At 42.4% G+C, this 134,181-nt stretch overlaps 4 protein-coding genes and 1 long non-coding RNA gene across 7 annotated transcripts; 2 read left to right on the top strand and 3 right to left on the bottom strand.

Moving 5' to 3' along the window:
- Positions 1-13,058: 13,058 nt before the first annotated feature.
- GTF2E1 (general transcription factor IIE subunit 1) lies at positions 13,059-60,044 on the bottom strand. The gene is made up of 5 exons (XM_056494500.1): positions 59,671-60,044; positions 51,448-51,925; positions 22,678-22,879; positions 17,763-18,010; positions 13,059-14,807 (listed from the first exon to the last, which is right to left on the bottom strand). Exons 2-5 carry the CDS (start codon positions 51,893-51,895, stop codon positions 14,377-14,379), a joined length of 1,329 nt encoding a protein of 442 aa, XP_056350475.1. The 5' UTR covers positions 51,896-51,925; positions 59,671-60,044; the 3' UTR covers positions 13,059-14,376.
- On the top strand, positions 59,911-74,482 carry RABL3 (RAB, member of RAS oncogene family like 3). Its single transcript, XM_056494528.1, has 8 exons — positions 59,911-60,088; positions 60,264-60,355; positions 61,862-61,991; positions 64,822-64,936; positions 66,085-66,235; positions 66,872-66,943; positions 67,747-67,785; positions 70,367-74,482. The coding sequence occupies exons 1-8, from the start codon at positions 60,043-60,045 to the stop codon at positions 70,430-70,432; spliced, it is 711 nt and encodes a 236-aa protein (XP_056350503.1). The 5' UTR covers positions 59,911-60,042; the 3' UTR covers positions 70,433-74,482.
- A 281-nt stretch (positions 74,483-74,763) lies between these two features.
- LOC130254700 (uncharacterized) lies at positions 74,764-86,713 on the bottom strand. Of its 3 annotated transcripts, none has more exons than XR_008840802.1 (4): positions 85,355-86,713; positions 84,542-84,671; positions 80,786-80,918; positions 74,764-76,630 (listed from the first exon to the last, which is right to left on the bottom strand). It is a non-coding gene; the product is annotated as an uncharacterized LOC130254700 (long non-coding RNA). The 3 variants fall into 3 exon arrangements; XR_008840797.1 differs by having other exon boundaries at positions 80,786-80,915; XR_008840801.1 differs by lacking the exon at positions 74,764-76,630 and adding an exon at positions 76,825-77,441 and having other exon boundaries at positions 80,786-80,915.
- Positions 78,439-102,266, top strand: HGD (homogentisate 1,2-dioxygenase). The gene is made up of 14 exons (XM_056494514.1): positions 78,439-78,709; positions 83,804-83,875; positions 86,723-86,811; positions 88,471-88,576; positions 90,856-90,915; positions 91,390-91,481; positions 92,076-92,110; positions 93,248-93,327; positions 93,457-93,556; positions 95,823-95,947; positions 96,507-96,611; positions 97,745-97,871; positions 101,167-101,348; positions 101,924-102,266. Exons 1-14 carry the CDS (start codon positions 78,695-78,697, stop codon positions 102,053-102,055), a joined length of 1,320 nt encoding a protein of 439 aa, XP_056350489.1. The 5' UTR covers positions 78,439-78,694; the 3' UTR covers positions 102,056-102,266.
- Positions 102,267-105,622: 3,356 nt separating this feature from the next.
- NDUFB4 (NADH:ubiquinone oxidoreductase subunit B4) lies at positions 105,623-108,108 on the bottom strand. The gene is made up of 3 exons (XM_056494543.1): positions 107,743-108,108; positions 107,360-107,506; positions 105,623-105,787 (listed from the first exon to the last, which is right to left on the bottom strand). Exons 1-3 carry the CDS (start codon positions 108,091-108,093, stop codon positions 105,725-105,727), a joined length of 561 nt encoding a protein of 186 aa, XP_056350518.1. The 5' UTR covers positions 108,094-108,108; the 3' UTR covers positions 105,623-105,724.
- Between the last annotated feature and the right edge of the window lie 26,073 nt (positions 108,109-134,181).

Raw genomic sequence — 134,181 nt, 5'->3', positions numbered from 1 at the left:
GGAGGTGATGGAGCAAAAGAAATGGATCAAAAACACTTCTGGAGTTTGGAGATTCCTCAGCAGGAAGAAAGTGGTTCCAGAAGTCATAGCAGGTAGATCATAGCTGTACAAAGGTGTACTGCCTCTCAGGAGCACAAATAGAGGAAATGTCAATTCTTAATTTCAGAAATAAAATGATGAAAGGAGGGAAATAAGTAGAGAGCTAAAAGTTACTTGCATTCAAAAGAAGCCAAGGATCTAAAATTGCACAGTAGTTCAGTGGTGGGACTGTGACTTTGTTACATGCTGGTGAGGACATGGCAAAGCCTGTGTGTACCTGATGAATGAACTGGCTGTTAATTCTTAATTTCCATGCCCATCTCCTCCCATCCTATTTTCACCTGGGACTGCCTCTCAGGGAGGCACGGTTCTGATACACCTTTGCCAGTGGGACCAGTGGGCTGAGTTAGCTCAGGGGTCTGAGGACAGATGCTCATTTAAAAGGGGGGGCTTATTATGCATATAATACCCTGCTGCTTTGTTTTAATTACTGTTTCTTGAATAATGACATTAATTCTGAGCGGCAGGGCCACTGCTGTATTGTCACTGTCATCCATGGTCCCACAACAGCCACCCAGTACAACTCCTTGCAGATCGGGCCTTGACCCTGATCTTGGCAGGCTCATCCACCTGTCCTTTTCCCACTGCCAATACAATGACAGCGTCGAGTTTTGTCTAAAATGTAAAGGGGAATTTCTACCATCAGTAATGCTCAAGCAACCACTGATGACAATTTGGCACCTGAATGGTGTGTGTTGGTGAAGCATCACTTCTGCTGAGGTTTCACTCAGGTAGTGGTGGCATGAGGACTGTGGGAGACAGATGTCCCAGCCTGTGACCCTCTGAAAGCAAGGGGAAGTGTGTTAGGAAAGGGAGGAGGAGCTAGAGATACCAATGTTACTGACTTCAAAGATGAAGGCTTCTCTTTATACTCTGAAAGTGACTGAATGAAATGACTGGCATCATCACTGAGCTCAACAGGAATTTCTACTTGTGCTGGATTATTTTAGATGACAGTTTGATTAGCCTGATTGGTGTTGATTTGTCCCTAAGAAGTATATTACTTTAATTTAGCCTTATATTCAAAAAAATAATTTGAATTATGATACCATTTATTAAAGTTGCTTTGCTTTCTTCCCAGATGTGTTAGTATTGCCCAGCACTAGAAGCTTAATTTTTGGAGTGGAGTTCACAGTGCTAGTGCTAGCTGTGGGCAGAGATGCCCTCTCGATGAGCACTTGCTCACAAACCACCTGGTCATGCAAGGACTCCAATCTGTTGTATTGCACTGTTCTGATTCTATATAGTATTGTTATGGTTTCATATTGCACTGAGAAAATGGTCTGCACTGTATTCCCCCTGGGTTTTTCAGAAGCTGGTTCAGCCCTCCTTTAGCCTCTCCCCACTGGTGCAACCCCATTAGCTGTGATCCGGTCTTCCCCCTCCCCTCATCCTGGGTTTAAAATTAGGTAGAGGAACTGGCCGCAGTAGTGAGAGCCTTTGAGAAGTTCTCAGAGCCAATCAGTTTGGTAACCAACTCAGTCTACATGGCGGGGGTAGTGTCCAGGACAGAGCAGGCAGTTCTCAAAGACATTGAGAACTAGCAGCTCTTCAGGTTGCTCTCAAAACTAATTTATTTAGTTTCACATCAAGAGCATCCATTCTATGTGATGCATGTAAGGACTCATACCGATTTGCCAGGCAAAATCGCAGAAGGGAATTGTAAAGCAGACTCCCTTGCTGCCCCAGCCTCCCAGACATCTTCCAACAAGCGAAGCTGAGCCACCAGCAATACCATCAGAATGTGCCGGGTCTGATCCGTCAGTTCCAACTAACATGGAGCCAGGCTTGAACCTGTGTGGCTACCTGTCCCAGCTGCCAGCTCCAGGCCACACCATCGCTGGGTATGGGGGTTAACCCCCAGGGCCTTGGTAGCTGTGAAGTGTGGCAGACAGATGTAACACACATTCCCAGTTTTGGTCACCTCAAATATGTACATGCAAGCATTGACACATATTCAGGTGCGGTCTATGCCTCTGCCCACGCAGGAGAAAAGGCTGTGCATGTCAAACACCCTAGTGCGAGATTTTCAGTGCTGAGGATTCCTAGGGAAATCAAGACTGATAATGGCCCAGCGTATACATCCAAGGAATTCCTAGAATTTGTCCAGCAGTGGGGAATGGAACATAAAACCAGCATCCTCCACTCCCCCACAGGCCAAGGTGTGATTGAGCGTGCCCATCATATGCTCAAGCAGGTCCTGGCTAGACAGAGTAGTTCAACAGTGTGGATGTTGTCACAAAAAAAGCTCTGCAAAGCCATGTTTACGATTAATTTTCTAAACTGTTCATTTGAGAATAAAAGTCCTCCAGTGGTAGGTCACTTTAACAGCAATCAGTTTAAGTTGTCCCAGCATCCATCAGTCTTGATTAAGGACCCAGAAACTTAGGAAACCAAAGGCCCTTATGGAGTGTGGCTGGGAGTGTGGCTATGCATGCATATCCACCCCCTCAAGCTCTTGATAGATACCCCAAAAGTGGGTAGAACCTTTTGTCCCCAAAAATCCAGCTCCAGCAGAAGGGGATGAGAAGTAAATAGCCTTTGCTCCGAAAAGAAGATGCAGCCAGAAAGAGGAGAGGAAACCTTCCTAAGATCTGGTTTCCTTCTGGCAAACTCACTAACTTTTGATATGGTTTTAAAATGTTTGTTTTTCTTTTTGGAGAAAAATCCTACCTCCCACTGTGTTGGTTTCACGTGCTTGGGGGGAGGGGGTGTATTCACCTCAGAGCAAGCTCCCTGAAGCTGGGAAGTGGGAGGGGCTCTCCCGTCTCTGGGAGCTTCCCCTGTGAGCTGCTGCCACCAATCAGAGAGCTGATTTGATGATGGACAGCTCGGGAAACCAACGAAAAGTTATTTCGCTTTCACAAATCACAGCAGATCAGGTTTGTTGGTTCTCTTTCGGCTTCCGGTCTCCGGGGGTGGTGGTCCCCGGCCGGGGGGCTCCAGCCCGGCTCTGGGCTCGGCCTGGAGTCCAGCCTGGTGCCCCGGCTCTGCGGGGGGCCCGGCTTGGGACCCCGGCCCCGGCTTGGTGGTCCGGCCCCCCCTCCCTGACCGCATGGCCCCGCGGGGCCCGGAGCTCCCCTCTCCACGTGGCATGGCCGAGCAGGGGGAATCGGGGAGCCAGCAAAGGCTCTCCCTTCCCCCTTCCCTCCGCGTTCTGAGAGAAGAGGCCTCCAGCTGCCCATGCTGTTTCTTCACGATCTGGATACAATTTATGCCTTCTTTATGCCTGGATAAGATCCTCGATTTTTCTAAGCTCTCCTGAATGGGAAGGAATAAAGCCTGGAGACTTCAGAAGTCAGTGCAATGAAGATAAAGTTCCTGGTGGGAAGAGATTGAAAACTGGTAAGTAGCTGAAAACCTTTTTGTGGGCTAAGGGGATTGTGACTTCACTAAAATTCCTTTAAACTGTGAAATATACTTGGGGAGGTTTTGGGTACTTGAGAAGAAGAACCTTATTTTTGCCTTGGAGAAATATAGCTCTCTGTTCTGGGACTGAAATGTGGGCAGAGACATTTAATAGAGAAAGAGATGACTTTTTGCCTCGGGGAATGAAGCTCTCTCTGTCCTGGGACTGGAATAAAGACAGAGACGTTTGATAGTGAAGGAGATGAAGAGACTCTTGTTTTTTCAGCAGCCTGCCTTTAAAAGTACTACCCCATGTGTGTAACATAACCCATTGCACAGCTCTGAAAGGACTGTGACAGAATGGGAGGAAAATCATAATCTGATATATTTATCCCAGGCGGATGTGGATTGTGAAGGTGAAGATGCCCCCTAAGCCATAACCAAAAAGGGACTTTTCTCTCTTAAGTAAACTGAACTGATTATTTGAACATATCACTGACTGAAGTGCTCTCTGTATGTTTGTTGGTAAGAAATGTTGAATGAAGGAGAGGAGGAAACAATCTAGGGATCTTATTCTGAATATTTTTTGTGTTATTAATAAATTTCTTCTTGTACCTTTCTAAGTTTTAAGCCTGCCTTGTCTCTACTCCTGGGTCCCGTCTCTAAAAGAAATTAAATATATTAAGGTTAGCAAACCCAAGTCACACCGTGACACCCACTCAACCTCACAATAAGCCCCTTCCAAGATGTTATCCTGTTCATGCTGAGCAGTCTGACAGCTGCTTGGATCGTCCCTCAGCCATGCCAAAACATCTGTGTGAGCCTGGCACAGATGCTTCAACAAGAAAACATATACCTGTCCACTGCAGCAGGAAGAGACCCTATGTCCACCTGCCTGGTAGAGATCCCATTGCAGACTGGAGAATATCCAGCCAGCTTTGACACACCTATGCCTAACCCAGGTTCCGAGTCACACAGCATCCAACCACACCAAAATTGCTGTTGGCAAGCTGTAATGATTAAAAACCCCATAGAGGGGTGGCTGCCAAATTTGCCCAAAGCAGCTCAGGAACCCAAAGAACTAGAGATATTGGGTTCCTCCCTGGCACCATACTGCATTCACTTTACCTTCAGCCCATTATCTAGCACCAAAGCCTTTCACAACATACTGCAATATCGGGAGGAGTTCACCACCAAAAGATGGTGTAATATTCTGAGCCATGTTGCAGCAGACAATCCCTACCATTCTAGCCCCAAAAGCCTCCCTAGGGGTCTGTTCTTAATTTATGGAGATCAGGCAAGGGCAGGGATCCCTTCTCAGCTATTAGGAGGGCCATGTACCTTTGGGTGGTTGTCTCTGTTAGCACCCAACCAAACCTTAATTGGCAAATGGACTCATAAAAACAATTCAGCCAACAAAATTCAAAAGAGAAGTGCTGACAATTTGGACACAAACTGTAATTCCGAATTTTTTCATTAGGCCAAGTCAAAAAGAATTGCTGTGTCCCTGTTCCTTCCATGGGTTGTAGCAGCCAAAGCTCTAGGTGAATTGGCCCACCTAGAGTGCTAGCCAGCATTAAACCCCACTGCACTAAGGTATATAATTAACAATACATTGTTCCACTTCCCAATTGTATTGTATTTACAGTGCTTGTATTTACTGAAACCTTCCTGGTGAGCTCCCATGTGCACTCAGATTTCCATCATGAAGAAATCACTCCTCATCTTCAGCCATACATCCTGGAGCCTTCCTACTGACAGAAGGGCACCTGAAGACCCAAACAAGCATTTTGAGGACACCCATGCAAGGTTTTTTGCAGGCGTCTTGGTTTGATTTAGGTTTGTCAATTTTAATATACTCAATTTCTCTTTAAGATAGGATTTAGGAGGAAAAAAAAGGCAGGCCTAGAACTTAAAAGGGTATAAAGAAGGAATTTATTAATAACACAGAGAAAATAAGAATTTCGGAATAAGATTTCCAGATCACTCCCTCCTCCCCCACTACCTTCCATATTTCTTAACAATTTAAAAGAATTTAAGTATAGTCTACTCCACCCTACAGCTTACAAAAAAAGTTTTTCAGCAAACCTATTCATAGTGTCTCTTCAATCTCTTCCCATCTGAAAACTTGGCTCTTACTTTACTGACTTTAGTATACTTTCTGCTCTATTCCTCTCATTCAAAAGAAATCAATAAATCTGCAGTCTTATCCAAGTATTAGAAAAGTTAAAATTGCACACAAAAGGTGAAGGGAGCTGGGCAAGGACTTGTTGAAGACATGCCAAGAATTTTCAGGCTGTGCCAAACAGCTTCGCCTCCCACAGCTGCTTCCAGCCTGTGGCAACAGCTTCTCTTTCTCTCTCTCCCCCCACGTCCCCACCAGACCATCAGAGCCCTTAAATGAAAACTTGTTGGGGGGGGCAGGGCCAGTAGCTCCTAAGCCCCCCTGCCTGGCCAGGCCACATGAAAAGGGGCCTGGCCAGGCCTGGCCGGGCCAGTTGTTACCTACTCCACAGACAAAAGTAAAAAGAAAAATATTTCAGTTTACCAATGTGATTTATGGAGGAGAAATAACTTAATTAGTTCCCCAGGCTGTCAATTATTAAATCAGCTTTCCGATTAGTCCCAGAAATTCACAGAAAAAGTTCTCATAAAAGAAAGAAAAAAATAAACCCTGTGTCTGAGTATCTGTGCCCTCCTCTTAAGTAACTTCCATGCAAAACCAGCACAGCAGGTCATATCAATAAGAGATCAAGGCATCCCTTGTAATGCTGCTATAGTCTTTGGCTGCAGAAGAGGTGCGGCTCTTTGCTCACATGCCCCATAATCTGGAGATGGTCAAGCACTGCAGCAAGTGAAATAAAACACAGACTGACCTCATCCTCAGGCAGAAAGCAATTTGAGAAGAAGCATCTCATTTAGTCCACCTGGGAATTGCTGAAGGATATATTCAGGAAATTTCAAGATTGTCCCTGGCACCAGCAAAAGCCCAGGTTATTCAATCCCATGGTTGTAGAGGGTCAACCATAACCTCAGCTCCTCTGGTTGTCTCTCATAGCTCAAATGCACTGAGAGCACTCCCTTATAACCATCAGCTTCTCAGTCCTGCCAGGTGAGGGAAATGTTTCCAAGATTTCATTTAATACCTGTATTTAATCCATTAGTTCTCCCTGCAGACCTCCTGAATACTGGGCTGTGATTAGGAGGAGATAAGTGCCCTGTTTATTGCTCTCCTGGTACTTCTTCACTTTCCTCTACACTTTCACAGTTTTCATCCTACAGTCATGCAGTGCCTTGGAAATGGGCATGGGAGCCCCTGCTCTGTCCCCTTGGGATGGGTTGGAGAGTCAACCCACCTTCCAGCAATAGAGCTCCTGCTCTCCTGTGAGTACTTCTGAGATTCTGTGATTTTATGGAGTTATAGCCCTTGGTGTGAGAAAAAGTTTTCAGCAAAATGGACTGAGAGTCATCTGCAACCACTTTTTCTCCTTGATTCCTTGTCTTTAAGCTGCAGGGTTGAGTATAATTTGGGTTTTTTATCTCAATTTAAAGGGAAAATTCATTATTTTTCAAGTTTTTCCTTTTCAAAATACAAGAGGAGGGCAGCAGGAAGTGGCCAGGCCAGGAAGGAAGGAAAGTAACTATCTCCAGTAGACCACATTCTAAGTAGAGTTCTTTCTGGTAATATGCTCCATGAATCCTGCAGCATGGCCATGACTCCTATAAAAACCAGAGAGAACAAGCATGAGTATTGAAACAACAACTCTCTCTGTGCTTCTGCAGCTGTCCCTGTACAGCACAAGCTGCATTGGTCTCACTGAACACTTGGCTTCTTCTAAAAAGTGCTGGATTTCCTGTGAAGATCAATCCATCAGCAGCTGTGAGGTCAGAATGGTTCCCATTTCCACTTCACAGTTACATCCCCAGGTGCCAAAGGGTCTTGCATATGGGATAGAGAAAGGTTCTGGTTCACTGCCTCTTCCTACTCAAGAAACATACATAATCCCTCAGTAATGCAGAGTTTATTTCCCTCCCAACATGGACTTCCAGTCTTGTTGCTCTTTTTATTACCGATTTAGGCATAAAACAGATTTTATGTTCACTGCATATTTGGTGTGCCCTACACTGCAAACAGGGAGCTGTTCATCTCCTGTTCACTGTCTTTGACCAACTGAACAAATGCACTGCTGCCCACAATATTCATCTGGCTTGTCTTCCATGTTTTTAATGGCTTGACTCACATCTTTCCTGGGACAGATACCATTAGCATGTGAATTAACAATAACTCAAGGAGGTCTTTAGTTTGTGGTAGCACCTGCGTGCACCAAAAAAGATGCTCAAGCCTGCTGCATGAGAAGCAAAAATTGCAATGAATTAAGGAAAAACAAACCCAATACTGGAAGAGCTGAAAATGTGGTATTTTGACATATGTTCAGCTGTAAGAACCCATGTCTGCTGTCTGTGGACATCAACACTTTTATTCCACACTTCAGACAGCTGCAATGACGTGACTGAACAGTTAATAAAAAATCCAGTTATCATTTGCTGCTCTTGGCAGCAGCTTCTACCTAAACCATACAGAAGTCCTTATCTGTTAACATTCCCAAAGGGGGACATGTCTGAGGAGGGCTGGGCAGCCCCCTACAGGCTTTTATGTTTGTTTCTCATACATAGACATAAGAGCATAAATTCTGGTGAAATATTTAAGGAAAAAGATACTTTGAAATGTCATGCTTAAGCTCAGTTTCAACTGATTGCTGTGAGGTATTTTTGCACCAAACCTTTCAGCATGGGGGAAGCAGGAGTCAGATCATTCAAACAGACCTGCAGACTCCAAGCTCCTGCTGAAGTTGGTTGCTAACTTGGGATCTTCCTGATGCCTTTGTATAACTTACAAGAGGTTGGCACACTTGGAGAATATTACCCTACCTTGCTCAGAGGCAAGGGAATACACCAGGGTAAACGCACCATAAGCAAAGACCTTCTTCATCACATAGTATTTTTCTTTGCTTGGATACAGCACCCATGTGGCTGGGAGAGTATGCAAGAGTGAAATTTCTCTCATGATGCACCATTTTCCTAAGGCCAAATTTCCCTCTAACTCCACTTCCCTCTACTCTTCTGTGTTGTACTGGGAATAGTTTTCATCTCCTGACAACACCAGAAGGGCTGAGAGATGTTGAAAGCATATATCCTCTTGGAAGAAAGCACTGTGTGGCAATGGAAGAATAATTGTGGTGGGCAGGGAGAGCAGACATGTCTCTCTACCAAAAATTTACAGCCTCATTTACATTAAAAAAGTTTTTTTTCTTGTTAGAAGCAGCAGGGAACATGAGAAATTCAGAAACTCAAAATATTCCCATGGAACAAAAAGGGTTAAAAAAAATAAAAATCAAACTCACTCCTACCAAATCATATCTAGTTCAAGCAGAAAAGAATGCATGACCAGCCTGGGGCTGATGTCTGTTTCCTACCCATTGCAGGAATTTCAGGGGCCTGAGCCAAGCCAGAGCTCACTTTTGGAGAAAACACAAACCTACCATTCATTAAACCTCTCTGCTGGGATGTGGCATAGGCTGAGGCAGTCACAGCTGAGACCTGCATGGTGCACCTGGCATGAGAGTGCCACATGTCCCAGGAGTGGACATGGCACAAGCTGGAGCTGCTTGGTGGTGGTAGTTGTAAAGGGCTTGAAGCTTAATTTTAAATTGACACCTGTGTGTGATTGCAGATGGATTGAATTTATGACAGCCCATCAGAACTGACTGGAAGAACAACAACCAGCACCTTTGCAAAGAGCAGGCATTGATAATCCAACAAAAATGACCTAAGCAATCATTGCCTCGCATGGGCCAGGTTCAGACACTGCAACCTAAAGCACAACCAGGTCACCAGTCACAAATATTAGTGGTGTCTGACATACTTGTCCCCCCACAACACATGTAATGAAAAAATAGCAAAAGCATGGACTGTGCAACCAGAGCCTGGCAAATTTGGCATTGGCTCAGGCAGATTTCCATTGTCAGAAGCGCAGAAAATAACTGCTTAAGACTAGGAGGATCTCTTTACCAGGAGGAATTGAGCCAGGCTTCTCAGCTCTATGCACAATTTTTAGCTCACTGCAAAATTACTACTGCTTACCCTCCTTCTTCCAGCAAGTAAGGGGATGGCAGAGGCTGGCAATACAGCTTCCAGGTGAAAAATAAGCACAAGCAGTATGTCAGGGCTTTAATCACATCTATATGTGAGATGTGATTTTTCCTCCTTGCCAGATGCATTTTTTTTGTACACAGACATTAATGCTTGTGGAAAAGCACTTGATCAGCCTTCATTTTCCAGCTGGATCCCTGCCCGGTCCTCTGGCTGAGCAGCCCAAGGTTTCCTCCTGCTGCCTAGCCAGCCCTGAGCAGGGCTCGTGCATTGGTGGCTGTGACAGTCGGGGCGAAGCGCACACAGGGGCTCCAATGCACTGCAGTGGAGCCGCTTCCGATGTGGCTGCCTCAGCCTCCTCTCTGCTATCCCGGCCTGCTTCATTAGCATCACACTGTTCAAAGGCATGGAAATTCAATTATATTTAGGTCACAAACATATTTTAAGCAAAAATACCTATTATATTTAAAGCATCTTGTTCAGAGACTGTCTGCTGCTTCAGGATGGTTGCAATAATGCTCACTGTCCTTAACGTTTTTTAATGGAAAACCAGGTGCTTCCAAAGTCTGATTTTTTGTTTGAATATAAATTAGGTTAATTCTCCCGATCTAAATGCTGGTAAATAAGAAACCGCTGTCAGCTTATTTAGGTATCCCAAACAGGCAAAAGCCCAGATTTCCCTGGATAACTTTAAAAGAGAAAGAAAATAGCTGTGCCACAGGGACAGGACTGTAGTACCTAACAGTCCGGTGCTGCCAGTGCTCTGCTCTCTGATTTCTAGCAGGGAGCAGGCAGGCAGGCAGTTTTCCAAGAGCACCACCATTCAGTCATTGCCCCTCACGCCTTGGGCTGCCATTCCTTTTTGCAGTGGCCTCTCCATGACTCTCTGTGGATTCACATCTTAAACAGATTCAAGCATCTGGCTACGCCCCCTATATAGGTTGTACGAGTGATGATTTCTTCAGACTTTGTAAATATTGATCATTATTCTGGAAGCAGCTCAGCAGAGAGAAGCTACTCTTCAGCCCCAGCTCCACTGCTGCTGGAGGAGACTTGTCTAACAGTCAATACACTTTAAACTGGAATGTATTGTGATGCTTAGGGATCATTGGCTGTCCATTCTTAGATCAATATTCCCAAGCCTTCTGTGGACAAACCTGGGGCATGGTTTACCTAGTCCAGGGCTTCCAATGGGATAAAACAGTACCAGTCCTGGAGAGCCCAGAGCAATTACCTGGAGCACTGTGTGACGCATCTCTGCTCCAAAAGACAGGGGCCAAAGCCTCCCTCTTTAATGCTGACACACACCAGAGGAATGACGCTGGTGCTGCTTTGCCCCCACAGCCTGCCGCTGGACAGCCTGCTAGCTCGCCCTTGCTGCTGACATGTCCTTCTACCTGCTCATAACCTTTCCGTTTCCATGAGGGCTTTGTCTTGCATTTGATTCCTGAGACAATTTTCTCTCTTCTCCTAGGGAGGCACAGTGGGAGACAGAGACCCAAGAACAGCAGGCTGCTTTCCCTACCTGACCCTCTTAAACTTCACAGCATATCCTGGAACTGCAGGCATCACTGAGGCACAACTCATCAGATGTCTCAGGAAGGAGGTGATGCTATTTTTCTAGGATTTCTCCAGGGGACCTTTAAATCCCTTGACTCTCACAGAGTAAGTCTGTTTAATCCAATTCTGAAGGAGGCAGCAGAACAAGGAAGAGTTGGCTGGAGGAAGCCAATTTTTGGAAGCTTAGTAGAAAATATTGTAATGTTTCTGTTCTTTAGGGTTGACAGTGTACATTCCCTCCATGATCAGCTTAGCTAATCTGCTCTGGCCTGCTCTGTACTGGGCCAGGGAGCGCATAATTCCACTGCAGTTTTCTTGACCTGCAATGGGAGCAGGAACAGAGGCAGTTACCATCCAGCTGGGAGAGGCACTTCAGACCATTGGGAAGAGGAGCACGAGCAGCCTGAGAAACACAGTTCTCTTTCCAGAGTGATCTCCAGTGTCCTGCCCTCATGTACCTCCATAGAATCAAAGAATACTTTGAGTTGGAAGGGACCCACAAGCATCATCAAAGTTCAGCTCCTGGCCCTGCACAGGACACCCCCAAAAATCACACCATATGCCTGAGAATGTTGTCCCAATGCTTCTTGAACTCTCAGATATTGGATAAAATGCTCTTTAGGCCAGAAGCAGATGCAGAAGCTGGTTTCAATGGGATTAGACAGAACATCCACCCAGGAAGGCTTGACAGCATTATTGGGTTAGTGTTAATGCAGCACATGTGGTCCAGCAAGCAGGGGAAATGGCTGGGCCTTCGTCAGAATTGATAGCTTTATCCCTTGCATTAGCACAAACCGGCTGGCAGAGGCTGGCTTTGCTTGCAGAGGCTGTTTTTCCCTCCTGGCATGTCTGCAGAGCTCTGTTCAGCTGCAGGAAGAGAAAGAGGGCACTATCAACTGTGTGTTCTGTTCATTCAAGCCATGCTTGTCATGACAGGGAAGCAGCAGTGTATGGTTGTCCTTCAGCAGCCTGAACTGGAGCAGAGCAGAGCAGCCATCGTTTCTAATGCCAGGAACTGTTGGAGAGGGCAGGAAACAATGGCATCTGCCCCTCCACCTTTGACCTTTCCAGTCCTCCAGAGGGCTGCATGTGGTGGATGAGAGATGGAAGACACAACCCACAACCACCGCTCTAATTTCCCCATGTGCAGGATCTGCCTTACTGAATGACAAAAACTACAACTGTTGCACAAACCATAATTAAATATGTTTATTAAGAAAACCACTACTTTATAGATTTTTATACTGGGTATTTCTTCACTTCATCTTCACTAAACCTACAGCTTGATTTTGCACACTGAAAACTCAGCATACAGTCATACTCAGAATACATTTCAGAGCATGAGCAGCTTTCTGCAGTCAGGATTAGTTCTCAGTTTCTGCTTTTGGCTCCTTGTAAATCTACCTGCTTTTCTCCAGTGTTAATATTGAATTCAGCCAGATTAAATCTAGACAGAATGAGTACAGCACATTTTTTTCTGCTAGCTGATCACTGAATCTGACTTATCAGCTCTGTGACTTGATATCTGGAAGATACAAGATATTTTAAGTCTGTCTACACAAGAACACAATTTTAACCAGCAGTACGATGCCTGCGAGTCCTCTACCATTAGCCTACCTCAGCTTTCCTTGAGGAGAGAGGAAAGAAATGGAAGTCCTAATCAAAACCAGCCTCTGTTTTTTTACATCGCACTGATGTAATGAAACATCCATCCTGGAAGTGCAGGAGATTCCAGGAGGCATTCAAGGAAGCTCTGCTAAGGAGAAACAATGTGCAGTGGGATTTCAAATGGCCCTCTCAAAGAAGAGTTCAAATTGGAGGTTTTTTCTTGAATCCAACAGATAAAAATTTTAAGCAAACAGCATTCCCAACTAGGCATAAGATAAAGATAACAAAGGGGAGAAGTTTCTGTTTATTTATTCTTCTTTAAAATGACTTTAAAGAAAATTTAAAACACCATTTAAAAAAGGGGATTCAGGGTATTGAGGAGCTGAAAACCAAACCACAAAGGAGGCATTACAACGTTAGCAGAACATAGAAAGCATAGTTAGTATAAAACAGATTTACAGTCTCAGTTAACAGCAAATTTATACCGCCCACAGAAGTGGAACAGCACATAATGCTGCCCCTACTCTCTGGAACACAGAACTCTTTTATAATTTTGTTTTATTGCAGTACTGTGTAGGAAAACACAAGAATTTTTTAAAAGCAACATTTTCAATTGAAAGAGAAAAACATTGAAATATTATATTGTTCTATAGGCACTGATAAATGTCTTTCTGTGGTAAAAGAATGTGCCAAGCAGAACTCAAAATTGTGTAATTCCTCTTAAAATCATATAGCTCTGGTGAGATTGCAAATAAAACTTAGTTATGCTACTTCCCTGGCACTGCCTGACAGCAGTAAACTGTGAACTTTCTACATATCTTCATGGACAGGGCTAGGCAGAAGCAACAGACAGCAATATTGGAAAATGAAGGTATCTCCCGGCAAGTCAGAGCACTGGCAGCTCAGATCCATGGAGGGCATCTGTTACACTAACAAAAAATGACTGACTGCATGTGCTTGCCAAGGCTTTTTCTCTGCCTGTTTCAAGTTACACCTGACCTTGAGGTGCTGAGTCCCATTAGGGAGCAAATGGGAGCAAGAAAACATTGCTGCCTACAGGCCTGCTTAGAAAGAACCACTCTGGTGGCCAGTGGCTGCTGGCAGAGGGTCAGCTACAAGTCCTGTCTGTCTGAGCTTGCCATCAGCAGACAAGTGCTTCCCTCTCCTCTCCCCTCACTGAGCTGTATGTTACATACGCCCTTCTCAGCAGAGCGCTGTGCTCAGACTATGGAACCCTTATGTCCCCTAGGAGCAGGGATGAAGACTTCACTAGGATCTGCAACAAAAATCAATTTAAAGCTATCAGGAGAAAGAGCTGCTAGGGCCTTGGAGGAGGTTAAAGCAGTGCCTACAGCAAGGTGTAGCAAGGCACCCTGAAGCAGAATTTTACCTTGCAAGCATCCTCACTTCTGAGACTTGTCCTCCCCTATGTGTTTTGGCACATGCAGCTCTGCTGCTCCCCCGCTCTGGCAAGTAGGATGCCTGAAATTAGCAGTGCTGTGCCACAGTGACCCTGCCTGCACACAGGGGAGAGAAGATGCGCTCCAGTCTTCTGTTAAGAATCTCTGCCTTAAAAAGTCACCTTTTAAAAACTGCCATGGCAGAGACCAGTTAATCAAACATGTCCTCAAACATGCGTTGCCCCATAGCTATGTAAACCTCTTTTTCCTCCGGCGTCATCTGGGCCACCAGCTCGGGGCGCTGGCTCACTTGGCTGTAAGAATGTGGACGCCCAGCCACTGTGACAGTGGGGTCTTCTGCCACCACCTCGAACTCTTCATCCTCCTCCTCCTCCTCCAGCCCATATGTTGTAGTAGCCATGGCAGCAGGGCGGGGAGGGGACTCCTCCTCTGACTCGCTTGTCTCGCTCTCGGAGTCACTCGCGTTGCCACCGGAGAGAGGAGCGGTGCCGCTGACAGTGACGGTGGAAGCGGAAGGTGTCTTCTTCTCATGGATAAGCAGGGCACGCATCACCTCCTCATTGTCATCCAGGGCTGTCCGGCTCTCCTCACGCTCCTGGAACACATCCAGATCCCGGCCCCCTGCAAAGGGACACAAGGGAATGAGCATTTTCTCAAAGAGATCTGTGTGATGGCTTTGAAAGTTTTCTTAGCCTTTATTAATTAATGCCACTGAGGTCAGTTGGCCAAGTCACACCCTTTCTCTATGCCAACTCCTTCTTTCCCTTGAAAGACAAAGACAGCTATGTCTCATAATGGTAGAGCAAGTACTGACATTTCCTTGGAGCTGGGAGGCCTAGAGTCACTGTGGCTCCCAGCTAGAAGCCTTGACCAGGAGCACACTGCAAGTGAAGACAACAAATGCATGATGGGCAGGCACCTGGAAAAGACTTCTCCAGGGAAGTGTCCAACTCGGGCATTAGAGTGGAGCAGAAAGCAAAGCAGTCCTTAAAATACAGACCCCAAGGCCAGAGCCCATCCTGCTGAGCTTCCTGCCTGCAAGGATTAACACAGAGAAGAAATAGATCCAAGTAGACAAAGAATATGTGGAAACCATGTGTTATAAACCAACATATAGAACAGCCGTGAGCTCAGAGATGTACCTATACCAGGCAGGAAGGGGAAAAGCTCCTTACAGGAAGATGGTGGTGGCATAGAGCAGCTGCAGCTGACAGCCTGTAGCCCAGCTGTACAGCACAGCACTAACCAGCTCTCCAAGCTGAAACACTGCCTAGACAGTCCCTGTGGATCCCTACCCACACCTCTTATTTCAAGGGGACTGCAGTCAGTCCCAGCTGACAGACCTGGCCTGTGCTCCTCTTTCAGTAAACTTGGCTGTACAACAGCTGGTAGGGTTCAACATGGTTCTGGTCAGCAGGATGTCTGCAGTTCATGGACTCAAAAGGTAAAATTCTGCTCAAAAAGTAGCATCCCACATAAACCTCTCCTAATCCTACATTTGGTGAGAGGGCTGTGAGTCTACCTAGAACCAAAAGAACTACAGGCAGTATGAAAAAAAATAAATAATTTTTTAAAAAGCAGAACAGAAAATTAAATATGGAGAAAAAAATTAAGGCCTAAAAAATAAAACTTTCTGTCTTACTCCAAAAGATGCTGCCTATGAACAATTGCTGGAACTGAGGTGTTGGCATTCTGTCTTTATACAGGCAGCCACTTGCCTACTCCTCCAAGACACAGACACACAGACTGTCATGGTTTCAGCACCACATCTAGGCAGGTGGCTCCCAAGTCTTTCCCCACCCCAGTCAGAAATGTGCTGGTTACATTTTTCCACTTGAGATGCAAAAAAATAATGTGAAGGAAATTTGTTCTGCATCTAGCACTAAAAACCAGAGCAGTCTGTGGCCACTCCTTTTCTGTGGTAAAATGAAGGCTGAAAAAACCATACCTAATTTCACCAGAATTCTGTTTCATTGTAAATAAAGTTGTAGTAAGGGGTGATGCCTAAAACTAGTATTATTAGTAGTAGTATTAGACCACTTCCAAATTCCTGAAATAAAGGAAGAACAAAGGCATTGTGTTGGCAGTCGTGTGCTCAGCTCACTGCTTGTGACTGTGGAGCGTAAGAGGCTGTAGGAGAGCATCTCTGTGAAATAATATAGCTCATCACACTAAGAGCTGTGAAACAACAATAGCCAGAGATAGCTCCACAAAGGGTGACTTTGTGGCTCTGAGGGTCAGTCTCTTGCTTGCAAGAACTGTTTCCGCCAGATCCAAGCAGTAAATCTTTTCTGTTAATGGTCCCAAGTTTCTGTCCTTCCTGTTTATGTGTTGCAGCAGCAATTTCAGGCTATTTCCACAAACTGCCTCTCTTTGATCTCCAGTAGCTGAGGAGGTTAAGCAGTGCTGCCACCATCCCATAAGGAGATACTCCACCTCCATGTCCCTCAGTGACTTCTTGAGAAACATTTATGCTGTGGACATCAGAAGTTGTCTCAACGAGCTGATTTAAAACTACAGGTGAATTGAATGTCTAGCAGAAAAATGGGGTGACAACTCACCATGGCTGGTGAGTAACAACATCTGCTACAGACTGCAGGAGCGACTTCTTCAATCATCTCACTTTGCTTAATCTATTTGAAAAATGTTTTGGGATCCATAGTACACTTGAAAGACGTTATATGTGAACAAGTTCTTTAGGAATCTTCTGGCCATTATATCACATCTATTTTCTTCACTTTTGCTACATCTAAATACTCCACTCCCCGCCTGAACATGGCACAAGTTCCAGGGTCACATACACACATGGCTCCCTTTTGCCATCTTTTCTTCCTAGGGCATCAGTTTCAGTCCATAATCTTAAAATTACTCTAAAGATTGTATCTATTGACTCACTCTTGTAAAAATCATAATAGGTCTCCATTTCCAATTTTGGCATGAAAACTTAAATAGCACACATACCAAAGCAGAATGCTCCTACTAATGGTTATAAGATCTTGACCAAGGTCTGTGGGCAACCTGACCCCAAGATGAATGAAAATAAAAGCAGAAATAATGAGAAACAAACAGAAGGGAATTAAGACTCGCCCATCATGGTGACAGACCTTCCTACTGTACTTCCAGAAGCTCTGAGTATCCTTCATATATAACAAGTTTTGATAAACAATTAGCAGGAAGGCTGGGAGCATATAAACACCGCTGGTAGATTTAGTAGACTTCAGAGTCACGGAACATTTTTCAGCAGCAAGCTATTAGGGAAACAGCTTTCTAGATGAAAATGAAAGACCTTCATCTAGAAGCAATAAGCTCTCAAGATGGAAGACATAACAGTTAATTAACATTTTAAAAGCCCCCACAAAATTTCATGGACAGCTCAGCTTTACTGACCTAGATTTCAATCCTGGATCTAAGGAATTTTACATCTGCCTACACACAGGTGCTTTGCATAGCAGAAGGGAGCAGACACTCCAGTGTTGGGAGCAGCAGCTGTACACACATACAGCAGAACACATTTTTGACAGCACTGTAAAGGCCTTGTATAAGCAGAGCAGTACTTCAGCTCTGTGAATTTCTTACCATCTTTGATTTCATCTGGATCATAAGCCCCCTGCACCGTGCTCTCACGCAGCCAAATGGGTCTCTCTCTAGCTGGCTTTCCTTCATTTGCACACCGGTTCAGATCCTCCTGGTCCTCCATGCTGATGACAACATTCTGGGTATACAAGTCCTCATATGATGGTCCTTTTGTAGTCCATGCTTCCCGATGGTGTCCACCTGCAAGGCCAGCTGCTGTCCCTGAACCAGCACCAGCTGCACGCTCCTTGCTACATACAAGTCAAAGAGAGAAAAACAGAGCCCTCAGAACAAGCCCCTCCTTAGACAAAAACACTTAAATTATGATTTGTTATCTCCCATGATCTTCACTGAGAACTTTCATTCTCAGTTCTAACATGCTGCCAGGAATTGCTGTGCCAGCTTGCTGGTTTGGGGAACTTATGGATCTCTAGTGGGAAGCCCTACATAGGGCCATAGCAACATCCACCACAGTCACTGAAAAGAGGTAACACTAGAGATGCAAATGCACTTATGTTAAAAAAAGCCTAAAATCCCAGAATTCCCTGAAACAAAAGCCACAGCAGCAAAACACAGTTAAACAGTAGTCTGGTATTTGGAAAAGGCTCTTTTTGGCCTTCACACAGCAACCAAATACTGCATTAAAAAAGCACTGAAGTTTAACCAAGGTAGATAGCAGGCCCAGGGACTCAGCATGCTCAGAGCTGTATGCTGTTATTAATCACAGAACTCCTGAAGGAGTTAACTCACCATGAAAAAAACAATTCAAACCTTAGCTTGAATTGTGAGTGACAACATACAGGAAAATTCACCTCTCCTGTGTCTGTAATATGCAGAGACACAGCCTTGGGAGGACTGGGGAGTCCAGGAAGAGAAGAAAGAAAAGAAAGCACATTCAAACTAGAGGACTAGGGCTGGGCAAAAGGCTTTGTGTGCTGATGGAGTGCAGGAGGAGACAGAAAAATTGTCCTCACTGTGGAAAAGCTGGAGAAATAAAGGTGCTGACCCAGAAGGAAGGGTATGGCTTTGACTGCTGAGAGCCCTCCTTTGCTTTCAGCATATGTCCCTGCAGGGTCCCTTCTAGCTCAGGATACTGATGGAGAGAAACATTCCTGCCTAGATCTGATTGAAAGAGGGTATCAGGTGAAATATTTTCTGCACACTGATCATGGCAGTGAGCCTAAAATACACCCCAGCCTGTGCTGCTAAATATGCATACAGTAGGGAGAGCCAAACATGACTGTTCCTCTACTTCAGAATGAGATTTCATCTTTTCAGAGAAACAAATCTGATGCAGACCACACCCACCCTCAGCTTTATCATTTCAGTCATCTGATTGCCAGGGGTAACTGTAGCATTTCATGAGGAACAGCCCTGCCTTAACTCCTCCTCCTCTTGTCCAAAGTAAATCCATCAGGGTTACTCCACGATGCCAGCTGAGCTGACAGTTGTCATCAGTGAGCATGGTTCAGTTGCTGCTCTCTACCCAATGACCTTTTCACCAATCAAGAAGCTTAAAATAAAGTTGCACTTGGATAAGACCTGACTAATATGTGTCTTTTTTAGCAAGGACATTACCACTGTTTGATGAGCTAATTCTGCTGGATTTTTAGGGGTAAACAGTGAGGGGAAATCACACAGGCAGGTGAACATTGCTCTTCCTCAGATAAAAAATATTGGTGTGTTCAGCCACAGCGTTGATCGAGAGCTACTCACAGCCTCTCAGTAGTGGAATGGCTGGGATCTGCTAAAAAAGTACTTCACAGCATCTATGTTAGCATGTCTTGTGTCCTTAGCAATCCTGCAGCCTGCTCTGCTAGGAGAGCTTCACAGCAGCCTTGAATTTTGCGGCAGAAGGCTCATGCACATGCATTGCTTATGTAACCTAAGGAACCACACAAAGACCTTCTTCCCAGTATGTTATTTTGAGTGTTGGTACCTTTCAGCTCTCCAAGACAGGAGTGTGTTCTGTGAAAAGCATCACTCTGCTTCCCACACAATAAAAATCTCTAACTAGCATTTCCCTGACAATTTAATGTAATCCACTTTCCTCACAGGATGCACAATGCAGCTCTCGCCCAAGCTCTCCCTTCCCATGACTACAGTGTGGCACTAAACCCTCAGTAGTGCCAGGAACTACCTAATAATACTTTTGTACAGAAGCCCCTGTAAGTGTGCCTGAAATTGACTTTTTTCCAATACAGAACCATTTAGCAGCAAAACACTTATTCCATGACGTCAGGAACGTGTCAAAAATGAAACATTTCTAAGAGACACCTACAGTACTAATTGCTTTACGTGATCTACTTCAATATCCCACACTGAGCTGGAGCCATCTAGGCACTTTCTGTCTAATTTTGGATGCCAGTAAGCTTTGCAAATGTGCCTTAATTTATGTATTTTTATCTTCAGTGACACTGTTGGTAGGTGTGAGTACCACCCCAAGACTACCTGAGCAGGGGAACACTTCTTTCTGCGAGAGGAGAACTTACAGTTCAGCCACCTGTTCCAAAGTACTGGATTAGACACCATGGACCAGGCATGAACAAAAGACCAGGTATGGGAGTTGCCTTATACCAGCAGCACAGAGCAGGATGAAGGGATCTCTTAAAGTTCTCGTTCTCTCTTAGATCCACGAACTACTTTTTCCCCACCTTGCTCTAGACTTCACATACCCACCCTGCAGGTAGGAATTGTGGCAGCTCAGTGGCCCAGATGTGGCTACATTTACAGTCTGTTTTATTCACACTGATGGAAATCCCTTAATGAGTGGTTTAGCTGCCTTTCAAGGCAACATAAATAGCCCTTGACACAGCTGAGGTATGGCCCACAGAAACCACACTGTGCAGTGGGCAAACAACTTGAAATTTTCATCTCAATCCTGCCCAGACTATTAAGAAAGGCCTTGGATAATGGGATAACTCTTTTTTTTTTACCACATTGGAGATAAAACACATTTTCATTGTGTCGCTCTTAAGAGCTTCAACTTCACAACAGACAACCCATGGTTCTTGACAACATGACCACAGAAAATTCATTCTGTGAAGATTTTTCCTTAATTGAAATCATGCTATTTTTACACAAGGAAATAGAAGGATTATTAAAATCCATAATTTTTAAAAAATCACAGAGAAAGGCTTAAGTAAAGCAAGTTTATTTTGAAACCTGGAGGGCTAATTCATATTCTCCTGTGATTAAGAAAATTAACAGCCTCTTAGGAAAACATGAATGAAGATCCACTCAGTTTCCCAGGGCAGGTGAATGGAAGTTATGCTTTGCCAGTGGGGCCACTTAGAGCTGTAACTCTCCTGAAAATATGTGAAGTTGCCCAAGTTACTGCAAAGAGAAGATGCGGGCATTTTGTAACCTCTTTGGTTTGTTTCAGAATCACCAAATGTCAGTTTTGTCAATAATTTCAGACACTCAAAACTCCATAAAAACAGAGAGGGATAAATAACCCAGGGTTTGGCACTTTAAAAAAATCTCACAGCAGTGCTTTCATGGAATTAACTGCTTTGAATTAATAAGAGTTAATAAATAATTAAATCACTGTATGTGCTGAAGCAAGTTGTGTTCAAGTAAGCATTTAAAAAGCTCCCTATTTATTTTGTCATCCCTTGCACAGAGTAATTAATAATTTACAATGTTTTTTAAGTATTTAAGAGTCAAGTAAGTGGGTACTACTATTTAATCATGGGACTGCACCAGGCCTCTGCTGTGATAATTTCCTGTATACAAAAAGGGAAGACTGAAAAATTACTCTATTTTTGGTAGGGTTATTCCAGTTCTACTACTTAAACTACTGAAAAGGGATTTTAAAGCAAAGTCTAGTGATTCAGCTTGGGTATAAATGCTTCAAAGAACTCCCCATATCACCAAAGATGCATTGAGTGACCTTCGAAAAATCTGTTCTTCTCTTTATATTGCTTCTGTTTTTCCATCAGAATTGATGAGGAAATATTACTACCTTCTTGGCTAGAAAAAGACTATGAATAGACAAAGAATTTTTATTATATTAATTGGAAGCTGTCTAGCACAAATATATGAGGAACAATCTTTCTCAAGGTTAGCCTGAAAGAAAAAAAAAGAATATTCTGCTTGCTCTCCCTATTAACTAAAGCCAAGCACTCCAAGGCACTGTGGGAATGCTTCTCCTCATGGTACAGTTCTTTTCCGCCATGTGTATAATTAATTTTTTTTTAAATACACAGAAGTGCATCACATTTGACCATAGCTGACAAAAGTGACAGCTCCCCACATCTTTTTGCATTATTTAAACATCATCTGTTTTTGTAAAGCTAGGAATGTTCTAAAAGAACATGTCATTTCCCATGGGTAAGAACATTTTAAGGAGTTTTTGATTCCAACACGGTCTTTTCCTGAAAAGGTGTGTAACAAGTTGGACAAAAACAGAAGAAATTTGCTTACTACAAGTAATGTCTTCAAACTAGAATGTCGTAATATGAGGATTTGAAATACAAGGTGTGGATTGCAGATAGCTTCATTTCAAAAGCTAGGTAGAAGCAAAAGGAAGAGATGAAAGATACGTATTTGAGAGATAGAAGAGGGTATAGGTGGCACTTTCAGAGCTTTGTCAAGCAGCCACAGTTTGCATTTTTTAAATATTAGGGCAAGGGCTCGGTGTGCAGCATGATAAGCAGTAGGTAATTCAATCATCCCACCTCATAGAAAAATACATGCAGAGGGCTGACCAGAAAAACAGTAATTTGCCTTGTTTAGCAAAAAATGGTTACAGCCCTCCATCTCCTTGTAAACCAAACATCCCTGGGGCAATTTGTCAGTTGTTTTCATAGCTGGTGCTGAACAAGTCCTCCACAAGGTTTGGGAAAGCCCCATAGAGCAGAGGAACACTCTACAAGGATGCAGTGAAGTGAGGAAAGACCAGGTGCGCTCCCACCTCTGCTTCAGGGCAGGAATCTCTGTGGGTTCTGGCTCCAGGATTTCATAGGCTAAGTTAACGTCTTCCGTCTCACGAAGCAGTGCATAGATGGGCTCAATCTGCTCATTAAACCGTGCAACGAGTGTCCTTGCATCCTTTTTGGGCATTGCCGACTCATCTTCTTCTACTTCAGTCTCACAGAATGTACAGCGGAAAGTTCCTAAAATGAGAGAAGTTATTCAGCGTTGGAAGGAAAGCAGTAGGCCTGGCTCCTCATGCAGCCTTCTCAACAGCACTGCCTTGCTGTTCCCTTAGCTAGATGCTAAGGAGTTTTTCTGCCCTGAAAATCCCTTCCCACACATGGTGTACCTGCTTATTATTCAAGTAGACAATTTTGAGACCATCCAGTGATACCCAGCTGGGTACAGTTTCTCGCTCTGAAAAGCTCAGATGGGCTGCAATATCTCTACTGAGACATCTCCTAATCTCCCTCCCTCCTTGCAGCACATTTTAAATGTCAGCTATGACTGGGCTGTGATAAAAAGCTACACAATACCCTCTAAGGAGTTCAAATATCATCTGTTTCATGTGCCTGCCCTGGTATCTCCCAGGCCACGCGAATAGGCTGATTTCACAATAAAACAGTGTAGTTTTACACTGCACCAATCAGCCTGCAGTCACTGATAACCTGTTGTCTTTACTTTGTTGTTTACTTTGTTGTCGTAGTTACTGCAAAAAAGAGATGGCTTCTCCTTCTGTTTCAGGGCCAAACCAGGCAAAAACGTCATTACTGCACAGCAGTCAATGCAAAAAACTATCCCACTCAACTCCCATATTAGCTTCTTAAAATTATGAATGGTAAGATAAGAATCATGTGAGTAGCAGTTGAAAATAAGTTTGTTTTGCAGACTTCATCAGGATCTATAAAAACAGCTCAGAATGAAATGGCTACATGGCAAAGCAGCTACAAAAAACCCACTGAACTGCACAGCAGCTTTTGGGTTTCATCACTCTACCTGTGAGCAGGGCTCTTGGGATGATGCTTGCACAGTGGGACATTTCCATCTGGTCTGCTGAAGGGAGCAGCACACTGTAACGGCTTCATCTTGCAAGTGCTGAGAACATACCCCTGCCACCTCAGAACAAGACATCCAGAATGATGCTCACAGGCTCCTTGATTTCTCTTCTCCCTGGTATTTTTTATTTATCCATTCTGTGAAACCCGTGCACATCTAGCCTCACCTCTCAATACCCCAATGAAGAAATGACAAAATCTTTTTCTCAAGGAGCCTGAGGATAGGTCCTGCCATGGAAATTATAATCTTATGTATAAAAATCAGAATTGCAAGCAGTATTGAAGTCTATGCTATGTACAAACACACTAAAAAGAACGGGTTTGCCCAGGGCACTTGGGCATGATGTAATGAGACAGGGCTTCTGGTGTCTCAGTTTGCTGCTTACACAGATTTGCTAGTGTTGTCACTTCATTTTTCAGCGCACCTCCTTCCTGCCTGTAATACAGTGATAAAAACAGACCTAACTTCTTCAGTACTGGTTGTGAGGGCTAGACAATGCTCACACTTGTTTCAGCAAACACAAAAAGAACTGTTTATGACAGAAGGGAGATCTGTTGCCTCTCACCAGTCTGTAGAGATGCAGTTTTGCACCCTGGCACCATCTGAAGTAGCTTTTGCTCATTGTTACTCAGAAATTAATGCATGTTGTGTATACGGCCTGTAACATGGACACATTTCCTGCAATAAATCCTCTCTTTAGAAAGTTTGTCTTATTGACATGCAAAAGCCAGAGCAGCCAACAACAGCACTATGCAAAGTAACAGTTAAGTGAATACAGTGCTCTTCTCTCCTACCCAAGCATGAAATTCTTTGCTTATTTTTTCCAGGCTGTAAAAACTGTCTCAACTGATTCAAAACTGTTCATTATATAAGCAGTCAGCCCAGCAAAAACTGAGCCAAACATTTAGTCTCCTTATCCCACATCTGAGGCTACTGGTGTGACATAAATTGAATCAACTTAAAATAATTAGCACATCTCAGCTCCCTTAATGGACTATGGGAACAAGCCTAGGTTAATGAAGAATACTCCCCTCTTTTTTACACGCCCCCCCCCCCCCCCCAAAAGTCCTGTAATGTGTTCCTGAGACAGCTCAGACTTTTCACACTTCCATCTGTGAAACCCATGAGTATCTGCAAAAGACTAAGGTCATAGGGAGAATGGTTCCAATTCTGAGTACCAAAAATTCAGAAGTAAATACAGCTTTAATGAAACAGAACTCCTAAAGCTATAATGCATTTGCTGAATTTCCACTCCTCAGGGTTCTTAATATGCAAAAAAAGTAAATAGATGAATTATGTAAAGAATTTAGGAATGAGTGAAACAAGCTTCCTCCATCAATATGCTGACTTTTTTTCAAGGTGATGCAACATTTCACAAGAGGCATATGTGATTGGAGAACTGGGAACCTGCTTTGCCATGGCAGATGGCATTTACGAGTTGCAAATCTCTTTCAGTAGTTTTCAAGAGGTCAGAAAATATCACCGAAGCTTTTATGACATGGCACATAACATCAGCAGTGACACAAGCTCCTTTCAGATATGAATTGCATGTGACAAACATGAAGTGGAGGCCATCCAAAGGCTGAGAATGTATTTTTTCCTTCAGCTCTTACACAACGGAGTTTTTCAATTCCAAAACGCTGCATAAACCAGGACTCACTGATATCCTGGAGCGAACAGACCTGAGGGTTTCCTGCATCTTGGAAATGCTAAAAGACAGCACATACATCCCCTTCTTTGCTCAGGCACTCAACAGACCTCTCTGGCTGCACATTAAAAACCAGCCATCTGAAAGAGATCTCCCCATATGCTCCCAGACATTGTGGGGCAGATATGCTGGTAATCTGGCTCCTGAAGGCTTACTAAGATTAAAGCAGCTCAAGCTCTGAAGTATGAGGCCAGAATATCTAAATGACTTGATTTCACTTGAGAGAAGAAAAAGGTCAACCACCCACATGCACTGAAGGCAGCATGTCCAAGTGTGCATACTGCATCTACTACAGTTAACATATTTAACTGGCTATAGACTCCTAAGTCTGAGCCCAGGCCTTGCTTACACTCTCGTCAAAGAGTTCAAGCCTCATCTCCAGCCCAGCAAGGGGTCTTCCACTCTGTCCTTTTGGATACTGCCCAAGACTCTCACTACTCTCTTAAAAAACTATTTGATTTTCAACCTCAAATTATTCCCATTCATCTCATACTTAATGACTGTTTTGCCAAGAACTGTACCTCATCTCATCTGGTTCCCATCTTGCTGTTAATCCTTCAGATATATTGTGGATGTATTGTACTGTTGTCTTATTCATCCCTCAGTTTTCATTTTGCAAGGCCATGTATTCTTCTTTACCTTTCAAAACTGGCCACCATTCCTCTGATCTTGGTAACAGCCTCACTAGCCCTTTCTCCAGTTTGCTCTCATTTTTCTGTTGTGAAGACAGAAGTATAAACAAGTGTCCAGATGAGTTCTCCCAAAAGTCAAAGGCATTAGTGCTTCTGTGATAGCCATTGAGACATTTTACAATCACATTGTAAGAGACCATTAAAGTGCTGCCTCAATTATCACAAGACCTAGCAATGTTCCCAGATCTTTCTTTTCCTTTGTATCTTTCCTTCTCCTTTGTAGTTTCTAGATGATGAACTCCATGTTTATAGCAGACATTTACATTAGATGGTAGGTGCATGACACTGTACTTCATAGTACAATCTTTCAGCTCCTTTATATACCTCCAGCCTTCACCCGTATCCAATTTTTTATTCTTGACTGGAACAAAAAACATTAAGCTAATTTATTTTCAAAATCTCCCACAACCTTCTTTTAGAAGTTACAGGTGAGTGACCTGAGGCAGAGATGGCACAATTTCAGAAGTATCTGCTGATTTGCGCAGTACTTGAGTTAATTTGAGAGGCTTTTTTGAAACTTCTTTTTCAGAACAGAACGTGCAGTATTCTTACCACTCTTCTTTCAAGCTCTAGGATTGGGCATCTCCAATGAGTTAGGTACAATGGCTAATGACAGCCCCTGAAAAGCTTAAAATTACTAGTTGAACATCACACAAACTCAGCTGGTCTGGAGGATCAGATCACGTTCCTGTGGCTTCTACAGCCACTTTCTTCAAGTATTTTCCTGACTATTACACTGCATTTTTCCTTTTCCTGCAGCAAGCCAGACAAAAAGTGCATTCTGTAAGCATAACTCCCCTCTCCCATTGAGCAGAGCCCGTTTTGGCACAGTGGGAATTATATCACAAAGAAAAAGTAACAGGATGCACAGGCAGCTTCAGTTCAGCGCTCCTTAACCCCGAGTGCTTCACCTGATGTTAAAGTATAAAGACCCCGAGGAAAAGACAAGAGTTTCCTAGGTGCCTATCACCAGGAAGGCAGACAAATGCCTTCCACCATGGGATGCTGAGCCAGCAGCCATATGGTTCATCTGCAGACCTGGAGCCCTCAGTTCTGCACAGGCCTCTGCCACTTGACTCACCAAAGGGAAGATGACAACCTGCTAGTGCTGCAGGGGAGCAGGATGCCGTGCCAGCCTGCCTCCTGGAACAAAGGGAGGATGAGAAGGAAACACCTTGAGTGCTGATCTAGCATCTTGAAAGAAAGGTGCTTTGTGGAAATCTGCTAATCTACCTGCTAGCCCCACGCCTAAAGTTTCCTATCCAGCTCTTCCCATCTGCTTTCCATTGCAGTTCTGGGCTTTTCTTTCTCTGATGGTCTTATTCTTTTTGCTAGCAAGTCCTGGTCTGTCTGCCCTGCTTTTTAAGCCTGGGCTTCACTCCCTTCTCCGACTTCTCAGTTCATTCTTCTTTCCCTGAACTTATTTTTCCAATTTCAGCCTCTCCCCATTCCTGCGCCTCTCTGCCTCACACTCTTATATCAACTAATTCTGCCTCTTGATTTGAGCCTGGTCATCAAACTAATTTCCTCTTTCAAGCCAGAGGAAGACCTTTTCACAGCACAGCCTGTCATTTAGAACAAGTGTTGGAGTCAGTGACAAAAGAATATACATTTATCTCGTCTCCCATTTTCTCATCAGGCCATTCTTCAATACAGCCAAACTGTTTTTAATTAAATTTTTCTAAGCAATTCAAACATAGATGCACAGAATGGGAAAAACTCAGCATACATTAAGTGTTTGACAAAGTTTTGAACGGAACAAAAATCACGGAACAATTCCTATGCCTGCCCTCCACCAATGAGCCAATCTCATGTAATAATCATACTTAGCAACCTAAGTAATAGGCAGTGCTGTCAGTACAAATTATAATTAAGCTCCTTTCATTTATCATTGATTTTTAAGATTTAGAGAACTGTTTATAGCAGCACCTAAAGGTATATATCTGCTGAATCATTAAAGATACAAAATAGTAGGCTAAGTGGCTATAACAGACCTGGATCATCAGTTACCACAACATGCTCTACATTAGGCTGTAAGAATACTCAAACTACTAGAAGTGGCAACCTGAAGGGTTAAATGAAAGCAAAGAGTTTTAATGACCTTAATGGACTGATCTGGTAACAGAGCTAATTGTTAAAACAGTTGATTGTTAACTGGATTGATCATAATGCAGATTAGACTGTGGCAACTGTTGTCCTTTAGTGACTCCCAAACTTAAACAGACTTCTCAGCCCTCATCAAACTGTTCTCACCTTCTCAACGAGAAAGCAATCCAGTATATCTGAGTGAGAAATGCACTCCTGCCACACAGAAAGATGTGTCTGCTATTAATTTCATCAGATAGCCCCTCTGGCCCCATTCCTCTTTTCTCACTGTACTGAAAACCCACCATCACGGGTGCATATCTATTCACATGGGAGTTCCAAAATGCAGCTGCTTTAGGAAAAAACAAGAGAAACCCACCAATAAAAGCTGTCTCCTGAACACCACAGCAATACACCATTCTCTCTTGCAAGAAATTCAGTGATTCTACACATGCAATAAGAGAGCCAGTTACGGACCACAGCATGTTACATAAAATGCAATGCCACGTCTCATCTTTCTGAGATAGGTTTCATGGTCCATTGGATCTTAAGCCCCTGGGGCCACTCCACAGCCCAGGGATGACTGCAGTACTCTCTCCTGAAACATGACACAGATAGTTAAACTTCTTGTATTAGTCATGTTTGGGATAGCCCAGAACAGACTCTGTTGTCAGAACTCATTGCATGAAAACAAACACTGGACCATGTGTAGAAAATGACAGCATTTTGGGAAGATTTGCAGACCCACTTCTGTAATAAAACATTCACTTTTGCCACTGAAATCCAAAATGCAGCAGGCTTCACCTAATGCACTTTATAATTTCTAACTATAAAGAAGATATGGGCTATTGCAATTGAGATGAGTAGTCTTGGTCAGAGACGGTGACGGCAGATCCAGAACACGTGGGTGATACCTGAAAGCAGAGAACTGAAAGGTTCATAGGGCAGTGCTGCCAAGAGAAAGATAGTGCAATGGCTGCAGTTTGGAGCCAAGCACACAGAACCCAAATCACCATGCTCGCTGTGCAAGGCTCGAGTAGATGCAGACTACTAAATACAGATCCTGCCTGCAAAACTGACAGCTCTCCTAGTAACAGGCTCATGAACTACAGCATCTCCTCTATCCCCCTATTCTGAAGACCTAATACCAGGTACATACAATTACCATTATGGGCAGGAGGCACAGCAACAACCAATACTACATACTGCTGGACATATCCTATTGTCAGATCCTAGACAGAAATTTGCTAAAACATCTTTTCTATCACAATTCTGCCTCAGATGAGTGAGGAAGCATGTGGAGCACACATTAGAAAATGTCAAGTGCAGTACTTCAGCTAAAAATGGGGCAAGGAACAAATAATGTAACTAATGCAATTAACTGAAGAAAGATTTTAATCTCTTTATTGATTTTTCCACAATATCCAAATTATTAAGAAAGTTGTATAATCTACTGTCTACAAATGGGATGAAGACACCACAATGAAGTAAAAAAAACCCCTCCTTTTAACTTTATGTGCCCCAAATCTTGATCCAGTTTTCCGCAGCTCTGTATATATTCTAGCACAAATTCCACTGAGTCAAGAGCTATGAGATTGATCCTTCCCAGTGTCAAATGATAAGGTTTTAAAATAGGTTTCTGAGAATTAGAGAATGAGCAATGACTGCTCACCCTCCAACAGCTTGTCTTCACTGACCTGCTGTTTAATATGAAATGGGACTGTACAGTGGACACAGGAGAGTAAAATTCAGATTCCTGGAACAGCATTTAACTCCCTAGCCTAGAGATTTGGGAAGGAGTCATATATACTCCTACCCTCCAAATCAGCCTTTGAAAATGGGTGATTGAAAAGGGCTTATTCTATGAATTTAGTAAGTAGAAAACCCAGTGTTTCACCATACAATTTAACACTATTTCATACTACATGCATACCAAGATACAGCTCTGACTTTTCAGTATCTATTTTGAGCCTTAATAATGCTTCTTAAACATTTTGATATTAAACATATTTAATATAGATTCAGAGTATTGAATTGCCCACCAGGTATTAAACAGAGAGTAAACATTTCATTTGGGATAAATGTCAATCAGTTTCCTTTCAAAGCTTCTATTCTTGTAATATAAATGAGCAGCCATCTCATTTAAGGGCACTCATGCAGTAGCACTATTTCTGATTCAGATGAGGTAATTCTGCCAGAAGGTTTCAAAACTGCAACTTGCTAACATATGAAAAATGAGCAATTTATTTAAAAAATAAAAACAAGATGGTAACTTAAAACAACAGCAACAACAAAAGAGATAAAGGGAACTCTTCAACACACAGCAGGAATAGCAAAAGATGAAAGAACCATATTTTATAATTGCCATTAAACAGTGTCTCACTATAATCAGGAGGAAATTTCACTTAGCCAATGCATATGTTCATGTATTATTTATTCTTCCTGAGAGCAGTGTGTAAATGTATAAAAATTGAGGGACTGGAAACAGAAGGTCCCTCTGTTAAGCTGTAGAGTGGATTTTACTCCGGCAGTTAAATTATCCTAGGCATAATTTGGAAAAATTGTGGTTCTAGAATGTTATTACAGATGGCTAAGAATAGAGTCCAGCACTCATTCCAGAGCCTCTTGGCACAAAATGAACCCTGCTGTTAACAACAGAAGGACGAATTGCCAAGATAAGACACCCTTGGCAACACCTTTAAATGCACAAGGCTAGCATTTTTCTTCCTTGAAAATCTCAAGTGTTTGGGGACAGGGAAACAGAAGGTTTCAGAAGATTTTCTAGATCATCCTGTTTCAGACAATAGCAAGTGTCAAATATTTTGCCCATGCCTGAGATCCACTTGTTAAACCACACCAGCACTTCTGATTTTCTGAGAGAGATCTTTTCTTCCATGTTCACTGCCACTACCAAATCCCTTTAATATCATACAACACATTCCCTGAGGAGATTCAGAACTCTGCACACCTACTATGCTACTTACAGTCCAAAAGGGCTTCAAATTCCACTGCTCAGAAATGGCAACAACTTAAATCCTTTCCTTTCAAAATCTTCTCAGAAAATTCAGACTCAGAGTTACTATATAGCAAAAAAAATCTCCCACATCAGCACCCAGGGCCACCAACACAGAACAATACATATTAATTAAAAAAAAAAAAAAAGTAAAATGTCATTTTCTCCTCATTATAATAAACTTCAGTTAAAAAGAAGGGCACCCAAGGGAACACACAGTGGATGTTGAGACTTTGCATTTCATGTGTATCTGCTCATGTACCCACCAGAAATGTATTTGAGAACAAAGAGAAAGAACAAAATTCTTAAACCATGGTCCCAAGGCAGTATTTGAAAGGCTAACGGGGCCAATATCAGAAGTGTGTGTTTCATACCATTGCTTGGGATGGCAGCAGCTGCAAATAGCAAGAGAGAGGAATAGAAGGAAGGAGCTCCAAGCCAGTGTGCTGTTTCCAGCCTTATTTTCAACACATCACATAATGGAATGGGCCAACACAAAGAGGACAAGCTGCTCTTAAGCCCACTTTTCGTTTTTTGTTTTCCAAGCGGTTTTGGAGGCCCTTCACAACAAACAAAGCAGGTTTTTCTGATGCTGGTTACTTAAGAGTAAAGACAGACTATTATCAGAACAGACATCACACTACACTCCTTCCTCAAGGTCAGAAATAATTTATGGGCAATATTCACCAACTATCTACTGGTGGAAGAGATCATGCTCCTAGATTGCAGCTTTCAAAGGTGCCTCAGCACTGCAAAAATATACACCAGTATGTGATAAGAATGAATGCTGCTTTTCAGCTGACTTTAAGCTGGTAATGTGAAGCATTTCCTACTCAACTAATTTGGATTCTCAGCCATACAGAAGGTAACTGATCCCCTTAAGAAATTTCTGCACATACCCTTTGCCTGGAAGTGTCACTTTTTAACTGCTGCCTTACATAGTATTTTTATCAATCTATTGATCCATTCTGGATTTCTCACATTTCAGCACATGAAGCCTCACCTCTTACCTGCCCACAAGGAAACAGAAATACCCATTAATTCTTTTTTTATTCCTTCAGACTTTCTTTTGGATAGTCATGCCACCACCTGTTCTCCTTAATGTTATGCCTTTTAGAAACTCCTTTATGCAGAAGCTCTTTGTTCTTCTCTGAAAGGAAATACCTTTTGCCTGTTCTTGTGAAAACCACGTACCACATGAAATCAGTCCCAGTACTGTTCCATGTAGGGCCACCTCTCCTAGCTGGGGAAGGATTACAGCCCAAGTTAGCTCCCACCTGCAGGAAACCCTTCACATAACCTGGGCTTCAGGCCAGAGCTGGCAGAAGAGAGTGAAGAGAAATCCAAAGAAGTGTGATGGAAAAGCTTCCTTCAAAGACAGCATTTAGTGCTTAACCACTTCTTCCCTCTGTCCATGCAGAGCCATTAGAGTAATGAGAGCAGACCTAAAAGCTTGGGTGGTGCTTCCCAGAGGCTACCAGAGAGAACCCTATTTTCTCATTAAATGTAAGGGAGAATAAATGGAATGAGAGGCTTCTCAGGACTGAGCTGAGATCTAAACTGCAAGATGGTGCCAGAATTGCCATGAACAGAAATAAGCTGGCAATTTCTAAGTGAAATTGCACAGATGCCAGGAGGGAACCTGGAACATAAAGGAAAACTAGCACAGACTAGGACTACAAAAATGTTTAAAAAAGAAATTAGGAGGGAATAACAGGGTACCAGGTGAAACATGCAGGAGAAATTGCTGAGGCTGCTCAAATGCTGGCCCATTACACTAGGCAGGATCTCTTGTGAAGCCTGGACTGAGGTCTGGGTATCTCTCGCCCACACTCCCTCAGGGAAATAAAGAATAAAGGAGATGTATTTTTTACCTTCTGTATCCTTTTGACTCATGCAATGGGAACCACATGGGTCTGCATAGGTGAGAGGGACTGAAACAACAGTGTGGCCTGGTGAAACAGTCACAGGTGCCAGGGGCTTATGTTAATAAACAGGATTTCTGCTAACAACACTTCAAAGACCAAATTCCCAGTACTCTCACTTCTGCTGCCTACTTGGAAAGGTGCTGTTTTCAATTACTGCTCTTCTTAGAGGAGAAATATCTCTACAGCAAAAGGCAATTTTTGCCTTCTGTACTGCAGTCTTTCATCACAGGTTTCATGGTAAAACTGAGTAATGCTCACCCATGGAGTCAGGTGCCTCCGCACTGCAGGGTTTGTACAAAACCTCACCTTACCAGCATCCAAGCACTTAAAAAGATTTAAAGAGCAAGCCACCCCACATGCACACAACTTACTTTAAACCATCCTCTCACTCCAACCATATGTATACCAAAAACAACAGCTCAGAAGGGCAAGGGCAATGAAATAAGCAGGTTCCTGAGATTATTTCATTTAGTAATTAAAAAAAAACCAAAACAACCAAAAAACAAAGGACATTTCAGGTGCGACAGACACCAAATAGCAAGAGCTTGACCCTTCTGCAGCAGAACACAGGAGAACTGACCAGAATCAAAGTCAGTGAGATTAGTTTTCCAGCTCAGTCTGATCTATGCTCAATAAGAAATACCCCAGTAAAAAAATTAATTTAATTCTCATAGTTTTTTACACCAAGAAAGAGAAATGACTTGTTAGTATCAGGAATATTTTAACAGGGCTCCTGATCTATAGATTACTGCTGTTGCAGATAATCCACCAGTGATCTGCCATATCACTCATGGAACTCTTAGAGACTGATGAAGCTCATAGTAATGCCAGAAAAAGCAACAAAATGCCTCCCTGACACCTGCAAATTTTGAGAAAAGAGGCACCTCTCTTTATGCCATTCTATCTTATTTCTAACATGTCAAATTAGACCATGTGAAAAATTAAATCTGAAGCCTTGCCTTGACCTAATACTCCCTGTTGCATACAGACAGAGCCCTCAGATTATGGTATAACCTAAAACAGCGCTACCTTCATAATAGAAAGTATAAAAGAAGAAGAGATTAAAAGTGTGAAGAAATAGCAAATTTAATCCAAATTTTTGTATTTTATACTGTATATTTGTGGAAAATGTGCGATTTAACATAAACTGTACAGACCTGACAGTCTTAGATAAAAAATACTTAGCATATCACCTTCCAAAACAAAGCATAAATTTTCCACAAATTACACCCCGGCAAAATATAACTTTGGCCATCAGCTAGGGTGGACTCCTAAAAGGAGACACCATGACATAGCCTGGACAACAGAAGCTGAATACACAAAATAGAAAATTTGGTTTAACACATGTTAGTAACTTAATAAAATAGACTGACATGTTATCCAAGTGGAATAAGTGATCAAAATTTACTGTTATTTTTTATTACAAAACAATAACCAAAAATGTACTTCCTGTTTTATTTCTTAATTACTGCTAATTCTTAAACCATTTCATTAACCACTTTAGTGAAAAAAAGGTAACATGGATAAATTACCCTTCAGATTGCTAAAGCATCAGAACTGATACTGCCTTTCAACTCAGTGGGGAGAGTCAGCTTTTGCCTTGTCCGTTTTGTGAGTGTAGATTTAACATCTGTGAAGTGTTTTGAGCACAGCCTCAAATCCTTTCCTCTGACACTGATCACAAATCTGAAACAGGTACATTCACGGATACCATTTCATACTAGCAATAGAGACAGTGCTTGTAAGGGTCCTATAAACCTCTTAAATATCTTTATTTCAGATGATCTACAATTCTAGTGAAACAAATGCAAGAAGAAAGTGACTAAGGTTTCCCAATTGTTTTCCAGAAGCAAAGCATAACCGCAGATATATAAAAGTGTTAGTACATTAAAAAAACCCCAAATCCTAAAATCATTCCCGTTTTTCTTAATAGATTTTTTCCCTCCATCAGAAACTTTTTGCATCTTCAAAACAAGTGTTTTTCCAACAATTTATTTTACAGAGCTGTTCCTCTGCTCTTCCTTCCCTCTTCCTAGGGGAAGCAGTGGCTTCACTTATCATGTGCCACAACAGCTCCTGATTAATTCTGATAGACAACCAGCAGTTAGCTGGCACATCATCATCATCGCCCTAGGATGAACAATACCTCACCATCTGCTCCCAAATTTATTTTTAATCAGCCCCTGCTCCCTCCTATGCGGAGAGGGTGGCAGAAAGTGCAGCCTTCCCCTGGAAGTGCTGTGCTGGGATGTCGTGTCAGGGGCCAAAGTGTGACCCTCCAGTCACATACCCCTGAGCACTAGAATGGGTGGGAAAGAGCTGGATAAATGCAGCATCCCAGGAAGTAAAAAGGGCTTCTATACTAGAGGGGCTGGCAACTGCCTGTTCTCCTCCAGCAGACAGGGAACACCTGCTGGTTTTTCAGTTCCATGGGCAAGTTACATAAGGTTAAATGAACAGGCCAAGGTGGTAGGAGAACTAGGGGAAAGTGATGGATGTGGACCAGTTACTGATGGGAATATGCATGCCTACTTTTCCTGAGATCCACCAAAAATTTCAACGTAAGACCTTTTTTTGATTACCTCAGTACACCTCTGAAAGTTAAAACTATGCAGCGTTCACAGACAGACACTACCCCAAGTGAGCTGTGCTGCTGTGCCAATTAGTGTACACCATCTCTGGTGTACCACAGGCTAGATTCCATAATTTCCTTTGAGAAGGAGCACCAAGATGTTACATCTCATGGGGAAGGTAGCTGGGGGGTTGAAGAAAGACATGGGCACAGGCTTGATGAAGGCACAAGGCAATGAGGAGGTTAATTTTGTGACTGCATGGCTCTTCTCCCCACCTGTAGGTACAGATGCACAGTCCAGAAGGTGGTGATTACAGGGTCACTGTGGCTGTGTCACCACTAACAAGTGTCACCAGCAACTGCCTGTAGACAACATCGTATGTGGGAACCGATACATTGTAATAGAGAAAAGAAGGATATCAGATGGAACCAAAAGCTTTGTACAGATGGTAAAACAAATTACACATCTCTGATACACCACCAGCAAGAACTGACCGTGATTCCCCTAAAGAAAAGAGGGAACTGTTGAAAGCAGGCTCTGAGATATGAAGAATTGTCAAAATCTCAGAAGGACAAACAAAGAGTAAAAAGATCAGATCTGAGAAAGAATAGAAACATATATGGACCTTAGCATGTCTCCAGTCCAGCCTCCTGCACAAATGAGGGCAATCAGACCGGACTTTATCTACTGATGTCTAGAAACCTCCCAAAAGTGGAGACTGCACAACATCTCTGGAAGTCTTGCTCAAAGTGAAAAGGTCATATATCAGTTTAGACCCTCTTGTCCTCCAATCTGGCATCACTCTGAATATCCTGGCTCTGTTTTCCTGGAGATCTCGTAATTACAAATGCTGAAAAATAGGTATTAGATTTGATGCAATGTGATGCTGGACTGCCCTGAAAAACATCCTCACCAGGGAGAAAGGCTACAGGTGAACTGACAATAAGGAAAATGCACAACTGAAAAATAGTCTCAATATTCTCAGCAAGTAGACATCAATATTTTGGCATCAGGTGGGAACGAAGTGAGGCCCTGATCACTGCTAGTATTTTCTAGTAAGTGTCAGATAACTAAATTTTGTGAATTTAACTCACAATTTAAAGGATAGCAGTTATCACTGCTTTAAGAGACAGGACTACCATTCCAAATGGAGAAATGCTTAGAATAAGTATAAAGAAATACATCAGAGATTGGGAGAAAATATAGCACTTGGGTTAGGAAAAAACAAAAACAAAAAAACTCCCCAAAAAACAAAAACATCCAAAAAACCAAACCAAAACAAACAAAAAACCAAAACAAATAAATTAACAAGCAAACAAGCAAAAAAATCAAAAGAAAGAAAGGGGGGTGACCAGACAGGGGTAATTGGTTTGCAAAGGACCTCAGGTTTATGACAGAGGACAAAGCTGAGAACCAAACTTGTTGTGCTGCAAGGAAAGTGAGAGAAAATCTGGCTGCTATGTGTATTAATAACTATATCGACTATGACCTGTTACTCTCCACAGTATGTTACCTGCCTTATTCTTCCCTATGAATATCTGATAAACCAGGTGCAGCTTCAGATTCCATACTTTAAGATAGGGACCAACTGTAAAAGTTCCAAATAAACAAAATGACACAGCTTTACACACATTTCATTAGGGAAAAATTGGAAAGACAGACTTGTTTAGTTTTAAGAAGGTGGTGGTAGATAACAGCAAATTTTGGGTATTAAAATAATGAAAACAGTGACAAACCTTTCATTTCACACATACATAAAAAGATTATTCACAGCTTTAATTTGGGGTAAAATAATCCTTTACGTTAGGGTATTATGAAAAACTGAGGATAAAGAAGCCTGGAATATACTAGCCATAGAGGCTAAATTTACCCTGCTTCAGAGAAGGCTGATGATATGACTATCTCTTCTAGCCCTGCACTGTATCATCTGAAAATAACCTTCAGCCTATTCTGAAATGCAGATACTTTTAATACACTTGTTCCCTATTTTGTATTTACTTTTCAAAACAGAAATACACATAATGTTTTTAAAGCCACAAATGTAAAACTGACAACCAAGAATGAAAAACTGAAACAGAACTTCCTGAGGGCTGGCTATTAACAACATCTTTCCTTGGAAAATTTGATTCTGCATCATCATTCTGGTCCACAAATGCTGTATCTTGTTTCAGACTTACTTCCGCACATTTTAATCAACATATGACCAGTTTTAGATTATGTATTTCCACTACGTTTATGCTGGAAGTCAGAGAGGCAGGTTTACAGTAATTGAAAGGCATCAGAAAGCACACTCCCCTGGAGGCCTATATGATTATCCATTCTCTCTTGCTTTCTTGTTAGCTCCAATAATTGATATTTTAATCAATACCCCACAGAGCCTGAATGCCTTTCTTGCTGGGACTGTAGCAAACACACCAGTGCCTTACATATGGATTCACAGACCATATGCTAACCTGTTCAAGTGAAAGTACCAGCTGTGTGTTTTACTTTAACAAGTTATTTTATGTCCGACTTGACATTGAACATCTCTTGATGCTCTCGTCCTGTTTCCCCAGTCTCCAACACATGCAGGCTGAAAGAAGAGCAAAAAATTGTCATAGGTTGATTCCTATGACAAATTCTTGATCCTCACATTTCTTTTCTCTTGCTCCAGCACACTCCCTTAACAAGGTATGCTGTGAGGCACACACTCATTCTTTAGGAGACTAGATAGAGTGAACTTGCCAATTTCAAAGCTGGAAGGGAGCTTAATCCAACTTGAATTCATTTAAGTGATGACCACTAAAAAATGCAAACCAGTGACATGCTTGATCCATCGCCCTTTAAAGCATCTTCAGGGGTCAAGATGAAAGAGTACTCAAGGAATTTTACCTTCATACTTGAAACATTGTACAGAATCTGAGCCAAGATTTTTGGTCTGTTTGCTCTTCATGGTTTTAGCAAATCAAAATATAAAGCACAGCCAAATAATAATGACTAGCACAAAAACTATCCTAAGTGAAAGAGTTTGGTTTCACAAACAAGAAGTTTTATTAACAAATACTTTTCTTGAAGAAAACTAAACCCTCTTATTTTTGTAGGACAGCTCAATTCAGTCTCTCCTGAATTGGATTGTTCTACACAGAAGTTTAATATACATCAGACCATATATGAGCTTAGCTTTAGCTCGTGCCAGTTTAATAGATGTTCCAGAGCCTCAGAATGAAACTAGCATTCCTATGGTGCACGACAGGTAGAAAGAACTTCCACTGAACTTTGGACACTTAAAATCAGACAAGAACACAGGGGCTACTGGTCTGCAGGGCTCCCTTCACTGGCAGCAGAGAGAAAGATGTTCTGTTTGACAGTTTTCTTCTGCCTCAAGTGTCCATTTCTGCTCTGTAAATGCCTAAAATTAGGAAGATTAATTCCTTGTCTACTGTCAGTGCCTGTGCTTGGGAAGATTGTCTCTTTCCCTCTCTCCCATTTATTGAATTGCATTACTGGAATATTTTCTAATGTTCTGCAAAAAGCATTTTTTTTTTTTTTTTAAACAAAACCATTGTTGACGATAATTTTGGCTTCCTTCCAAAGTCTTCAAAACAATACAAGAGTTATATGCATCAGTCTCTTGAGCTGTATTTTATTTTTATTTTAGCAGAGTTAACTAATGAATAGTGCCACTCTAAAGACCATATTTTACAGGCAGATGAAAGGTTCTACAGTTTCAGACAGTGGCATCAGAAAGAAAATAACACTATCCCTGCCTTTCAGGTTTTCTCTGAGGATGACAATTTAGAAGTCTGAACTCAGAGTCTCTTTCTAGGTTTGTCACCAAGTTATTTCCAATTAGGAACACATCATACACCTACCCATGAAATTTATTTACTTTTATATATACTTTCACAAGACCTCACTGTAACACTGTCAATTATTGGCATCAGAGAGGAACATTATTGACACAATTATGAGCTCTTTCTAATGAATTAATTTAGTTGTCAATAGTGCCAGCATATTTTAACATTATACATGAAAAAGCAGCTTAGTGCAAGCATACACTATCCAATACAGCATACAAGGTAGCAAACTCATTTGCAAAAAAAAATATATATCTTGCATGTCTTCTGAGAAGAAAGGACACGTGCAGATTGTGTCAAATGCTTATGTACAAATAAAATAAAACTGCAAATCTACTTTAACAATGCTAATTTTTTGATTTTTAAATGCTTTTTGCTCTTCTTAAACCCAAGCCAGAAAACTTTTTAGATATTTCATGTTCATCACTGCAGTAACTTTTAGAGTCCAATGTCAATACTTTTTACTCTGCCTTGCATCCTGAATAAATTTTCAAATGTATACATTTTTGAAAAATCTAAGAAGCAGTATTCTGAGTACTTCTCTATTCCTATATTAACTACACTTTTTTGAAGAGCAAGTCTCCATAAAAAAAATTATCATCCCACACAGATAAGCATCTTTCCTTATTTGCACAATCCAAGATCACTTTTGTTAGCTTTTCTTTTAACAAAAAGCTCCAACTTTCCTAAATATTTCAAAAATAATTTTGCCTCGCTCACAACAACATGAGGAATGAAGCAAATTGTTCCAGTTCCATTTGAACCCACAGGGATGTTTTGCCTTAGAGCTATGACAAAGTAAGGTAAAAGAGAATGAAAACAAAAGCAAAACCTCAAACCACATAACCTTGCTCAGCTGCAACCTGCAGTGCTAAGAAGAGCTGAGCTTTTAATGGGAAGCAGGCACAAAAGAAATCGTGTGTTATCACTGCAACCCCAAACCAGAAAAGGTCTTAATTCTTCTTGGACAGAAGATGAAGAACAGCACTAGAAAGTTAGTGGCATCCTCTTCTGAGTGCTCCAAGGACTACATTTCAGCTGGTTCATCATGTAAAAGTCACAGCATCCTTTTTTATCTGATGCACGTCCAAAGGGATGCACAGAAATACATGAGACAGGTTAAAGATATCAGAGAAATCTCAATTTCACAACAGTGTATTCAGTGTGTATAAGGAGTTTACTTCAGGGTCAAGGAAAGCCAAACAAAAGATTCCAGTGGGAAGAAGAAACATTCAGATTTTTGACAAAAGCAGTCAGCAGGAGATCAAGGTGCTTTATTAAAATCCATGCAAGTCTTCTCAAGAGCACACAACACAGCCTTTCAAATTGATAAACAAGCCCAGAGTCTGATTTAACCCTCAAATAACAAAACCATCACGTTTTGGATTAAGAAAATAAGGATTAAAAGAACTTCCAAAACAAAAAAAAAAAAAAAAGATCCTGACATGAGCAAGGGGCTGGAAGTTGTCCTTGGAAGAGAAAAGAGTAAATCTGAAGATCCAGATAATTTTTTTGATTGCACTACCCATCAGTAAAAAAACTTTTGAGCAAACTACAATAATATTTATTTATAATTTATATATGTAATAATAATACTACATATATAATGTAGTAAAATGTAGACTGTAATAATATGCTATATATTACAAAGCATACACAAAAATAGAATTAGGAACAAGATAATGATGAAAAACTAGCTTAGAAGATTTTTACTGATGTTACAAAAAATATTTTCTTGGTATTCCTCTCACCTTGATGGGTTGTTTTGCATACATCCCACTTTGGAGACTGCTGCAGATGGCCTTTTCTCCTCCTTCCTACTTCCAAGGACATAATCTAAACTCTTGCAGCTCAGTGATGAATAGCATTTTCCTTGAGTTAATGCAGAGAAAAAAAACCAACTGTGACAGCAGTGGTCCAGCAACTGGAATTGAGGACTGGGAAAGGGTGGAGAAGAGATGATATTCAGCCAATTTTTTTAGGGGTTATACTCCATAACACATTCAGGGAAACTGGATATTGGCGGAGGCTAAAGCATGGAAGATAATTTACTCATAAGGAGGGAACTGATCAGGAGTATGAGTTATTAGAGAAAAAAAGCAGCAAATATTAAGTTTTAGAAAAGGATAACGAGATAAGATTAAGGATAATGAGAAAAACGAGAAGCAATCTATTTTGGTTGGGAGATGATTTTTAAGTGCTCTGGATGTTTATCAGAAAACTAAAGAAACATTGCCTAGATAAATTAATCACAAAATGATTGCACACCTGGTGGAGAACACCACTTTTATTAAAAAAAAAAAAAATATCATTGTTAATTGTTAGCTTTAGAGGGCATTTCAAGAGTCTATCCTGGTTCACTTCAATTTCATACTTTCTCCTAAAGATTTTGAATGTAGATTCTTAGGTGCATATGCTATGTATTAACAAGACAAGATTGGAAAAGGTGGCAAATCCTCAGTAGAAGACAACTGGAATGAAAAACTGTCTTCATGAATTACATAAATTGTCATTAGTCAACAAGATATGTTTAGTAAAGTCCAAAGCATCAATTTATTTTTCCATTATTTTTTCTGTATTTACACTTTACTTTCTATACTGCCTACAGATTACAGCTGCGAGCCTTATAAAGGCACCTTCAAACTGGCAGAATAGGTATAAAAACAATATACACTATCACCATTCAGATTCTGCAATATTGGAGCACCTACAAAGACTGACAATCCAAGTGAGTGCCTATGCCTGCAACTATATCACATAGGATATTCTCAAAGTAACTTCTGACTAAGAGATCAATTCCAAGTTTTAACTGCTGTAACCTGAAAAGGTGTATCACAAATTATATTAAAGGATTTTGCATCACAGGTAACAGCAGACCTTAAATAAAGAGTCATCACAAGTTGAAAAATCAATGTTTTGACACCATGAAATCATACAGCATACTTGTAAGCAAACATTGCCATTACAGTAAAGAAAGTGACTTTAAATAGCCTTAATAAAATTAAAAAAAAAAAAAAAAAATCAGTTAATACATATGAAAAAAATTTATTGCAAATTCTGATGCAGGCAGTGATCTGAGAAGAAAACAAGTGATAACTACATAAATTAATTCTCAGATTTCCAAACTTGATTTCATGTCTTTCAGCATTCAGTAGTTTACAAGGTCTTAATGCTCTTTCAAAACTGATTATAAACAAACATACGTACATTAATTGCAAATCTTTGAGCCCTCATGGGAGTTTCAAAGAGCAGGCTCACTGTGCTGCTTACTTCCATTTGCTTTCCCTCTCCTTAGGCACACACTCATGCTTGGTACCACAAATGCTTCCATCAGAGCAAGCACAATTGGCACAACTCCAAGGCAAATTGCCATCTTGCTATTAGAAATGCACCAGAGTTGATAGAAGTGAGCTAATAAATTAAAATCCAAGTAAAAAGAGAAGCAAGCTCTTATTCCTTCCTTTTACAGGTGCAAGAGCAGCAGTGCTCCAATGATCTTGAATCTGAGATATAACTCATTACCTGTACTCTGATGAGGGAGAAGGAGTGTATAAGCAACTCATTTAAGAAGGTAACAAAGTCTCCTTCAATCCAAGAGAGCAGTGAAAGCCAGAAGAACCTCAGAAATTTGTAAACATTTGCTCATAATTTTGTCATCCAGTTAAATATAAAATTTCAGAACAGTGCTGAAGACCAGCAGAGACTCATTGGTATTTATGAGGCATTGGTCCTACTGACATGGGATACAGAAGCTCAGAGTTTCACAGAATTGGAGTCCTGCAAAAAATATTTTATAGAAAAGATTCTGCTCCAAAAGAAGACTGGTCAGTCTAACCAGGCAAATCAAGCAAGTGTAAGGAAAAAGTGTTCTACATTTCCCATTTGGAAGACAGAGAACCTAAGTAATAAGTGATAAAGCCATGTAAGGATGCATGGAGCTCATGCCCAGTTTAAGCTGTGGTATCCAAACAACAGTCACCTAAGGAGCATTTAGGAGAAGCTAAAAACTCCATGCTGATGGGCACAGGTCAAACACAGGCTCAGTCACATCTCTGGTTCCACAACTGTGGCTGTTTTGCCCTTCACTAGACTGTAACCACTGCAGTCTTGAGAACACAAGGCACATCCTGAACACATCAATTCCTGAATGAGTACTACTGATTCGGATGACGACCAGGATCATGTTTTGGAAGCAAATATTAAACTGCTGAGAAGCACAGCAGCCTTTGTCGCCTGAAAGCAGCAAGTTCCTGACAGCTTTACAAGTTACTGTTTTTGTGGTCATTAACACCAGCTCCAGATTAAGATGAATCACCAAAGCATTTACCAGTGGCAAGACCCTTCCCTGAGAGGGAGCACCACAGGCAGGACTGAGGAACTCAATCCTCAACAAAAACATTCCAATCTAGATACCTGATGTACAGTCATCACATGAAAATATTTGGGTGATAGTAAACAGCTCAACTCTGTCTTGAGAACACACAGATTTCCTTGAGTTAAATTCTTTAAAATGCAAAAAAGTATCAAGTGAAGCACAGAACCAGCCCAGAGTTTTATCTGATAGAGCACCACATATAGAACGTGAGAATTATTGCCTCTTCCTTCATCAGCTTCTCTGACATTTTAAGATTGTTACACCAACATTTTTACACAGACATATAGATCAACCAATTTAATTACAGCTCTTACTGTCTTCTCATATGAAGAGAATGTTGGGTTTTGTTTTTAAAATTGATGTGGTCTGTTCCCAACAACAATCATATATTTATGTGATCCTTGTTCACAAAGCAGGAAGAACCACTGAGACTGCCATCACTCCATTTCAGCTTGAGCGAAGATTCACAAATCACTTAATCCTTTGTCTTATGGTCAAGTCACCGCTTTTTAGGCTTCAGGGTAGATAAGCAAACCCCTTTTTAATCAGTTTCAGCACCTCAGTGCAATTCTTATGGAAATTAAAAGGTATCTCTTCTTTCAACTCCACTGAATTACATTCCAAAGCTACTAATTTCTTTGCAGCTTAAAGCCACAGTATTCAAGTATTACCATAATCATGGACATTAGGAGTTTATATACTCCAGTCCTGCAGTAAAACTACTAAAGGCATTTATCTACTTGTCAGCAGGATTGTTTTCAGAAGCAGTGTAGTTTAACTCTTTTCCCCACCCTGAAGTCAGCAAACTGGATCATAAAGACAGCCTGCCTTAGCTCCACCTATAAGCACAACCGAAGTACCTGTTTATTATTAGCCACTTCTGCTAAATCCTATTAAGTCCTCAAGAAGAAACAATAATGTAAGAATAAAACGATTAAACAGCCCAATAGAAAAAAAAAAAATCTGACTGTGAAGAGAGAAAATGCTCCCATGATGCAATTTTAGACTGGCATTTTCAGAACAGTTTTTTATTATTGAGCTGTCTCCCATTCCATCAAAGCAGCTGCCTGTTTCCTTCTGACATCCAGATTTCTTTTAATCATTGAAGACAGGATGCTATGTTCTAATGAAATTCCCTTCCTGGCCATCCCTGGTAGAGAGAATTAAAAGCCTTGCCAATCCTTTTGAAGTGCAAATCTTCACCAAGTAGGTTTCATGCCTCTTGTTATTGTTGCCTCTCTCAGAAGAACACAGTTTAGGTGAAACACTGAACTGTTTACTTATCTTCTAAAATGCACTTGAGATCACATGATCTGTCTGCACTTCCACTGTCCTTTTTCACGTTCCCAAATTTCACATTGTTCAAGCAAAAAAAACCTTGATAACTCTAGATTGCAAGAAAGCTCATCCCTCAACTGGTAGAATTGCTTACCTGAACGTGGGTTGACAGATATTCTTTCTTCAAGCTCCATGCTTGACCTGCAATGTGCTCTGGAAGACACATATCTGTACAGGATGGGAACACTTGAGCCTCCAGATTGTAACCTGACAGCACTCTGGGAGAAAATACACTCAGCTGTATCACCTTGATCTTAAATTGAAAGCCAAAAAGATACCAGCTTTTTTCTGGCCAAGAGCCAAGTACAGCTGTACAAAGACAGTCCAGGGGCCCACACAGCAGTTTAAAATACATTTCTCTAGAGCACTGTACAGGATACAAGTTAATAAGCTCTGCCAAGGGGCCGCAGCAGGTGTTCTGTAGAGAATGAGGCATGCAAGGTGCTCTAAGGGCAAAACAGTGCTGTAACTCAGCTGCGAAACAGCAACTCGATCACAAATTGCAATGTATATATGGAATAGCCCGTATATATGTTTATTTCTTGACCATAGTTTAGGCAGTAAACTTGAAAAAATTTATGGTATCAACCAAATTTCCTTCAGCATTTCACAATAACATTAACCTACACTTCATGCTACAGTTTCCCCTTCCTGATGAGCGGAATTTGCAATTTAACCCTTAATTTACCAAAAAAAAAAAAAAAAATTAAAAAAAAAAAAGAAAAAGAAAAAAAAAGAAAAAAGTGCAGCACCTTGAGAACAACTTAATATTATCTAGAGGAACACCAACCACGTTGCTCATTCATCTCAGTGACCAGATAATTTTTAGCTCAACTAAATTAAAATTACTGTAATATAATTTTAAAGCAAAGACATTTCTCTTGAAAAGTAAATTAAACATTCAAAAACTGGACTGCATGAGATACATCAAATTATTGGTAATTCAGAAGTGTCAGATGATAAACCGGAAGAGAAGAATCTTTTCCTCCTCTCCAGAAGCTATTTTTGCTCCAGTTGGTATGCACAACCTCAGCAGCTCTGAGCTGACAGAGTTCTTCCTTTGGTTCTACTGTGGATAAATTAAGCCAGACACTAAACCAAAAAAAACACAACTGGACAGAGGAACTATCCAAAGGAAGCCCAGTGGGAGTCACAGGTATTTTTTCTTTCAGTCAAGAAGACTACAAAATACTAACTGAGCCAACATACTATACTCTTGAACTACATCCAATAGCAGAGAGACCGCAATACAAACTACGGGATTCTCCGTGAGCTCTCAATCTGATTTACAGATGCCCACGCCTGAAAGAGTAACACCCTTTCCAGATTATATTACCAAGGATGCAGCTTCAAAAGAACAAGTCGCTAGAACAAAAGAAAGGAATGCTGCAGTTCAGCTTTCATCATTAAAAAGGGCTTAGCAATATTCACAGATTTTACAGAGATCTTCTTGCTGCAATCTATTTCAATTTGCAAAGCTAAAAGAAGTTAAAATGATAACCTTTACTTAAAGGGCAATTACTTCTTGTACTTCAAATAATAAAATGCCCTCAACAGATAAAACAAAAAAAGGAAAAAAAGCATCAATACTGAAAGTCAGGGCATGCATTTATCAGATAGGTTTTTTAATCTATGAGACATAGCATTCCAGCCAGATGTCAATATGGAATACAGGGAAGTGACCAGCCAGCATTCTACAGGCAGCAGCTTATTCTCTTGGCTGATGTTCTGCATAACACAGGTTCCAACCCTTCCTTCATCTGTATTAGTCAAACTGAGAGATCCATGGTTAGACCAGCTGGTTATTTTCCAGACAGGGTGCCCAACCCATAGGGAATGGGTTCAAGTTACAGATGCAACCTTTAAGTCACTCTACAGAGTATTCTTACTTTGAGGAAAACATGCATTAATTCTGATACGTTTTTTGTCAGTTTTCCTTTTCCTGTGGCTCCAAGGCTTATCAAGCTGAAGCAGAGTGAAACTGACAGGAATACTCTTGGAGATTTTGCCAGGAACTTGAATAGAAATAGAAAAACTAAACAGAGCATGGACACCTTCCTACTTGTGTTTGCCAACAGCTCTCAGTGGCACCACAGACAAACAGAATGTGCTTGTAGAGTCAAGGAAAATCACACTGATGGTTTTCATGCACTTGGAAAGCTAACAATGATGACAAAAACACAACTTCACAGAACATAAAGTTTTTCAAAGCAGAACTGTTCTGAATCCTTTCTTTTTCAAGAGAAGTTTTAGTATGCCTATTTACATTAAGACTTGCCAAGTCGTCATTTTGGCTGGGTAAAAGCTGTAAATTGTAGTAGTAGCATCTTCTAGCACATATTTGGCACTACATGGCAGACAAAGCTATCCAGAATGTCTGAAAATCATTGAACTCAAAGGACAACAAACAAGAGCACAAAGATCAAACAGGACTGGCTACATACTATGAATATATAGAATAAATAGCTCAAAGTTATTTGTTTTTTCTAGTGGCTGGAAGGGACAGAATACAAAATTATATGTACTAGAAATGGACACAAGAGCTCTCCAAGAAAGGGTAAGGCAAAAAAGCAGGGAAAAGGGGAAGTATAATAAAAAATTAACGAAATAGATAGGACAGGCTCAAAAGTAATTTGAATCAGATGAGAAAGTTTTGAAGCTAATGTAAGAACTTGCCTGAAAAAGTGGGAATTCAAAAGAAGATGAGAAGACACGTGTTCTGAACAGCTCACTGGGGATGAAGCAAGGAGCTGAGCACTCAGGAGAAAAGACAGTATCTCCAGAAGTCAGCATAAAAGACCAAAGCAAAAAAATGAAAGACTAGTCAAATTTCTAATCTCGGAAATGGGGCCCAAACCATACAAGCATTCAGCTGCACAAAAGCAGCCTGAATGTGATATTAAGGGCCTTGTGACAGGTACAGAAAAACAGTCTCTGAATGTGTTACATGCAATTCTCTTAGGAAGTACACAAAGGACATGTGAGAGGCTGACAGTAAAACAAGTGGGTCAAAATTATATTCAAGGTATTGTCTTTCCTTCTATAAAACTGATATTGTAACCTTCAATTTGTTCTTCCCAAATTAAATTTCTTATCAGTATATGGAATGAAAAAGGCATCCAGATACACAGTAAGCTGTCATTACAATGTATATAGGAACACCTAGGCATCCCCACAAAATCATTCATCAAACCAAGAGCAAACTGTAGGAGGGCAAAGAGCAGACACATAATTGTGTGATTTCCAAAAGCAACAAAATACTTCAGTGGTTACAACTGAGATTAAGAACATCCCAACAAGCATCACCTTTCTGATTCACATCACTCACTTGTCTTCCATCCTTTTCTTTCCACTACTATCCACACCTTATCAAACTGAATATTATGGTGAGGACACAATGTATGGACATGAGAGATCAACTCTAATTACAATGTAACATCAACATTTTTCTTCACAGTAACAGAAATGAAAGAAACACAAAATTGAGTAAAATTTACACTGCAAAGGTGGAAGAGAGCAGTGGAAAAGCTACTTCATCTAGCCTTATACTTCCTAACATCAAATTCACTTGCTGCACTGGTGAGTATCCTAATACAGTTTGGTGTTTAGAACACCTAAGGAAATCCAGGGCTGAATACCAGTGTGATGCACTGCAGAATCTCATTTCTGCCACTCCTTCGCTTCCACCTCACTCTCCCTTTCACTGTTTCTAATCACATACTTTCATTCAAACTGACCTTGAATTTGACAGAACTCCAACACTACACTAGATTTACAAATATGATTAGGGTATGAGAATAGAATACATTAGAGACCTTCTCCAACCAGATCCAATTAATCATGCTACAGAAACACACATCCATGAACACAATTTCCAGTGTTGTGACATTCCATAGATTAAGCAAGCCAAGCCAATCTGTAGAAAGAAAAGACAGAGCCTTATGCTGGGTGAGAAATACAGCTCCTCCTGTCCTTCCCCCAAACTCCACTGAATGCCCGTGGACAGATATAATTCCCCAAACATCCAGTCCACAAAATGGTATCAAGTTTAATTGTGGCACCTGAGATTGATTTGTGATTCAAGGGATTGGCCTGCAAAACCCAAATTTCTGCAGTTTCTACATTTAAAAGCACAGAGGAAAACATTCTTCCCATAGGTTTAAGAGACTAACATCCTATCTCTAGGTGAAATAGGAAAACCCTTATGCCAGTGTCCACTGTTGGTCCAGGTCTGGCAGTAGACCGAGTTCAGCAGCATTATTCACATCACACATCTCGTAGGTGGCTTTTCTTACTGCTCCTCAACCAAACTCTTTTCTTGTATACTTCCTGCCTCAAGAGACAGCCATGATCTTGTTCAGGGGAATAGCTGAAACTTTCTACCCGCATAAGGCTTTATCACAGCAGCAGCTCACTTGCAGAATGAGGAATGATGAAATATCAGAGGTATGGTCAGACAGCAGATGATGGCACAAGGGAAAGGCAAGAATTAAGTGCTTATACTAAGATATTCCAGGAAAAGAATCTTTTTTTCTTTCTCAGTCATCCTATCTGCAAAACAAAGCTAGAAGTAACACTTTTCACTCATCAGCATTGTTTTCCCTCCTGTAGATTACGAAACACTCACAAAAGTAGCTGCTCAGACTCTAATAACCCAGTCTGCACCAATTCCCATCTATAGGCAAACTCTTTAATCAGAAAGTTCTTCTAAGGTTTGCTACAAGTTTCCATTGCAAACTTTGGCACAATAAAATAATGCCATGTTCATGCTTGTTTGCCTCTAAAACCAGGGGTTACTGATATTGCTTCTTTGGAGGCAACAGTAAAAAACACCAGAGGAGAAAGCATGCCAGCTGGAGATCTGTTCAAGCTCCTCATGTAGAACAGATGGGGCTATAACTCCTGACTTGGGCATGCTGTGCTGAGAGTTAACAGGCACTCACTCACCGGTCATATAACAAAGCAACTCCTTCAACACAGTATACATTTCTTTTCACTTTTCAAAAGATCTCCTTGTGAGTTGAAGCAGCAGAAAAACTCCAGTTTCTGGTGTCATCCTGACTTTCACTGTCTCACATCCTGTCCTTGAACTTCCTTCAAGTACCAGATAAGAGTTGTTCAACCTCTGACAGCACAGAAAGCCTTTGGAGCTTTTTTGGATTGAGACATTTAATAGCAGAAAAAAGGATGGAGGAGAAAAAAAATCTTATAATGCTTTTAAAAATAGAGAGAACACACTCTCAAAGTAACACTTCTATTTAAAATTCACAATTAAAATTACTTTAGTGGCAAACACGCTGCTCTGTTCAAAATATTTTTTCCAAGTTAACTGAACAGCAGTCAAAGCACATCTGTACCAACATGCCCTGAAAACACACTCTTCTCATTATAAATTATTTTCCCTCAGCAGACTTGTGTCTACCCTCCCAAACCATCAATAATTATATTTTCTGATGAAAAAATAAACACGTTTATTTCAGCAATATTCAGAGATGGAGTAAAGAACAGAACCAAAAGAGAGCTACTTGACCCGTAAGAAACAAAGGTTCTGCTAAATCCAAGAGGTAGACACAAATGCTGTGGCAAAAATTAAAGAGCTCTGCAGATCCAAATTATGAACAGGCTCTTCATAAGCACTCTTAATTCACAAACTCCAATACAATGACCACAGTCATGGAGCGGTTCTGGAAACCTCTTCACCCTCACTAATAAGTGCGGTACAATGCACTGGGCTATTAGAATATTTTACATATTTAATTAGAATATTAAACAGCAACAACTCACTTCTGGCCAGCTAAAATCAACTCTACATATGCCCTCTCTGCAAACTACCTGGAAGTCTAACAGTTTACTGACAAAACTAAGTTATACTGAAAAGCCATCAGCTTCCAACATGGACAGATTGCCTTATTCACCCTTGACAGTGACTTCAATAAGACTTCCATTTCTCTCCTGCTTGTAACTCAAAAGCATTTCACAAAGATTCCTATTTGTCTGCACACACTATTTTCATAGTCTGCTCAAACATTTAACACCTGTAGAAACAGAGCGCCCTCTAGCTCTGGCCAATCTCAAAGAGAATTTTCCTAAGGCTCTGCCTCCTTGAAATCCAGCACTCAGGGCCACAGGAGACAGAAAGAGTACTCTATTAGCTGTACCCTTACCTGTCCTGGGGTCAAACAGCTGGTTGGCCTCCAAATCTGTGAAAGTGCTGAAGCAGATGGGGCATTTAAAAGAGGCGCGGTTGGTGGAATCTCTCTCGTCGGTCTCAATCCTGCGGCGCATGTGGTCCAGCTTGTACTTGACCACATTAACAAGCAGGCGGTAGTTGATGAAGTAATAGTTATGGCGCGTAGTTTTGCCATCAGGGGCTGTCTCAACCCTCATCCTGCATTTGATGAACTTGTCACCCTTGAGGGTGTTGAGGACAGCCCTCAATTGCTTCCGGTCGAACTTCAGAAGCTCCAGCATGTCCTCCTCCTTCACGCAGGGGTTCCTGATGAGGATGTCCAGAGCCAGAGCATGCTCAATGCCATAAAAGCCACGCACCACATATTTGGCAAGGCGTTTGAGAGCTGCTGGGACCTCAGTGAGGACGTCTGGGTCAGTCATAGCAGGTCCAGATCATGAGCTTCATGTATACTGCAACAAAAAAAAGGTAGATGGATCTTAGCTAGTCTTCTAACTTCCAAAGTTCTTATTCATCTTATCTAGAGGTAAGAAAAGGATGGGGTATTTTCCATTTCCCTTTCCTAAGTCTTGTACTGTCTCCTTAGGTGTCAATAATGCTACAGAAATAGGAAATGATACCTCTCATTCAAAGCAAAATGATGTAAAACTTTTTTAAAAGCACACAAAAAATCAGTACCAAAACATACAGCAAGATTTCCTTTGTATTCAGTCACAGCTAACACAGCTATAGTAAGAAAGCTATCATGAAACTGAGCTTCAGAAGACAGCTTTGGGATAGCTGAGACCTGTAAATTGGAAAAAGAAGAAAATAGCTACAGCAGAAAGGTCCTAAGACAGCCCAAGAGTGGAGTGTGAGGGCCTCAGCTGACATCACTTGACTCCATTGCAAGCAGCCCTGTCTGGTCCAACATCGCAGCCATTCCCTGGCACAGATGCACTATGAGGACAGCTTGCTGTATGCATTCAAGCAAAAGCTCCCAACTGCACCATGAGAACAGAACCTTGCTCATAAAGAGACCTCAGTCAACTATCTGCAGCAAGAAAATCATTAACAATACCAACTCCTACATCACAAACTGCTTCAGCCTTGCTCTTATATAAGCAAATAGGTCCTTACAAAGGACGGAACCTTCTTTTAAAGTCCCACTCAGGCCTTAAAAGCCCATGAATAATATAGCATAATAAATGAAACAAAAATCAAGACATACCAAACACAAAGTGATAATGTGTTTAACAAAGATGAAAGTATTCCATGAAGTATCCTTTGAGTTACTTACCACCACTTACCAGGCTGTCTGTGACACGGCAATAATTTCTAAGTACTCTACTTTCACTTAATTTTCTTCACCATAACACCAAATGGCACAAATGGTCATTAAAAGCTTTTGTGACATACATGGCAACATATATAGGATCACATGCAAGGAATTCCTCACATTTTCACCCCTGCCAGATTTACCTCACAGACAATAGTGATTCAAGCAGTGATTAAGGGAAGAATAAAGTATTAAAGATGCTTTTGAAAAACCCATTCAGAAGGTTGCACTTCAAAGTTAACATCAAATAAGACTCTGAATTATCTTTTTCAGTACGAGTTTTCTATGCTACTTTACGACATGAGTAACCATCTCTTAAGCAAAAGGTTTGTTCCCTTGAAGAAAACACCCCTCACTCTAATTTATGGTTTTTTCATCATTTCAATGCAATTTTTACCTGTGAACTAATATAATAATTGCCAAACTCTGCCAATCTTAATTTTCAGTTCCACCAGGTGTTTCACACACTATATATATATCTCCCCAGTATTCAAGCCTATCAAATAAAGCAAAAAGTGACAGCAGAAGAAAGGATCTGGATGAGTAATCCTATTTTTTTCATCACGATCATAAAGCCTGTGATAGGCCTTTTCACAAACACCATTACACAACTCTTGTCCACTCCCCACACTAAGCCATCCCTCTGAGATCACCAACTCTGTATATAACCAAGCAGCTGCTGACACACTTCCACCAGCTAAGACCTCTCAAAAATGAGTAATCATTTATCACATTAGCCTGCTTGAATTTTTTTTTTTCTTCTTATGAGAAAAGTGTCCTTTCAAAAAAGTGTAGCATTATCCACCGAAGCTTACTCCTGTTCCACCCCTACCCTCTGCTGCCAATGAGGATAGATGTTCCTTTCAAGGGTTATGGCCAGTACAACTGCAAAATAACTAGGTTGTGGAATGTGAAGCTTCACAGTAAGTAAATTAAGATCGTCCTGTCTTTTTTGCCTGTTGGATATGAAAATCACCAACTTCATGTTTTTCTTTTAAAACACCTCACTGCTTGAGCTTTTTTTCCCCTCTTAGGGCCAAATGGCATTCACAGTGCTCAAATTGAAATTAACTGAACAACATTTGTTGACTGCTGGTGTACAGGCTGAGAATAGCTCACAGCAAACAATGCCTGGATGTCCAGCTACAGCTTCCCTTTAAGGAAACTCAATTAAAACACATCTATCATACCACAAATTAACCATTAAGCAAGTACTCCTAAAGCCAGCCAGCTTTCTCTTGCATGCCAGAGACACAGTGATTTATCTCATACGAAGGAGAGCTTTATAGAGCTTTGCATTGAAGGTAAAAGTGTTAGCAATAAATGATGCCCCATCAAGAGTTAGCCATGCAGTATTTTGGAATCTCTAAGTCAGACCAAATCTAAATACTATCACAGGATATTGTCTTTAAAGATCAACATCATTCTGTAGGTATTTTTTCAGTTTTTCAGTCACTTAAAGATAAATCTTGGTTTTGACTGTATCTGTCAGCAACATACTGACACTAGAAAACAACCTCAATGCACAAGCTGAAGGGAATCTTTGATTTATTCAAATTGATTAAATCTTATTCAAAGTTAAAGGAAAGTAAAGAATAAATGTAAAGATCAATCCTAAATAAAACCTGGCACCCCAGGAGTATTAAAAAGTCAAATTTTAAAGTCAAAAGCTTTCTAAGTGCTGATCTGAAGAGCAGACAACCTTCTCTATCCAACAATCCACCTTCCCTAAAACTTCCTTGCAGAAAAGCTTGGTGATAGAACTTGCAGAGGCACAGTGACTTTCAGATATCAGTTGAAATGAAAAAAAAAAGGAGAAAAATGCTTTTAAATAAGCACATGTCACTCCGGATGCCTCATTTGAGAGCTGATGGAAAGCACTTTCTCTGCATTGATAAGACAGCTGCAGATTTCCACAGACTCTTCTAAAACAGGTCTAAAGTACAATTTCCGCAACAATGCACTCAAACAGCTTAAACAGAGACCTACAAGTGACAAATAAGTAAAACCAGCTCTAAGAATTTTCAGCAACAGTCAGAGATTTTATATTTTTTCTTAGCGTCAATCACTAGAAAATATTCTTTTTCATCTAGTGGGACTAGGAATTTTAACACAATTTCTTCTACTCTGCTGGAGATTTTGAGCGATGTCCAAACCTGTGTCCTCAAGTAACAGAGGGCATCTTGACTGTGATACTGTTTTCTTCCAGGTGGGGATATATGGAAATACAAGCATTCTGAAAACACCAGAAACCATTCTTTCCTGTTATCCTCCACGTCAAAAAGTGAATTAACACACTTTAAGTTCTAAATCCTTCAGAAGATAGTCTTTGGAAGAAACAAACAACTGACTAGTAGCATCTTTGGCGGGGGGAAAGAAAATGCATACCACTGCCAGATCTCACCAGGCCAAGCTGATGTCTGGTCCATGAAGAATCCAAGGCTTTGAAATCCTAAACTGCAAATTCTCACCATCTTCCACCAGGCAAGAAAGACACTGATACAGTTCATAAAGTCCAAACCCAGTGGACTTTACCACTGCATCCTTTAGCAATGACTTCACCTTTCCCTGAAGCAGTAAGTCAAACCTGAAATAATTACATGTGCAAAGAAATATATTAACGCCTTTTAACAAGGTTCCAATAGATGTGCATCTGTTTCATTACAATGTCCGAACTGATCTTAATATCTTAGGAACATCAATCATCATCGGGTGAAATAAAAATACTATGGCAAAGATACTCTGCTATTCCAGTAAGCACTTACAGCATCAATAATAAGGCACACTGGACAGCATCATGTTCAAAAACAGCCAAAAGAAGGATTTCCAAATTTAAACATGGACTTTATTAAAAGAGACAGTTGGTGGGGAATTGTTCTGTGTAAATACATTAATACAATTCAGTATTATGGGTACAGGAGGAAAGCAGACATGTCTGTGGTAACACAGTAGAACAGCAAACCTAAATTCACACCTCTTGGGTTTTTAAAATTGCCGTAATTGAAAGAATTAATATTGATGTGTCTATAAAAGGCAACACTGGTAAAAGAGACTTACAGTTACACAACACAAGCAGATCTGCTGGGTGAAGAAAAATCTTCTGCAAGACTGTACCTAAGGTTGAGTAAAATGTATGAGGCCCTCAGTATAAACAGAGATGCCAGAAAGGATGACAGGGGGAGAACAAAAAAAAAACCTTTGGTAAGATGGGATCAAAGATTACACAGAAGCCAGAAACTGAACTGAGCAAACACTTCTACTTTCAGGACTTTTTTGATGCAACATCAAAGCAACTGAACTCTTCTTCTCCACATACAACAATTTCAAAACTCTTCAATTTGAATGAACTCTAACAGGAATTGTGCTAATGAAGTTAGATCTGATTTTCTCCTTGCTTTTCTTGGCTAAAATTGAGACAAAAAGTGCTAGAAGGGTGATAACCTAGAAGCCACAATGTAGATGAAAAGAGTACTAGAAAATATAAAAACCTACATCAGCCAGTGAATTAATATGAATTTTTATCCAATGCTGCAAATGCAGATCATACTGTTTCAATATGTAACTTTTGAGACTTACATTAATTTTACCCAGAAAATTCAACGGTCTCACTATTCATGTATTTCACTGAGGATCTTTAAAAGCAGGATCTTAAAGGAAGCAGACTGCTCTTCAGATTCATATGGATATACTTTTATAAGCTTTTGTAACACCTCAGATCTCTTTCGAAGGAATATGTGGAGCTGCAGGTTTGGCTGTGAACTTAGGCTATCAGGCATACCATTAAGACTTGCACAGGTGCTTCCTATTTTTCCCCATATTTATTTGGTTAGTGCTCTTTTCCACCAAATCTTTGAAACCACCGTTTGCTGGTTTGCTTGGAAAACATTTCTGCAAGCTTCTGACACAAGACTTTTAAGAAAGGGGGGAGGGGAGGGGAAAGTTCCTTGCTTACACCACTGACATAGTTTCTTCAGGTGAAATCAAGATCAGGTTGTACTAAGAGAATCTCCTCACCTGTAAATGTGGCAGGTACAACAGGCTTCCTGGAGCCAGTGCATGCCATTTCCTGCTCCAGCTGTCACTTGCAAACAGCAGATCCCAGTTTTGCAGTCTCTCAGTATCCAGATTTAAAATTCTGCCTTTCAGAAGATGATGAGGTTAAGCTAAGAGAAGCAACCTTGAATCTTCCTGAGTACAGGAAGGGAAGGCATAAATTTCAGAACTACAGTGGGAAAATATGCCATCAAGATTTTCAACGTCCGTACAACATAACCTCAGACACTACTCATCCTTTCCAGAAAAGGGGTATAGAATAATCTTCCACATTCAAGTCTTATTTTCACTTGTGTTTCTCTGTAGTAAGCCCAGAACTGCCTTTATCCCCATATCCATTGCAAAATATAAGTCTTCTGACATTTTATCAAGAGATTAGTGAGTTTCATTCCCTGGAGAGTTCATGAACACTGCTGTTCAGCCTTCCTCCTGCAGTATATCTTGATGAGAAATAGTGCATTTTCATTGCAAGACCTGCCTTGAAGTATGAGGGCAGAAAAGAACAATCTGCTTTCATTGAAATCCCATGTTCTTGTTGGCTTTCCATAAACAGAAACTAGGAGGTCACAGGTACCAAAGGCTTTTTCTCACTCAGGATGAGAAGCTGTGCTGAAGCTGCACAGAGAAAGGCTGAGGGGCCTGGATGAAATGGAGGCATTTTCCCCTAATTTCACAAGTGAAAACACACGGAGTCAGATGTAATAAGGTCACAAGGTTTGATGACACCAGGCAGAAACTGAACAATGCAGGCTCAGGATGTAAATCTCAATCACTTTTATAATCTTAACCCAACATAAACAATAGCACAGTGTCAGGAAATTAAAGGACCACCTGTGTGCACATATACAAATGGATGAAATTTCCTGATGCAGTTTAAGCTAAATAACACCTTCCCTCCCATAAGGAAGCCTTTATTTTCCTCCCTTGCCTTTAGCCACAAGCCCCACCCCTCTGTTCTAACTCTGGCAGTTCACTATTAATGTAGTAATGTGAATCAAGTTGATAAAAAGTGAAAAACTAATATGGCAAAATAAGAAAGTGGGACATTTCAGAGAGGGCAAAGGGGAAAAGTTCAAGAACTGAATAACTTATGTTACCAGAATAGAGCCAACACAAAACAGAGAAAAGAATGCATGGCTAAGGATGGGGAGCTTTCCCCACATGGCAGCAAAATTGACCTAATATGAGGCCACTGAAAAATTTTAATTATGGATACCAGAACCTCTTACAATTTACACTCTGATCTGAACCTATCAGGAGAATACATGTTATTTTGGAGACATGTAAGCATTGGCACTCACAAAATGTAGTTGTAAGGTTTTGGGGGCTTGTTTAAAGGGAAGAAAGTAAGATAATTTCTCTCATATCAAGCCTAGGAAGTCATGATTACACCAAAGCACTGTGGGCTTAACCCCAACATTCCTCTCTACATTTCTGACAGGAAAAAAGCAGTAACTGCTTTTCACATTATATATTCAATAAGACCTGGAACACCACACTGTTCATCATGATAGATGATGTGAGCAATATTACCTTTTGGAAATTCAAAAAAGACAACAAAAAATTACAGAATTAGGTTCAGTAGTTTTAGTGCATCAGAGCACAAGCAAGTGGGTATATACCGTGGGTATAAACAGTAAAGAAACAAAGAAACTACATAACAAGACATCAGATTAGCTATAATTAACTTCGTGTCTTGTTCAGAAGAATCCCCTAAAGCATCCCCTGAGAAGGTGAGCTGTATGTCACAGGAAGTGGAAGGCAGGAAAGCAACTCCCATCAAACCTCATTCCTGCTAGAAAGGCATGTGCTCCTCTCCCAGGCACATGGCTCTGCCCTCACAACACCATCCTGTGCACCAAACTGATCGATTAGAGGTAGAAAAAAGTTATTTTTTTTTCCCTTTTTGCTATATTTTTCAACAGTTTAATGAGCTGGTGGTGAATTCTGATAAGCAACAGAACCAGCATGTAAGAACGGTTAACACTGCACTGGAAAAGATGAAAGAAAAAAACTCCACCTTTTTTGGATGAAAAATATTAAGCTACCTAGACTTCATGAAAATGCACGGCTTGCACGGCTGAATGCCCTTTTCAGAATGCGTTCATTCCTTGTTCAGCTGGACCCATTTAACAACAGCTCAGTGCCACTATGAGATGAGATGTGGGAACCAGCGTGCTCCTGAGGCCAGAAGTAAAGTAATGCACAAAAAAAAGGAAAAAAAAAAACCTAATCAAAACAAAATTATTAAAAAAAAAAAAATTAACCAAAAACCACAAACCTCACCTTGCTGACCTGGAAAACTGAATGGCTACGTCACTGGCTGGTTGGCTCAAACCTGGCAAAAAACGAATGAGCTAGCTTTGCCGGTCAGCTACTCCTAAGATGCCCACAACCCATCTCCCTTCAAATCACAAATTACACAGACCTCCCGAACTACAATAGCAGACTAAGCTTTAACGCCAGTCAGAGGGGAGAATCCCTATGCCGTCTACACAGACTCCCATTCTCTATCCACTTGTATGTGTTGAGGTTTAAACATCGAACCGTGTAGGTTTCTGTAGGACAATAGGAGGTCAGCAGTATCACAGAAAAAAAAAAAAAAAAAAAAAAAAAAAAAAGACAAAACTAAACGAAGAAGAAGCCTCAAGAAGCACCGCAGAAGGAACAGCAAACGGTGGGAAGGAGCCAAGACGAGAAAGGGGCCGAGACCAGCACAACGTGAGAGGAGTATGGGCCCCGTGGGCCGCTCTGCAGCACCCAAGCGCCGGGTTGGGGCCTCCGCGGGCCGCAGGTACCACCGCGCACCCCAGGGCCGGCACTGACCTGGCGCCGCTTCCAGCTCTTCCCGACTCCGGGCGGCGCTTCCAGCGGCTCCACCACTCGCGTCACAGCCGCGCGCACCTCTGCCGTCAGCAGCGCCACCGGCGCCTGCTCCACACCGCCCCCTTTCTTCCCGCGCCCCGAGAGCAGCCAGGAGGAAGGACAGACAGGCAAGCGAGCCAATCGCCTGCTCCTACGGGACAGCACCTTTCCGCCCTTTCGGGATCTAGACCAATTAGAAGTGAGAACTCTAACTCTAACTCTAGCCCTCGCCTCCTCCACCAGACAGCCAATAGACTGAGAGAAACAGCAAGAACTCGCGCCGCCATTGGCGGGCGCCCCGGTGGCCCGGCGTTCTTGCTAGGCAAGGTAAAGATGGCGGCTCTGGACAGGGTCAAGGTGCTGGTGCTGGGCGACTCCGGTGAGTCCGTGTCCCCAGGCCCTGTGTCCTGGGGCCGCTCCTTGGGGATCTGCTCCTCGCCTCCCTCCCCGTTACCCGTTTAGAGGCCGGGGCTGCCTGCATTCACTCAGTGGCCTCGCCACCTGTAACCCTGGCACCGCCTCCCAGGAGTTGTTCTCTCACTGTGCACTTTCAGGTGTCGGAAAATCGTCTCTCGTTCACCTCTTGTGCCACAACCAGGTGCTGGGAAACCCGTCCTGGACAGTGGGCTGCTCCGTGGATGTGCGAGTAGGTGACGTGCAAGGCCTCTTGGTGGCAAGGACCTTGACTTTTTACTTTAATTATCTAACGCCCCAGAAAGAGGTATACTTTGAGGGCTAAATCTTCTGATGTAAGTAGCATCAAATGTGAGGCAAGCACTTGTGTCAGCAAGTTTTGACTTTCCAGGGTTGCCACAATCAGACAAGACATTTGTCACTCGTAGCGCCGCTCCCTGCTGCAGTGGACACCGGCATGTTACAAGTCACAGGGTGGCCAGTTCCTTGAGAAACAGGCAAGGAACACCCAAGTTGTCAGCCAAACACAGTAGATGAAAACGGTTTGCTCGTTTAGATTGGAGCACAGGAAAGCTCTGGATGATATTCATGTGTTAGAAAAACAAAATTTAGGGCCTGACATGCTTCAGTGCTCTTTGACCTGGGTGAGGAAATTAACAGGAGAAATTTATTGTTGAAACCTTGACACCAGGAATGCAGAATTTATAAACCACGAAGATTTTACAGAGAGCAGAGCTGACAAAGAAATTAACAAAGATGATTAATAAGACTCTTCCCGTCTGGTAAAGAGATAGTAAAAGGCTGAAAATGTGGACTAGTTAGCATGAAAAGTGAGAAATCAATAATCAATAGATTGAATAATAACTAATGAAGAGAACTGTATAACTTGTAAGTCAGTGAGCACTAATTCCTTTGTTTGCCAAAATGTATAAATACTTTTAAGTGTTGGTGACTGATGTACGTGTTTGGTGAAGTGCTACTCATGTACCTCAGTGCTGAATAAATTAGTGTTAATTTTCTAACCAAACTGGGTTAGAGAGTTTATTTCCTGGTCTTTGGTGACAATTGTGACCATGGGGTTGCTTCTTCTCCCGACTACCTGCTGTGGGAAGAATGAGAATGTTCACTCAGCAGTTCTTTGGCCCAGCCTACAGCCCTCATGAGATATTGATGAATGCTTTTATCCTTCATCACAATTTGCTGCATTCTCCTTGAAATGCATTTCCCTTGGTTAGGAATGTATTCCCAAAATCTGAGGAGAGGAACATGGCAGTCCTGTTTGATTGTGGAGCAAAACTCCACAGTCAGAAGTTGTTGATTAATTCAGTTGAGATGTCAGAATTTGGGTAGGAAAAAGATGTGGTCAGTTGGAATCCAGGTCTGTCACCTGTGTTAATATTCTTGCAGTGCTGCCATGTGGGTTTAACAACTGTAACTTAATTTTTGCATTTGCTTTAGCAAAATACTGTATCTGAGCACGTCACGAGATGTTTGGTTTGTTAATACTGATATGCAAAGGATGCTCACCAGGCTTACATGAGATAGTGATCTCCATCTCTGTGGTGTCCAGTGGCTGCTGCTTGACTCATTCTTCCACTTGAAAAGTTTGAAATAGTGTCAGCACAAGAATTTCCAAATTTCTATCCAAGTGCAATAATCAGCTGAAAGTGTAAACCCTATGTGGATTAACTCCTGTAACATGGTGTTGTCGTTATGTATGATGTGAATTTTTCATCAGATCCATGACTACAAAGAAGGAACTCCAGAAGAGAAGACCTATTACATTGAGCTGTGGGATGTTGGAGGTTCTGTGGGCAGTGCCACCAGTGTGAAAAGCACACGAGCAGTGTTCTATAATTTGCTGAATGGTAAGTTTGCTTGGTGTAAATATGGTTTTACCTCTGTTTCAGTTAGATGTCACTTGGTTCTGGTGCAGAGTTCCAGGCTGCCTAGCTGAGGGGTACATTGTTCTCCTTTCTGATTTTTACAGGAAAAAACCTGATACTGTTGGTAGGCAGAATTTTATAGATTCAGTTGTGAATGGCAGATATTTCAGGCAAATCTGTGCAGATGAGCTCTATCAGCCTTTCCCTTCAGTGTTGTGTGGCTGGCACAGTAGGGAGGCTTTGAAGTGCAGTGATTGCCTTAACCTTTCCAGGTCTGATATACTGCAGAAATACGATTTCTGTTTTTTTAAGAGTTTTTTATTATTTATATTTTCTTGTCTGTTTGGTTGTAAAACCTACAGTAGACAAAGTATTATTTCAGTTTTTGTGAAATTTGGTAGTTACATCCTACCCTGACAAATTTGAACTGTCTCCCATAAAATTGCCTATGCTGGTAACCATCTTGCCTCTGCTCATTTAGCTTACCAACTTATTTTTAAGAGTTGAATCTTACAACTTGCTGCATATGTAGAAAGAAATATTTTGTGCTTTCTAATGAGATATTGTCTTAAAGGCCTTATTAGTTCATCTATGTCTCTAACAATAGCAAATAATAGTACTGCTTAATAATGCAGTATTTAAATTGTTACTTTCTGTCATCCCAGGATAGTTCACTAAAAATAGATGTATATCAGACCATGTGCTTCTGAAAATCTGGCTCAAGTGTTCTGTTTGATTCTCTTTGCTATTCCCACTCTTTTGAACGCCTTTCAATAACATGTTAAACCACACAATAACATTGTGTGTCATTAACTAGTTATTTCTTCCTTCTTTCTCAGGGGAAAATTGTCTTAGGTATCTCTTTTGTTATACTGTTAACCAGATTTCTGTATATAAGACTTGAGTGGAATTGTGCCCTCAAAGCAATTCTCTTTGGTATATGAAAAAAAATTGATTTCTTTTTGATACCAAATCTACAATGTGCCAGAGTGTGGATCAGACTTGGAAATACCTTAGAACAGCCCATTAGGAAATGAAATCTTGGACTTGTGCATCTGAATTATAATTGATGACATGAAAATAGAGTTATTTATCTCTACTGCCCAAAATATACTAATTATACAGATCACATATGAAGAACGTTGACTTTTGTACTTAACCTTGGGTCTTGTTTCTTTCATTAGATTAATTTCTCCATTAGAGCTTGTCTCACTAATTGCCTCTGCTTGACCTAATTTAAGAAGAGAAGATGAATGCATTCCTTCTGCCTGACTGCTTGTGCTTTGGAGTGGTCTGAAAATCAGTCAGTGTTTAGTTGTGGCAGCAGCTGTGCAAGCTGCCAGGTTGTTGACAAGGCTGGGTACAGTTTGGTTTTGGATTATCCACAGATCTTTTTTTCCTGACTCTCCACCTGGTGTGGGGACTGTGATAGCTGAGGACAGTGACTGAGCAGTAAGGCTTTGGCTTGCATACATTGTCGTGGGAGGAGCATTTCCTTGAGTAGTCATTGGTCCTTCCTGCTCTTTTTGGATGTTGATAGTCTTTTTCTGCTGGTGCAACTAACTGTGCAGGCTTTTAATGAAGTAGATAAGGGAACTGACCAATCAAAGACATAACTGAGGGAGAGTTTGTGAAGGTGGGGAGTTTTTCTCACTAGTTGTGCAGCAGTGCCTCTGGATCTATTACTGTAGGCTAAGTTATGTTGTATCAGGCATTTTCTCTCTACACTGGGGGTGGACACGCAGCAGAGTTGCCTTTTTATACTGTTATTGAGATAAATGCTTTGAAATAGGGCTATAGCTGTGATATGCTGGGAGCTCTTGTGAGAGAGTTTATGCACACTCATGTGGGGTAGTGGAAAATGTTTGTGAAAATGTGGTTTGTTCATAGTGTGTACAGTGGGTGGCATCTCTGAGCATTAAGATGAAGGACTAAATTAGTAAGTTTTTTCCACCAGTAGGCTGTGAAGTGTTTTGAGAATGAATCCTGACGCAGATAGAGGGTATCATTCCTTTTTGTCCTTGAATTGATGGTAGTTTGAAGTCTGGAGAAAGTGGGAACATTCCACATATTGCAGAAGGTGTGAATAAATAGAAGAAATTTGCTAGCAGGAGTTGGTAATTGAGCTAGGAACTGTGGTTATCAGAAGTGGGTGTCTGTTAATACCACATTTAGGAAGCCTGACTCTGTCTCAGAATTTACATTTTGTATGCTCATGGTAATGGAAAACACTGGAAACTTAATCTTAAGTACAATAAGTCGTATTAATTCATGCTTCTACCAGACATTTAGTGGACCATGAAATTTTATCAGTGTCTGTTTCCCGTTTGGATACCTCCTAAGTATATAGCATTAATTCTTAAAAATGCAGGAAAGCAGAAGTTCTCTCTGAACTCTTTTGAAACAAAGAAAAAGCCTTTAGACTTTATAGATGGTGTGACAAAAAATAATTATGTTTACCAGAGAAAGGCTAAATTTTCTGCTGCAGTAGTGTAGAATTTCAGTATCATGAGAAGTGGACAGAATCAGTGAATGTCTGCGAGCCTTTTGTAGATTAAATCCTGAGGTGGCTGTTTGTTTCGTGCTTTCATGTGATTTTTCTCTTAGCTCTTAGCCAATTCTTGATAAGGAGCTTTAAAAAACCTGTTGCATCCTGATATTTTCAGCCTTACTTATTCACTGCAATTGAACTGGTTACACATCCCTTACTCCATTCTCAGATATCTGGGAACCTGCAGGTTTCATTTTGTTAAGATTTGGGAGAGAGTATGTATCTTTAAATGGCATCTTGCTGTCTTATGTTTCATTCTAGGGATAATTTTAGTGCATGACTTGACCAACAAGAAATCATCCCAGAATTTGTATCGCTGGTCTTTGGAAGCACTCAACAGAGATGTTGCTCCAACAGGAGTTCTCGTGACAAATGGGTGAGTGAAAAATACATGTGCAGAGCTCAGACACAGTTATTCCAAGCAGTTGTAGAACTCTTTGTTCATCTCTAAAGCTACTTGGTGTCCACAGGAATGTAGAGATGGTTAGACTTGGAAGAAAGAAAAAAATGGGGAATATCAAAGAAAGTTGATTGTTGATTGTTCTTTTTCTTTTGTACTGCCAATCAGGCGATTCTGACAGCACATTCCCAAACTGGGTAGCAGAGACCTTGCTTTAAGGAAAAAGATGTTTACTGCTTCCTTTGTTTGTCTGAGACCTCTGTGAGAGTAGGTTCAGTCCCTGTTACCTCAAGATTTCTCAGTCTGTCCTGAGAGATGCCTTTGTACAGGAAGTGTCATGGGATGATGTGTCTGGGCAATGAGGCATTCTCTCCTTGCACCAAGACTGAGGAAGTTCACTTCGTACATTTTTGGTTTGGGTAATGGGGGAATTATTTTAGGAGTGTGGCTAAAAGAGCTTAGAAAACTTTGCTTAAACAGCTTGTTCATAATTAGCTCTCCAACACCTTGTAAAGGATTTCCTCCTGTACCTCTGTTCTTCTGTCACCGATCTAGTTAAGGAGGTTTTAAAATCATTGCTAAACCTCACACATGAGCAGGAGGGCAGTAACGAGGAGTATATTTTTGTGGGAAGAATATCAGTTGTTTATTTGTCTGTTCTGATACACAGGTGTTTCTTAGAAATGTAGGAGATGGGAAAGAGGATTTGCATTGCATAAATTGCAAAATTCTCCCGTGTCTCCGCAGACAGGTTCTTCATAATTGTTTTAATTTTCAAAAGTTTAACTTCTGTCAAGAACAGATGTTCAGCCACTAGCAATTCCTTGCTCAAGTTGTTGCTGTTGGTTGTAAAATTACTTGCTAGAAAGCTTGGTGTAGGTAAAAAATGACAGACAAGTGATTATCCCAGCTAAGGAGAATGACTTAAGCTTGGATTACTATGTATTGACTTAGATGCAGAAGCCCTTCCTTAATGTAAAGATATTGCACATTTTATCTTTGATAAATGGACCATTAATAAATAAATTACTGTTTTTTAAGAGGCACGGGGTAGGCGATATTGTACTTGTGCCTACTCACATGGCCATTGCCTCATTCAGGATTGTATTTGTTTCCCTCATCAGTGACTATGACCGTGAACAGTTTGGTGATAACCAGATCCCACTGCTGGTAATAGGAACTAAACTGGATCAGATCCCAGAAACCAAGAGGAATGAAGTTTTGACCAGAACAGCATTCTTGGCTGAGGATTTCAATGCTGAAGAGATAAATTTGGTTAGTATCCTTGTCATCACTGTTGTTTTTCTCTTATTTAGGAGTGAATCCCATTTTTAGTTAGTAAAGATGCTATAACAAAAATCTTGCTTTTGGAGATTTTTCCAGTCGTTCACATTTCAGTTGGCTGTGCCCCTTGCTTGATGAAACAGATATCTTTGTTTCACTACAGGGAGATGTAAGGGGTATTAGATAAGGTCGCTTAGGCTTAGAATTGTTGGCTGGGAGTTAAGTTTTCTTTTTCTTGTTCATAGCTCTGACATAGACTGTTTTTGCGTGAAACATGAGGATGGCTTTATATGGACCTATGGCTATAAAAATATACATGTGCTGTATGAATGTTAGTATACACACTCCCAATCTCAGGTGTAGTCTGTACAAATCACTGCCTGACTGTATAGCAGGTGGTGGAAGGAAGGTGTGGAGCATATGAGGGGTTGCCTGGAATTCTGCAGTTGATTCACAGAGCAGTTGGTCTTTTCTCTGAAGTGACTGTGGAGCAGAAATCAGCAGATTCCTTGTTTTCCCTCACTGATGGTGTGTGTCAGGGGAAAGAGTATGTTCATTTCCTCGTGTTTGGCTTCTTTTCAGTGATTTCCTTATGCTTGGTTTGTTGTTGTCTTTTGGGTGTTTTAGGACTGCACCAATCCTCGTTACCTGGCTGCAGGTTCATCCAATGCTGTCAAACTAAGTAGATTTTTTGATAAGGTAAGTCAGTGAAATGATGTTTTATTATCCTGTGCATCAAATGCTGTCTGGGATTTGAGCATGAACAACAGTTTTAACTGCTCCTTTCACATTCCACTCTTTGATTTGGTTCAAGCCAGGTGTAGGGAGACCAAAGATCTGCTTTTGGAACCCTACAGGAGACAGCTGATCTGCTTGAAGATTTCATTTCTGATCTTCATAGAGCAATGAAAAAGAACTCACAAATGTGCAAAGACACTCTGCTTATGCTTTTGAAGTTGTCAGGTTGGAGGGATTGCAGCATTCTGAGATAGTAGTGTGGGGAGATACAAGATTGGTTAGCTCTGTTGATCCTAGTTAAAGCAACCTTTAGGAATTAAGAAATTAATTAAGAGTATTACTCTCCCTTCCTGGAAAAGAGACCATTAAGGTCCACTGTGCAAATAAGAGAAGGAATGCTCTGTTTTAAGCATCCCCTGGGCAAAGATAGCATGGTGGGGCTACTGTGCAGTAGTAGCAACCACTATCCCTGCAGAGAGGGAATGGGAGTAACTGACTCTGAAGCAGGAGATACACAAACCATCACCTCCATTACCCAGCAGGGCTAAGTAAATTAAGTGTGTTGAAGTTGAGGGTAATTAGACAGCTTAGATAGCTTGTCTAAGAATGGCTGTACGTGGGCATGTAACTGCTGTGGAGCAGAGATGTGGGGTCAGACCTTGTCCCAGTGACCCATGAGTTTCAGTGCTCATGTGCTCATGTGGTTGCAATCCAAGATTATGCATGTGCTGAGCAAGCTAAGATCATTTCTCTGTTGTTCCCAGGTCATAGAGAAGAGATACTTCTTAAGAGATGGCAATCAGGTTTGTCACTTTTCCTCCTTTTTTGTTTCATTTCTCCCTATGTAATGTGAGCTGCTGACACAGACCTCTTTAAAATATGAGCTTCATGCAACCTAGATGAAAATCTCTGCTGGTAATTGAATTCTTATATCTGTGGGAGCATAGCTGTTAAGGCTAGACAGAAGTGTGGCTGACTTTTGTCAGCTGAAGTATTTGTCTGTAAAGTGATTTGCAGTAAAATACTTAAGTATGCTAACATAGTAGAAATTGGAAGAATGGCATAAAATGGGCAAATATGATTTCTTTCAGCTCTGTCAGCTTCAGGCTGCTTGGTTGCAGATTTAGGCCATAGACGCTATCCTAAAAGTCAATGAAAAGGAATTTTTTTGCACAGCTGGAAATAGATTTTGTGTTTAATACAGGTAGCTTCCAGAAGCTCAGTAGCGCCACAAGGAAAATTGCATTATGATATCAGCTTGTAATTCATTCCTGAAGGACCAAATTAACTGTTTTCAGACAGTTGGGGAAGTACTAGCAAAATGAGTTCTGATTTGGGCAGGCCACTTCAGCTTTTGTGCCCCCCACCTCCCCATGTGCAATCTACCATGCAGGGAGTAGTGAAGTTGCATTTACCATATGTAAAGGTGTGGCAAATTACCATGAAAAGCACCTCTGAAGTACAGGCACACCTGTACATTGTTAAAGGTAGCCGTGAAAGCCACTTGGGGAGAGCTGGGAGGGGAAAGTAGTCACAGATTACAAAATGCTTCCTTTCTTTGAGCACTTTTGTGGTGCTTTTTAAAAATAAAATTTGCTTTTGCCTCTTTTGGTTCTGCATGGTGCTTTTTTTCCTTCCCCTTTCCTTTTCTCCTCCCCACAGTCTAGTGAAAGGAAATTTCCCTTTCATGGGAATAATATCTTAATGCAGAAACCTGCTTGTGCGCTGGTTGTCTTTGATGCATGATGTAAGATTTTTATTTTTATTATTTGATCCTATTTAGTGGCTAGCCAGGGATTAACTATGCATTCTTTTTGGCTGTGTGCCAAAGATTGCAGCCTGCTGATGACTATCTACTTCCCTAACAGGAGCTCAAAAGCTTAAAACGAATCTTAAATATCAAAAAGTCATGTTTAAAGAAGCAAAATCCAAATTGGAAATGGAGACTTCAATACAACCTCTTAATGTTATCATTTGAAGTTATCTACTTAATGGAACTCCTACTGATATGTTTGTGGGTTTTCTACAATAGGTCACTACGTTAATTTGTGTTTTGAAGTATTTCTGTTATAAATTTATTCAGGATGAAAAGAATGATAAGTTTCAAATTGTTCATAGCTACATCTTCAATCAGATATGTGATAAATAAATGTTACTCTTAATTAGTGACTTGGATGTCAAAAATGCTAAAGCAGGTAACTTTTTACATGCGGTGTTCAGGTACTTTTTAGTTATAATGATTGCATTTTTCCTTTTTAAATTCCCAAAGTAGTTTTCATGAGGTGAACCTTTGCACAAAATCTGCCTGATTTTATCCTTAGAGATGATTGTTTTCAGAGATGAATAAACCAGTATCTTAGTGAATACCTTACATATCTGTTTGAGTTTTGGGCCTGAATACCCCAAGTAAATTTAATCTGTGGAGTTTTTAGTGGACTTATATTTTGGAAACGCTCTTTAGCTCTCTGTGTAACCTAAGCAGTCTGCTGTGAATTGTAGATTATGTTTTTGTCCCATAACGCCCATACAAATCCATGTTCTTCTGTCATAATTTGGAGGGCTTGGTTGACTCCCTCCATTTTAAGAGACTGTATTTCCTATGAAAGTGTGGAATTGTTTTGGGAGAGTGTGTCTGCTGGGTCTGCTGTTTCTACTTGTGTGTAGTGAGTAAGGTAGAAGTTACTCTGGCCTGTAATCTAATAGTTTTATGATGCCAGTAGGGCAGATAGGCACATCACTTTCTTTTGAGGATTCTCAGATACATTGGATTGAAAATCTGTCTGAAATACTGTTTAAGCCAGAAAGCTTCTGATGGTTTCAAGTCAGTTTTCTTTGTAAACATCCATTGTCACTGTGTAAGCAGTGTCTGCTGATGGGCTGCAAAAGCAGAAGTGCTAATCCTTTGTATTGTTGCAGCTGTTTCTATCCTGGTGGTTTTCTTTAAGTTTTCAGCCATTGATAAAACTGTACTTTCAAATGCCAGTGCACTGCTGCTGCCTGGGTTTGAAGGCATAAAGCCTGAACAGCTCTTTGATAGGACATGGTTTATATTGTTTTATAGTTTTAAAAATATATGGAGGTGAAATTCTTGTGTGCACGTGAATCTGGGGGGAAATACAGGCTTTGAAATTTGTCATTAACTGGGTTAGGATTGAGGCTTTCAATTTCCCTTGCCAAAAAGTCTTAAGGAACCCCACAGAACAGATGAGCCATAGTGAAGTTGTGCAGTGTTTAATTAGTGGTACTTCTCTAGCAGTCAGCTGAAGCACTGTGGCCCTGATTCTGGAGATGGTGTGGAAGATGCTGCAGTTGGCTTGGTAACAGTGTGGGCTAGAGGGAGCTCTTGCCAATTCTGATATGACGACTTGTCTTCCCTGCCTCTAGATACCTGGCTTCTCTGAAAGGAAGAGGTTTGGAGGAGGAACACTGAAGAGCCTTCATTATGACTGAGCACTGAAGAAGTGGAAGACAATTTCTCTGAGTTCCTAATGCCTTCCCATTCCAACTGGATGCTCAGAGACAGTAATGCTTCTGTCAAGCAGAGTAAAATGATATTACAGGTGGCTAGCCTGCTGAACGTTCTGTTGTTGGAAAAGACTTTGGAAAGGTTTTCTAAAAACCTAATCTGGAGCCTGGTGTACTTCTTAGGATTGCAGACCATCTGGATCTATGGGAACATCTGGGGAAAGTGTGCAATAAGTTGAATACCTCTCACACCTGCTGTGGGAAGCTTCATACACAGCTTGTATATGTGACATCCTTGTGTCCATTTGGAAAACTTATGGACAGTCTTTGCAATGATTTGCATTCACTTACCTCTGAAGGAAAGATGACACTGAGTGGGCCTCTCATGTGCAGTAAAGTAAGCAAAACATAACGATGGGTAAGGAATGGTCTGGAAAATAATAGAATGCCTTCATTAAGTGGAGTGTTGTTTCACCTAGAGCACACTGTTCATCCCTATGCAAAAGGGATAAAAGCAATAGGCAAGATATGAAAAAAAGCCTTAAAAAGAATACCAATCATAAGTAGAAAGCAACTGGTGTTAGTTCTGCTGCTTAAATTAAAATTGTTTACTTTGAAGAGGGCAAATGTTTATCTTTTCATAATTGATTGTGGTCTTGTTTTTTATATTAAATTAAAAGGCAATTCATTGAAAACTGATAGAAAAAGTATGTTTTTATAGAGTGCTTATTTGGAACAAATATGAAATGGTCCTACTGCATCTGAGGACTTAGTGGATTTAGAAAACATGAAACATAAGAACATCCTCTGCATTAGATTGGATAGAAATTTAGAAAGGATTTAAAGCCATGTAAAAGGTAGGAACTGAGCATGATTAGGAGGAGAGTTCTGTAATATAGATGTTTCCTTTACATAGTTAGCACTAAGGATAAAGGAGACTTTATCTGGTCTCATGTCCTGTACAGCATCTTGTTTTCCTAAATAGCCCAAGCTTTGCACAGTTTCTCACTTGGCTAGAAATCCATGGAGTGGTAAAAGCCTGATTTATGGCAGTTTCTTCTTTCCACTCCTTCCTCACAGTCACCTCTAATGGTTAAGCCTCTGGGAAAAATAGAGATTAATAATAAATGGGGATAAAAGAAAGTAAAATGCCAGTGTGAAGTTGACAGGGAGCAGAGTTCTGCAGTCTCTGGGTTACCTCTGCCTGCAGCTGTTCTGGCAGCTGCTTGGAAATAAATAGAAACCTGCCTACTGCCACTAATCAGGCACAAAAGTGACAGCTGGATTCACTAGTCAAACTTATTAAAAATATGGATGATTTGCTTTTTCTTAGGTCATTTCCAGAAAGGTCTGGGAGCAGTTGTAAATGTGAATGCAGTGAGTTTTTAGATGCTTGTGTGAAATACGTTATTAGTTTACAGTTAGTTTACAACCAGAAAAAGCAAGGTACCAAAATAGTCATAGTTAAGAACGCATGTCTGAGCTGTGCAGCTCATGACAGCACCAATGTCTGTCTCTGATCCTTTGACAGTGAAAGCTAGAATTGTTTTCTCAAGGTCAGGTGCAGTCTTAGGGTAACCAGATCTGGCTTCCCTCAGGTTCCTAAGGAAATGCAGAGCAGAACAAGCAAGCTGTAGTGCTGTTTCCTCCTTCATGCTGCAGCATCTTTAGAGTGGCCAAACCCCTGGCTGCAGCTCACCTGTCTGCGTGTTTTAAAGTAGGCCTCTAGCCCAGAATAAGTATCTTGTTTGTTTAGATCTCAACAGGTAACCACAATTAGGTATATTTTTTCCTACTTAGGACAAGGTAATGTGTAATGGAGTTGTGCATGTTGATGATGCTCCATTTCTTTTTGCAGGAAGTTCCAGCTTATTGTCAGTACCAGGAATATGTGAGCAGCTGGAATTAATTACATTGCTTTTCCACTTTACCTGCTTCAGCTGCCCAAGAAGGGTTCACTTTCAAGCTTTGGGATGTGACATCAGACAACTTTTCTGTGTCACACTTGTTTTATATGTTTTACCTGTCTTTTCTCGGCACACACACATCCCTTCCATGCCCTGTGACCCTTCTGTCTGTCTTGCCTGTGTTTGCCTATACCTCATTCTCTGTTCCTCCAGCTCCCTTTCTCACAATTACTATCCCTGTTTCTCTCCCCATTCACCCCATCTGTCTGACCCCTCAGTGTCACAAGTCACAAAGACTCCTCTTTATGCTTCCTGCTCTGCTCTCTAGTTTCCCCTTTTTTCTAATATTCCTCTCTATTTCTCTCTGCCATGCATTGCCTCTCTTTCTGTACTACTCAAATTCTGTTTCTCTGGTTTTCTTCATCTCTGGTTCTGTCTGTCTCTGTTTACTATTAAATGCACACACATTTCACATCAAAACATTGTTACCCAGTCCCTTTAAATTCAAGCTACTCAATGTCTCTGTGTTACTACCCAGGCAGAAATATGTGCCCGGGTTCTGTGTTCCAGAGGTGTCAGTGAAGTGTCTCTCATCATGCGAGATGTGTTGGACCTCCCATGCATACACAGGTGAAATGTACAGCAAATAAACCATGAGCCTTCCCTGTTCCCAAGGGGGCTTGGCAGAGCTTTCTGGTTATCTATGACCACTTTGATGACTGGAGGGATAGACAGAATGAATATGAGTATGTCCTTAACATGGAAAATTTAGGAAGGATGCTACACGCTTTTTAAGCATGTGAAACCTATCCAGTAATGGGTTTTTGGGTGCAACCTTAATACAAATTTTTGTTATTGATTATATTTGCAGAGGCAGCTGTAATATGCTCCATTTGTCGCAAGTGAGAGAGGAACTGCTGTTGTAGCCTGCAGTCAGTATCAGTCAGCTATGGTGAAGTCAGGGTTTGGGTTCTCATTTCTCAGTGGATAACAACATGACAGTTTTCACTGATTGAAAACCGTTTCTGCTTTTCAGCAAAGAGCTTAATTCTTCTATCTCTTTTATTAGTCAGCTCCTCTTGTTAGAAATCATGTTTCTGTCTCACTTTCCTTAGAAGGATGCTGGTTACTTTGATTGCTTTGTAAGTTTGAGCAAGTGTGTGGCTTAGTTCACTAGTTTGCTTCAACAAAAAGCTATTATCATTATTGATGAACCTGTCACTGGCTGGCAAGTTACCAGGAAGTGCAGAGAGGTTGAGGTAGAGCTTTCCTTAGGGTGTGCTTTGCTGCAGCACTCTGTTAGGTCCTCAGACACACAGGGATTTTAGGAAAAAAACATCACATAGTTATCATGTGGAAGAGGGGAAGAAAAATAAAATCAGTTCCAATCTTAAATTTCAAGTATCAATGGCAAAGCTCTCTCACTTTGTGAAGGCCTATGAGATGTAGCCAAAAGTATTATTCTTAGTGTTTATTATCCACTTGTGCTACTGTTTTTATTCTGACACCTGATCAGCAACTGCAGAAAATATATTTCTTTATGGTACATGAGTACACAAAGGAGAAACTACTAAGAGTCTCTGTCACTAACAGTAGCCATGTGAGCAGCATAAGCAATTTCGAATTGTGCTGGCAAAGCTGCAATGAACAGCAATACTCAGGACCTGGCTCTAAACATATCTTGAAATGAGATGTAGCTCTCTAACAGTAAGAGTGATGATGCCTGAAACAGTTAATGGGAAAAGGAAAGGCATGCTTTAGCACAGCTTTGAGGTCAAGTCCCCAGCGTACTTTTAAGGAAGGTGATTTAGATGTTCAGAGCTCTCTGTAGCAGCAAAGAGACTGTGAAATCTAACTTCGGCAGCTCAGCTGCTTAGCCAACACCTGCTGCAAATACCATTAAATACAAAAATGTGTTTTCTTTTTTCCTGCTTTGGCAGGAAAACATTGTATTGCAAAGGTACAGCTTGTTGTGCCCCTTGGCCTTATCAGTGCACAGAAATGCTGATTCCATATCTACTGAAATTGGACAGGGAAGTTTATTCTCGGTCTACCACCATAGACTTCTCCCAAAAAATGTTGTACAAAGACAAACGCATAAATAAAAGCACATGCTCTTTCTTGACTAGGTGAAATGAAGTCTGGACTGTATGAGCAAACCAACTTAAAATTCAGTCATATTTTTGAATAGGAGGAGCATGAAGTGAAACAGTGAGTGATTAACACATGCGCATCTACATTCCCTTTGACCTGAAAGTGTTTAAATAGTGGAAACGCACTGCTGGCTTTGGGTTAAAGATTGTTTAAAGGACAAGGATGCCCAGTAGCTGTGAAGGCTATGACTATGGTCAGAGCTTTTATCTTTCTGTCTGAAACCATCTGCTCTTCCTGAGGCTTTTTCTGCTGTGGCTTATGTGGGTTTGTTTGATAGACTGTCCTACCCCTGCTGAATTAAAGATCAGAATGCAAATTCAGTGGCTGTCCAAAATTAGCACCAGAGTGGGGAAGGACAGAACAAAGCAATGTGACTAAATTTTTTGCTGACTTCTAAGAGTGGTGGTTCTAACTTGCAGGCAGAAGCATCACAGCAACATGAGCATGTAGCTTCCCCTTCATCCAGCATTTGCTTTTTCGCAACAAGGAGTGTGTGCTTTCTGCTGCAGACAACCTCTGTGATCTTTCCTGAACAAATAAATGATAATAATTAACTTGTCTGGCATCTCCTGCTGAGCAGTTCCAGAAAAATGACAAGGACATATTTCATAAGAGCCACACTACAGGAAAGTACATGTTATTAAAAGGAGCCTTTTTTAAAACAATGCTGTTGGCAGTGATAGAAAATAAAGTACATTATTGCTTTATTTTGCTATATTGTGATTAAAGGTTCAAAAAAGAGATTAAATCTCCTGGTACTAAGTAGTACACTATCAGATAAACAAAGGCAGCTGCTTTAAAAAGCTGCTGTCCCATTTAGCAGTGTGTAAAGAGTCAACAAGCAAAGAACAGATGCAAATTGGGGAAGTTGGGATCACAGAGACAGGAGTGAATGAGGATGTTTATTAATACCTACATCACAGATGCATTTTAGCTGACGAAGATAGGAGGAGAAGTTGGTCCTTTTAGAAACAGGGTGCATCACTGTGAAAAGCAATAGGTTGTTGCAACAGAGGGGCACAAATGCCTCAGAAAGGATCTGCTTCAATCACCTATGATGTCTTTTGCTCACAGGACAGAAGAGCTTGACTTTTGGACCATGTCTTGCTGCAGGAAGCAGTGCTGAGCTGTGATATAATAATAGTTCACACTATGGCCCCATTACCTGAATCAGCAACAAACTAAATGCCTTTTAATGCATATGCTGCGAATTCAAATTTTTTTAGTCTCCTTTTTCTAATGGATCAAATACAAGCTGCTTCAACTTCTCGTGTAAAGGAAATCTTTTCCATTCTTCTCCTCATCCTTCATTCATCACCAGGATGTTGGAACACTAGCTGCTAAATTTTCAAGCAAGCCCCTTGGTATTTTCGGGTTGCCTTTCTGAAGTAGATGAGCTCTTTGTACACCTCTTCAGATGCCTCTGAGAACAGTTCACAAGTAATAAGCTGCTGATGTGAAGGTACCATCCAGTTGTACCTGCATCATGTAGCAGATATAGTGGTATTGATGTCTTTTGCTTTTTGACATATTTCTTTTGGGTCTTATTATGTCTTTCATAGCTGGAATCTCGTTGAAGTAAAGGCCAAGTAAAGATGTGCACTGGATAATGTCACGAATCCAGAAAGGTAGCTGAGAAAACACTGTATGTTTTTAATGCCCATTCTTTCAGGCTTAATTCATTGTGTTTATGCCCCATGATTATGCAATAACAAATCATCGGGTTTCTGTTTCATATTTACATAAGGAATGCAATTGCTAAAATATTAATGAAGTACATCTATACTTCATGTTACATAAGACTTATAGTCAAGATTTGTACTGCAACTAACTAAAGGGGTTGTTTAGGCTAAATCACAGAATCAATGAGCCTGGAAGTGACCATTGGATATATCTCATCCAATCCACTGCTCAAGCAGGGTCAGCTGGAGCCGGTCACCCAGTACCATATCCAGATGGGTTTTGAATGTCTTCACTGGTGGAGAATGCACAACCTCTCTGTGTAATCTATTCCAGTGTTTGACCACCACTTAATATTCATATCTATAGGCAAGGAGGGAAGTCCACAGAGCTATAGGCCAGTCAGCCTCACCTCAGAAGGGATGCTTCAAGGCAACTAATCCTGGAAAAGATACACATGAAGAACATGAAGATGATTTGGAGTGATCAGCATGAATTTATGATTTCCCTCTTGAATGGTGTGGGCTAGGACAGAAACACAGTGTGTTAAGATCTTTTTTCCATATTTCATATAATTTGGAGATCAATAAATTAAGTGGCATTTCAACAAAATCTTGCAAAAGAATGGAATGGAATGGAATGGAATGGAATGGAATGGAATGGTTAGACAGCTTAATCAGCTTTAAAACATTACATGGCCATTAAGTAAGCAAAGTCACAACACCTTGTATATTTTTAGGAAGCAAGAACAACCAGTAGATAGGGCTACAGATAATTAAAAAGCAACACCTTTATTTTCACTTGTCCCATGAGAAGAAAACTAGAATGGAGCCTGTAAAGAGATGTGAGCAAGGTGAAATGTAGGTTCTCAAAGGGAAATGTAAGCTAAAATGTGATGTTCTCTCTCCTGCTGTGTGTCTCAGTAAGAGGGAATCTTGGAAACCCCTGAAACTCTGCAACTACAGTTTGCTAAACTGTAGCCAAATGTGTAATTCTTCACTGTCAGAAAATAAGTGAGGTGAACTTTTTAGTCTTAAATCATGTCTGGTAGGAAAGGAGTCTCAAGGGTAGGTGACAAGTGCCAGGTACTTCGTGTTTTTTGGCAATGATGAATCACTGCTCAGGGTGAGCTAACACATTCACATTCTCTGCCTTGTCTTGGAGAATTCCTCTCTGCTGGAGCGATTTTTTATGGCAAAGCTGGGAGGGGCCAGGGTATGGAGAGAGCCTTCCTGCTGTGCATAAACAGAGACCTGAAGAAGACATAACTTTGAGATTACTCGGTCTATATTCTTCTAGAGCCAAGGAAAAGTCTCTCTCCCTCATCCAGAACCACTCTTTCTTCATACAGCCCACCTGCTCCCTCAGGGCATCCAGCCTATTTAGCCAGCTTCTAAAAGAGGCAGCTCTCAGTGGCTTAAATGTATTACTCAGAATGGTGTGAGGAGCTACCAGTTTTCAGAAAAGCAAAGGTGATTGGGCTGCCCCTCTTGGAGCCCAAGCTCTCAGTGACTGCTATGAGGATCACAGGGGTGGTAACTGCTTTGGGGAGGGAAGGCTTCCAGGATGCTCTAGGAGAGGAAGAGACATTAATTCAGGGTCACATTAAAATGTCAGTGTGTGCCTCCTAGAAATTTCTTCCTGGCAGGGCATATAGGCAGAGCAGGTGATGGTAATGGAAAAATGCCTATTTTTTTTTTTTTTTTTTTTTTTTTTTTTTTTGAGGGGATTGAGAATTCAAACTAATAAAAAACCAAAAACAATCAAATAAAATCAATTGTGTTTTTCCCCTGTAACTTCTCGAGTGCAGAGCTACTTTCATTAGTATTCTGTAGCTAAATGCTGCCACTTCTTCCCCAGCAACAGCTTTCTTGAAGAATATTGACATTTCAGAATTATTAAGGTCCCCTTACTAGCTGTAATCACAGGAATACAAAATCCTGCCCTGCTTTTGGCCCCAAAATGCTGTGTAGTATTGCCACACTCAAATACCAAGGCCTTCACCACGATGAAGATGTGATCTCTTCTATCCCCAATGTAACACAGCTCAGAAGAATTAATGAACAATTATTTACACATTTAGAGGCTTGTGTATGAAAATTGCTAGAGGTACAATTTACGAAAGAAGCATATAAAACAGTTGCAAAATGGTTTTCCGTGGTTTTAAACACCTTGTTCCTCCCCCCTCACCAAGTGTGGGAGCCATAACCTGTTTTTTAATATCTGAGGGGGAACAGCGGTGATGAGGAAACCCAGTCCCTCTCACCTCCTGTTTATTCAGATCGATCCTGGGGTTGGTTCTGCAGAGAAGGGCGTTTGGTTAAACACAGACTGGGCTGAGCAAACAGGTTGAAAATTCCCTTGGACTTTCTCACTCCCAGTACTGTCAGCCTGCCTCCAGCCCAGCTCAGTTGATCAGTGAGCAGGCTTTGCTTGGCAGGTTGTTTTGGCCAGATACCTTCTCGGGGATTGTGTCTACTCCAAGAGGAGGATAACCAGGAGAAGCATGGCAGGCCTGCAGGTAAGAGGTGGGGTGCCTGCAACCCACCAGTGCTGGCTATAGACACCCTTTCTCTGCTCACACTAATTTTTTGGGATCTGTTTCATTTATTGTGCCCCTCTTTTGTGTGTCAAGGTGTGTTTTTAAAGCTTTCTTGGGATGAAGTATTTTGCTGTGTTTCATATATAAATAAGCATTTCTCTCCCTCTTCACCTCCTTTGGAAATCCTTCTTGGTCTTCGTGGTGGGAGTTGTCTTTTCCCCACCCTCGGCATGCACTCCTCCTCCTGTCCTGGCAGGGGGTGTCTCCCCCTCAGCCTATGAAATCTATCTGGCAATATCTACCCAGATGTTGCAACTCTGGCCATCATCTTCTCCAGCAGCCCTAGGGAGCTGCTCCATTCAGGGCTGTTTCTCAGTACCCCTTGCAGGGCACCCTGGAAGAGCAAGTCTGTGGCCATGCCCTCCTCTCCAAGCCCCGGCAAGGCAGCTAGCTTTCCCTGCACCATTTGCCAGAGCAGGGAGGAGCTTTGGGAGAAGGGTGTGATAGGGCGGGTTTGTGGCTCAAGCATAGGAGCATGAGAATTGCAACCCTGCATCTCATCAGCACCTGTCGTGGGGGGCCAGCTGCCCCAGGGCCATTGGGGTGCCTGAGCTGCTGCAGGAGGCAGGAGTGGCAATGCCTCACCCCAGGACATGGTGAGTCCCAAGAGCTTGTGCAGGATCATCATATTTCTCCCTGGACTCCTGGGATATCACTGTTACTAAGCCTGTTCCTAGTCCTGGAGATACATGTGTGTGCTCCTTCACCGCCTTCTGTAATGCTCATTATTTTACACAGTGCTTGTACAGGTCTCATTCATATCTGAGGAGTCCTGTCTCCTCAAATAGTAAGATTTTACTGTGCTTCTTCCCTGCCTGTCCATGACACTTTGCAGCTCTCACTATCCTCTTTCAGGAGCAGGGCAGCCTTGCCCGTGTACCATTCCATCTGAGGGTCATGGCTGTGACTGCATCTTCCATGTCCATCTTTGACTCACTCTCAGCAGCCCCTAATGCCTTGTAGACAGTTGTGGCTGTGGCTGCAGGTTGAGTGTGGGTCTGCCCAGAGCAAACAGGCTGCTCTGCCAGCACCTCCTCTCTGAGATGTCACATGTATCCTTAATCTGTCATCACCTCACCTGCTCCACCTTCTCTTGGCATGTCTCCTCCAAAACTGTTGGTTTACCACTACTCTCCATTCTCCTGGCATCCATCCCTCTCTTCTGTTGTCCACAGAGTGTCATGTCCCAGCCTAGAGCTGAGCAGCTCCTTTCAGGAAAGATCTGGCCCATCTGCTGGACCATCTCCAGCACTTTTGGAGCAGAGGGATGTCAAAATATCAGGGGAGATGACAGCTTCTTTTGGAGATATTGGCCCTGCAGCACCAGGGCACAGCTCTGATTTCTGTGCTTTGGCTTCAGCCTGCAAAGAGGCTGTAGAGCCCCACAGAGAGGGTGAGAGACCTGCTTTGTTCGTTGCCCCAAGTGCTCATGTCAGTGTTTCTGCATTTGTGTTAAACACTCCAGTGCTGACTGGTCTGAGGTGATAAAAAGTGCCATGCTTCTTGAGAGGAATGTAGTTTCCCTGTGTCCTGCAGCAGGAGCTAATAGAGAAATATATTATGCAGTGTTTGAAGAAGATTTGCAGATTATGTGTTCAGACTTCAAATATGTTTTTCCTATGCCTGCTGGTCTAATCTGGAGAACAAAAGGTTATGGTTTATAGGTCAGAGCACGACACCCATTGTGAGCACTCCGCTTTATGTCACAGTTATTCCAGTCAATGGGCTTTGCTGAATTTTTTATGCTGTGCTGGGCTTTTATCTCTCTCATTTTATCGAAAAACTACAAAACAAAAACCAAAGTGGTGTCAGATGAATTCCTACAGTCCTGTTGGCATAAAAATCTACAGGGATCTTGAACAAAATAACAACAGTATTTAAAAGCAGGACTGAAAACAAAGAGCCATAGAGACTATTTTGTGTAACAGAGAAACCAGTTGCTTAACTACAATTGTGTCCATCAACCTACCCAACCTTTAGATATCTATAACTTACCTAGGAACTGTAGAGGCTAGGCAGAGACCTAGGAGGAGGTGTTCTTGGACTCAAATCATGGTGCCACTTCATGGAGGAGGGCTGGGTTCCATTTTCACAGATTTTTCAGCCCAGGAAGGATGATGCTATGCTGCTGGGCAGGCAGAAAGAGATAATTTCCCTTGGCTTGGGGGCACCTTGTGCAACACAAACTGAGAAGGAGGTGGGAGGTGGGCTCAGAGGGTTGGAAGGAAGAAAGGCCATGAACTGCCTGGCCCTTTCACCACTGTTCCCACCGAACCTGTATCAACAGGATCCCTGTATGGTGCTCCAGAGCCCTGGAGCATGATGATTCCAAGGCATGCAGGGAGCATATGTGGCACAGCTTTTTGTGAGCTCATAAGATTTTTGACACCAACCCTCTATGGGCATGTAGAAGAGAGAAACCTCTCTGATGTATGCCACAGGGAAAGAGAAAACTAAACAGGGAATAAGGAAAGCCACATCCAATCTACAGGCAAAAGTCTTGGAGCCACTCAGGGTGATAAATCACCAGCAAGGTGTTTCCCCTCCAGCAGCTGCAGTCCTGCCAATGTCTTCTTTTCAGCCCTCGATGCAGTTACCTGAGAAATCTTTTTTTTTTTCTTTTTCTTGGCAAGAAAGAATTTATTTGACAAAACAATGATGCAGCAGCTTCTGCTGCCACTCTCGAGGGAGTGGGGTAGTGCCACCTTCTGCAGCCTCTGGTGCAGCTGGGGAAGGCAGCAGCTCTGCATCCAGCCCATTGGGAAAGTGTCTCCTGCATTGCTGCGCTTGGGCAAGGTGTGGTGCAGCTGCTGCCACAAGATGCTTGCTGCTGACTTGGTTTTCTTTCTTTCCTTTGGCCCAGCCAGCAGAGGCAAAGGGACTTTTGGGGATGTGGATGGACAGTTCATACGTGCAGGTCGCCAGCTTTTTAGTCTGAAGGAGAAGGGATTGATTTGTCACAGCAAAATCTCTGTGCCTCCTTTTCCCCTCACCCCACCAGTGTCACACGGGGCTGCTGGGGAGCACATGTTGCTTGCCAGGTACACAAACCCTCCAAAGAGCCACTGACTGTCCCCTGTCCCCTCCCAGATCTCCACCAGCATTCAGAAGAGCCTGTCGAATCTTGCTGGCTATGCTTCCAGAAAATCAACTTGTTCCCTCTTCGTCCTCTTCCCCCTGTCTTCCCCTTTTCACCAGGGCTACCCCTCAGGCAAATGCTCAGACCACTTTTATGTTATATGTAAAGGAGGTTGCAGTGTGGAAGTCTCAGTTAATTCTGTAACTGCTGCAGTTCCATCAGATATTGCTGCATTTCCATTTGAAAGAAGAGCGGGTGGGGGGAACGGAGGGAGGGGGGGAGAATGCTCCAATACAGTACATTTGTCAAGGCTGCTTAGGTGACCTACTCCTTTGCATATCAATATCCTTCTTGCAGAACCCAGAGGAGAGCAGCTCCTAGCGATGTATATTCATTTGTAAAACGAGAGAAATATCCTCCCTGAATCGATGGAAACCAGGTTGTTTTCAGGTTCAGGTTGAGCAGGGCTTCCAGCCAGCCTCAACCCCCTGGGGATGGTCTTTTCTTACAGGTGGCTGAAAAGAGCCTTAGGAAAATACATGATTTCTCAGGTTTCAGGCTTGCTCTCTGAGTGTCTGCTACACTGGGAAAATTATAAGGGGGCTGCAAATTGCCCAAGGTCGAGCACCCCTGAGGGGAATAATCCAGGCACTACTGTAGGTACTACAGGTAATACTATATTTAAAACCAGGTATAGGAACTTTGTTGTCCACTTTAATCTCAGACCTGTGCCTCCCAGAGGGTCACACCATGTTGAGGATGGTCCCTGCACCTGCTGAGGCTGCTCAGTGCTGGCCACAGCCAGGATGTGTGACAGGCAAGCCTGGATTTTGCCATCCTGGCACCACTGTCTGAAGGCTGATAAGCAGTCCCACTACTCTTGCAGTTGTTAAAGGGCTGCATTAATATTTAACTCCCTCCTCAGGCCACGGGGCTGAGCTACTGGTCACTGCCAAAAAACACCTCTGCGTTCACACAGAGGTCAACAGCTTTGTGGCTTCCTGGAGCATCTGAAGGGACTGTATTTGCATTTCTGACTGTGCAAAGCTAAGATCTGTTATTCCTGCATCTCTTCTGTGTCTCAGGCTTGCTGTGGGGATTTTCCCAGTGCTGCAAAGCTGGGATCTGCATCCACTCTATCATGTGGCTTTTAGCCATGCTAACACCATGGCAACTGTAGGCAGGGCAGGTGTGGGAGGATGTGTAGGTCTGTTCCATCTGTGTGTCTCTTGGGAATTCACTGCTCTAGAGACTCAGACAATCACCCAGTAATGGTTTAATTCATTCTTACTACCATGGTGGACAGTTCATGTCCAACAGGACAACTCTTGTTTAGGACAGATCAGTGAAACAGTTTAACTTGGCTGTGTTTCCCTTCCTCCCTCATCCCATCTACATCCTGACCTTTTATTTGAGCATGGGGATTTATCACAATGTATGTCAGCCGAATGATTTCCAGTTTCATTCCCTAAGAACCTGAGGACCCACTGAACAAATTTGCAAGGCAGTCTGCCGATTTTGGAACACTCATGATTGAAGCAAAGCCAGATTGAACATGAATGCTAGCACACATCCAAAACGTTGGTGCACAGCTCTTCCTATCCATCACCCTGTTGTCCTTGAGTCTGACAGTATATGTGATATTTAGGTTATTTCTCAAGTGTCTTGATGGAGCAGAATGTAGTCAAAATAGACACGCAGACTTAGGAGAGCAATTCCTATCTGTGCTTCCCAGCCCACCACATGGTTAGCTAATGAAGCAAATCTAGGAACTGTGAAAATGGTCTGTGGCAACATGCAAGCAGATCACTTGAGAAAGTCTTAATGCATACAAACAGCCTGGAAAAATGTATGGGAAAGCAATGGGTGGGTTGTTTGGAGAGGTTTTGATTGTGTTTTCAAAACAGTGATGAGCTGTGTGGTTTATTTTACAGTACATGTCAGGATTTGGAAATGAACATATTTCTGAGGATCCACGCTGTCCAGGAGCTTTACCGGAGGGACAGGTACTGAGGGTTTTTTTAAGTGCTTTATCAAAATGCACTCTTGAGGGAATATCTAATCTCTTGGCTTCTTTTCATCTTAACATGCTTCTTTCTCTCTGTCACCATGAAAATGTCCAGGAACCTTCTTTATACAAGACTGGAATAATAAATGCTGGCAGAAGTCAGAACTAAAGATTTCTATTCATACTTCCTATTTTTAAGTTATTTGTAAACTTCCAAATTTCACCTTGGGTGTTAAGACTTGCCTAAATTACCTCTGCTCAGCAACAGGGTTTTTTTCCCCTAATGGAATCTGCAGTTAAAAGTGGCTCAGCCACACTGAGAAGGAAGCCACCAGCTCTTGGTTAAACCAAAGCAGAAGTTTGAAGATTGGCAGAGAGATATGCTCATGGAGGAGAGGCAGATTTCACAGCTTCTGTAGGAATGGAGTTCATTGAAGCTGACATATGAGTCTTTGGCAGGGGAGAAGCTTCTTTGTAGGGAGGGGACATGAATGCATGTAGTAATAAACTGACAGATTCATTTTTAAAAGTAACTTCTGAACATGTTGAATGAAAATAAATTATGTGGGGTCATTCCATTTTAGGAAAGGAATTGCAACCCATGTGGTGCTACCTTTTGGTACCCAGAGGCAAGAATGAAACTAAAGGATTAAACCTCTCTCACCTCGTTTTGTGTCACCAGAGTGTGTGCTCCTTTACACCAGCCTGTGGCTTCCCTTGGATCTTCTGTAATCCTTTTGACTTCAATGGCAGCACATCTCGAAGACAGGCTTAGAGGGCTGGGGTTGTTCAGCCTGGAGAAGAGAAGGCTCAATGGAGACTTTATGGCATCTTCCAGTACATAAATGGGGCTACAAGGGATCTGCAGGGGGACTTTTCACAATGGCATGTAGTGGGTAGGACAAGGGAGAATGGCTTTAAGCCAAAAGAAGGCAGGTTTAGATTAGATATTAAGAAGAAATTTACTATGAGAATGGCACAACACTGGCACAGATTGCCCAGAGAAGCTGTGGATAGCCTGGAAATGTTCTAGGTCAGGCTGGATGGGGCTTTAAACAACTTGGTCAGGTGGGAAGTGACCCTGTCCATGGCAGGGAGGTTGGAACTAGATGATCTGTAGGGTACCTTCCAATCCAAAACATTCTAGGATTCTATGAGTTGGTGCTTAGCCAATTATATCCCTTGGTGCTCCTCTTCCCCATCTATGCAAAGAGGCCAGTAGAATTAAGGTCAAATGGAGACTTTTTCAACTTTTGCTTTTCCCTAGTTTTCTGGATTTCCCCAGTTCTGATATTTTACATGTGTGCCAGTGAGGACACTAACACAGGGACACATCAAATGCAAATGTTTCCTAGGTCTGCATGGCTGCCCATGGTGTGCTCACAAGACAAACTGCTGTGCTGATTCAGGCTGGTAGGTTTGGTCGGTGCAGTGTCTTGTTACTGAGGCTGGCTACAAAAATATAAGAGAGAGGCACCTTAAAACTGGAAGATCAATAGTGATGGCTGCTGGTCTAAAAAGGCAGTGAGATGTGGTGTATGTGCTCTTTGAGGATTTCCACAGCAGCTCCAGAGCAGACTCCTCCAGCTCCTCGCCTGAGGTGCTCTCATCTGAACAGAGGGTGGGGACTCTGTATCAAAAGAGTTAATATAAGAATCTGAAAACAAGTTAGACAAAAAAGATCTTCAGTCCCGAGAGTGGATCCTTTGTCCAATGTAGCATTTATAACACTGGCATCTGCAGTAGTGCTAGCTAAGATAAAAATTCCAAGGCTTATTGATCCCCCTGCTTCACTGCATACCCATCCTGACAAGATGGAGCTGGAGGGCTGGAAGCTACACGATCTCAGGAAGCTTTAGTTCTCCCCTCTGCCCACCTCTGAAGGCAGGGTTTGATTCCATATGGATGGCTGGTCTTCTCAGCAGCAGGATACAGGATGCTATAGCAGACCCTGCAGGAGGGAGATGGGATAGCAAATGGTGTATGACTTCCACTGGGGTGTTTTCTGCAGCTCTTGGATGTCTTTTCTTCTTGCTGATCTCAAACAAATAGATGATGGCCTACTTAGATCAAAATGCTTAGTTTCTGTTCTCTGAAAAGGAGGGATCTGTCCTGCAGTTATGAACTCATAAGGGTTGCTAAAACCTGTGCTAGTTGTAACCATGGCTCTGCAAAGGGAGAAGTGCCCCCTTTGCTCTCCGAAGGAGGGCTCTCACTGTGCAGAAGCCCTGCAGGAAAGCAAAGGCTCCTTCACAGGTCACTTGTGCTTTTGGGCAGCAAGCAGCACTGTCAAGAGGAAGCAGTACAAGACAAAAACGCTTGCTCTGGGCACCAGTTACATAGGCAGAGGGCAGGAGGAGAAGGGGGAATTCAGTGCATTCAGCTTCTGTAAGTTAGCCCTCTGGCTATTAGCCCTCTGGAAAGCCAGCCAGACATGGTGCTCTGGGCTAACTCCTCCGAACACTTGCTCTGAGAAAAGTTTGTGCTCAATACTAGTCTGCTTTTCAGTCTGTATTCACTGGGAATTATTTCCTTTTCTCTGATACTCCTGTTTCTGACCTTGTGCAGCACTGCCCCTTGCAGCTTACTCTATGGCTGCCTCAGTGGCTGTGCTGACTCCTTAGGGCACTCCTTTGGCATGTGGTAATGGTCTTTAGGGTCTGGCTGGTGCCTCAGAGGAGCAAGAGCACACATTTTTGTGGAGCTGAAGCACAGCCTCAGGAGAGCACAGCACCCTACAGCATCAGGGTGCTGGGTGCTCAGGTCAGTGCTCTGCTGGCAGCTTCAGAGCCAAGTTCCATGCCATTGCCTCTCACTCCTTATTTTTCCTTCTCCTCTCATCCAGAATAACCCTCAAGTCTGCCCATATGGCCTGTACGCGGAACAGCTCTCGGGCTCTGCCTTCACCTGTCCCCGGCCCACCAACAAGCGAAGGTATCGTGACCCCTGGCAGTGGGTGGGGGATGTGGCACTTGGGGAACAGTGGAGAGGCTGCCTCAGTGCCACCAGTGCTTTCTGCAAGCCTAGAAGTGTAGAAAACCTCTGCTGTATACTGGGAAATGGGCAAGGACAGAAGACCACGGGAGAGGAAAAGAAAAGGCTTTGGTGGGGCAAGCAGGTTAAGAAAAGGTTGAGAAAAGAGTGATTGAGGCGGGAAATAAAGTAGTTTTGTGAGCAAGATGAGGAAGGGGGGGATGTTCACAGGGACCACATGGTCCTGAATGGGTTATGTGTGCTGTGTGAAACAACCTCGGGGTTTCAGCCCTGATGCTTCTATGGGAAGATTACTCCTGCCACTGGCACTGGTAAACACATGATGATGGATAGTGTCAAAGTCAACCCTCTGAGAAAGCCTCTTTCCTCCTAAAGGATGTTCCTGCACACTGGTTGGGGCCGGGGAGCTGCTAGCTCAGTCTGTTTCCATTCTGGGGCTGGCCAGGGCCTCGGAAAAGTGCCAGGCACCCAGCATGATCTTTAATGCCTCAGCAGTGCTGGGAACAGCTTGTTCCAGCCAGCAGCAAGCTTCCCAGAGCTCTGTCCCAGTTGTTGTGTTCCAGCCATAACCAGATTGCAGAAGATGGGTTTCTCTCTTTGCTTCTCCCACTGTGGTTCTTCTGTCCCTTTTGCTGCTTGTTCAAATGAAATGCGTCATGTAAGATGCCTCTACTCCCCAGTCTGGTGCCAGCTCTCTGTGTGTGTGGGAAAGGGATGAATCATTGTTTGCTGCATGAAGTCGTCCTTGATAGAATTTTTCCAGTTCTCAAGGGAGAGCTCCCTCCTCCCCTTTCCTACTTGCCCAAGCTGCAACCACCACTGTTAACACATCAAAAGCATTGGCTGCTCTGCCTGCTCAGGCTTTTCTGATCTCCTCTGCTCTCTCACCTGATTGAAAGCCCAGCTTCAGGATTGGGTGCACTATGTAGGGTGTGTGGATGCTGGAGTGGCAGTGCTGGCAGGGCCCACAGCCACAGCAGGCAGCAAGGAAGGAGAGCAATAGACCCAGACAGTGGCAGAGGCATTGGGGACCTCCTACAGCAGCAGGAAGCATCACATAAACTCTGGGCTTTGCTGCATGGGCATGGCCAACGAAGCATAGGATGCCACTTTTGGTATCCATCCAAAATCAGATACAGGCTGCCTCCAGAGAACACTTCTGTTCTTTCCATTGCACACTGCTCATCCCTGTCTTGTCTGTGCTGCTTTATAACTGTGTTTAAAAAAGCTTCTTTTTCCAACTGTGAGACTGCTGTATTTCAGCAACAGAAAAAGCTGGGGGGTTTTTATATGCATATATGTGAATGTAGACATAAGTAATTAACATAAATACACATATAGATAGACATTTACCTATATAAAGCAGCACATGTTTGTATCTAGAGCCTATAATAAAAGCCATCTCTCTGGAAACCTCTGGTTGTGAGTTGTTGTTTGCTATGTACTTTTAATATTAATATTATTAATTTAATATTTAATAAACCTTCTGTTCCAGTTGCCACCCATGTAAATGCTATTCTAGAAGCTCAATCAGCCAGCACCTACCCAGAGGGTTTAAGTCCTTCCCCAGGCTAATCCAGCTGTCTTCCTTCTTTGTAGCTGGCTGTATCGAATCCTACCTTCAGTCTGCCACAAACCCTTCAAACCTCTCGAGGAGGGCCACTTGACACATGACTGGGATGAAATTGAGCCTGACCCCAACCAGGTAACCATGCTGGAAGGAGCCCTGGTCCTGCCAAGAGGACAGTCAAATGTCAAACTAATCAGAAGTGCCAAGGCACTGAGTTGCAAGAGGTCTGAGGGAAGCCATGGGCTCCTGGGAGTCTGACCAATTCGGAAGCAGGTCTTGTCTGCCACCTGTCCATTTTTCCTCACCATGGTCACTCAAGGAAGGACAGCCCTCAATGCTTGTTGCTTCCTGTCTTGACAAACTGTTATGCTGCTTCCCAGCACGGCTACAGTGCCACAGGGTTAGATGTGCTCTACCTGGCATCTCCCCTGGGGGCTCCTGCTGGCCTTTTAATCTGCTCTCTCTTCTCCTTCAGCATTCCCCACGAAATTCTCATGCCCCAGCTCAGCTGGCAGAGCAACTGCATGTCTCTGCCATCCATCCTCCCCTGCACTTTTGGAGAGGCTACTGGCTGCCAGTCCATTTCTCTACAGCCCTTGTGGGAAATCTTGCTTTATTCTGGAGAGTCACACAGAGAGATGGCATTTGTCTTTCTCTGTTATGGCCTTGCCATTGTCTTTAATAATTATTTCTTCCCTGCCAGCCCCAGAACATTTGGTTTTGCTAATCTGTTGCCATTTTTCTCTCAACATCATCTCATGGTCATTGATTTTCACTTCTCTCAGGTTTTGCCGTTTGATACATTATGATTAGCTAATTTCCAGCCTCCCGGCAGCCTCACCATTTGTCTAAATAATTTCGCAGAATATGTTTTCCAGCCATTGACCAAGGAGGATGCCACTTTTGGTATCCATATGACAGGCTCATATTTTCATGCCTTTGTGCTCTTTCCCAGATGAAGCTCCAATGACTTCTGTTATCACCTCATCCATCCTTTATGCCCTTTTGCACCCTACATCTACCTTTATTTATGATTACAGTAATTCCAAGATGATCAGCTTTCAAGCATTTGAAACCATTTATGTGTAGTACCATTTTTGGCTAAGGAAACATCAGCAAAGCTCCTGCCCACTCCCTCTCTTGCCCCTTTGAGTGGCAACAACCACGTCCAGAAGAGTTATTTCCTGGCATTAAGTGGGAGCCATCTTCCTGCATCCCTTATTTTATCCTCTCTGAAGCAAAGCCAGAGACAAGGTTCAATTTGTTGGACAATACCTACTCCTCCCTGTGATGCTTTGTGTTTCACTCAGATACTCAAGGATCTTCAGCAATCCTCATCTATCTAAAAAGATGGCCATATGGAGCCACCTTGAGCAATTTTTCCCATTGAAGTCAATGGGGAAAATGACACTTTAAAATTACCCAGACAATGGCAGAATCATAAAAGACACAGATGAAAAGGCTGAAAAGGAGTCAAAGGTGATGAAAAATTATGGGGTGGCATCTGAGCAAGAAATGTTGAAACAGAAGGAAGCTCTTCAGGCTGGAACAGAGATGACAAAGGAAGGTTATGATTGAGAGGCAGGGAGAAAACAAACACCAATAATAAATGTCACTGTAAAAAACAAGACAACCAAACAAAAACCCAAACAAACAAACATTAAAACTCCTAGACAAACATAAACTGTGAAACTTCTCAAGAGGATGCAGGTGGATTCAAATCCAACAAATATTTTGGACTCCTCTGGCACTATCTGCCTGAGGCAGATAGGCTTTGCAAGACGTAATTAGTGCTGCTCATGGCACCTGTTCATGAAGGCAGAGCTATTTCTGCTTTGGATGTGGGGAAAACGAGGTAGAGCAAGCAAGAATGTCATGCTTGGGTCACAGAAGGACTGAATCATTCAGCATGGAGCAGAGAACCATAACAATTTGACTGTGGAAAGCTGGCTTATCTGAATTTTTTTGCTCTCAAAAGTGTTGTAGTGTTGTTATTAATAGAAACAGATTTTAGGATTTTTTTTAACCTTGGTACTACACAGGCCTGCCAATTACTTTACAAAATTAAAAACTTAAAAAATTTTAAAAGCCCCCCAAATAAATTTTTTTAAAAAACTTAACCAAAACAACACACACAAAAAAAACAAAAAAAACCAAAAAAAAAACCAAAAAAAACCCAAAAAAAACCAAAAAAAAAAAAAAAACAAAAAAAAAAAAACAAAACAAAACAAAACAAAACAAAACAAAAAAAAACCACTTGTAAACCAGATGATCAAGGCAACAAGGAAAGAGGGGAAAGAGAGAGTTATGTCAGCAAGGAGAAGCAAGGGAAAGTCTATTTTCTTTTGAATTACAATTTCAGTGTTCTGATCACTGGCACCTCTTCCTTGTTTTTTTTGTTTGCTGCAATCTAGCTGCGATGGAAACCTTTTGAGATTCCAAAAGCCTCCCAGAATAAGATGGACTTTGTGAGTGTAAGTTGGGGAACCAGGGCATCTGGGCATCCTCCATCTCTGTTTCCCCTCAGGGGGTGGTGGGGCACACAAGATACTCAGAATTGGGGTAATATTGGCAGTTGTGAAACCACAGGGCTTGCAGAACATCTATGGGAGGGGAGAGGATTGCAGATTTCAAGCAACTGGTGGTGGGCTTGATTTTCTTCATTGACAGTCAAGGAACTTTTAAAGATTAAAAAAAAGCCCCAACCCCCAGTTTTTCCCAGACTCTTGGCTGGAAAACACTAGCTTACATGGATTTTAAGAAACCCTTATTATATTAAAGATAATCCAACTCCTTTGACAAAAGGCTACACAGAGAAAGGCTGGTAGCAGTGTGGGAAGTGAGAGAGGAGGTGAGACCCAACAAGAGGGTGAGTTGAGGGGAGGAAAGAGGGCTGTCCCCGCTCCCTTGCCTTCTGCTCACTCCTGTTGCTTTGGGTTTGCCTGTAGGGACTGCACACCTTATGTGGTGCTGGTGAGCCCAGGGGACGCAATGGCATCGCTGTCCATATTTTTGTCTGCAACACCTCCATGATCAACAGGTCAGTGCCTGCTGTGCTGGTGGCTCAGACTGCTCCAGGCTGTCTGCCTGCCACCAACTTCAGTCCAGCTCCCAGCATCCCTGTATGTCCTGTGTTCCTATGTGCACAGGCAAATGTGTTCTCCATGTCCACAGCAGATTGCGCTCTGTGGTCAAACACCAGAGGAGTGGGTGAGGAACCACCAAGAGAAGTAGGGAGCTGGACATGGGAGTGCAGCAAAAGGAGATGTGTTGGATTTAGATCCTCTAGCTGCTCCTCAGAATTCAAAACACATGCAGCAGGCATTATTGCTCCCTGCAGCGGCTCAGGGGAAAAATCAGCCCCACTCCCCAGCCTACAATAGCTGATGTGCCCATGAGTACAAAAAGCAGCGACTTGGCAGAGGTCAGAGACCATCCTGCTTCCAGGCTGAGCCATTTACTTAAGAGTTGGATTTGATGATCCTTGTGAATCCTTTCCAACTCAGAATATTCTGTGAATTTGTGAAACTCTGCTGTCAGTCTCCCAGCTCAAAACTCCCTAGCTGTGGGTGTGGTGTGCACAAATGCACAGGGCTTACAGCACCTTAACCTAATGGTTTCCCTTTTTCTTCAGATGCTTTTATAATTCAGATGGTGACTTCCTGATTGGTGAGTTGATGTTTTTGGCTTCTTTTTTCCTCCAGGTGGTTCTACCTGGGGTACCACCTGCCTGTCTCTTTCTTCTTCCAGAGCCTGGGACTCTACAGCCAAGATTTGGAGGAGAGGGTTGGCTTCACCCCCCTGCCATTCAGATTTGGTGGTCTGGCACCAGCTGGGCTGTTGGGCAAGCTGCACTGCTCTTGTGCCAGACCTCAACTCTTTGAGCAGTGACCCAGCTTCTTTGCCATGGTGCTCAGGGATCATTTCCCAGAGCTCCCCAGACTGGTATTAGACATGCCACAGGCAGAGGTTTTCTGGAAATCATAAACCTCAGGATTTCTGAACAGCTTACAGTTAGATGCTTTTGTTGCTTTAGCCCAAGATTATTTGGCACAGCAGCTTAGCTCCCATGCTGTGCCAGCCTCAGGCAACCAGACTGCCACTGTGCATGTGGCGGTTGACACATAAAGTCCACACATGATGAAAAATAATCTGAGTGGTATCAGAAGTCAGATATTTGCTTGTATCTTTCTTTAGGAAGGAACAGAAATGCCTTCAGGACACCAACAGGAACATTTGTCCCATTAAATAGCTATTAAATTGTTCTCACTCACCTCCCTCATTACTGTGAAGTAAAAGTGCCAGGTTTTGTAAATCTGCTAGTTTTTCAAATCAAAATGTGAGCTCTCCTGTGCCAGGACAGTCATGGAAAACAATCCAGATGTTAGCAGAGTATTGCTTCTACCCTCAAGAAGTTATTCCCAGACATCTCAAACTGCCACAGTCATGACAAAGATGGATATATGCACTGTTTCATATGAAGATTGTGAGACAGAGAGGGATGGACCCAAATGTATCAAATCCCATTTATTTGGATTGTGGTGCAAACCTTACACCAAGGGGCCATAAGGTTTTGGCTCATACAAGTACATTCTGTGACATGGGGATGATGGGGCTGGTCAGGAAGCTTCATTTCAATGCAGGTGTCTCTGCTGCAAGAGTCTGCATGGGAGCCCAGACTCCCTGTGTAGCTGCGTCAGAAAGGGCCCATTGCTTTTCCTTGGAGCTTGGGTGCTTTGACAGGGACAGAGAAGGTGGCAATCACCACAGTACTTCAGCTCCTCTGCCTGCATTTTTTTTCCATAGTGCCCCAGCAAGGAAAACTGCTCATTACAACTGAGTTTGGGAAGATGCTGGTGGAGCCCAATGAAATATGTGTCATCCAGGTAAGGACTGAATGCACCTTGCCTGTGGCTCAGAGCCAGATGCTGGAGCAAGCAAACTCCTGCACTCAGCTGCTCATAGTTTGTCAGCAAAGTCCTGGGAGGGTCCTAGTGTCTTTCTTTATTTTCCAGCAAGGAATGCGTTTCAGTGTGGAGGTGTTTGGAGAGACCAGAGGCTACATCCTGGAGGTGTATGGGGCACACTTTGAGCTTCCTGACCTGGGACCTATTGGTAATGATCTCCTCTTAGACCTACAGTGAATTTCATAGGGACAAGCATGAATTGCAAGCCCAAATCCATCACATCCTCCCATGCACATGCTCCTTCGTAAAGATGTTTTCCATTCCAGTCTCGTTATTCCCCAGAAGAGTAAGCATCTGCCCAAAAAAAATGTGACAGACCAATTGTCCAGAGATTCCCCTGGCACTGAAGGGACCATTTATCTCCCACCCACTTTTCTACTATTTTCTTTTCAGTTCTGGTTAGCATGAACCTGTTCCTACCAAAAGAAACATCACCACTGATGCCTCAGACTTACAGATATGGAGTGATAGGAGAGAATTTTCCTGGTAAAAGGAAGTGCAAATTTCAGAGGTAACTGAAAATGAGATATTCCTGAAGGCCCATTTTAGATTTAATCAAGTGGATTTTTTCCCCCCTACTTCTGTTAACATAGGAACCTTGGAGATCTAGAGTGCTTTAGTGTCAGAAACTGCTTCCTCTGGAGAATTAGAAACCAATAAAATGAGCAGCACAGGTCTTGGATCAGCAACACATTCACACCTCCATGTGGTGTTGCCAGGGAGGATCTGCTTTCACTGAGTGCAGGTCTAGCTCTCATAAATCACAGATCCTCTGTGCCAGATGCCTCCTGCTTTGTGCAGAGTCATAGATCGTGAAGGCACAGGCTCTTGCTGCCTGACAAAGGGGACCCAGCATCTGAAGGCCTGCTGCCCACATTGCAATTTCCCAGTCAGCTTCCTGGCAGTGCTCGGCTCAGGTTATGTCACCTTGTTATCCCTTGGGTACTTGCCTCCAAATTTATCTTGCTGAGCAAAACACCTCCTGGTTACTGCTACTAAGATTGTCTCAGCAAAGGGAAGTGAAACTCCTCTTGTAACATCTAAAATAACCTGTGCCAACAGTTCTGCACTTTCAGACAGGTGTTTTAGGGTTGGTCATTTTGTTTTAGGTTGGATTGGGTTTTTTTTCCCCACTAGGTATTTTTAGCTCTCTGCACGATCTAAAGGACTGGACATGCTTCAAGCAAATTAACTGGTATTATCAATCATTAACAAGCTTGATGTGGCACATCTGTATTCTGGGGCATCTGTATCTCATGGCAATGGTGAAAGTGAAGCCAGCCCTTCTTTCAGTGGAGAGCCAACCCAATCTGCAACTGTTCAATGGAACGCCACTTAAACATCTCTTCTGTGTAACATGCTGGACACATCATTTTCCACATGGAGCCTACAGTGATTTTTCAACAGCTTGCCTTTTAGCCAGCTGCAGCTTTCTGCTACCCCTCACTTATAACCTGTGCCTGCTCCGCTTGATTATTGATATGGTCGCCCAGCCTGTTTTTAATAAATTTTTCCCATTAGCTAGTTTTTCAGACACAGTTAGGCTTTATTTGGGGCTTCGGTTTAGTGGTTTTTTTTGTCTCCAGAATTCAGGAATCTATTACAAGACATACTTTATTTGAAAAGAAAGAGTGTACTTGCCTGTAAACCTTTTTAGTAGGTGGCAATCATAAAAGCTTCTCTTCTCACCATCTACTCATCTTCCCCTCAGAGACCAAGATCCTTTGTATTTCAGTCTTATTTTAACTTCACTTTTCACTTGGAAAAAAAAAAAAAGTGACAGCTGGAGAAAAGCAGTGAGTGTTAAACCTTAGCATGGATAGTAATGTCTCCATTTTTATCCAAGAAATTCAAAACAACTCTGTAATAATAATACTAACAAGGAGAAGGATGCTCCAGCATCCATAAGGTGCTTTGAAAACGCACTCTTCACATCAAGTAACCCCTCAGTATGCCCAGAGTCTGTAAGTACCACTATTTTATTGCTCCCTTTGTTAGCATTCAGAATTGTATTTGGCCCCCTCGTGACATGCCTCATAACTTCTGTATGGCTAAGCATGCTGTTAGCAGGATGTCCAAGAACAGAGAGCAATTCATCCTCCATTTTCTCACTTAATTCCTGGTTCTTACATGCCTTTAATTGAGGATGATGTACTAATTTCATTCAGAAGACAACTAGTGGAAACCTGTCTTAGTCACAAAGGGAGCATGGACTTGAATGCTAGGATGAATTACAATTACCTACTCATAGGAGCACAAGAAGTACATGACTACTTCAGATCTCATGGTGGGCAAAAAAGCAATTGGGTCATTCGTAACACAGAAGGGCACCCACAAGGCCAGGAAATTGCACCAACCTCTCACTTCACTAGCAGATTGGCCAAAGAGCTTTGTCACCTCTCCTTCTTTCCCAGGAGCCAATGGCCTGGCCAACCCACGTGACTTCCTGGTGCCTGTGGCATGGTATGAGGACCGCCAAGTGCCAGGGGGCTACACAATAATCAGCAAGTACCAGGGCAAGCTGTTTGCAGCCCAGCAGGTGAGGATGCCCTGGGAGAACAGGTAACACTGAAGCACAGTGACTGCTAATGTATGGCCTGGGATATGCAGCTCAGTAGCATGAATATCATCTCACAATCCTGCTCAGTTATGTGGAGCAGAACTGAGCTCTTGTCTTCTTGGATCATTTATTTTCCCAGCTGAGGATCCTCAGTCTGGGAAAAAAGTGTTTGTTAAGACCTGGTTGTCCAAAAACTCAACAGTGGTCTTTGCCTCCATATGTTTATAGTGACAACGTAGAAATGAGGAGCTGGTGCTACTGTGAAAATCCAGTTTCCTCACCAGAGAGTTGGTGTTGCAGCTGGCCTTGCCTAAATGCTGCCTGAGCACTCAAAAGCTCTTAGAGACCAAACTCCAGAGGGAAGGCTGAGGCTTATCAACCAGAAATGCTGAGGAAAACCTCATCCTGTGTTTAAAGAGCTGCCAGTGTACCCCTAACCATTACTAAACTCTCTTTTCACTTGCAAAAGAGCAGCATCCTGCATATGTGCAGCATGTTTGAAGGCATGTGGTAATCCTCTGTCTCTTTGCTTTGCTAGGATTACTCCCCCTACAATGTTGTAGCTTGGCATGGGAACTACACGCCATACAAATACCACCTGGAAAAATTCATGGTCATTAATGCTGTTGCTTTTGACCACGCGGTAAGTTCTTCAACAGGGCAAGGCAAAGCAAAAAGTGGCTACCATAGCATCCAAACGTACCCTGAGCTCCAGGGGCTCTGTGCCTCTTAAAAAATATGTTGTCCTCTAAGAAACAGTGTGAAATCTTTTGTGCTGCTTTCCCTGGGTCCAAACAAAGATACGATAGGAGAAGATGTCCTCCTTTGTGGTACAAAGACATAACTGGAGGTTGATCAGCTTCTTAAACAGCTTTGTGCAGCTTAGCATAGAATTTCTGTGCCCTGGAGGAGGAATGAGTACTGATTCCAACATACATCGTGCAATTCAGCAAAAACACTCTTGCTTCAAATTATTGCCTTATTTTTTGCTATTGGACAGACTCCTTCCTCTGGTTTCTCTGAGTCCAGCACTAAATTTCATTTTGAAGAGCTGTCAGCTTTCATTGTAATAATTTCTAGATGTTATGGAAAATAACTAAAGCAAAAACTAATGTGGGCAAACCTATCTAACAAAGAAACCAGTCCAGTGGGAGAGGCACCCACAGCAATGAAAATGGGTGTGCAAGGAGACTGGAGCATTTCTAGTGAGAAAACCAACAGAAAACTCCAGAAAAAATTTCCAGGAGAAGGATAGGTTTAGGATCAAATCCCAGAAAAACATTTTACTGGACTAGAGATTTCAACAAGCCACAATTTCTCTCCACTTTCTTTTCCATTTGTAAACTAACAGGACTATTAGACTAAATGCCTCTAGCAGGATGCTCTTGTCCTCTGTAACTGGCTAAGGAAAAGGTGTGGTTTTGTGGTAGGAGTGTTGGAGACTGCTCCTAGAATTGCAGTACCTCATCTTGCAATGTTGTTCACCCTCCTCATCTATGCTGCCAGCTATAAGGGCCAGGATGGGGAAGGATTGTCAAAGTTGCTCAAAGGAAGAACCATCCAGACCTATTTCTTGTCCTCCCTGTACAGCATGGAATTGTGATGCTGAATGCTGCCCCCCAGGGTCCCAAATCTCATCCACACTATCAGGTGCAGGTGACAAAAATGTTTAAGCAAGGGAGAGGCTGTATCAGTCAGGTTTACCACCAGGGTGACCTGAGCAGACACTCTGAGCCCTGCTCTGTTTCATGCTTTTTTTGCTTTGCTTTTTTCCAGGATCCTTCCATCTTCACTGTCCTGACAGCCAAGACGACCCGCGCTGGAGTGGCACTTGCTGACTTTGTCATATTCCCCCCACGATGGGGGGTAGCTAACAACACCTTCCGTCCACCTTACTACCACCGTAAGTCTGCGCTTTCTTGGTTGTGCTTGAGTCCAGGACTGCAGAAAAGAAGCAAGTCTCCATTTATTTGAGAGCATGCGCAGGGAAGCAGCAGTCTGGTTTGTTGTCCTTGGCTCAGTTAGTCAGCTTCCTGGAGTCAGTCAGTTCTCGCTGGAAAATGGACAAATCCGAAGATGTTCTTATTTAAAGCATCTCTCATGAAAACTCTGAGGTGATGGGCTCACTGCTTTTGCATAGATGGATGTTATCTGTATTCCAGGGGCTCCCACAGAGCCTGGGTGCATATTGTACAAATGAATCAGATATTGTCCTGTCATCCAGCCATGAATCACTTAATATCTCATTAGAGTACATAGATAAAGAACAGGAGAAAGGGAAATATATTACAAGCGGTGAGAAGCACAGAGGGGCGTACAGCTGGCACTTGTATGGTGAGATTGGAGATACAGCAAAGAAGGGAATTGGCTCTCCTCAGCCCTTCTTCACCACCTGCACAGTGGTGGAGGTACTGCTTGCATTTAAGAAGCCAGTGATGAGAAATTGGCTTCCCAGGCAGGGATTTGATTAATATTTTTGGGATTTGGTTGCCATCCACAGAGCTGGTTTCTTTTTGGCATTTTTTTGGCTTCGTCTTGGCAGAGCATGGCAACGTGTTGCACTGAACGGGTGCTAGGAATCCAGTTCCCAACATGGGATTGCCCTTTCAGGGAGAGGATGAGACACTGCTCCTTGAGATTGATGGGAAAAGCCTGGCCATCCTGCACCCCTTATGTTAACAGCTAAAAGGCTCCATCTTAGAAGCTATCAAATGACCATGCTGTGGTCACTTTGAAGTGCTGAGAGGCTTTCTGCACACTTACTAACCACAGTTTAACAGACAGTTCCTTCTGCTATATAGGTTATTTTCAAGCACCTTGGAGGCAAGCAGAATTAGTGGCACTTGCAAGCAAAGCAGGCAGCTCTGCAGTCACCTGAGTAAATTCCACTGGCAAATGCCCTGTCATTCTGCTTTCATTTGCAATAGTGAGGGTGACATGAAAACACATCTCCTGATAGGCTGGGATAGTGCCAAGACACTTTTTCTGGACCCTAAGAGGTGAGACACCCTGCTGGTTAACTATGGTGAAGTTGCTGCTCATCAGCAGAGCTGTGCTGATTTTATACAGATGCGTTATGAGCCATAACAAATATGAAGTTTCATATGTTTCATCCGTGCTAAACGACAGAAAGAACTCTCCTTCTCTTGTCCATATTGTGATGATCTAAGAGTACCCATGAGGACAGCTATGGCCGCCGTAGCTACTCACTTGACCACAGCACCTCAGCCATAAGTTTGAGCACTAAATTCATGATGAGCAGGTTGGTTGCCTGCTTTACCCCAGCCATAAAGGGGAAGAGCTTGAGTGAGTAATGCAGACATTGTGATAGTCAACTATCAAGACACACATTAATTCCTTTTGAAATTAGTGCCTTGATGAGAATCTTGTTGCATTGAGAGGTAAAGCAGGACTGAGCAACTCTGGGGTAGAAGTACTGTATTGATTTAAACAAGTTCAGTTCTGCTGAACTCCCTTTTCTCCAAGTATTTCACAAGAGGCTTATTTTGCTTGCCAGAAATCCTTTGTTGCCTCTTCTCTTCAGGTACAGTGGAAAGCCTGTGTTCAGATAATTTTGATGCACTCAAGAGTTATATGGTTTTCATACTTCATTAACTTTGCCCCAAGTACAACAATGGTGTTTCAAAAATATTCCTCTTAGACACCATAACAATTTCACATACAAGGGGGGACATGCAGTTTGTAAATACTGGCTTCTCCTGGCTACATTTACATCCTTAGAGGCTGTGAATTACTCCTAAGTACTTCTGAACTTAGACTGAAAATCTCTGATACAGTTTTTATACCATGGGCATATATTAATTCTTTCTGAGAGATTGCTTATGTGATTCTTATGACGGTGAGTCCTTAATATCTACTGGCCACTAAGAGATTTTAATTTCTCAACATCCTGCTTGTAGACAACACTATTTAATAGGGAAGAGAGGCACATGTAAGTTGTTTGGGTTCACATATAAAATTTGCAAGCAAATAAGAGACTGGACTTTGCTCATCTCCTAAGTTCAAGGCTGGTTTCCTACTTACCTTCCCAGCCTTCCTAAGAGATATTAAAATTCCTGTTGCTGACAAATTGACTGTCCAGCTCTCAGGGTCTATACTGCAGTTTAAATGTGCCAAGTGCAGTACATGCGTGGGTTCAATAAAAAGCTTGTAACTATCCAGTCTTACATGAGACACAGACAACTTGGAATGAAAATTAACGAATGTTTGCAAATATATATAGGCCAACCCTGCTTTGAGCTAAATTAGTTTTGCTGTTAAACATTTCAGACCCTGGATTGTGCTTAACACAGACTGAGCCAGTGATTAAAAAGGGCTATATATAAAATAGCTATGGAAGCATGTCCTGGTTTTGCAAAAACTAACTTCTGAGCAGAAAGTTGCCCTATTGTTTAGTCACATCAGGTGTAGGAAAGCTCAAAGCTTGGATGACAGCTGCTTAAGTACTTTCCTTACAGGAAGCATAACTCAGTAAGTACTGAATGATTAGATATAACTTTCCTTGCCTGAGTTAGTGGTATGTTGCTCTAGTGGTTTCAGAGGGTCTACTGAAAGTATTCTTCCTCAGGGAAGGACAGAATTTGGCTCCTTGTCTTTGGGCATAGAGTGGCTGTAGAGAAATAGGCAGATAGTGCATGAATTAAAAGCATAACGTAGTGAACTGCCTGACTGCACTAGAGGGGGTAGAAGACTATCAAAATAATTTCTTGCTTATAACCTGGGACAGCAGAGCAACCTCTCTTACAAGGTATATTGTGTCTGTAACACAGGGATGATTATACAGAACTTCCTTTCCAATGCTTCACAATTGCTAATCCAAGTCTGTAAAATCAGGTTACACCATGAAGTCCATATGCAGGTGCATTACTAACACAACTTACGATGGTAGGAAAAGCACAGGTCTACCAATATCATTTAGGGATTGATGGAACTATCTTCATTAAGGTGATTTCTAATGAATGTCTTTCATTAGGAAGCTCTGTTTCTGAATACAGGTAATAAAATCCTGTACAACTTTACAAGCATTCCTGTAGGATCCCTGATGTCTCTTAGCATGATACCCTATCTAGAAACTTCCACTCCACCCTCTGCTTGGCCCAGCTTAGCTCATGGGTGTCAAGGAGCTCTCTGCCTGTCTGTGATCCCTCCTTGAAACCTCTTCTCTTTGCCTGCTGCAGGGAACTGTATGAGCGAGTTCATGGGGCTCATCAAAGGCCACTATGAAGCAAAGGAGGAAGGTTTCCAGCCGGGAGGTGGCAGCTTGCACAGCATGATGACCCCTCATGGACCAGATGCTGACTGCTTTGAGAAGGCGAGCAAAGCCAAGCTGGAGCCAGAGCGGGTTGCAGACGGAACCATGGTAAGGGTTGGAGTACAGCACAATATAGCGCCCACTTTTCAACTAAAGCCTAGTACTGTCACTTCTTGCCGGCAAGTTCGAAAAGCACTTGGACCCAATTGCTGCAGCATTCAGCTCCCCCACCAATGAGCACTGCTCAACTCCCAGGAGCTACCCTGGAGACATCTGATGCCAGGCAGCTTTGATCATCTGCCTACATAAACTGCTGCCTGAGCAGGAAGCTGGGAATTTAATTTTTGTCTTAGCCTATGGGCAAAGAAGCAAACACCCTGACTGTCCTCCTTTCTCTACCCCCCTAAAATCTAATGATGATCATCAACAGACCTTGAACTATAGCTTTTGAAACAACCTGGCTTTCCTGGGCATGCAGGGAGTCAAAAGTCACTCCTGAGTCTGACTAATTCCAGAATGCATTACCAGATCTGAAGAGCATTCTCCCTGAGTTGGTCAGGCTGAAGACAGAACCTGGAAATACTGAACCACATATAGAAATCCTACTTGTGGTAGAACAGACACCTTGCCTGGATTTAAATTCTTCCTCTTTTACCATAGCCTACCTTTGCTCTTCCCAACAGGCCTTCATGTTTGAATCGTCCCTCAGCCTTGCCGTCACCAAATGGGGCCTCCAGACCTCAAATCGCCTAGATAAAAACTACTACAAGTGCTGGGAACCCCTGAAAAGCCATTTCAACCCTAAATGCAAGTAAAGGGAAGTGCTTGCTGCATGCAACACGAGTGAAGGCAGGGAAATCCAGCATACTGATGGCACAGTCAACTTGGGCAGTGCAGAATGCTCCAGCACAGAATGGCACTTCCACCAGCCAACGAGCCATGAAAACCATCATCCTCAAGTAATGTGGGAAATGCAGTAAAACCCATCATTATTCTTAACTTTCAATTAAATTAAATCAAATCCTGGTGGCATGTTGAAGCTGAAGTACTTGAGTGGTTCTCACCACACGTAGCTGGTATGAAAGCTGCACCTTGTGTGGACAGGACGTGACAGCTAGCTCCCGTTCACAGGGCTTCCTGAAAATACAACCCAGTGTGTCTTTCCCAGGAAGAAGCCAGGGACTGACCAAGCATTGTATGCTGTCTGTATGGGAAGAGCTTTATAAATGGCACTGAAGGCTCTACCAGACCTAAGCCCACTATCAGAGCAAGCCACTTCAACCTGCTCATTCATGGAGGGCTGCTGAGGAAAGACTTGGTTGTCAGAAAAGTAGACCACAAATGAAAATAAGCTGGAGAATCCAAAGCACTTCACTGCTAAGCAAGGGAAAGCTTCTGTTGCATGCTCTGGCCATCCTGCAATATTGACTTGTTAGCACTTGAGAAATTCCCTAGTTCTGTGCTAATCTGCAGCATAGCAAATGTGAAAGAGCTTCTCTGGCCAGTCCAAGCATTTGCTCCTAGGACAGTACCTGGAAAAAAGCTCAAATGCAGACACCATGGGGGACCTCAGCATTGACTAGAGTATGCAAAACCTCATCCCCAGCTGGTAAATTCCACAGGGTGGAGGCAGCAAGCAAAGCCCCAGGTAGAATGGGAACCAGGAGGACAGCCCAGGCACCCCACACTTCAGGCCTGTTCTTTAGCACATACCCACATGACAGTTTCTAAACTTGGTGCCACCAGATCTATGTTTCTTTCCCCAGAGAAGCAAATTTCCCAAAGTGAAGGAAATGTAGATCTATGACACACAGTTACCAGTCAGTTACATCCATCATCAGGTTTGTATCTGCACCAGGTCCTTGGGGAAAAAAAACAAGGCATCAGCTTTGAGAAAATTATTATAAAATCTAAATGGAGACATTTACTCAAAAATAGCCAGTTCAGAAAAGGACATTTGGGAGAATCTATTTGCCAGAGAACCTGATTTAATCAGACTGATCCAGGGATAAATGAGGTCTAAATCTTTCACAGGCAGAGGAGAAGAGCTTGTTTTCTGTTTGGACCTAAATTATCACCCAGTGATGTACAGGCTTGACTTTCTTTCGTACAGATGCATCACCAAAGTATGTACAGGTGGTAACACATCAGACAAGGGTAAAATTACACAAGGCACATTCACTTCCCTACCTCCACCCTAGATACCTAAAGGGAAACTTCTCTTTCCTTCCTCACTGCACCCAGCACCACCGCCTCAAACAGCAACCCCACCCCCAGCAGCACAGCATGCTCATTCCTAGCAAAAAACCAGCTTAGAAAATTCTGGAAATAACAAGAGAGAAAAGTAGGATAGCCTTTCCCCAAGCACCATGTTCAAATCTGCAAGAATGTAGCATCAAAAATTCAGGGCTAGAAAGGGCTGGTAACAAAGGGCTGTGGCAGGTGCCGCGAGCATCAATCCAAGGTCGGCCTAAAAGACCAGAAGTGATGTGGACATCCACAACCCGTCCTGAAGCATTTGCTCGGCTGGCCTGAAACAAATACAGCTGCAAGGGAGAATTTACATGTGTGGCAACCCAAGTTCCAATTAGCTGAGGAAATGGGTCCTGGAAGATCAAATTAGTTTCTGGCAGCAAGAATAGCTAATTTAGCAAGCTCAAACAAGCAATTATTTCTTTCCCTAAATACCACTCTCTCCATGCACTGGTGCCTCTCTGCACTGATCCACAGTCCAATCTTGTAATATCATTTGTGACAGTCTTTTAGAAGCTATTCTGCAGAGAATAATATAAGTTTGCTTTAGTTAAACTATCAAGGCAAGCTGCAGAAACTGGTTCAAAAGGGTTTCTGGGACCACATATGGGATTGCAAAACCAGGGCACTGACTAGTCCAGTTTCTGTACACAGCATTAGTGCCAAGCTCCACACAACCTGAATGTTTCATGGCCCACACAGGAAGAGCTGCAATAGGAAACACTTAAAAAAACAAAACCAAAACAAATAACAACAACAACAAAACAAAAAAAAACCAAACAAACAAAAAAACCAAACCAAAACAAAAAAACATCATAAAAAGAAAAAATCCAGTGAGAGTGATTTTGAGAGGGTGACTGAGCATGGGCACAGGTTGCCCAGGGAAGCTGTGGAGTCTTCATCTCTACAGATACTCAAAAGCCACCTGTATATACGAGATCCTGGACAACCCACTTTAGACGGCCCTGAGCAGAGGGTAGAACCCAGATGACCTCCAGAGGTCCCTTGCAACCTCAGCCACTTTGTGATTATGTGCAAAAGTTCATCAACTCACTCTGCTGGAGAGTGACTGCAAATAGCCTATATTTACATCTTTATTATGCAGGAAAAGAAAGGATGCTGTTTTTGCTGACGTCACATTGGCTACTTTCCCAGCAGGCAGAGGGAAGTTTTCAACTTTTGTATCAGACTAAGCTTCTGGCATGAAACTCAATGCCTAGGAAGAAACCACTCCCATTGTCTCTGAAGAATGAGAGTTGTTTGGAACATGAAGGCACCTGCAGGCCACAAAAAAATTCAAGTATTCAAGTTCTTTGCACTCACACCTCAGTACACTGGCAGTAACAAGTCCAGAGTTCTCTATACCAGTTGATCTGAGCAGCAAAAACTTGTGTTCTTATAAGAATAAACAGAAAAGGCATCTCAACAGGCATAAGATTCAGTTATGCTCGGTGGTAGATTTTTTTTATATTTGGAGCACAGCCCCCTTACAGGGATGAATTTTTCTATATTGCAAGATAGTCAGTGTCAAAGTAAAAATCCTTATCTTACACTTCTTGTCTCTCATTCACAGGAACCACAGAATAAGTGGAAATTCTAGTTATATACAGCATAACAACATTCAGCTGACTATTTCCAAATCTGATACTATTAAAAAAACAGAAGTTAATTGCAATAAACAAACACATGGTTTAGGTTTATAGTTCATTAGGGAAAAGAAAAATTTACTTATTGAGAGCAGTCAGGCAGACTCATAAGTTCTTAAAAATGTATCACAGAACTTGTCTATTATCCAGTTAGGGCAAACTACACTAGTAGTTTGTGAAAGTGACACCCACTTGTGATACCAAAGTGAAGCCAAAGTGATACCAAGAACAAATATCTGTAAGGCAAGCAGTAGTTCCTTTAGGAAACTGCTTTGGTCTTGATTAGCATTTTAGCCTGCTAGTAATTTTAAACTTCAGCCTTCTTGGACAGCAGCAACTTCCATGGTTTTAAAAGGATCCTCTGTATGTACACCAAAAGAGTACAGTGGCTGAGTTCCATATACCCTCTCTGTATCCATCTGGTTCAGATATAAAGATCCTACATTTTTGCACTTCCTATGATTTTTAAAGATGCAAGACAACCAACAAGCAATTAAAATTTATTCTTGTGACAGAGAAATGTCATCACATAATGCATCTTATTTTATTGATATCTCCCATGAACATCACTGCAATTCCAGGAACTTAGAAGAATACACTGAACGGTCGCTTGTATTTACCTTCCTGGATACGCTTCTCTTTATAATCCTGCGGAAGAAAGAACATTTATCATTATCGTACTAGAGGACTTTCCGTCAGCCTGGGGTAACAGAACAGAAGTTCTATTAATTCAGCATAGACTACCTGAAGATCGCACCATATAGGATTTTAAGGGTCTTTTCCACCCTAAATGATTCTATGAGCACAAGCTGTTTAAAAGTAAAAGATAACTTACTTAGCTTCACCTACTACCTGCTCAGATTAACCTCACATCCTGATACTCTCACAGGCCAGCAGAGACCAACTCCTGTAAGGCATTTTTCACCAAACTAGCTGTGTCTCAATTTGTACCTTAGTTTCTACCCCCTCCTTCTGGCTGAATAATCCAGCTTAGAGATCCAGTTATGGAGAAACTTCTTAGTAACTTGTCTAAAAATGCCTTTCTACCCATTTGTACCTCACTCTGCAGTCATGTATCTTTCTGACTGGTACCATTACAGTTCACACTAAATTGTGGATCCAGAGTACACTGTGGATAACAGCCAGATTCCTTATGCTGGAAAAAACCGTAAGATTTACTTAAAACCAGATAAATTATCTCCTGCTTGCCCAGACACACAGCACACATTCCTCAGAGAAAAGACTATGACTATCATGCCTTATGTACTATCAGGAAAACAAGAAAAATCCCCAAACATCACTAAAGGAACTGTAATAAAGGAAGGTGAGTTATTCGGGACACTAATTAAAGACTTCAGCATGGCAAAATACTGCAGAGGTACTGAAGTCTCAAGAACATTTTTATCAACATGCTCAGCATGTTTCCTAAAACCTGAATTTTCAATTCACCCTAGCAAACAACATTCCCTACAAATATTCCATTAATTTACATTAGTGCATCGTAGTTTATGACTTGATCTGAAATGCTACTTCTGTGCAAAAGAGGGAAATAAAAGTGTTTTACAACAGCCACAAATTCTTTACTAAAAGCAGCCATTGTCTTCCTGTTAGCATTTTTTAATGTAGGTATACAGCTAAGTTTTTCATAATGATCTACCATTGCTCAGATTCTGACACTCATAGTTTAGGAGTAAGAATGGAAGCAAGATAAACCTTCCAAAATATTAAAACATCCAGCTGAGATTAGACACTGCAATTAGCATAATTACTCCTCCCCATTTGCTTCACTAAATTAGAGAAATGGCCAAGCAATTGCACAGGGAGATTGTTAGGTCTGTCATCCATAAGCTTCCTGTGTATTTTAAGTTCAAAAAACATAGTTAGTGAATGTCAACTGCTGAAAATAAGGGTAACTCAGGATTAATTTTCACTCAGTGCTACAGAGAACTTTGTGACTGCCAAATAGCCTGATCAGGCAAACTGTGACTGCCATACCCCCAAGGGTACAATAACAGGCTCTCAGAAAAACAAGACTCTGCAACGAATAACAACCTTTGAGACAGCAGGCTCGCTATCAGCCTTCCTTCCCTCACTACTTTAATGCTATTGATCATTCTTCGGCACATGAGGATACCACAAACTGAGACTCCAAGCAGATCTACATTTTACAAGCTGGTGTTTGTGGTGCTCGCTGATGTTCAGCGTTTTCGACAGACTTACCCTGTGAGCCTTTAAGACAGCGATCCAGAAGAGGAGGGGGCCTAACGCATAAGCAGCTCCTAGAAAGGAAGTCTTGGGTGTCGGGCGGAAAGTAGGGTAGACGTTCTGCGACTTCGCATAGGCCCAGCGTATCAAGGCGGGATCTTCCTGGGGTGCGAAGAGAACAGCGGTGAGGCCCGCGGGGATCCGCCGTGGCACCTCCACCCGGGGACTAAGGCCAAGGCACACCGGGAAGGGCACCAAGGTCACGGGGAGGGCGGGCAGCGTCCGGGCGGCACGGCCTGAGCCGCAGGCGCGGGCCCCGCTGCTGGACGCCGCCGGCTGAGGCGGACGAGCCCCGCGCTTCCCCAGCCACCCCCTCGCCCCTCACCGTCCCCACTCACGATGACGGCGGGCGGGCTGGGGTTGTTGAGCTGCAGCAGGTATTGCCGCTTGAGCTGGGAGCGGATCGCCAGGCGCTCGGCCTCGGCGCGGCGCTTCTCCGGCGATGTGTCGTAGGTGTCGGGATCGAGCTCGGCGGGCAGCGAGACGAAGCGGTTCGGCCGGTACAGCCTGGCCGCCGATGGAGGCGGCGCTGACGCCATCTTGGACAACCACTTGTGCCGCCGGCGGGAGGCGATGCCGGCTCCGCCCCCGCCGCGCGGTCGGCGGGAGCAGCGGCCTCCCCTCCCGGAAACGGAGTGGTTTGGGCTGTAGCGGCGGTAAAGGTCATCCTGGTCCAACCCCTCTGCCATGACTAGTGACAGTTTCCAGTAGACCAGGTTAATCAGAGCCTCATCCAGCCTTCAAGGTACGGGGCATTCGCACGTTCTCTGCCGTACCACACTCAGGGTAAAGGATTTTTTCCGTAATACCTCACCTAAACCTACTCTTTCCATTTAAACCCATTCCCCCTCCTCGTGTCACTACATTCTCTTGAAAATAACCTTCCCCATCTTTACTGTGGGTTCCCTTCAGGTACTGGAAGGCCACAAAGTCACCTCAAAAGCCTTCTCTTTTCCAGGCTGAACAAAGCCAGTTCTCTCAGTCTTTCCTCGTGGGAGAGGTGCTCCATCCCGGTGGTCATAATTTTGGACTCTGCACTTGCTCCAACAGCTGGATGTCCTTCCTGTGCTGAGGGCCCCAGAGCTGGATGCAGTGTTCTAGGTGGGGTCTCACAGAGCAGAGGGGCAGAATCCCCTCCCTTGCCCTGCTTTGGATAAAGTACATTTGGCTTTCTGGGCTATGAGTGCCCATGTCCAGCCTCTCACCCACCAGCACCCCCAAGCCCTTCTGAGCAGAGCTGCTCTCAATCTGTTCATCCGTCAGCCTGTGTTGATACTGGGGTTGCCTTGATTCCCAGGTGCAGTACCTTGCACTTGGCTTTGTTAAAGCTCATGAGATTCCCAGGTGCCCACTTCTTCAGCCTGCCTTGGCCTTACCCAGCCTCACCTGCTGTGGCTCAGGGCATGTCAGGAGAAGGTTTTCGTCTCACAAGAACAACAGTCCCAGAAGGTCAATTTTTCCCCTGCAATTAAAATGATCTTCAGGATGAGTTACAGGTCAGAAGTGTCGACTTCTTTGAGTCTTCTGGGATAAGGGGTTTCCATTGCTGTGGGGGTGTTTACTGACCTTATGAACAGTATTTCTATGTTTTAGGAAGTGTAGTTAATGTATGTCAAACTGCTGAAAATAAGTCTATTAAAATTACAGGATCACAGAATCACATAAATCACAGAATTACAGTGCTGGAGGTGATCCACAAGGATCATTGAGTCCCATCTTAGCCCTGCATAGAAGCATCCCCAAGACTCACACCCTGTGCCTGACAGCATTATCCAAACACTTGAACTCTATCAGGCTTGGTGCTGTGACTCCCTGGGGAGCCTGTTCCAGTGCCCAACCACCCTCCAGGTGAAGAACCTTTTCCTAATATCCAGTCTAAATCACTCCATGCTCAACTTTAAGCCATTCCCTTGGGTCCTGTCACTGTTCACCAGGGAGAAGAGTTCAGTACCTGTCCCTCCACCTCCCTTCACGAGGAAGGACTGCAATTAATTTACACTGTCAGTGCTACAGAGAGCTTTGTTATAGCTATGTTTGAACATTAATTCATTTTTGAACTGAATAAAAAAATCCCTACATCTCGACAGTATTCTATGTTACACAAGACACATGTTGCAGGCAGACTGGTATTTGCAAAATTCTGCAGTTACTGACTTTCAGTTTCAAATTGTCCCTTTGACTCTTTAACCAAGGCTGAGCTGACTGGACAAGCTGCCAGGTAACCTCCAGGATTCTCAAGAACTCACCACCCTGACAGACATTACTGACAGGTTCAGGAATCACCCTCTGCTTAGTGAACACTGGGCAAAGAAAACAGGGGTTTGCACTGCTTTTGGCCAGCATGTGCCCAGGTGGCTAAGAAGACCAGTAGCATCCTGGGTAATGGTAATAGTAATAGTGTGGCCAGCCAGAGCAGGGCAGTGATTGTCCTCTTGTACTTGGCACTGGTGAGGCCACATCTTGATAACTGTGAACAGTTCTGGGGCCATCTCTACAAGAAAGACATTAAGGTGCTGGAGCATGTCCAGGCAAGGGCAGTGGGGCTGGTGAAGGGTCCAGAGCACAAGTCTTGTGAGGAGCAGCTGGGGTTGTTTATCCTGGAAAAAAGGAGGCTCAGGGGAGACCTTATTGCTCTCAACAACTATCTGAAAGGAGGCTGTCGCCAGATGTGGAGCTAGTCTCTGGTCCCATATAACAAGTGATTGGTCAAGAGAAAATGGCCTCAAGTTGTGCCAGAGGAGGTTTAGATTAGATATTAAGAAAATTTTTTTCACCAAAATGGTTATCCAGCACTGGAACAGGCTGGTCCAGGAAGTGGTGCAGTCACCTTCTTCATAGATATTCAAAAGATAGGGCACATGGGGACGCTGTTTAGTGATGGACTTGGCAGTGCTTTAATTATTGGACCTGATGATCTTGAAGTTATTTTGCAACCTTTATGATTCTTAGGCTTTGGCTTTAGGAAGTTTTTATCTTGTTAGTATTAAGAACTTTGGTCTCCAGTGATGTAAAGAAATATATGCAAGTTGTCTTTCTGGAAACAAAGTAGCCAGTAAACAAGTTTACTGTTGTGTTTTCTTCTTCCAATATAAAAATAGAGGTAGTTATGCTGATTGGGACCCAGTAAGTTAATGTCTGTGAGTACATAATTATGGCCTGATTTACACTGTGGGAACTGCAGACTCAGGTAATGTTGGATGAGGGATTACAGTTTCCTCCTAAGCATACACAAAATAATACTGCTGACTTTATTTAAGGTGCTGTGCTTTGGCACTGCAATAATAGAGCAAAAACTCTTCCTCACATCCTACAATTTCACTCTTTTTCCTAAGCACTTGGAAAATAAATTACCTCCTTTTGGCCTGAACAGCTAATTAGGAGCTGTGACTTTCTTTCAGCAGGATGAAATATAAGTTGGATGTTTCTGCAGTTTGTGTACATTGAACACCACAACACACAACATTAGGTACATTTCCCTCTCTCAAGTACAAGCCTATAGTCCTCGCAGAAATCTCTCCATCTTTTCCTTTTCTTTTCATTTTCTTCACAAACATGTGTCTGCAAATCCAAATGAACACAAAGCTGTTTCATTCACAGTCAGTTCCCAGAGAGTACTTGTATGTCCTGTTGCTTTTTCTCCCAGCGCTTTCAGCTTGGGTCAGTGGCTCCTATAGCATGGAAAAATATACTCCCTTTACTTCCAATTTTGTAAGCACTGGATTTAGTGAGCTGTGTCTCCAGCTCCATGATTTTTTTCTCTTCATAACTGGCATATAAAGAGCTGCTTTAGCAGCACGGTACCTATACCAGCAGCACTGCCATGTGGCACTCCTTTGGTACTTCCATCTCCGAGTGTTCCCAAAGACTTGGCAGCCTGTGTCTCCCAGCCCCTGAATGGCTTGCTGCTTTTAAAGCTGCACCTCCCTGCTCTCTCTTGTTTCTTTATAAAATGACATGTGCAGCCTTGAAACACATTGATTCCTGGTAGAAGCAGGAGTGCAGAATGGATTAGCAAACTGGGAAGAGTTAGCTGCTGTGTGGGAAATGGTGGGTCTTTGCTGCATCACGAAGTGGAATGGAAGATTTCTGTTCCTGCAGATCTCCCAAAGGACTTCCAAACAGTCAGATGCCTTTGCCCCAATCTGCTGACTTCCAAGGCCTATCTGTAGTGGTTTATGGTGCTTCCTGTGGGCAGGAACAAGGATGATCTTGTGGTGAAGTTACTTGGCAAAGATAGTGGATTCAGCTCCCAGCCCTGTTACAGAATCTTTGTGATCTTATCAGTGAAGGTCCAAGCTGTGCCTTCTCCCTCTCCCCAGAGCTCATAGCTCTGAGTGTGCATGATTGGCATACAAAAAGTGCTGGAATTAATTCTACTGCGAGTAAAACAGAAGGTACAAAGCAACATTTCCATTAACAATGTAATGTACTGTATTAGAAAACTGAGCATCCAGCTGCTATGCTGAAAACACCTTTGTATTTAACCTCTAACCATTAAATCATCCTCCTTCCCAAAGGATCAAAATCTTCCCAGGGAGTCTTTTCTGAGAGATGACACTTGTTTCATGGGGTAAGAAAATAACTAAATCCCTTCCTGAGAAACATATTCTCTGACACTGAAGCCTGTGCATTGCAATTTGTTGTTTTCACTCCTCCGGGGGTGAATTTGTGCACTTCCTTTGTTTTGTAACAGATATGTTTCTAAGATTTAAACATCCTTCAGCAAAAGCCTGAGTCACTAAAGTCAGTGTCTAAACCTTGCATAAAGCAATGCGGGGCAAAGACAGAAATGCTGCAGACAATGCACTTGACTGAAATCAGTGGTTGTGTTTTTCTCCTGCTGATAAGAACTGCTGCACACAGGAAGAAATTTTGTGGTGACAAACTGTCCTTCTGTGCAGACCTCCTGCGTCATCTGCTCCTCCAGGACCACCCTATGGCAGCCTCTGAACACAGTCTTGCTGCTACTGCAAACCACCTCTGAACCAAAAGATTTTGAAAGAATTAACAAGACCCTTCTTGTCCGTCTTTTGTCAGACAGATCTTGAAGCTCATTTGACTCTCCTCCTGACTGCTGGTGTTGACCTAAGGCAAGCAGCAGGAATATAAAATAGGCTCCAGTAAGGGTGGGGCCAGCCTCAACAGGGCAGCACAAGCTTGAACTAGAATATGCTGGTCATAAAACCACATCCTCGTGGGCTCACACACCAAGGCTTAACAGGTAAGACCCCAAATGGTTTTTCTTCTTTTTAATCAGGACTGATGTTTATTGAATGTTCAAGGTTAGCAATATTTAGTGAAATTGACAATTCTCCTATGAAAATGCCTTTGAAGTTTATATCATCTGTTTTCTTTGCCATCAGCAGTAACCAAAATGGAAAGAACAGTCAAGAAAATTAATCTTTGTCCAGAGCCCCATGGAGGCTTGGCCTTGACCTACTGCCAGATATCTACCCAGCTATTTTCTCACACCTCTCCTTGAAAGGGCTGGGAGAAAAAATGACATAGAAAATCTCATGGTTTGGTAAACGTGCAGTTGTTAAGAAAAGCAAAACTACATGGAAGCGAAGTAAAAAGAGAAATTCACTACAACCCATCAGCAGACAAATGTCCAGCTTGGGACAGCAAGGCCTCAATAGGCATAGCACTAGCTTGGGAAGAGAGATGACATCACCACACATGTCCTCCCATCATTCTCCTTTCCTTCAACTTTTATTTCTAAGGAGGACATCATATGGCATGGGATATCTCTTTGGTTATTTGGGTCAGCTGTCCCAGTCTCTTGCCTACAGCCATCTCCAGCCTACAGACTTACAAAACTGTTGGTGGGGTGTTGGAGAGAAAGCCCTTACGCTGTGCTAGCAGTGCTCAGCAGTATCCAAACCCATGTGCTACCAGTGCTGTTTTAACCACAGATGAAATGCACAAACCCTGTAGGCTGCTGTGAAGAAAGTTAAGTCCCTCCCAACCAAACCCAGTACAAAGGCAGCTTGAAAGCCGTCTGAATTTCAGAATATTCTCATACAAGGTAGCTGAAATCAGACACACTTCTATGACACTCTTTGACTGAAGCTGCAAATAACTTCCACCTAGAGTTTAAAGTAACCCAAGATACCTTCAGTTTAGAACTGTGTGATTATGCTGGTGGCTTTTCACTCATACCCTTGAAATACATAGACTGGATTTTTTGGACTGTATGCACAAAGTCACTCTTTTCAGTGTGACCAGACTAAGTGATTCTGTGCTTGAAGTGAATGACAGAAAAATTAACCTACATCACAGACCTGTCTACCTACCTCCAAGGTGACCATGCATGATGTTTTCAAAAGAGAGGTTAAATATGCTGTCAACTCCAAAAATACTGGTGCCTGTCAAAATTGTGCTGAGTGCTTGCAGTTGCCCTGCTTGAATCAGTTGTCAGGCTGGGTCAACATGTTGCTGGCTTCTGTTGTGAATTGTCACTGGTCTTTTGCAAAGAAAGCAAGCTTGAAAAAGGGGGAAGCTGACAAAATCACTTGTATCACAAGAAGGTTCCTGAACAGAGGCCCCTTACTTCTAATTCCCACAGGTAATGACCAAGAAGAGTCATTTGGCTCCTGTTCCCATTCTATACAAATGAATAAATACTGCTAAGTGTGCTGGTGACCCTCTTTTAAAAGGGCATCAATATCAAGCATCCATGTGCATGGATATATCCACAGTAAAAGCCAAATGGATACAGAAGGGGAGCAGTATAAGAAGCATTAGGATCCAGCATAACTTATTTGAACTCAGACTGAGAGTATCTAACTGCAGCATGTAGCTTTATTAATAAATTGTCCAGATACATGCAATTATTCTGTGTTAAGAACTGAAGTTCCCAGTATCTTTATCTTATAGTTGTTTAAAGGAAGCCTAGCATGCAAAGGAAGAAGTTAAGATGGTTAGGGGAATTATGAATTGTTAGTACAGCCAAGAGGCCACCCATAAATGTGTATCAAATGTTGAGCTCAGCAGGAGTCTGTTACAAAACTAGGACATTTAATGAGTCATGGAGTGCCAGGAATAATGAGACATAGCATTAAACATTAATTAAGCATTAAACCATTCCTGCCTCTCCTTGGCTTGTCCAGAGATGATGGCAAGAAGCCCTCTGCTGTTTCAGCTTTTCCTGTCAAAATAAAACTTTTGACTCACACTGAATTATAGCTGTGGCTGAGCTGCCTCAGCCAGGGAGCTGGTGCTGCTTGGGCCACCCTGATGAGAGAAGGATACGCTGGCAGCCAGTATCTCTTCTCCACTCCTTTCAAGGTCATTGATTGTAGCACTTAGTAGTGTTATATTCTTAGCTCTCCCTCTGCTTCCAGCTCCTTGCACAAGAAACTAATAATAGTTACGTATCAATGAAGAGTGGGAGAGGAAGTAGGGTGGGAATTTGAAACGTACCCTGTATATCTGAGGGTAAGTCGTGTTGTTGGTTAAGTGTTACAAGTGTTTAGCCAGTTGAGGGCTATAACCCTGTTCTTAGACTTCCCCTCACAATGGCTGTCAGGAACTGGAGTACTCTAGCAAGCTGTCATTGCTCAAACCACTCTCCACCTGGCTCAGGTGCAGCATAAAGCTGAGATCCTTGCCTTAGACCTGGCCTGAACTGTGTGAAATGTATGTTGTCTCTAGACTTGAGTTCCTAATTGACTTCAGGTCTTCCTTATTTCTTTGGCTTTGCCTGGACAACACTGGACTGCAGCTGGTTATTGCCACTGGACCTGCCCTCATCACCTTGTCTGGCTCACAGTTCAGCACAGTCTTGCCATTCCTGGAGTGCACTCATGGAGCAGTGCTCAACCTCATGGCTGTGGGGATTGTATGTGGTGCCAAGGGTGAACTCAAATGGCTGCCAGTAAAAATTCACAAAGCAGCTGCTAACAGGAGTCAGTGAGAAGAAGCTCAAGTCTTGCAGGAAATGGCTCACACAGCATAAGGGGAGGCATCTTTTCACTCCTGCTGCTCCTGACACAGACTGTCACCAAAAGGTGATGATTCTTTTTGTCCCCATTCCTCTGCAGGTGTTTTGCTCTGGCCACAAAAGAAATTATATATCTGCCTCATTCAGTCTGGATGTCAGTGCCTGCTGTGTACTTTGCCTGCTTCTCTCTGACATAATGGGGAGAGTTTCAGATGGTGAGTCCTTTTATCCCAAAACATGTCTGAGAGACTGTGAACCATCCTTTGGAGATTCATTTTTTCTCCATGTGTTGTGTAAAGAGCTCAGTGTAGCTCAGATGCTTCCCAGCTCCCTGAGTATCCACTGTGTGACAGAGTGCTATGGCTTGTGTAGCTTGGACAAAAATGTTGCAAAGCCTTCATTGCATATGGAGGATGCTCCTGTACTTCCCAGACCCATGGGTGAAATGCTGGACTTGCTGACAGCAAAGGTGAGCCCTATGAAAAATGGCTCTGGCCCACAAAGCTTTCAGATTCCCTGCAATATCTTGAAGTTATCTGATGGGTTTAGCTAGACTGCCTTTCACAAACAGAATCAGAGTGTAAAGAAAAGCCTGCTGTGTGAAGAGCCAACCAAGAAGGGCCAGGGAAACTTTAATCCCCAACAGACATGGCCACCTCCTGCTTGTCAAGACGGAAATAAAGTGCCACAACAGCTGGTTTGGTGTTAGTGACTTTGACTGTCAAGGTGGAGTCCACTTAAGAGCATTATCTTGGAGGAAGCCTCACTTTGTAGTTTCATCAGGTCCAAAACTTATCCATAGCCTGAAATTATTTTTTAACTGAAAAAATAAGTAGGACTTTATAGACAATGACTCTTTTAGAAGTCTCAAATTTCTCCTTTATACAGGAAGATACTCCAACCCTGTGTGGGGAAAAAAGCCTCCTGCCTGAAATCTGTGATAGATGAGCTCAGCTGTACTGCTTTTTAGAAAAACATACTTTGTTTTTCTTTCTGTATTTTGTTAGAAGTCTGGAGCTTAAATTTTAAATCAAGTCTTTAGCAGTCTTTAGCTTCTGTGAAGCAGACCATCAGTATGAATAAAATTTGTTAGTAGGAACATGTTGAATTTAGTGTGACTGTTTGGAAATGTCTCTGTTGCAGTTGGGAAGTACATAGTTGTGGCAATGCAGAGTGGTTTTTTACTTTGCTCAAGTAAAAGCCAGAATACAAATGAGGCTGTTGCTGCAGAATGCCAGCTAGTGGGAAAGATACACCATGTCCTGACTGGGTATTTCAGTGTTTTAAAAAAACATTATGGAAATAATAGAATTTTAAACTTCTGACCCATAGAGATAGAAAAACAGAGCAGTGATGTCCCTGGACTCTTGTTATCATTGTTTAAATCAGAAACATTCATTAAACAAGAAATATGCCTTAGCATTGCAGAGCCCTGTATTCATCAGGTTTCACCTGCCTTTTTGGGGAGACAGAGTTAGGCTGCTTCCACAATTAAAAACTACTTCCAAATTAATGTTTTCTCTAGATAACCTCTCATCAGAGGGGATTGCTCTTTGTGTAAACCACTTCTATTTACAGTGCCATAACTTCCTAATTCAACCAGTGAAATTGATTTCAGTCCTTAAAGGGAAGATTTCTACTTGTGGTATTACCCTTTAGACAGGGTGCAGGACTCTCTAGACACAGTGCTTTTCCTGCTTTCCTACTTCCCCCCACTCCATCCTCTTACATGCATCTGCTTCCTTCCTACTCACCTGCATGTGTTTCAGCCCTACCCAATCCTGTTCTCCCACACTCAGCATTGCTGAGGGGCTCTTTACTCCCTTAACCTACTTTGACTTCCTCTACCTCCTTCACTTGCTGCTCATCTTTTCCTTGCTCTCTACTGGACATACCTCGCTCACTTTCATCCAAACATCTTTAAAAGTAGATTCAGTTGTGGTGGTAGCAACTTGCAAAATGCTCGACAGATGGCAACTGATGACTTTTTGGTACTCTGTTCCTTGATTCTTCTCATCTTTGAATCAAGAAATGTGTACAGCCCATTTGGAGCAGGAGCATTCAAAGTTCTTCCCTCTTTGTCTTCGAATTATTTCAGAATCTTCCTGGGCCTGAAGCTAAGGGAAGTACAAGCAGCCGTCATACTGCTTGCTGTTTCTCCTCAGCACGGGGGGCGCTGATCAAACTCAATTTCTACAACCAGCCTTTTAGTTTTACAGACCAGTATCATGGTGAAGGGTATGGAGAAGGGCCCATCCATCTCTGTAGTAATGCTTTTAATGGTGAATCCTTCCTTTCTTTGTCTGCAATTTACTGTCAGGAGAGAGTTTGTTATGACTCAGATGTCCCCATCTTCTGTTTCTCTGTTGGTCTTGCTGCAAGCTCCAAGGAGACAGCCCTCTCCTGTTCCAAACATAGTCCACCAGTCCCTGCAGTGACCAGAGCTGCCCACAGCACAAAGGTACAAACAGAATGACTCCAAGAGAAATTGCAAAGCCTAGTGCTGTTATGTCTGTATCAGTCTTCCACAGTTGGCTGAGATGCCTCTTCTGCTGGATCAGTTAATAGGGAGGTTGCATGTCTCTATAATTTCCCTGAGTACTGAACACATCTTAGCAACTGAAAGAAAAAGGGTGGCGACTCACCTCTCGACCTGCTTAATTCTATGAGAAGGATAGTCCTTCTCATGAAGAATTGAGAATGTGTGAGATATACTCATGAGATACACTAATATGCTAAAATCTGTCTCAGATCCAAGTGAAAGCTTGAAATATGATAAAACACTTGCATCTCTTATTTTGGCCCTACACAAAGGCAATCTTCCCCTGCTTGGTCTGGTGGCCAACACAGGTTAAAAAGGAAAGAGAAGAAAATGCACTGCCAGGCCCAAGTCGTGGTGGATTATTAAAAGTTAAAACAGCTTGCCGTCTGATGATGCACAAATCTGTAACAGTGCAAACAAGGCAGAGCTGAAATAGGAAAAGGGCATGTTGGCAGAACTGCTTCTAAATGGGCTCAATGTAGGAATGAGACGTGTCAGATGCTTTCTCAAGCCATGGAAAGTGACTGCCGGCTGCTTCCCTTCCACTTCGGCTAAAGTTCTTGCGGTATTTTCTTCTTAGACCGGGATTCAGGACCAGCCAAAAGTGCAAAATGCAGGTATAGGGAAGGTTGGAAAAAGGACATCAAACTTCTACAGCAGGCAATCTCCTTGTCCTTGCAGGCTGATGCATCTCCTGGCAGAGAGGGGAGCCGTGCCCTCTGGTGGCAGAACAGGAGAGTGAGAAGTTTAAAACCTTTTCAAATATCCAGTCCAAAGATATCAGAGCAGTCTGTATGCTCTGACCCCTGCCAAAATACTCGGCCTCTGATTAGGCTTGTACTGCCCTCAAAATTCAAGAAGCTCCCGTGTGAGATGGGGTCCCTCGTTGTAGCCAGGATTTCCTTGCTGAAGTCAGAGGCTCGCCAGTGCTGGGGATGCCATTGTCCAGGTGGGATGACAGATTTTGGAGGAGTCCTCTGGCTCCTCAATGAGAGCATGTTCCCTACCAAGCACAACTATTGCAGTTCAAAGTATGAAGCCAGTGCTGTCAGCATTTGAGTGCTTCAATACCCAATCTGTCTCTCAGAGCTTTATAACAAGTCCACCACATGGCAGTGTTAGGAAGCTCCTAATGGTTAATACTGAAAGATTAGGTTGATTCAGATTCAGATATGGGAGAAAAGCAAGCAGAAGAGTTTTCCTTCTTGCAGGGAAAGCACAGTCCAAACAGATTTTGACATAAACACCTGTGATTAGTGTGAGTGAGCTGTTTCTCAAACTGTGAATGTTTTGTCCTTGAAGAATTAGTTTCTTACAGTTGCTTTTAACCTAGAGGAGTGTGGCAAAAGTACTTTATGTGAGCTACCTCAGCACAGCACCTGTATGATGCTTGAGCAACTGCTACCATCATGCTACAGATGCAGCACAGCATAGGCGCATCCATCCCTGTTGAAGCTATCTTGCAACTGAAATTAGTTTGCAGACTTCTTGAATACTGAATAAAGTGATGTTGCTGCTCCTAGGTACACACAGACTCCACAAAAATCCTGCTAACTTCTCGTTCCTAATGAGCTTTGCCACTAGAAGACGTCAGCAGCACCCTTTCTCATGCAAAACTTCATCTGCTGGACTCTCCCCTCCTGCATCTTCACGTGTGCATGGTTTGGTGCCAGCCACGCCAGGGTCATGCCAGGAGGCAGTGTGTGGAGTTAGGAAGAGATAAAGGAAAGGAATTCCTGAGCATCAGGTTCCCAGATCTATTTCCATATCAGTACAGTGGCAAGTTACCATTAGCTGCCTTAAAACCTGCCAGATTAAGAGGACTTTGAAAGTAAAAACTTCACACAGTTTCTCCCTTTCTGCCTCACCTTCAGCCTTTCAGCAGAATGGAGCATTAGAGCAAGAATGCTTTCATCACAAGGCATCTCTCTGCCTTGGTCTCCATTTTCTACAAAAACAAGCCCAGAGCTTGGTACTTGGGATAACTCTTGTTACTGATGCTAGAGGAATGTGGAACATGTCCTTAGATAGCTGAAAAATCTAGCATATGACTGTGGTTGCAATGATATCTCACCAAATGGATCTGTCGGTGCTTGGATATTGTATTTAGGTACTTATGAGGATTTTCTGTTGTAGAGAGCTCAGGAGAGCTTAGATATGTGTATAAAAATCTTTGAAACAATTAAAACAGCTTATATGAGAAGACTCTATGGTTAGTCGCACCTACAATGAATTACCAAAAAAGGCTGGTGCGATAGTCTCTTGGCTAAGAAATTATTTCTTTAGCTCTATGCATAATGGGATGCTCAGTTCACATAACCCAGTGGACCTGGAAACATTGGTTTCAAATTACAAAAGAATAGGTTGAGATTTATTTTATAGGTGTGCCACAAACAGTAACAGAGTGCACAAGCACGGGCATTTTGTTTCTTCACAGGTATATTAAGAGCCTTAAACTGTTGGCTTGTTGTCCTAATGGACTTTTTTATGCTTTATTTTTGATTTCAAGTGGAATTGCAATGCCAGAAGTTTCATTAGGTTCATAAAGGATTTGCCAAAGTTCCAGCAGTGATATAGAAATGAAATAGGAATTTCAGATTCAACTGAAAGACCTGAAGTATTCCTTAACTGAAAGAATATAAGAAAAATTATATTCCCCTAATTGTTTGCTTGCTATTCAAACAAAACTTTTTTAACAGCAAGCAAACAAAAATAATTTTACCAAATTAATAGTAATAGAAATTACTTTACAATTAAAATTTGTGTTCACTGGTGTATTACCTGTATAATAGTACTTCTAATTTTTCTGTTGCTCACAGAAATTTCAAGAAATCAAAAATTAGGAAATTCAGAATTGTGTAAGCGCTAGCAGGACAAAAAAATTGCTGCTTGGAAGAGGACTTTCAGCTTTTCTTTATGCACAAGAAGCAAAAGCTGTTCTTGCCATTTGGAAGCAACTTTTATGGATAGGAAAGAATATTCTCAGTTTCTAGTCTATTCTTCAGTTTTGCATAAATGTTTCTTGTTTGGAGACTGTATTTTTGTGACATGCACTCAGTATGTTAATCCCTTAAATTATTTATCTATTTCATGCTGTATTTAAAACCAGCCTTTTCCATCCAAATAGAATCTGGCCTACATAGATTCATCTTGCAAAAGGATTTTTTATAACTACATCTTAAAATACTGTCTGGGTTCATTGGTCCCTGTATGATCATAGCAACAATGCAGTGGCAAAAAACATGGAAAGTCTGTTTCCCTGCAGCTGATGGGGAAACATGGTTTTGTAGAAGATGTTTCATTTCTATGGAGTGGAGTGGAGTGGAGTGGAGTGGAGTGGAGTGGAGTGGAGTGGAGTGGAGTGGAGTGGAGTGGAGTGGAGTGGAGTGGAGTGGAGTGGAGTGGAGTGGAGTGGAAACTACAAGCAGCAGCCTGATGCTGGGAGGTTTTTCTGTCTGAGAGGTGACATGGTTGAGGGTTTTAATACTTTAGAATTCATTTACTTGTAGCTCCCTCCCACTTCAGCCACATTAAAACACTCATTTTGGTGCCAGACTAGTCACTCATGGACAGTCTATTGCATATCAGAAGGTGGCTTAGTAAACAGTATCCGCCCTTCAGAAAAGATTCCTGTATTTCCTATAGTGTCTGATAGACTACAGGCTCCTATAAACTCCTATATATTAGTGTCCTCATTAGACAAGAACAAAATGCAAAACTGCTTATCTCAGGCAGCTTTAAATCCTTGTTATTTAGTGTATGTTGCAATGTTATGTCATGTTCTCATTCTCAAAAAACACCCTCAAGTATTGGAAGAAACTTCACACAACAGTCTAGCTGAACAATTGGAAGAAACTTCACACAACAGTCTAGCTGTTTTCATGTGCTTCAGCTGCAAAAGGGCAAATATTGCACTGGAAACATCAGCTTTAGTCCTTTGTAGTGTGTAAATTCCCTTCATGGTTCTTTAGAAACTCTGGTCTAGTGGAAAGTGTCCCTCCCATAGCAGAGGGATTGGAACTGGATGGTCTTTAAGGTCGCTTGCATCCTGAACCATTCAATGATACTGTGATTTTAAGGGTGAAGTAGCTCTTCTTCAAGGACTGTCTTCTGCAGTGTAACAGGATGGTGAGGAGAGGTGTGCAGTGCCAAGAGAGCCCCACCTGAGAGTGTCTCCAGACTGCTTGGCTAGAAAAAAGTTGTGACTACTGCATCAACGTGAGTCTTAGCAGTACCTGTGTGCTCCTACCTTTCATCTGCCTCTGTACTGGAGGAGTGGGCTTAGCAGAGCTGAAGGATGAATGCAACAGCAGAGGTCGGTGAAGGAATCTACGAAAGGTCCACCTCTCCTATGCCTCTGCATTATCAGCTCTTCATGTCCCTTAGAGAAGTATGAGTGCTGCCTGAGTATGGCAAAACCACTTCTTTTGTTTCCCAAGCCTGCACTGACTGTGAGGGGAAAGATAAAATTTAAAGGAAAAAGACTATTTTTAGAGTTGTTCCTTATTTCAAATGTCCCATCCCACTTCCAGTCTTAAACAATGCTGTTGTTCACAAAGCTAGGACATTTCCCTTGCCCAGCACTTAGACACTTTAATTTGCAGCTAGCGCTTGCATATAGTTTTGCTGCTGCACGCAGAATGAATGAAATGAGCTTCAGGCTTCCAAGAGATTTCGTGACACCTCAGCCAGGGATATTTGTTATGCTTTCCCTGTGCTGAGTGATCCTGGTTGACACACACACAGCCCTGCATTATAAGTTTTAAATTGAGTTAGCTTTCTTTTAAACATGTTTTCTGTTCATTGTTATGGCTTGCTTCCATGGCCATGGTTCGCCCTTAGCTGAATGGTCTGGGCTTCCAGTCAGTCAGAGCCCCTGCAGAAGTGCACCAGGTTTGGCCAGCTGTATTAGCAGCGGCTTTGTCTATACTGACAAAGCTAACTTCTGTATGATTTAATGGATATATTCCCTGACCTTTTTGGCCTGTGCAAGTCAGGTCCAGCCTGGAAAAGGACTGGATACCATTTAAATGAGAACTTGGGGAGGAGCAGTCCCCAGTTATTTCCTTATGAACTGATTAACCCTGAGTCTGGTGTCAGTTTCTGTTCGCATCAGAGCCCCTTGGACAGGTCTGGGATCAAGCCTAGGATTCACTTTTAAGGCTCTGAAAAACTTATTCCATGAGTATAGTAGCACCTTTCCTAGTGTTTGGCAGCATCTCTAGGTCTACGGACATACCAACAGGCAAGAGGGGTTTGAATAGCCATCTTGTTCTGGTGGACAGTTTAGCTGGCTTGACAGGATTGATGTCCATGTTCCACAGCCCTTGAATCTTTCATTCTGTTTTATTTAATAACAGATAGGCAACCTGACCTGGAGTGGGCCATGCTTGACTAAGGCATTGGTGAGGACAACAGACAGTTCTGCTGCTGAGAGAGACACAACCCTCCTGTGCACCGAGGGACAGTGATGTCCTTTGCTCACCATCACAGAGGCAATGTGGGTTGAGGCAGGAGCCTCATCTGCCTGCCATGCAACAGCTTCCAGCAATTCTTCTTTCACTCTGTAGCCACTGGCAGGCATCTTTTATGGTGGTTTTTGGAACATACTTCTATTTTGATAACCCTTTGGCCTCTCCAGTACAGATGCAAGTCTTCATGGACCAAACTCTTTATGGTCTGACCAGAATAAGTTTACACAGTGTGTCAACACAGACAGAATCTGCAGTATATTACAGGATTAGCATTCACCCTGGAGGCAACAACAGCTGATGAGCTTTTCAATGAGAAAAAAAGGAAAAAAGGGGAAATGGAGATCAGATTATGTAAATCATTTCTGCTTCACCCAACTAGAAAAATCAAGCCAGGCAAACCTGCAACGATGGAGAGCATTCAAGCATAGTAGATGTTCTTGCTATTGACTGGTCCCAGCTCTCTCACAACCTTAACAAGTAGCACAGCCTGGAGAAGAGGCTGGTGACAAGGAGCAGTCAGGTGCTGTAGTCAGTGGCCTGCCATCCCTAGAGCCAAAGCTGAATGTCTTTGACTGTGGTAGGAAGGCAGGCAGGAGGAGAGCCGGGGTGAACTGCTGCTGTAAGAAGGCTCTCTCTTTCTCCTGTCCCTGTCGTTTTTGGACTCACTCTTGTTTGTGCAGAGTTAATGTTTGCTCTGGTCCCATCCGCTCTTCACAGAACTTTCAGTAGTGAATCCAGCTATGGTAGCCTGATACTGCTTCACAAAATTAGCCCTCAAAAGTCCCTGGGATAGCTGCTGAAAGGAGAGTCACACCTCAAAGAATTGCTCAAAGCTTCCAATAAATGAGGTGGAATTGCGACCCATCCACAACATAAGGACACATTGGCCAAAGGCTTCCTTGACACAGAGTGGATGATCTCAGCTCCCAGCAGAAACCCATAGCAGGGTTTCTGTCCTCTAAGCAGCATCCAGCCCAACAGGATCTTGGTTCTCAATTGCATTTCTGAGATACTGGTGACACATAACCAGAGCTTTATTTATCTGTCTTCTATTAAATGAGATGTTTGAAAGACTCAGAGCTGGTTTCTTGCTGGCTTCTTCTCTCACATCCTGCCCATGAGGTAGTCCACTGATCTTCATCTGTGCCATTCGGTTTTTAGAGTTTCAAGGTTGTAGCTACAAGCACAATATTATCTCCCTTGCGTCCAGCTGTTCCAGGCTGTCAGGATCAGATGTGGAGCATCGCATACATAGAAGCATGGCATTCTGCCCATTCATATCTTCAGATTCTTCCTCAATCAAGATAAGCATTATGTTGAAATCTGGGTGCCCCAAGAGAGCTATTATCTGTATGTTATTTCAGCAAGCACTTGAAGAGCTATTCTATTTTCATTCTACAAGGGTATCTATAGTAATCTGCTTCTGGGATGAGCCTTCAGGGATTTCAATACACAATCTGAATTCCTTTCCTTCTGGATACCTTTAGACACAAAATTTGTCTCTTTTCTTAGTCATGTTTTATCTTGTTTCTATTCTATATTTGGAGATTGATTACCTTCCTTTTTGTTGAAATCTTCCTTACAATGAAAATACTTTATTCTGTTTAATGGCCATACTTCTTCCAAAACACCTTCTGAAGTCTTACAGTGTCTTCAAGGGTGACATCCATTGCAGATGGTACTTTTAAGGAGAGACAAATGCTCCTCTTTATTCAACTCAACACAGAATAGATGCACCAAATTCCTCACACACTCCCATTTCTTCTGTGGAGGGGCAGGGAGATGAAAAAGAACACCTCTCTGAAGATGAACGGATGCTTCCCAGCAGACCAGGATGGTGTAACAAGGCTGCACAGTGCCTGTGTGGTACCCAGCCCATATTGCAGAAGCTATTCCTGGAGCTTCTATTCTGAAACATGAGGAAGGGATCCCTACCTGTCTCCTGGTATAGACCTGATGTCAACGATTGGCCATGCTCTTATACTCAGCCCTAGGTCAGAGATGCTTTCTGCTGTCCCAGCCAGTCTCTGCAGTGCGGTATTTGTGCAGCAACAGTTCCCCTGTCCCCCCAGGGCTGCTATAGCTCCAGTGTCTTTTGGCAGGGCTTCTGGGATGGATGTAGTGTGCTGCTGGTCATCCTGCCCCCACCTACCACATTCTCTCAAAGCATCTTTTGTAAGAATTCTTCCAGTTCTTCCAAGCTAGGGATAAGGGCATAATTTAAGCAAGCAGACCAGTTTTCATCCACTGCCAGGAGATTTCTATCCTGCTTTACCTGCATGGAGGATTGCAGACCATGTCATCTCAGAAGAAAGTCTTTGCTCTTGAACTGGCTTGGATGTACTGCAAACTGGCCAACCTTCACTGCCCACATACTTTTCAGATATTTGGCTTCTATCAGCTATCAAAGGGGTGTGTTGAAGCAGATGAGATTGACCCAAATTTACACAGGTAAGACAGGAAACATCTTGCTTAGGATTTTCAGATGACTAACTCGACTTTGTGGTTTCAGATAATTCAGAAAATGACAGGTGCAGTGGAGAGAAGGCAAATTTTATTTTGGGATGCCACTTCACTGATCAATTCATCTGCAGTTTATGAGCAAAGCAATAGAAAGGAGTTTGGAAGGAGGAAAAATGGTAAATCATCTTTTTGGCCTGTGTACAGACTTTTATGCAAGATAAGTTCTAATTCTCCTCCTCCCTTTCCAGTGTCCTTTGAACAAAACCTTGAGTTAAAAATGCTTTGGTTTTGTTATCATTAAAATTGCTGCCACTTTTTCTCTGCCTCAGCACTGGTGGTGCTGAGCACTCCTGTTTTTTTGGCCTCACATCTGTCAGTCCCACTGCACATTCTGGCTGTCTGGGTCCTTGATTCCCTGTTGAAACCCAAAGGGAAACCTGCACAGGTACCCACTGTGGTACAGAGATGAGGCAATGGCAGATGTGCCCCCTGCTATCATAGCCCTGCTATGGAAAAAGCCACTCAGTGGAAGAACATGAGTCTAGAAGGTTGTGACAGAAGCATGGTAGCCCTCGTTTGCTAGACTGGGCCTCTGAGAACTGGAAACTTTTCTCACTGCAGCCTTTAAATGCTGCCTTCACCTAGCTTTCCAGCCTTACTCCCTCCTAGGGCACAATTTAATCAGCAGGAGTGCTTTAGCCCATACAGGTTATGCTGTTTCCCCAAGGAGAGCAAGCACAGCTTTCTGGCCAAAAGGCTTTTGTGGCCAGCATAATCACATTTACATGAAGGCTTTTGCCGCTTTGCTATATTGGTTGGCACTAGAGAATGTTCTGAGGGTAAATTACACTCTTGGAGATAGAGCTTTGCCAGAAAAAGTTCTAGTGCCTTACTCTTAACAGCTGCCCTTCTGGTTCTGTATTTCTGATTATTTTTAGCTTGCCTTTGCAATAGATAAACCCATGCCTTTTCATGAATAATGTGAAACTTGCCAAGTTCAGAGTGCACATTTTAATTAAGTCAGTGTTTACTTGAAATAAAATTATATTGCTGCACTTTCATTTGATAATTCAAGTAATACATGCTGAGTGTTCACTTCTGACCTGCAAGCCCTCATATTTAAAACAAGACTGGAGGGGAGGGGGGAAAGAAAGACATTTTTGACAAGGAAACTGCTGCCCTCAGGCTAATAATGCATCTTAATCCTGAACAGAAATTAAATCACTTTGGGCAGGTGCCAAGCAATACAGTGACTTGCCTATGATTTTAGGGAGCTCCTGAACAGCCTGTCCTGCATGGAGTAAGAACAATATTCTTCGTTTTCCTCTGACTTTACACCCATTTTATACCCCCACCAATGCAGTGTCCCATCAGAATTCTCCCAGATTAACAAAAGAAAAATAGTCCTCTTTGCTGCTGTTATTTATTGCTTTTATTACAGCTCAGGGTTTGTGTTACTGTTGCAGACACTGGACTGCAGAGCCAGTGGGAACATTTTTTCCTCCGATTGTGCTTTTGAGCATAATTATCTCTATATGGCATTTTCTGGTCCCCTTATAGTGTTACTTACAAAGAAAAATATCTAAACCTCTTCCTGCAAGGCAAAAGACCTGTGATAGTCATCAGGCTACTCAAAGAAGCCAAATAGCATCTCCTTGTGACTGATTCGTTCCAGGGCATGATTCAAGGTCCTGTTTAGCTGCCTTGATGCTGCAGTGCTGACAAGAAGGTCTGTCCCACATTTTTTCTGCTCCCTTGGGGGCTTCTGGTTACCTCTTATCAAATTGGATCTGGCATGAGATTCTGTGATCTGAGTGAGATGAGCTGTTATTTAGATGGAAATTACCCCAGAAAATGTCTGTGGGATGAGTGTGTTGATCTGAGTGACTGCCCAGCCATGCATTGATGGGGAGGTGCAGGGGCAAGATGGTTTCAGTTGCTGACAATCCACATTTAAATGTCCTCTGAGTAGTAACTGGTAGATGTTGGTTCCCTCCTTGATATGGGCAGAAATGCAAGCATTGCATAAGAGAAGAGCAGGACAGGAGGGAAGGAGCAGATGGGAGCAGAGCAGGGGCATGAGGGGCTTCCGGAAAGACAGCAAAGGAAGTTGGCTGGAGGTGAACGTTTTGTGATAACTGGTGAGAAACTTTGGGCAAATGAACAAAGAGATGAAGCTCAGCAAAGGAAAACATTTCAGTGCAAACAAGAATTATAACCGAAAACCACCAAACCTAGGCAGGAAGAGCCCAGTAGTGAGTGGAAAATTGAGGCTTTAAGGAAAATTCTGCTTTGACAGAGAGGAATGGTGTACTGAAGGAGAAGGTTTTAACAGGGTCAAACCAGAAAGGGGCACGAGGAAAATTAGCAATGTAGACCCATTTAGCAACTGAACAGAGGGAACTCAGAGAGCACAGGCATCATCTAGAGGAAGAAGTTGGGGTGGTGTTACCTCATAAGATGAAGAGACAAGGACAGAGTGCCACAGGCAGTGCTGAGAGGGGAGGGAGGTAGCAGAGGGCCTGAGCCACACCCAGCAGTTGGAGCAAGCAGCAGAGGCACATCAGCTGGACATTGGTGTGACGCATTGTACTGTGAAAAGCAGCAAGCAGACCTGGCTCTCCACAGTCCAGGTGAGAGCTTGTCATTTGAGCAGATGGAAAGGTACCTGGCCACACCCACAGGTGTGACTACAGGGCAACTCCAAGGACAGCAATTTAGCAGCAGTGATATTGCACTCTTGCTGTAGGGCCACCTGATGATCCTGATGGGTCCCTTCCAACTTAGCATATTCCACAACTGTATGAAATTCCATTATATGTAAGGCCTAGGAGACATACTAGTGACACTGGATCTTCTCATGGCTCTACCAGCCAATTACTACCCTAGGACAGAATAAAGGAGATGCATAGCTTGAACTGTCTCATGAACACTATTGTGAGGCTGGCAGGATGCAGAGACCTACATTTGGCACAGCAGGGAAATGCAGTGTTTCAGACACACTTGCATCAAAGTGTCAAGTATCTCCAGTGCTATGATATATAAATGCCAGAAAAACTGGTCCTAGGACAAAAAAACCTTAAGTCCTTGAAATTTGATACAAAATTTCAAAATCTGCCTAAAAGAAGAGAAAACCAAATGCTTTCCTGGAATTTGAAGACTGGGATAGAAAGTTTGTCAGGGCTCTGAGTGCACTCTCTCTCTCCTATGATTTTGGTTGGCATCTTCAGACCAGCTAGCTGGTCAGAGCTGGTGAGAAGAGCTGGGAGAAGCTTTTGTGAACAATTCCCTGAAAATGTCTACTGAGATATTTTCATGGGATACCCCCTTCTCCTTGTCCTGGGAACATGCTTGAAGTCACAGGTCTCGCATGCTTGGCTCCTGCCTGAGCTGCGCTCTGGCCATGTTCCTGCCAGGCTGGTACTCTGCTGATGGGAACCCTGACTGCCATGGGCTCTCAATTTTCCACCTGAACTCAGGCTTGCCTATTCACTTGGACATTGCTGCTCCCTGCTGTGGTTTCACTGTGCCTACCAGGCTGGGATGGGGCACTTGTCCAGCAGTGGAGCTGTGCTGCAGCAGAGAATGAAGGATTTCTCCACTGCTGAAGAAGAACTGAATCGGCAGGAATCATTGAGGATGACATAGCAGGCTTTCTTGGGATTCAAACACAATCCATCCCTGCAAGAGAGCAGCTACTGCCTAAAATTATGAACACATACCATGGCATCCACCATCAGCAAAACTCAGAAAGGGCTGAGGAGCAGAAGCTGCAGCAAAAGACAATTGAGCCAATGGAGAAAACACTGGAATGATTTTTCACAGGGAAAGAGAAAAATATCTCTGTAATAACTATAATCTATAGCTGCAAAGGCTATTGAGACAGAAAGAAAGCAAAAAAAAAAAAAATTGCACTTTACACACCCAAGATGAGATCACCTATCTGTTTCTACACAAAATGCGCTACATACACTAAATGTTCCTTCTTGTCACAGGCAGTTCAGGCTGAACCAAGAAAGCAGAATGTTAATAACTTTAAGAAGACAGCATTTCAATTCTGCCTATGCTGAAGATATTTCCCAAAAGTTTCCTGAAATAACAAGAAGCTGATGAAGGTTAGGAGTCACTTTTGATGACTTTTTATGAATTGCAGACCCAGGGAACAAACATGACAAAAGCCCCCAAAACTAACAGCAATACCTACAAGAAGCAGAGAGTGCAGCGTAAAATTGAATCACAGCAAAATGCAAATCCATTCAAGGGAACTGAATTATTTTGTCCATGCTGCAGAAGAAGAAGACATCAGACTTGATTCAAAGCAGAGAAATATGCTAATGAACAGCAACTTCCCTCTCGAATTCAAAAACTGCACAAGGAATATTGACATACCTATCAAGATTTATACCATGAGCAGCAGAAATGCATGGCTCATGAACTGAGGAAGGATAAATGAGGAAGACTAAGAAGGGATAGTGGCAAGAAAACCTTGAACAAGACCTCCTAAGCAGTTGCTTTAAAATCGGGCTAGATCAGCAAAAGCAAGGAAAATACCACATCAGACAATTAAAATAGTAGGAAGGATCTCTGGTAGTTTATGGATGAACTGAAGCCAATGCTGCAAAATGAAATTCTTGGAAAAGTCCTTTGCCATTGTTTGGATGTCAGAGTTTCCTCTGGCACAATGCTGGACCACAGGCTAACGTTGCAAGAAATTTGCATTAGGAGATGTTCTTCACAAGCCTCATGCTCCTGTACAACCAAATAATTCGCATATAACTCCAAAACTAGAAAGATTCAAATTGAAAGGGAAAATATAATCAAGGAGAGACAAGTTTTGATATATCCTTCTTGAAATTTCATACAGAAAAGGAAAAAAATAAGAGTTTCAGAAAGGAATCCATACTGATAGTCCAACACTTAACAGTGCCTCCATTTAAGTTATCAGAAATATAGAAAGAAAAGCGGAGTGTGGGATGTGCTGTGTTTTAAAAGGAAGCAAAGAGAGCAGAGTGACCTGCACAAGAATAACAAGCTCCCTTGGCTATTGCAAACTTTTGGGATGAGCAAAATATTGCAGAGAAAAGACTAAGGATGAAACATAAGGAGAAAAAGTGATTCCTAGAAAAATGGATCTGGGGGAAAAAAAAAAAAAAAGTAAAGGGAGGTTTTGCTATAATGCTTTTTAAAAAAATAAAAATGGAAGCATAGGTTTCTGACATGGTGTAAAACCACAGGCAGAAGGAAATATGGACGTTTGTGCTCAGACCAGAAAGAGTACTGCAAGAGATGAATCAGATTTTGTGTAATTGGCAGAATATTGTATGTATTCACAATGTATTCTCTAGAAAAGATACCACACTCATTGTGAATTATTGGCAAAATATAGGTTTTGTTTAGCTACACCATTACCTAACAAATTCTATGTCAGTGTGTTGAATCCCATAAGAGCAGCATTCACTCAAAATACAATGATCCCTCCAGTTCATCAAGTAAAGGCAGTGGGGTGAGAGGGTTCAGGAGAAGTCCTTGGAGTATCAAGTGCTGTCTGTGTAATTACTGTGAGGAGCTGGGAGCCAGCTATAGGTGGAGACCACAGAGTTGTGCCATTAATTGTTATCATCTACAGTTTCTGGCCTTAGAAACATTGTCAACAGCAGAGAGGCCATTCATACCAAAAGGGCTGTGCTTACTGAAAGACAATAGAATTCAAATGGAGTGTCAAGCTCTTCCTCTTCTGTCCACTGCCTCCTCCAGCTGCCCCTTATTTGAATCAAATGGCCACAACATATATCATGATCTGAGCTTTTCCAATTTGTAGATGGGATGTAAAATGGAGAGGTGAATTTTAAGAGATATTCAGCAAGAGATTCTGGGATCCCATTTCCTCTTCTTTGTGTATAGGTGTGTGCAAGACTTAGGACATTTGGTATGACATTAAGTGTCAGACTAGTGACTACAGCAGTTTAGGGACATGGTTTAGTGGGACTTGGAAGTGAGGCTTACAGCTGGACTCCATGATCTTAATCTTTTCCAACCTAAATGATTCTATGAATTTTAACATTCATTAATTTAAAGAAGAAACTTGCAGTTTCAGATGAATTAATGGAGAATGTGACCCAGCTAGAACCAAAGACTAAAAGACAAAAGAAAAACTTTGCCAACTCCTCTGTTTCTCTGAAAGCTCAGCATGAAGGCCTGGAATTTCCCACACTTCCATGAATGGACAAACAAGCACTGAAGCAAGAATAGCTCATCATCTACAACAGGTGTTAGAAGAGGTAATGTTTTTATCTTCCCTTTGAACACCACATGATATTTTGCATTGGTCCCAGCTGTCACTTAATTTTTGGCCCATCAGAACAAAAATGCAACACTTTTGCAGTGGCAGGAAGATGGACAGCAGGACTGTGAAATTGTCTTCTCCAACCAGAGCATCTAGGGAGGAGAAAAGAGAGTCAATTTTGAAGGTGGACTAACCAACATCACACCCAATATGCATTTGCAAAAGAAAACAAGTCAGTCCAGACTCACCTAAAAATTGCAGATTCACCAACAATATCAGGATCTCATGGGATTTAAGGTGTTTTCAAGGGTCTGTAATTTAAACAGTTTAGGATACTGAAAAATGAAAATAATTCAACGAGATCAAATAACTCTTCCCTGAAATTTGTGCTGCTTTCAGTCATGCTGTGCTGTCTTTGAGAAGTTGAGCCTAAAGGTAACAGCAGGCTGAGCTCTCAGAGAGTGGGGTTGCTTAAATGAGAGGGCTCAGATGTCTCAGATTTTAGGAGACAGATTTGGTGGAAAAGAGGGTCCACAGGGTGAATGTCACCAAAATAAAGGAGTCTAGGATGTCATCCCAGAATGGATGTCATCCCAGAATGGATGTTACATAAAGGGAATGAGTCTGGGAATATGTACTTGTCATTCCAGATTATAAACTGTGGAATTGCCTTTGCTGCAACTGTGTCCATTGCTTCTTATCATTTCAGCTTGGACCCCTGTGAAGAGTTCTGACTCCCATAACCCTCCCTTTAGCCAAAGATAGCAAGTAAGTCCCCAACTACTTTCTTTACTCCAGCATGTGCAAACCCATGTTCCTCAATCTTTCCTTATGCATTAAGTGCTTCAGATTCCTTATTTTCTTGGTGTACCCCACTCAGTATATAAATATCATTCATTCTCTGGGAAGAACAGAACAGGGAAGAATGCTCCAGATGCAGCCTCATGAATCTTGAACAGAGGGAAATAATCCCTTTCCTTGACCTGCTGTCTTGTTTCTGCAGTACAGCATGCTCTTGGCCTATATAGCTGCTGAGTGCACTTCTGATTTCAGTCAGTAGTCTTTTGGGACTCTAAAGCCTTTCTGCAGAGGTATTTCCTGGGCAGTCAGCAGCCAGCCTGCACTGGTACGCACTGCAAAACTTTGTCCTTGTCACTGTTGAACTTGGTCAGATGTCTGCCAGCCCTTTTCTCCAACTTATTTAGGTCCTTCTAAATGGCAGCGTTGTCTTCCAGAGCATCTGCCACTACTCCACGTTTGTATCATCTGTGAACTCTTCAATGTATTTTCTGCCTCCTTTTTCTCCTGTAGATGAGGATGTTAAATGGTATTAATCCCTTGAGGAATGTTACTCCTAAGTGGCTTCCTATTTTCCCATTAGATTTTGGAATGCTGGTCTCTACACTTTGAGTTCACCTGTCCAGTCTGTTTTTTACTCACTTTGTAATCCCTTCATCTAGCCTATGCCATCTTGTTCTGGCTTCAAGAATACTGTGGGCCAGTGTTCTAGTAATCCAACACTTCATTTGAGGAAGAAATATGGATGCACCTAGACATCAATAATCAAAGAGTTTTCCTGTATCACATTTAGCCACATATTCTCAGCTGGCAATAGATCAGCTGGACCAAAGTTCTCTGGAACACAGGGCTAGAACTTTTACATGGCAATGAAACTGTCATAGAGTTGTGGCAAGTGGCCAAAACCACAAGCTGCACTGTGCCAGTCACAGATGGGAAATGGAAATTTGTGACACTTTGTACTTAAACCCAAAATCTGAACAGATTTTCGTGAGACCAGATTACAAAAAGTTATCTTTTCCTGACTTATGTGCCCTACCACATTTCGTAGTCTTGCTACAACACTGCAAGTATTGTAAGAAAGAGGAAAGTCATGAAAGGGTGGGAGGAGAGCTTTATTTTTTTTTTTTTTTTTTTTTTTTTTTTTTTTTTTTTTTTATCTTAAGGAATATACCAGGCTGCCATATTTTAGGAGTGTGAGCTTCTCTGTAAAACCAAAGCAATCAAGATCCAGTTTTCAGCCAAGGTCTGCTGGTTATTTCTACCTGTTGA

Source organism: Oenanthe melanoleuca, chromosome 1 (genome assembly GCF_029582105.1).
Source record: "Oenanthe melanoleuca isolate GR-GAL-2019-014 chromosome 1, OMel1.0, whole genome shotgun sequence".
Classification (NCBI taxonomy): Eukaryota; Metazoa; Chordata; class Aves; order Passeriformes; family Muscicapidae; genus Oenanthe; species Oenanthe melanoleuca.
This window is presented reverse-complemented; position numbering and strand designations above follow the sequence as displayed.

Bases quoted from the DNA above. Each gene is read 5' to 3' on its own strand.
- GTF2E1 (XM_056494500.1), bottom strand. From the start codon at position 51,895: ATGACTGACCCAGACGTCCTCACTGAGGTCCCAGCAGCTCTCAAACGC. The intron at 22,880-51,447 runs GTAAGGGTACAG...CTCTCATTTTAG, and splicing joins GCTGTTTGACCCCAGGACAG to GAACTTTCCGCTGTACATTC. The intron at 18,011-22,677 runs GTGGGAGCGCAC...ACTTGTATGTAG, and splicing joins ATTCCTGCCCTGAAGCAGAG to CAAGGAGCGTGCAGCTGGTG.
- RABL3 (XM_056494528.1), top strand. From the start codon at position 60,043: ATGGCGGCTCTGGACAGGGTCAAGGTGCTGGTGCTGGGCGACTCCG. The intron at 60,356-61,861 runs GTAGGTGACGTG...ATTTTTCATCAG, and splicing joins GCTGCTCCGTGGATGTGCGA to ATCCATGACTACAAAGAAGG. The intron at 64,937-66,084 runs GTGAGTGAAAAA...TTCCCTCATCAG, and splicing joins GGAGTTCTCGTGACAAATGG to TGACTATGACCGTGAACAGT.
- HGD (XM_056494514.1), top strand. The intron at 88,577-90,855 runs GTAACCATGCTG...GCTGCAATCTAG, and splicing joins TTGAGCCTGACCCCAACCAG to CTGCGATGGAAACCTTTTGA. The intron at 101,349-101,923 runs GTAAGGGTTGGA...TCTTCCCAACAG, and splicing joins GGGTTGCAGACGGAACCATG to GCCTTCATGTTTGAATCGTC.
- NDUFB4 (XM_056494543.1), bottom strand. From the start codon at position 108,093: ATGGCAGAGGGGTTGGACCAGGATGACCTTTACCGCCGCTACAGCCCA. The intron at 107,507-107,742 runs GTGAGTGGGGAC...TTCGCACCCCAG, and splicing joins CCAGCCCGCCCGCCGTCATC to GAAGATCCCGCCTTGATACG. The intron at 105,788-107,359 runs GTAAGTCTGTCG...TTTCTTCCGCAG, and splicing joins CTGTCTTAAAGGCTCACAGG to GATTATAAAGAGAAGCGTAT.